The sequence below is a fragment of the Corvus cornix genome, chromosome 7 (assembly GCF_000738735.6).
Source record: "Corvus cornix cornix isolate S_Up_H32 chromosome 7, ASM73873v5, whole genome shotgun sequence".
Classification (NCBI taxonomy): domain Eukaryota; kingdom Metazoa; phylum Chordata; class Aves; order Passeriformes; family Corvidae; genus Corvus; species Corvus cornix.
In genome coordinates, this window is record NC_046337.1 from 983,043 (window position 1) to 1,124,949 (window position 141,907).

Below are 141,907 nucleotides of genomic sequence, written 5' to 3' on the forward strand. Positions count from 1 at the left end.
GTGCACGAAAAGCCCCATTGAAGTTGCCTTCAAACATGGCTGGCAGGTTGCCTTCCCTGCCCATGGAGGGGATGGAATGGGATTGGCTTTAAGGTCCCTTCCAACCCAATCCCGTCTGGGATACGATCACAAAAAGGGTCCTTAAACCCTGCAGCTGCATCCCGGGTGTGGAAGAGGTGGGAATGCAGCAGCAGGTCTGGCATGGGCTGGGATCCCCAGGGTTCTCCCTCACCTCCTGCCCACCCTGTGCCTCGGACGAGGGGTGTCCAGTGGGACCCTCAACGTCCCAGTCCCAGCAGCTCTGGGATCTCCACCCCAGGCAGGGCAGTTCCAGGGGGACTGCAGCTCCTGGAGAATCCACCCCGGGACCCAGCACCCCAAGCTGGGCTGGACCCCTGGATCCCAATCCCACAGGAGGCTCTGGATGCAGCAGCTCCCGCCCCAAACCCGCTGGGCTGTGGGGCTGAGCTCGGCAGCTCCAGAGGAACAGGGATACATTTTGAGTGGGAATAATCTGCATTATGAATGGAGGAACACGTCACGCCAGCCCTACACGGAAAGGCACTCACGGTGCTGCTCTCCAGAGGGTGTTGGAGGGAACAGGACTTCATTCCTCTCTCCATGATTCATCCATATGCAAAGCCCCTCTGTGGAGGTAAAAACCTTTTATGCTCATCCATAGATAACGAGGAAAGAGTTATAAATACTTAACGGTATTTAGATCTCTCACAAGTGCGTGCTTTAGCTCTTCTTAGGGCTGGAATTGTCTCCTGCCGGGCCTCTCCCAGCCTGTTTGCCCTGGAGAACGGGAACTGCACTTGGAGACATGGATGCATTTAATGAATAAGTTGTCAGCTCAAAAGGAGCGCTCAGAAGGTTGTTAAATCCGTGTATCCAGACCGAGGGGCGGGCAGGAGAGGGGTGGTGCTAGAACAGCTGAGTCACTCAGGAGCATTTTATGGGGTAGAGCGAAGCTACGGCCCAGCAGGGAAAGGATGCCAGCAGAACTGCAAACCCCTTCCCTGCCTGCATGCAAAGGTGGAGTTCAGAAATCAGCTCCCCACAACAGGAGAGGTGTTTCAGGGCCTCTCCTAGACAGAAGAGTAGGAATGGCATCTCTAAGGTCATTCCCAACCCAAAGCATTCCGGGATTCCCGGAGTCTGAGTGGCAGTGGTTGATTCCAACCGGGATGGTTCGTTCTAGAACACTCTGAGTGCCAATGTGTGCCCAGGCTGCTCGAGCAGACCTCGAAGCCAGGCTCTCCACGTCCCCAGGTGCCACGTCCCATGGCTCAGGAGCCCCTGCAGGGGTGGGGGACAGTCCCCTGTCACCAGGGAGGTCACTGCACCGGGCTCTGGCCCTGCCTGCAGCCAGCCTCAAACACTGGGACAGCTCTTTGCAGCTCGTGTCTGAGCCGGTCCCCATCTCTCTGGATGGGGTGTGGGGTGCCAGGCTCCTGGCACGATCTCCCTGAGGCCGGGATGGGCCATCTGACTGCTTTGGGGACAGAACAAAGGGAGAACAGGGCAAAGGAAAATGATTTAGGATCGTGCAAAGCCTGCCTGGGGAAGGGGCAGCAGAGCTGCAGTAAGAGCACAGCCCCAAGCTGCTCCTGGGAGGCCATAAAACGGTTACAGCTCATTAGTTAATTAGCTGAAGTGCTAATTAGGAGCACCCTGCCCTGCTCCAGGTCAGGCCCAGTAGGAGCTGCCCTGGAAGGAGCAGTCTGGGATGGTTGGGCTCCCTGCAGGAATTGTCCTTGCTGCTGGTATGGGGTGCCTGTGGGGTGCGGGGAAGTGGCAGTGGGATTTTGGGAAGGGCTTTGGGTGGCTGGGGTGAGGCTGGCTGTGCTCGGCGTGGTTTGGAGCTGGGCGGGGTGGCTCAGGGTGGTCCCTGTGCAGCCGGGCTGCTCCTGGGGGCTGCCCCTGCCTCGGGAGGGCTCCTGCCCTTCCCACAGCACCGGGAGGGCTGGACGGGAGTGCCTGGGAACAGTGAAGGAGCTGCAAACCCAGAAATCCAGAATCCACCTGAGGATGTGACTCCCGTGGTGGCAGGTGCTGTGCAAATGTGCTAAATCCCTCCTGGATCCCAGGATCTCCTTTCGTGGCTCTCCCAGCTCCTCACCAGTTGAGATCAAACCCTGTAAATGGCTTTCTGCTCCCAGAAATGGCCCTGGGGGCTCGCTGGGGCGTGGAAGTGCTCAGGAGACTGAATTTCATTGGGGAAGTGGTGTTGGGGCTGAGAACTTGCAGTGCAGCTTGTCTGGCACTTGGCTGAGTGCAGAGGGGCAGAGCCTGCTCACAACCCTGTTAAAGGGGGTTTGGGGTGATTCCTGGTGTGAACTGGAGCTCTAAAGGGAGCTGAAGGTGCTCTGACCCCGCAGCAGAGCCGGGAGGTTGTGTGGGAACGGGGCTGGGGTTGGATTAGTGGAATACCTGCAGTGCTGAGGAAAGGATGTGGATCAGCCTTGGAGGGTTTTCCAGCCTTAAAGATTCCATGAAATGGTTTTTCTTGATGTGTTCAGGTATCCCATGGTTTGGGTGGGAAGAGACCCTAAAATCATCCAGTGCCACCCTGCCATGGGCAGGGACACCTCCCACTGTCCCAGGCTGCTCCAAGCCCCAGTGTCCAGCCTGGCCTTGGACACTTCCAGGGATCCAGGGGCAGCCCCAGCTGCTCTGGGCACCCTGTGCCAGGGCCTGCCCACCCTCCCAGGGAAGGATTTCTCCCAGTTTTCCCAGTGCCCTTCTCACCCTGGGGACACCGTGGCTGCAGGATCTGGTTTAGTGTTGTCAGCTCCTGCCTGGAGTGAGACTGATGCATCCACAGAACCCCATGGAAGCTCGGCTGCATTTTCCCCTCTTGCCTGGCTCGGATTTGTGTATCCTGGGCGCAGCTCTGTCCATTTTCCATCTCTTTGGATGGAATGTGCCTGTGCCAGGCTCCTGGCGCAGCTACCCTGGGCTGGGATAGGACTTCCAGCTGTTCTGGATAGAGAGGGAGAACCAGGCAAAGGAGCCTGAAGGGCATAATTCCAAACCCTGGAGCGTTTCCAGCCTCTGGGACCAGATAAATGTGCCTGTCCCTACAACTTCCCCATCCTGTGCTGACAAATTGCTCTATCTTCACATGCACAGCTCCCGAAAAATGGCAAAATCTCATTATTTTGTAGCATATGGAACCATTCCAAGGCAAAACAGCTTCTCTGGAATATTTGCTGCGATTCCCAGGTATAAGTGGAAGCCATAATTAGCAGGCTGGTGTGAGAACCCAAACACTCCTCAGGCTGGAGGAGATGCAATCTGCTGAAGTAGATTCCGATCCCATGGGATGCTCAGAGCTCCTGCACTGCAGCTGGAGCTGGATTTGCATCCCGAGCCGTGTGCTGGCAGCTCTGGCTCTGTAACTGTTTGGATTTGGATCCCTCCGTCCATCCTGGCCTGCAGGAGCTCTCCAGAGCAGCATCCCAGAGCTCCTGAGGGCTCTGAAGGTTTCCCCCAGGTGTTCCCTGTTTGCTGAGCCCTGTCCTGCTCACCCTGGGTTCATCTGAGATCAATGCAGAGAGGGGAGCTGGGAGGGGGAGCAGGCGCTGATTGGAGGCTGCATTTCCATGGAGTGCCCTGGAGTGGGAATAAAAGTCCTTTGGACAGTGTGCAGGCTTGGAAAACAAAGAGCAGAGCCCTCCTCCTCCATCTCCATGGAAATGCAGAGCTTTCCACCCTGTGTGCTTCACCGTTTAGGATCTCTGAGAGTCCCCGATGTATTTGGGCTGTGGTTGATTTAACCCTGAAGGATTTAACCCTTTGGTGCTCCTGAGATACCAATATACACCGGGAATGATTTTCCTGCATATAAAATGGGAATTAGGGAGGGATTTTTCTGTTTCTGGAGCAGGATTTATTCCCTGGGTTTTAAGGTGCCCTTACAAGAACAGAGTCTTTGGGTTTGGATAAAGAAGAAACTGGGAAGGAATTGTTCCCTGGGAGGGTGGGCAGGCCCTGGCACGGGGTGCCCAGAGCAGCTGGGGCTGCCCCTGGATCCCTGGCAGTGCCCAAGGCCAGGCTGGACATTGGGGCTGGGAGCAGCCTGGGACAGTGGGAGGTGTCCCTGGAGTGGCAGGGGTGGATTGGGATGGGCTTTAAGGTCCCTTCTACCCCAAACCATTTTATATTTCTGTTCTCTTCACCTCCAACCCCGCTGTAAGCAGTGCCTGAAATGTGAGTTTCCCCCAGTGATTAACTCCGGACAGGGAATGTTGGCTACAAACACCTGGACCTCCAGGCTGGCTCCTGGACTTTCTCCTGAACCAGGCCAGGTCCCATCAGCACCCGCCTCGGGCCGGGCTTGCAGGGAGGGAGGAGCTCATTAGCAGCTGGGTAATTAAGAGGCTTTTGTGAGAGCAGCCCTTGGATCCCTCCTGGTGAGCGGCTCCTGCACAAGCGGGAGGAAATGGGATCACTCCAAAGGGGATCACTCAATCCGGAGGGGATTAGAGCGGGGTTAATGGCAGTTCTGGGGTTAATTGTGGATCCCTTTTGTAGTGAGCTCCACCACCACTGGGAGGATGTGGGGATTGAGGATCCCCAGGAGCTCCGGGAGTGATTTCCAGGAGCTGCCTCTGTGACCCAGAGCTGGAATTAGCCGTGCCCATAAATGTCCCCTCTCCGCACGAGCTGATCCATGGATTGGTGTCCAGCCACTGGAACCAGGATGAAATGCCTTTTCCACCGCCGCGTTTGCTGCTTTTTCACGCTTGCCTTCACGACAAGTGATGGTTTGGGATGGTTAACGTGGGTGAGCTTTAAGGTCCCTTCCTCCTCAAACCCTTCTGGGATTTCGGGAGCGCTCGGGGGCCGGAGCTGGGGCTGTAACAGCACCAGGGAATCTCGGAGCCCTAAACTGCACCGCTGTGCCAAACCCTGCTGCAAAAACCTCTCCCTAGCCTCTACCAAAGCCCTGCTTTCCATCCCCATCCCTCCTTCCTGCCCCTCCTCGCTCCCAGTTTCCCGAAGGCGGCACTGCCGGTGTTTGTAGGGAGCTGGGGATGAGCCCAGCGGGGGTGGGAGGCTCTCGACAGCCCGGAGGGGCTGCAGAGGGCTCGGCTCAAACCCTGAGCTGTTATTTACCCCAGGCAGAGCCACTTTGCCATGGAAAAATGCGGGTAATGGGTCCTGGAGAGGAAACTGGGGGTTTTTCTGGATGTTCAGGGCTATTATCCTTTAGATTAAGAGCAGCTAGTCCCAGCTAATGAGCTCCAGCCCACAGAGTGTGCGAGATGAACTCTCGCTACGTAGAGAGCTTTGGTTAATCTTGTAATTATCAAATGAATGAAATTACTCCTAACAGCCTGTAATTTCGTGGTCAAGCAGATAATTGCCATCCCTGCCTAAAGCAGGGAAAATCCGCCTTGGTGGGAATCAACTCTGGGCTCCAGGTGCAGGGGCAGCGGGTTCTGCTCATCCCTGGCTGCCCGGGGGGTTTGGAGTCCCCGTCCCTGGAGGGGTCCGAGGAAGGGCTGGAGGTGACAGTGCTGAGTTCTGCAGAGCCACGAGGTCCCCCCTGAGTTTCCTTTGCTCCAGGCTGAGCCCCTTTCCAGCTCCCTCAGCTGATCCAGGGATGTCTGTTTTGGGGGGGGAAAAAATCCTTGGATTTGGCAATTCCTAATAACACATGTCCCTGAAAGTTTTGACAGCTGGGAATAGAAAACCATCAAAAAACTCCCAGAGCTGAGTCACTCGGTGCTCTGGGCTGGGAATGGGGCACGGGCTGGGTTTGATGGTCCTGGAGGGCTTTTCCAGCCCCAGGGGTTCTGGGATTTTGTGGTGTCAGAGCTGCTGGGTCTGAGATCAGCAGTGGCCCCAGCCTGGCTCTCAGCAGATCCCAGCCCTTCCTGGGGTGGACATCCCACGCCTCTGAGCTCTGCAGCTTTGCCTCCTCCTCATTCCAAGCCACATTTGAAACCCCTGCTGTTCAGGAGCTGCTGGAGCTGGATTTTTCCTTCTCTCTGTGCTTTGACCCAGCTGCTTTGGATTTCACTAAGCAACCGCTGACTTTCCCCTTATTAACATTTGCTGCTGCTTATAAATAAGAAATGAGGTTCTAATAATAATCACTTTCTTTGCTTAATTAAGGCACTTCCATTTAACGACTGTTGAGTGTTTTTCTGCTTCCCGGTTTGTTTTTGAACGCCTTGCCTTAATGATGCCAGGGTTTGAGGGATGGCCCTCAGGAGGAGGAACTTTCCTGGACAAATTAGGGACTCTCTGGGGACTGAGCCACAAGTGGTGACAGTCAGGTGCAACCCAGGGCTCTGCCATTAATGACTTCCAGATGTTTCCAGTGAGGTTTTCAGGGAATGTGCTGGAAGAGGCAGGCAAGGAAATTAAGGCAGGTGATTACAGTAAATCCCAGTTCCAAGGGCAGCTCCTTTTTCCTCACCAACAGCTGGGAAAAGGGCAGAGCGGGAATAAATGGATACATCCAAGGGAGGGAGAACCAGCACCTCAAGCTGGGGGATGAGAGTAGCGAAATGCTGGAGCTGTGCCCGGTGTCTTTAGCAGCCCTTCCCACATTATTTAATGTCATTCCCTCGAAAACGTTCTTTTAAAAATACAACAGCTCCAGAAACAGCGAGAACTCCAAGGTGACATTTTGATGCATAAACACTTGGGAAACAATGGCAGGAGTTCATATCACACAAATGGGGATGTTTGTGGTAAAACCCGCAAGGGAACAACTCCGCGGCTGGGAGAGGAGCAGGTGCAGGGGGGTGATTCCTTTGGGGAATGTCAGCCCAAACTTCTGGGGTTTGGCCGTCTCCCTGCAGGAGCCAAGAGGTGCCTGGTGGGACAGGAAAAGGTGAAAGAAGCAGGGATTTAGACTGGATAAAGGAAAAGGTTTTTTACAGTGAGGGTGGGCAGGCCCTGGCACAGGGTGCCCAGAGCAGCTGGGGCTGCCCCTGGATCCCTGGCAGTGCCCAAGGCCAGGCTGGACATTGGGGCTGGAGCAGCCTGGGACAGTGGGAGGTGTTGGGGTTGGAATGGGACGGGATTTATGGTCCCTTCCAGCCCACACCAGGCTGGGATGTGCTGAGCTGCCCTTCACGAGAAGGGTTCAGGGAATCACAGAACGGCTCCGTCGTTTCCCTCGGGATGGGAAGAACCGATCCCATCTCCCAGTAATTGTCCTGATGCAAACCCTGACATTTTGCCTCACAAAGGCCGGTGATTGGGGACTCGTTTGGGATTGCTGGCCCCTTTTGGAGAGCTCTAATTGCACCATTGGAATGACCAAAATACCCCTCCCCAGCCCGGGGGTGCCGGGCACTCTCACTCCAAAGTGACTCAGCTCTGGAAAACAGGGTTTTGGTGGCTTTCTATTTTCAGTTGTCAAAACTTTCAGGGAAATGTGTTATTAGGAATTACCAAATTAAGGACTTTCCCCCCCAAATTAGAAATACCTGGATCAGCTGAGGGAGCTGGGAAGGGGCTGGAGAGTTCCTGAGGGAGCTGGGAAAGGGGCTCAGGCTGGAGCAAAGGAGGCTCAGGGGGGCCCTTGTGGCTCTGCACAAGTCCCTGACAGGAGGGGGCAGCCGGGGGGGTCGGGCTCTGCTGGCAGGGAACAGGGACAGGAGGAGAGGGAACGGCCTCAGGCTGGGCCAGGGGAGGGACAGGGTGGATATTGGGAACATTTCCTGTCCATCCTATTGCAGGGTGTGAAGCTCCAGCATTCCCTCTTTGCTCCTGGCAGGATTTAGGTGTGAAGCCCAAGGAGCCCGAGAATGCTGAGTGCAAACATTTCCTGCCCTTTTCCAGAAGGTGTCTACGGATTCCAGCTGATCCCGCAGGTGCCCATCCCTCCCCTGGCCTTCCCGTGCCCACCTGCTCCAAGGTGCGTGGTTCGGCTAAAAAAAGCTCGTTAATTAAACATTCCCGGCTGTGCCAGATGGAGCCGAGCTCCCAGGGCAGGGAGGGATTTGGGAACGCTGGCAAGGCACAAAAGGCGCTGCCAGCCCTGCCCTGGCTGGGCAGGGGGTGCCCGGGGATGGGGTGAGAGCAGAGCCACCTCCGTGCTGTAAAGGGACATTAAAGGGGAAGGAATGTGGGATGTTGAGCTCCCTGCTGGGCTGGGTGATGGAAGAACGGCTTTCCTCTCTGGAATTCCGCTCTGGAAAGTGGCACGGGAATCGCAGCCATGCAGGACCTGCCCTGTGGATGAGCTCCGTTCGCTCAGCGCTGCTCACACAGGAACGGTGGAGTGTCCTTTCCATCCAAGGTTGTTTCCATGGTAACGGGACGGGATCTCTGGGACCGGGAATGTCGCTGCTCCCTGCACCGGCGCTGGGAATTCTGCTCTGCTCCTTTCCCCACTGAAACAGGCAGAGGGGGCAAGGGATGGGAATAATCCTGGAGCTCCAGAACTTTCTTCTCTCATGCCCTGGCCGTTGGCTTGTGAGGGAATTGCAGGAATTTTGGATGGAAAAGCTGCAGCCCCGTCCTGAGCTGATGGGCAGTCAGGTGTTGGGTGCCCCTTGCAGGGCCTAAAGAGATTCCAGGAGAGCTGGAGAGGGACTGGGGCCAAGGCATGGAGGGACAGGACACAGGGAATGGCTTCCCAGTGCCAGAGAGCAGGGATGGATGGGAGATTGGGAAGGAATTCCTGGCTGGCTGGGAGGGGAGGCCCTGGCACAGGTTATTCCATGGCTGCCCCTGGATCCCTGGAAGTGTCCCAGGCCAGGCTGGAGCAGCCTGGGATAGTGGGAGGTGTGGGATGGGACTTAAGAGCCCTCCCAATCCAAACCATTCTTGGATTCATCCATTTTCCCAGTGCCAGAAATCCCTGGTCCCTCCAGCTGCAAACCTCGAACCCTGTGGCCGTGCCTGCCCATCCCAGCCTTCAAAACAGCCCGGGCTCATTTAACCAGAGCAGGACCCCAATTCTTGCAGTTCCCCTGGGCGTTCCCACCTCTTTGCCAGGTAGTTTTCCTTTTGTTTCCCAAACAGGTGGCAAAGCTCTGCGGGCTGCAGTTGCTGGGTGTGGAGTGGGGCCCTCATTCCAAAGGGAAAGGCACATCCTGCTGATTGGGCTGAGCTAATTAACGGCAGCTGTATCCCCATGGGAGCCCGCACACAGCTCTGGCGCTTGTTGTCCCCTCCAGAGAGGTTTTTAGCGAGGTCCTGGGGTGTGGCAGTGCCGCAGCGTCCCCAGCTCTGCCTCCTCGGTGCTATTTTTTAGCAACAATCCGAATTATGGCCACAACAACTCCTGGTTCCCAAAGCCCGGCCACGCAGAACCCCTTCCCTCCTGCCCACGGCTTCTGAAATACGCTTTAATCAGGATTGCTGAGGTGCTGCCTATAAAACACATCCCATCCCTGACAGGAATGACGGTCTGGAGCCATTCCCTGATGAACTCCCTGCTCTCCAAGGGAATGTGCCCGGGCTGTAGCTGGAGTTCCCCACGGGGGAGGCTCTGTGGCCGTGAAAAGGAGCGTGAACCACCTGCGAATTCCTAATCCCCGGGGTCTGACAGAAGCCCGGGAAGCCAATCTTTCCCAAAGAGCGGGATTTCGGTGTCTCCAGGAGTAGGGAGCTCTCGCAGTTCGAGGCTCCGTGTCCAAAGCCCAGTTCCGTGCCTGTTTGGGCTCAAGTCATTTGTGGGAATTGCAGGTGCCACCGGTGAGTTTCTCTTTGGGCGCTTTTTCTCTCCAATTCCAGATGTAACGGCCTTGAACTGCCAGGTAGGGATGGATGGGATATTGGGAAGGAATTCCTGGATGGGAGGGTGGGGAGGGGCTGGGATGGAATTCCCAGAGCAGCTGGGGCTGCCCCTGGATCCCTGGCAGTGTCCCAGGCCAGGCTGGACATTGGGGCTGGGAGCAGCCTGGGACAGTGGGAGGTGTCCCTGGGTTGGAATGGGATGAGTTTTAAGGCCCTTTCCAACCCAAACCAGTCTGGGATTCCCTGTGAAGGTTTTTTGGTGATATTTTATGATTTTTTGGGTAAATGCATTCCCACTGGTGGTCCCAGCCAGTGCCAAATGTCCCCGCTCCATCCCTGGGCTTTAATTCCAGTGGGTGCCAGGGGGGCCTTCTATTCCAGCTGGATCCCATATTCCCTTTCCTTAGGCTGTGCTGCTGAACCATCACCAGGAGTTCCTTTGTCCTGGTGTGTATACAAAACTATGGAGACCCCGATTTGGGATGCAGGGATCCAGCCTGGACTTGGGATCCTCCTGAGCCCGAAAACCAGCAATGCCTGTCCTGCGGGACAGAGGGGCAGCAGGAGGGAGAACCTGGGACACGGTGCCTCTCTCTGCTGGGAGCAGGGGCAGTCCAGCGGCAAATCCCCTTTCCAAACCTTTATTCCCTAATTAGAGCCATCTGGAAGCCCTGGATCTCAGTGGATTCCGATTATCCAGCGAATTTAATCATGGGATAATAGAAGCGTGGGCTGGAGCGGGCAGGAGGGCACCTGAAGGACCTTTCGGTGGCGCTGCCTTTGTCCTGCTGCCGGCTCCTTTCCCTGCTTCCCGAGGCTTGCAGGGCTGCAGGCAGCTCTGTCTCTATAGAAACGGGCCCTGGGCTCTGCTGCAGGCGCTTCTCCAGGGTTTCATTTCGGGAAATTAACGGCAGGAGGAGGAGAGAAGGAGGGATAAGGAAGGTCTCCAGTTTACACATTGAGGGGTTGTTTTGCCCTAATCGGGAGGGGAAAGGGGAAGGAATATTATGGGTTGTAGATATTTAATTAACATTTAATACACGTGGAAGAGTGGGGGCATTTCCATTTCTTTTGGCCCCCAAATGGCCACAATCAAACCACCGAAGCTGGATGGAAAATGGACACGAATTAATTAATTAATTAATTTATTTATTTAGGAGAACCAGTCCCAGATGGATTTTCCTCCCGGTGTTTTTCCCTCTCTGAAGACAAACCCAGAACGTTTCTTTGGTGAAAACCTCTCTTTCTGATGTATTTGTTATAATTTGATGTTTATTATCCCGTGGGTTGCTTGGAGAGCCATCAGTGACAGAATTCCTGCCCCATTCCCAGCAAGGGCTGCCATGATTCCATAAGGAATTGGGTCTCCTAGGGAAACACGTGACTGTTCCCTCATTTACTCCTCCTTTGGGAGCAGATTCCATATGAATTCACATGGCTTTGGCTGAAATTCCAAGGATATTATTCCCAAGGGTCACTTGCCTACACTTTGGGTTGGATTGATCTTTCTTTAGGGCGTGATTTAGCAAGTGCTGGAAATTCTCCTCAGTGCTCGTGCAGCCTCTACTTCCAAAATATCCTGGGAAAAGGCTGGAATGCAGCATTCCAGCTCTGCCAGGAGCAGGGCTGTGTGGGAAGTGCTGCACAGAAACAGAACCGCTCCTGAAGAGCAGCAGGAAAGGAGGAATAAAAACCAGGAGGTTTTTACTGCTGGAAATGACTAATTTAAAACAAAACCAAAGCCTTTCCAAAGCATTGTCTCCTGCTGGAAGCAGGATTTTCCATCAGATTTTCAGGATTTGGCGAGAATGCCTAAAAGAAAGCCGGATAAATATTTCAGATGCTCAGCCGAAGTTCACTCCGGGAAGGAATTGCACCTGGAAGTTGTTCCTTGGGGTTTGTTTTATTTGGAGTGATGCTCTGGGCTCTTCAGGGTGGGGCAGGTCCCATCCCAAATATCCCATGGGAATAGAAACACTTCAGCATTCCTGGGATAAAGCAGTTCGTCTTCAGCTTTGGCCCTCCCAGATCCCTGAGGATCCGGTGCTGCTGTTCTAGGACTCTCAAAAGCTGGGAGGAAGCCCTGGGCAGCCCCCGGGGTGAGATCCCCTTATCCCTCCCAATTCCCAGCCCCTGGAAGTGACTGATCCCAAAATCCCGGTGGGGAAAGAGCGATCCAAACAGCAATTTGGGATATTAAAGATTTAGAGAGGAGTGGTGAGACCCTGCCAGCTGGGATGTGAACCATGGCAGGATAAGAGGATGAGAATTTGGATTTTATTCCAGCAAAATTTGTATTCCAGGATTTTGGATGCCAGGAACAACTTCCAGGTGGAAGGGTTTGACAATATTCCCATTTTACCATCTCCTGACTCCAGAGCTCTCCTGGTGGGTGCAGAGCTCCCACTGGGCCCTCCCAGGGATGTGGGAGCCAAACTGGAACCCGAGATTCCGGATCTAAGGACAAAAGGGGAATATTTTGGAAATTATTCAATTCCCTCCCAGATAATATTCCAGCCTTGAAGTCTCCTGCCTCCCTGGCCTCCTTGACTGCCTGTGTAGGGCACCCCTGGATTTTCTAGCTCCCGGTTTGTCCGTGGCAATGGGATCATTTTGGCCCCGCTGGACAAGCATTGGAAAACAGCTTGGATTCCCTTTTTTCCCTTTTCCTCACAGGAATTCCTGCCACCAGGACTGGGGAATTCTTCCCTGTGCTGGCACAGCCCAGAACTTCCTCATGAGGTGCAGCCAGAGGGATTTTTCATGGGCACATCCCATGGATTCCTCCATAAATCTCCGCACATGATCCGCGGGGAATTGGAGGCCGGATTTTGAGCGTGGGTAAGGGAGACCTGTGGGAAAGCAGCCGCTGAAGGCACCAGGACCACAACAATTCCTGAGCTCCATCGCCATGGAAACAGCGAATCCACGCTTGGGCCATGGATGCGAACCAGATTCCAGCGGGAGCAGCGGTGGGATGGCTCTGGAACAGCTCTGTGTGCTCGGCATGGAGGGGGAAAGGTGGGAGAAGGGGTTTCCATCTCCAGCTCATCCCAGTATTTCTGGTGGGTGATGCAGGTGAGCCATGGGATGGAGTAGGAGGGGTTTATTATCCACTGGTGAGGGCAAGGATGAGAGAAATCCCTGAGATGATCCCACAGAGATAATCCCACAATGGCTTTGCTTGGAAAAGCCTTCCAAGGCCATGGAGTCCAACCATTCCCAGCCCTGCCCCTGTTCCCAGGTGCCACATCCACAGGGCTTGAAATCCCTTCAGGGATGGGCACTCCGAACCTCCCTGGGCAGCTCCTTCCAAGGCCTGAGCACCCTTTCCATGGGGAAATTCCTGCTGCTGTCCACCCTGAGCCTCCCCTGGCCCAGCCTGAGGCCGTTCCCTCTCCTCCTGTCCCTGTTCCCTGCGAGCAGAGCCCGACCCCCCCGGCTGCCCCCTCCTGTCAGGGAATTCCAGAGAGGAAAAAGATCCCTCTGGATCCTCCTTTTCTCCAGGCTGAGCCCCTTTCCCAGCTCCCTCAGGAATTCTCCAGCCCCTTCCCAGCTCAGTTCCCTTCCCTGGACTCCTCCAGCCCCCCAGGGCGTCCCAGAGCTGTCCCCAGCACTGGAGGTGCCCCAGCAGCGCCAGCACAGGGGGACAATCCCTGCCCTGGGGCTGTGTCACCCCAGGGGCTGGCACAAAATGAAATTCCATCTGGGAATTCCCAAAGGAGCGTGGCTGTTGAATCCAGGGCTCGGTAGATCCTGATCCAGGTGTGTCCTGCTCTTGTCCCCCAAGCTCGGGGCTGTCACTGGGAGCTTCACCCCCAATTTCCTCCGAGGCTGCAGAGCTGAGGAGCCCAAAGGCTCCTGCAGGAGGAAAATTCCTCGTGTGGGGATGAGGGATCCTTGGCTGCTTCCCGCTTTTCCAGCTGCACTAAAGCCACGGCAACCCTGTGGAAAGGAGCAAAAAAAAAAAAAAGGAAAAAGGCAAATGCAGAGCAGGAAAAGGGGCAGAAATGGGGTCACGGAGACTTTTCCTGTGCTTTCTTTTGCAGGGAATAAACAGGATAGAAGAAAGGAAGGTTTGGGCTCCAGTGGCTGCAGGGCCAGCCTTCACCGGGCTCTTGGATTTCAGAATGCTTGGAATGAGCTCATCCCACAAAAAGGAGCTGTGGACACGTCTTGGATCAAGCTGAGGGTGGGGAGGCCCTGGCATGGATTCCCAGAGAAGCTGTGGCTGCCCCTGGATCCCTGGAAGTGTCGAGGTTGGAATAACCTGGGATAGCGGGAGGTGTCCCTGCCCACGGCTGGGGGGTGGGATTGGGGTGGGATTTAAGGTCCCTCCATCCCAAACCATTCCAGAATTCCATGAATGGAAAGCTCCCATTCCTCAGGGAGTCCCACTGGAAGGGTGTCCGTGTGTCCCAAGGGGGATCCCAGCTGTCTCCCTCTCCAGCCTGAGGAACAGCCATTTTTCCAATCATTTTCCAGAGGCAAGCTCTGAAAAATTCAGGAAGGAAGTTCAGCCTCATTAAAACCCCTCTGTGTGTTCCCTGTCCCTCCTGCCCCTCTGTGCGCTCCAAACTGTGCCAAAGGCATGGAAACAGAGAGCTGGGAATGGGATTCATCCCAGAAATCCCTTCCATTTGCATCCAAAGGCGGGATATTTATGGAAGCAGCAGCATCCTGTCCCTCTGGATCTCGGCCTGACCCGGGGAACCTTTTATTACAGCAAGAATTAATTAATATTTGATTATTTCCTGGCTCCTTGCCCCATTCCCTCCCATGGATCCCATGGGAATATTTTATTTGTATTGTGAAAAAAGGAGATTTTAATGAAATTCTGCTACTTTTGTGCTCTGAGTTGCTCAAATGGGGCAGGAAATTGAGCCCCACCCTTCAGGCACATTAATTCCCACTGTCCAGGGAGGGAACAGGGAAAACAGAAAAAGATGGAATTTTTTTCACTTCTTAAGAAATGAGAGGATTGGGAATTCCTGGAGCAGGAAAACCCAACCAAATAAAAACCTCAAAAAATCCCAACCAACCAAAAACCTTCAAAACACCAAAACAAAGCCCCGAAAAACCAACAAAGAACCCCAGTAAAAAATAAAACCAAATTCCAAAGAATCCCAGGGGATATTTCAGAGACTTCCCCGCGTTTGAAGCAGCCGTTCCCCATCCAGAGGGGGATTTTTGGTCCAAGCTGGAGAAGGTTCTCCCAGTCCCATTCCGGCATCATCCGCTCCTTTCCCTGGACTTTCCAGTGCTCCAGGACGTCTCTTTTTCTTTCTCGAAGGAAAAATTCCAATTTATTTCACTCCACCTCATTTACAGACTCATTTCATTCCCTTTTTATCCCAAAATTCCTGAGCGCCGTGTCCATCCCCAGCTCCTCAGCTTCTTCCCTGCTCCTCCTCTTTGCGGGCAGGGATTTGATCCCAGGCCAGGATGCTGGGAAAAGCCTGCAGAGCATTCCCAGCTCCCTCCTGGCCCCAAAATCCCCATTTTTGGCCCATCCAGCTGTTTATAAACCAGGATTTTCCTGCCTGGGTTGGAGCAGCAGCTGAGCACTCCAGAAGGTCCCTCCAGGGTTGTCCTTCTGCTCCATCCCAGCTGGAATTGCGGGACTGGGAGCACTCGGAGCCTGTCCCTGAGCAGGGATTTCCTGAGGCTCAGCACAGCGGGAACGGAGCACACGGAAAAATATCCTGGAAAAGGCAGCAGGGATGTGGGGGAGGGAAGAACTGGGGGAGAACGGCTGGAATGAGAGCTTGGAAAATAGGCAAGAGAAAAGAGAGAAAAGAGTTAGGAAAGGAAAATAAAAATACATAAAATGTAAAAGAAAAAATGATATAACATGTAAAATATAAAATAAAAAATAATGTAAAATATAAAATGTAAAATATAAAATGTAAAATATAAAATGTAAAATATAAAATGTAAAATATAAATAATAAAATAATATAAAATGTAAAATGTAAAATGTAAAATATAAAATGTAAAATATAAAATGTAAAATATAAATAATAAAATAATATAAAATGTAAAATGTAAAATGTAAAATATAAAATGTAAAATATAAAATGTAAAATATAAAATGTAAAATAATATTAAATATAAAATGTAAAATAATATAAAATGTAAAATAAAATGTAAAATAATATAAAATGTAAAATAATGTAAAATGTAAAACATAAAATATAAAATAATATTAAATATAAAATATAAAATGTAAAATAATATAAAATGTAAGATATAAAATGTAAAATATAAAATAGAAAATAATAGAAAATGTAAAATGTAAAATAATATAAAATAATATAAAAAATAGAAAATAATAGAAAATGTAAAATGCAAAATATAAAATTTCAGCTATAAATAGCAAAATATAAAGTATAAAATATATATAAAATATGAAATATAAAGTATAATATACAAAGTATAAAATATCAAATAAAAATAAAGCATAAAATACAAAATATTAAATATAAAATATAAAGTGTAAAATACAAAATATCGAATATGAACTAAAAAGTATAGACTAAAGAAATAAAATTCAATACATAAAACATAAAGTGTCAAATATAAAATACAAAACATTAAGATACGAAATAAAAATACGAACTAAAAAGATAAAATATCGAACGTAAAAGCCAGAATACCAACTGTAACTATCGAACTACAGAATCTAAAATGCAAAAGAGGAAACACAAACTGTAAATGTAAATTAAAGCACATTTGGAAGGATCAAATACCCAGCACCTGCAGCAGAGCCGGCGCCTCGGACTCCTCCCGTTTATTCCAGTTTGGAATACGGGATCAAAGGTCAGGATTTGTTGTGGCAAAGCAAACGTTCCGTGCCTTTTCCCATCGAATTTTGAGTTTGGGATCAGAGGGATCCATGGAATTGTTGGGATGTTTCCCAGCAGCCTCTCCCAGGCGCCTTCCTTCCGCGGGGATTTGGGTTCCCTGGGATTTCCCTGCCTGTTTCAGGTGCCCACGGTTTGGGGTTGGATCATCTCGGGCCTGAGGAATTTGGGGGAAATCGGATGGAATTTTGTCCTCAGCTCCTCTCCTGGGATGCTCCTGGCACCTGGAGCTGCTGGGATTCCTCGTGTCCCGCTGCTCATGGAATGAGCTGGAACAAACCTTCCTGCCCTGCCTCCAGCCCAAGGATTTAAATCTTTTTATAACATTATTTATTTGAAATATCTTTAATATTTCTATTTTAAATGTTATTTTAAAATAAATGATATTTCAAAAATCATTATTTTCAATATCCCAACAATTAATGCTTTAATGGCGCAATCATTGCTGGTTTTTAGTAACAGCAATTTTTAATAGTTGTGATTAAATATCCTTTTTTAAAGGAACAACGCGCTGCCAAGAATATCTTGGAGAATATTTGTTGGCATTTTCCGCCCACGTGCTTTAAAAAAAAAATCCATTTGTGATGTCCTGATGGACAGAAAAACAAACCGCTTTGGTTTATTTAGTTAAAAAAGGAATTTAGTTTAAAAACTCAATTGATTACATAGTGTGGATTTATCATCAATCATGCCAGTGTAAATTATTTTATGGAGTTCCTCCCTGGAGCAGAGAGTAAGGCCACATCTCTAATACTTTCTATTATTTATTTGTTATATATAGTTATTCTATTTTTATAGGTTTATTATTTTATATATATTTACATTATATATTTATATGACATATGGTTAATTACATATTAATATGCTCTATTATATATTTACTTTTATATATGTATCATTATAAATTTATTATATATGCTATAATCTATGTTATTAATATTTTATTCCATATTTATTAATAGATTTCCTTCTATATTCCATTATACACTTATAAGAAAATTTTATTCTAGACTTATTAATATAGTCTATTATAGGTTTCTTTACATATATATTATTATAATACCTTTATTATCTCTTTTTATATTTAGTATTTCTATTTCTATTTATTATTTATATTTATATTTATATTTATGTTTATGTTTATATTTATATTCTTCATCCCGAGCCTCATCCTGACACCGGATTTTATCCCAGCATTGGGATAATTTGGGTTTTTCATCGTTCCTGCTCCTCCAAGGAAATGGAGCCTGGAGCATTCCCAGGAAGGTGCCAAGGGAAAAGTGTCCATGGATTGCTCCATGCCCATCCCTGCCTCACATTCCCATCTGTTCCCAGCTTTCCTTGGGGGTGGAACAGGGCCAAGGATCCAGATCCCAAAGCCCCAAAACCCGGGAGCTGGGAAGGAATGCAAGAGTTTGGGAATGAGGAGTAAACCTGGATCAGCGGGGCTTTAACCCACATTATTTATTATTATTATTATTATTATTATTCCATTGTATCATTATTTTATTGCATTATTATTACTAGTTCTATATTTACACTGTGATATTATTACATTCTATTAATTATACATTTTGTATCATTTTATTCATTATTATTGATATTATTATTGATATTATTATTGATATTATTGATATTATTATTGATATTATTATTATTATTATTATTATTATTATTATTATTATTATTATTATTATTATTATTATTATTTTGCTCCCCAAGTGCTGGTGCCCAGCACTAAAATTTACACTCAAACCCCAAATCTGACACTAAATTGACACTAAAACCCGAAGAGGAAGCTCTGGGGAGCTCTGACAATTCCTGGAGCTTTCATTCCTGATGACAACAGGAATTCCCACTTTTCCACGGACAGGGAAAAGGCTTCTCCTAAACGAGTACAAAGACCTTGAAACGCAGCTCAACCCACCCCAATTTTTACTTTTGCTGCTTTTCAGAGCAAAGAAACTGATTTTTACCCACCCCCCCAAAGGTGAGAGGAGGAAAAGTGAAGAGTTTATTATTGATCATTTTATTCAAGTGACAAGGGGGGGGACAAGTGACAAACACCTTAAAACCGCCCCAATCTGGGCCAGTTTAACAAAGCTGGAGCTAAAGCCGAGCTTTGCAGCCTCAGTCCACGACTTGGTTCTGCTGTAGAACCCAACCCACACGTGCCCATTGATCCAGGGAGACACTGCATGCCCAAAAATGCATTTATTTCTTTCATTTCTTTTATTTTGACTGAAATATTTACAATTTCCAGGAGAATCCAAGCGGGAATTCAGCAGGAGAGAACACAGACCGGCTGTGCAATCAATCAATCAATCAATCAATCCTTGTTAATTACAATTCTCTTTAAGGAGCAGAAGCAGCAGGGCTGGGTTCAGATGTTGGTTAATTCATGAAAATAAAGTGAGCACACCATAAAAATGGAATATTGACACGAGGAAGCCCCTAAAATAAAGAAATCAGTGCGGCCACGTGCCTGTGCTTGCGCCTCACCTTATCACGGACACCTCACTGTCACCCAACCCCGGCCACGAAGCGCGGGAATTCTGCATCCAGCAGGGATGGATGGACAGACACAGCCCTGCCGCCCCTCCAGCACCCAGCCTCAGCAGGCTGCCTTGTACCACAGCAAGAATGCCGGTCACATTTGCTTTTTTTGGCACCTTTTCATTTCAAAATGGCAATTTCGCAGTTAAGCCCAGCTACGTATTTTTATTAATTGGATCGAAGTGAGGCTCCTTCTCCAGCGTCTCCCCCACTTCCAGCGGGTTTTTGGAGGGTTTTTTCCAGCTCCAGCTCTTCTCCCTGGAACATTTTCCATTCGATTTGTGGAGATACCCATGGGGGACCCCAAATTGCACCCGGGCTGCTGTGCCAGAGTCAGGAAATACAATGGAATAAAATGGGATAGGATATGGAAAACAGAATAGAATATAGAAAATAGACTAGAATATCGAATATCGAATATTGAACAGAATAGAAAGGAGAGGAAAGGATAGAATTAAGAGTTAGAATTAAAATAGAGTTAAAATTAGAGTAAGTATAGACTAGAACAAGACTAGCTCAAGAGTAAGAATAGGAAATAGAATATATTAAGAAGAGAATAAGAATAAAAATAGATTGAGAATAGGAATAGGAAATAGAATAGAATAAGAGAAATAGAATAAAGTAGAGTAGAAAAGAGAATAAAATAGAACAGAATTAAAATGGAACAGGAATAAAAAAATAGACAAAAGAATAAAATAGTATCAGGTTAAGAATAAAAATAGAATACAGAAAAAGAATAGAATTAGAATAGAATAAGAGAATAAGAAGAATAAGAATTAGAATAGAGTAAGAGGAATAAGAATAAGGAAAAATAATCAAATTAGAACAGAATAAGAAAAGAATAAGAACTAGAATTAGAAGAACCTGCAGTGCCACCCAAAAACCAGGTTAAACCATGGAAAGGAACTCTGGGACTTGTACAAAGTCCTCGGGAGCACAGTGACAGTCACACACTGGAACTTCCAGGGAAACTGGTGGCTGAGGCGGCTCCAGCAGTGCTCGGCTTCCGAGGCCTTGTTCCGCACCAGCCTCTGGAACAAAATCCCAGTTTTTTTCCTCAAAGCCCATCAGCTCCGTTATTAATGGCCCAGCAGCGTGGGCATCGCTGCAGGGTGGCCCAGGAGCCAGAGGTGCCCATCCATGGGTGCTCCTCTGCCCACTCCCGGCCATGGCTGGGAGCACCCGGACGTGACCCCAGGGGTTTTACTCACAGCACGGCACTCGGAGCCCTGCTCCTGGCTGCTGCTGGGCTGACTCTCCTGCCCAGCCATGGTGCTGCCCATCGCCCCATCTATCCCAAACCTCCTCCAAGAAGGAGCCTCTGGGAAGGCCCCAAACGCAGCCCGGGGGCACCTCAACCCTTTGGATTCTGGGGAGGTGCTCCACCACCTCAAGGCCTCATCACAGAGCCCAGCCTGGCTTGGTCACAAACGAGGCGGGCAAAGGGAACCCAACCACAACCAGCGAGGAGTCAACCCCAACATTTCACCATTCCTACAACGTTTGACTTGTTCTGAAGCCCCCAGCGTGACCCTCAGCCCACAACAAGGTCAAATTGCATCTGCACATCGGCAACAGCAGCGAGGAGCAAGCCCCAGCGTGGGACCACCATCCCCTGCCTGGGGGGGAAACAAATCCAGGCCCAGAGGGATCGGGGGAGTTGGGGCTCGGCCTTTGGGGTGCAGCTCATCCAACAGAAGAGCCTGCTTGGCACCACGGGCACATTCAGCTGCTTTCACGGCTGGCTGTTTCAGCAACGGGAGAAATCCAGCACGTCCTGCTGATTTTCTTCCACACATATTGTACATTTTTAACAAGTTACTAATTGTACCTGAAGTGTGAACTCGGGTCATTTATTTATCGTTTTGCCCAGGCTTAGGAACAGAAGTTTCATTCTCTAAACAAAGCCTGATGAAATGCAGATTATTTTTTTTCCCAGTATTTTTTCCAGTGGCTTTGACACCCCAAAAAAACCTGAAAGCAAACTAGAAACCAGCAGTGGATTTAAGGCGAGCAGATTTGGTGTGAGGGGTGAACTAAAACACCTCCTTGGAGGAAAAAAACCACATGCAGCAACAACTTGGGTGAGCAAACCACGACCCACAGCGGGGAAAAAAACCCCAAACGCTTTCAACTCAAGTTAAACTTACCCTGAAAGTTCCCCACTCCGTGTTGTCCCTATTCCCTCAGGAATACGGGGGAAGGAAGGCCCCTCTGCGTGTTTTTCGGGATATAGAATATAAATATAGGAGGAGTCATGCCACGGACTAGATGCAGAGATTGCACACTATTATTGCATGCGCTGGGTAGTACATGCCAAGGACGCGGCCCTCGCTCGGAATCCCGCGGGACGCTCCCGCCTCCCGGAGCGCCGGCTTCCATCCCGGAGTCCGGCCCGGCCCTCGGCGGCCCCGCTGCCCTCGGCAGTCCCAGGCGCACGGGATGCCCGGCCCGGCGCGTTATGTGAAGCGGTCGGAATTCATTTTGCGCAGTTGGGCGGGAGGTTCCCCTCCATCCTCCCGCCGCCCCCCGAGAGCTTCTGCAGCTTGGGGGGCAGCTCAGCCACCGACTGGCTCATGGGATCCGACATCATCTTCGTGGTCTTAGAGCCCAGTTTCTCCTCGGAGTTGCCGGGCACCGAGCTGATGCGCTGGAGTTTCATGGGCAAATCGCCCATGCTGTAAGCCTTCTCCGAGGTGGTGGAGCTCATCCTGAGCAGTTTTTTCGGGAAGTCGTCCCTCCCGGTGATTTTCTGCAGTTTTGAGGGCAGCTTTGTGCCCACCTCGTCGAGCCCATCCAGGCACTCCACGGAGTTGTTCCTCTCCTTGCTGTTGCTGACGGCGGGCGGGATCAGGGGTGAGGACATGAGGAGCATCTCCTCCTGCTCCTTCACGCTGTAGGGCGGGGTGGGCACCTCGAACGTGGCGTGGAACTGGGAATAATCCACCTTGAAGAACCCTTCTTCCAAGGAGATCACCGGGAAGAAGCGATGGCCCCAGAGCACCTCGTCCTCCGTGTAGGATGTCCTGGCTTGGCATGTCATCCCTGCAAGGAGAAGGGAGGAAAAGCTTCCACCAGTTCCAGGAAATCGGGGATGCGCAGAAATCCTTGAGCAATTCCATGAACTGGATTTTATGGGTTTAAATGTATGAAAAAAAAGCACTGGCCTGCCTTTGTTTGGAGGAAATGATGCACCAGGGGAGGTTTAGGTGGATATTAGGGAAAATTCCTTCATGGAAAGGGCTGTCCAAGGCAGTGGTGGCGTCCCCAGCCCTGGAGGGATTTCAAAGCCCTGTGGATGTGGCACCTGGGGACGTGGGGCAGTGGTGCTGCTTGTTGGTTGGACTTGATGACCTTAAAGGTCTTTTCCAACCTTAAGGGTTCCGTGATTTTAGGATTCTACAGCTGTTAAAGCATCATTCCCAAGGGGAATGATACCAGCGGAAGGGGCGGAACTGAGGAATTCCCACCTACATTTACAGACTCTTTGTGGCAGTGCTGCTGCCCAAGGGACATCAGGGCTGCCTGAGAACCCTGGGACTGAACCAGCAGGAGCTGTAAGAGCAAATGGGACTTGTCAGATCCTAAAGTATTCCTAAGTTATTCCATATTTCCCTCATGTCCACGAACACACACAAAACCAGCCCCTCATAGGCACATTCCAACCCATCAGGGAGCAGCAAGTTCCACAAAATACATTTATTCCTCTTCAAAGGCCTCACCAGTAATCTGCTCCCAGATCCATTGCTGCCAGGCTGGGATCCAGCTCCAAAAAATTATCAGGGAATAAAACCATGACTAAGAGGCACAACACTGCCCTTCCTCTTCCTCCCACCGTGGAGAAAAGTCCCCTCAAGCACCAGACTTGGCCACCCTGGTGACCCTTGGCAATCAGAGGGAGATGACGCTCCTGGATTGCTGGAGGCTTCCTGCTTTTTAAAAATTTTTTTTATTATTATTTTTATTTTTAACCCCTCTCTGTAGCAATCTGTAAATTACGCTGCCATTTGCTCCTCACGCAGCCAAGTGGAACTGTGACATTTGGATTTCAGGAAGCTCCATCCACCTCTGCAAACACATCCCCTGCCTGGCTCACCAGGATGATGCCTGGGAGCCAGGAGAAAAGGAAAGGAGCTTGGGAAGGCACAGGAAAAACAACAGCGGGGCTGCAGCGAGGGGGAGTGGGATGGAATGTGATACACAGCCAGGAAAATTCCAGTTTATCCCACTCCATGCTACTGCTGACGGGATCAGTGTTGGTTTGGCTGCTGGTCACAAGACAAAACTCTGCTTCCCACTTTATCTCTTGGGAGAAAACCATGAATCCAGGATTTTAGCATTGGATGCTGCTCCCACTGCCGGGAAGGCCTCACACCTGCAGGAACACACCCAGAGCCGTCCCTCATCCAGGACATATTTTTTGTACTTCCCAGTGAATCTCACCCAGAGGCCAGGTGCTCCTGCTCATTAACTGGGGTGGAAGCAATCCCCTTCCTAAAGGGTTTAGGAAAAACCTGCAATTCTGAGAAAAACGGCAATTTGAGTGAGCTCTGCTTCCACCTGCGCCCTTCACTCTGCAGCTGCTCAGGAGCAGCTTCACCAGCACATCCCAGAGCTTCCCCTGCTGTCCCTCAGCCCTGACCCCCGCTGGGACCTCCTCAAGTACTGAACGTGGGATTCCACATCTGAATCTGTACCTGCATCTGTATCCCCATCCAAATCCATATCCACATCTGCATCTGTATCCCCATCTGAATCCATATCCACATCTGCATCTGTATTCACATTCCCATGCAAATCCATATCCACATCTGCACCTGTATTCACATCCGAATCCCTATCCACATCTGCATCTGTATCCACATCCCCATCCATATCCACATCTGCATCCACATCCCGATCCAAATTCCCATTCACACCTATATCCACACCCACATCTGCATTCCCATCCCTGTCAGCATCTGCCTCCCCATCCTCATCCTCATCCCCTTCTGCATCCACATCTCCAGACCCAGCTCCACCTGCATTCCCATTCCAATCTGCTTCCACACCCCTGTCAGCAGCTGCATTCCAAACCCCGTCCCCATTCCAGGCAATCCCATGGCAATGCCGGGGGCTGTTCCCAAGGGCTATTCCCACCTCCTGCTCCATGGTCCTGCCTCTCCCAGCAGGCTTTCCACGGAGGAATTTCATACCCACCATTACCATGGAAAAATGGATCAGCTGAATCTTGGGAAAATCAGCCACAGATTCTGTCTCGTTCCCACATCAGCTCACTGGAGGGATAAATATTTGCAGGAATATCGTTTGTCTTTCAAATCCATGGATCTCCTTCCCCAACAAACCCGAGGGCACAAATTATTTAAGAGCCTCTCAGGATGAACAGCAGCAGCCAATATTCCCAACATGTCAGCCAATATCAGCCCCAGCTCTGAGCTCACAGGGTTGTTCTGCCATTCCACACTTGTATTCCAGCAGTAACAGAACCCCAGGATGGTTTGGGTTGGGAGGGTCCTTAAAGCTCATCCCATCCCACCCCTGCCATGGGCAGGGACACCTCCCACTGTCCCAGGCTGCTCCCAGCCCCAATGTCCAGCCTGGCCTTGGGCACTGCCAGGGATCCAGGGGCAGCCCCAGCTGCTCTGGGCACCCTGTGCCAGGGCCTGCCCACCCTCCCAGGGAACAATTCCTTCCCCAATCTCCCATCCATCCCTGCCCTCTGGCACTGGGAAGCCATTCCCTGTGTCCTGTCCCTCCAGGCCTTGTCCCCAGTCCCTCTCCAGCTCTCCTGGAGCCCCTTCAGGCCCTGCAAGGGGCTCGGAGCTCTCCCTGTGTCCTTCCCTTCTCCAGGTGAACATTCCCACCTCTCCCAGCCTGGCTCCAGAGCTGAGGGGCTCCATCCTACACCAGGAACTTTGTCCCCAGCACACCTCCTAAAAAGCACCACGCCCCAAATCCATGAGTATTTCCACGTTTTCCCACAGAAAGGGCAGGATCAGTGGGTGCACGCCACCTCTGCCAGCCCTTCCGATAATTACCCCAGGATTATGTTCCATTAATTTTGCTCATGGATATCGCTCCTGGCTCCCAGTTTTCCATTCCTGCTGTTGGCATGGAAGGGTTTCCATTTCCTGAGCTCTTCTCCCCTCTTGAGTTCCCCCTCAGCAGGGCCCGCAGCCCACGCTGCCTCCGCCGCCTCCACCCCGACCACGGGCCTGCTCCCAGCTTCCCAAGTTCTCCACATGATTAATATTCATTTGCAGGATAAATTCCCAGCTCTGGCTTGGAAGCCAACAGGCTGCCTGCAGAGGAATTATTTATTATGGAATTAAGCAGCCGTTCGTCAAAGGAAAATGTTTGGAGTGTTTTGTTCCCTGCTCCCAGCTCAGCCTCCCTCAGGCTCTGCGAGCTGGGAACCAGCAAAGCTCTGCCTGCACACAAATCCCACCTGAACAGGTACAACAATCCCAGATTCCAGCAGAAATACCCCAAAATATCCAATAAAACCCCTCTCCATCGCCTCGAAAACATGGAATGCTTGTTTCGCATGCGGGGAATCCAGAGGAGCTGTGGCTGCCCCATCCCTGGCAGTGTCCAAGGCCACTTGGATGGGGCTTGGAGCAGCCTGGGACAGCGGAAGGTGTTCCAGCCATCCAGGTAAGGACGATCCTTAATTTCCTTCCAATCCAAGCCATTCCGTGTTTCCGTGATTCTCGCTGTCAGCCCAGCTCAGAGCTGCATCCCTGGATTAATGAGGGGGCAGATGGAGGCCAAAAAAAAAAAAACCCCGTAAATAAATGCTTTGACTAATTCCACCCCCTAATAATCCTCCAATTACTTCCAAATTTCCGAAGGACCCAGATGGAGCCGGCTGTTTTCTAGAGCCTTAACATAAATTGCCTTGAAAAGAATCCCAGCCCTGCCGTTACTTACCCCATCTGATTCCCGAGGCTGGTTGCTGCCTGGGAAATCACGGATCATTAACCAGCTTTTAACAGCCCCCCCTGCCCTGGAGAGGCCTCAGAAGCAATTCTGGCACCCAAAGGTTCTGTGGCTCTTTTCCCTCTCCAAAGTAATGCCAGAAATTCCACCTCCAGCTGCTGGAATGCAGCTTGCTGGCCAAGGGCTGGACACAGGGACATCAGGTGTCCTTCCCAACGTGGAAAAGTTCATCTGAATCAGTGGGGAAAGAGGGAATTAATGGGGAATTATGGACTCAGCAGCACATGGTCCCAACAGCCACAAAAAGGGCATCTCTGTGTCCTAGGATTGGGAGGAAGAGGAACCTCCAGCAGGAATTTCTGGCCAAAATGCACAAATCTCCTTCTTTTTGTCAGGTTTTTAACTCTTTTCTTAGGAAGAGCTCCTGCCCTGCAGGTTCAAACTCCTGGAGCTGAGCCAGGGGCTCCTCCCTGTGCATTTTGGGGGTTGATCTGCCTTAAACCTGCAATTTTCCTGGAAAACCTCCAAAATACCTGTTAAAGGTGAATCACACAGCAATGACTGATGAATTTCTAACAACTGAGCTAATTCAGAACTGCAATTTAAGGCCCCTGAAGGGAAGAGTAAAGCCTGATTAGGGCTTGATATAAAACATACAAAACTCACCCCCCCTGCTCTTGCAGGGCCAAGGGAGGATTTGCTGCAGCAGGGAAAAGGATTCCCACAGCAACCTCTCCTCTTCCAGGGCTGCAGAGGAGGTAATGGAATCCTGGAATGGTTTGGGTCAGAAGGGAAGTTAAGGATCATCCCATCCCACCCCTGCCATGGCAGGGACACCTTCCACCATCCCAGGGTGCTCCAAGCCCCATCCAACCTGGCCTGGGACACTGCCAGGGATCCAGGGACAGCCACAGCTTCACTCCAAACACAGGGATAGCAGCTGCTCTATCCAGGGAAGAGTGGGAGATCCTGATGTTCCCACCTGGAACGGTGACAGACGGATGGGATCTGCAATCAGCCCTGATAACAGGGACACCGAGCGGGGTCAGCCCCCAAACCAGGAGGGTTTCAGCTCTCAGGCTCTTCCTCTCCCCCTGCACTGCCACGCTGTTTTCCCATGGAAGTTCAGCCGCCAGACTGGGAAATGCACAGCCCGCCGGGAGCGCTCCTCCGCAGACAGAGCGTGGGGCTGAGGCTGCACCACCTCCATCTCCCGGCAAGAACAGCTATTTCTGGCGCTAACGTTTCCCAGCTCCGCTCCAAGGCTGCTCCTCCATTAAAGTGACGATGGCTTGAAGTGCTCCAGAACGTTCTGGCAATCCATGGCCAGGGAGCTGGGAATGTTCCCCTGGAGAAGGGAAGGACACAGGGAGAGCTCCAAGCCCCTTGCAGGGCCTGAAGGGGCTCCAGGAGAGCTGGAGAGGGACTGGGGACAAGGGCTGGAGGGACAGGACACAGGGAATGGCTTCCCAGTGCCAGAGGGCAGGGCTGGATGGGATATTGGGAAGGAATTCCTGGCTGGGAGGGTGGGGGAGCAATTTTTCCATAAAACCCTGTTTTGGCTAAAGAGAAATAAAATACAGCATTTCCTGAAATGTGAGACACAAAATGTGCCCTAAAGGTACCAACCATAAAACCCCTTTATGAACCCATGAACATACCACAGAACCCTAGAATTACCTGGGTTGGAAGGGACATTAAAGATCATCTCATTCCAGCCCACGGGCAGGGACACCTCCCACTATCCCAGGCTCCTCCAAGCCCTGTCCAGCCTGGCCTTGGACACTTCCAGGGATCCAGGGGCATTAATTTCCCATTAATTTCAATCCCTGGGAATTCCAACACACAGTGATTTACCACATCAACTCTGTGTGCAAAAAGGACTCAAAGATCCCTTCCAACCCAACCATTCCATGATCCCATGCTCCCGTGGCTCCAGGATCACTCCTGTCAGTCAGACATCAGTTTTATCCCAAATACTTTATTTCTCCTCACCCTCAGGAGCAATCCCAGGCTCCTGCTCCTCTCCTCAGTCCAGACCCTTTGTTTATCTCCACTCCATAAATACCTCCTGCTTTATTCCCACTGTTCTCCCGGAGCATTCCTGACATTTAAACACATCCACGACACCAAAGGTATTTCCCTTATCAGCCAGGCCTCTTCCCGGGGCGCTTTTCAATCCCTCACAGCCCCAGATTTCCCTGGCACCCTCAGCACCTCGGTCGGGTGTTTGCCAGGACCATGCTTAGTCCAAATCACGGCAGGTTTCCAAAATCCCATGGAAGCAGCACAGGAAAGCACATCCTGCTCCTGCTCCCACACCCAGGGACGCAACAGGCTGCTGGCAGGTGAGGAACATCCCTTTTTTGTATCAAAAAAAGAGGGGAAAATGAAAGTTTGGCAGCCTCCAGGGCTGCCCTGCCAGGCCTGGAGCAGGGTTTTCCATCCTTTTGGAAGAGCAGAGGAAGGAGCAGTTATCTGGATCAGACCACCCGGTGCACATTCCATGCAATAATTAATCCGGGGAATCTGCCCTGCTATTTTTATCCTCTCCTGATTTTTTTAATCCCAACCCCAGACTCCGCTCCATTCCTTTCCCTACGGCTGGAATGCATCAGGGCTGATCCCAGCCCCTCCAGCCCCTTCCTTGGAGCAGGTTCCTTTCCCAGAGCCATCTGCCACGTTCCCAGGTTTGCATCATTCCCCTCCCACCCGGCCAGGATTGACTCAGCAGCACCAGAAGGGAAGGATTTCATTCCCTGCTCGGATGCACCGGGAAGGGCAGGGAGAAAAGGATGGAGGGAGGAGGGATGGGAATGGGAGAGGCAATGCATCCCTCCCCATGGATGGGGATATTCCCAGGGAGCTGGGGACATGGATAAAATAGGGTTTGGACATAAACTGGAATTGCCCATCCATGCCCTGGAGAAAAGCAGTGGATGCTCTCCAGAGCTCCCATCAGCCTCAAGTATTCCCAGATTTTTCCTGACAGCACAGTCCTGTGAAAACATTCCTTATGCTAAACAGAGAATCCCAGACTGGTTTGAGTGGGATGAGGAATTAAGGATCATCCCAATCCAGCCCCTGCCATGGGCAGGGACACCTCCCACTGTCCCAGGCTGCTCCCAGCCCCAATGTCCAGCCTGGCCTTGGGCACTGCCAGGGATCCAGGGGCAGCCACAGCTGCTCTGGGCACTCTGTGCCAGGAAAAAAAACCCTTCATGGAAAAAACAATCCAGGCCTGGCAGTCCCCATCCCTGGAGGGATTCCAAAGCCCCGTGGATGCGGGGACATGGGCCAGTGGTGGCCTGGGCAGTGCTGGGAATGGTTGGACTCCATGGGCTCAGAGGGATTTTCCAGCCTAAAAAATGGAGCTGGTTCTGCTTTCCATGGAGCGTGGGCTCCAAAGTGCAGCTGGAAATGAGGGGATTCATCTGTGGCTCAGTGTTGGGAATGGCAGGGAAGAGCCCCAGGGCGAAAGGAATGCTCTGTGAAATCCCAGGAGATCAGAGGTGTCTCGGAGCAACACCTGAGGGAAGTCAGTAAAAAAGGGGAAAACAAAGATATGGACAGGAATTCCTGCTCTCCAAACGGGAACGCTTCCATTGTGAGGCTGAGCCCGGCCCTTCCCTCCCCTCTCACAGCCGCTCCTCCAGCAGCTCCCGCTCCTCCAAACTCCCACCCGGCCATATGGGCTCAGCACCGAAATAGAGCTCTCCTCTGCAGGGCTTGGCAGCCCTACCAACACCCCGAGGGAGCCAGAGACGCCTTCCTGGCACGGAAAATCCAGCTCTCTTCAGATGGAAAGGGACAATTCATTGGGGCGGACAGCGGGGCCACACAGGGAGAGCATTCCTGGGCTCCAGGGCCTGGGGACGTTCCCTCAGTGCTGCCAGAGGGACACCTGCTCCAACCCAGCATCCCTGCCCATCCACCCTATGGAAAAAGGCTCTCAGGATGCTTGGGAGACTGATTTAAATAGAACAGAAAGTCAGCAGGCGCTTTCTGAGCTGCAAGTAACCTGTATCAACGGCAGGGTGATCCAGAGGAGGACGATCCGCCTCTGATTGCCCAGAGAAGCTGTGGATGCCCCACCCCTGGAAGTGTCCAAGGCTGGATGGAGCTCGGAGCAGCCTGGGACAGTGGGAGGTGTCCCTGCCCATGGCAGGGGTGGGATAGGATGGGCTTTAAGGTCCCTTCCCACCCAGACCATCTGGGACTCCATGGTTTTACAGAAGGCAGCACGGAGCTGTTTGGGAATAACCTCTCGGGGCTTAGCGCCACTGGTCTGACACAGGGACTGACCTGTTGAGTATCTTTAAAATATTAAATATTCTGAGGCCATCAATTAATCCCCACAACTGCTTCCAACAAAGCTGCTCCGTGATTCCTGCTCCTCACCTGCAGTCCCGGCCTGGCCAGGGAATTCAAGGAGATCCCCCCCCCGAATTGATCAGGAGAGAAGGAAACAGCTGGAGCTGTGCCAGAGGGGGATGGGATGGAGCTCAGGGAAAGGTTCTGCCCCCAGAGGCTGCTGGGCACTGCCCAGGCTCCCCAGGGAATGGGCACGGCCCCGAGGCTGCCAGAGCTCCAGGAGCGTTTGGACAGCGCTGCCAGGGATGCCCAGGGTGGGGTTGTTGGGGGGTCTGTGCAGGGAAGGAGCTGGATCCACGATCCTGTACATCCTTCCAGCTCTGACATTCCCTGATTCTATGCAGACCTCGTTCACCATCCCCTCCTGGGATCCCAGTATTTAAAATTCCTGAGAACACAGACTGCACTCCCGTGTTCCCAGGGGTATCCCAGGGCTGGATCCAGGGGATGACCCCTCACAGAGGGGACATGGGGCCAGTGACCGCCTGCTGTGGGACAGGAGCACCTGGAAAAGGGGATCACCAACCCCAGGCAACCCCAAACCTCCTGCTCTGAGGGATTGTTCTGCTCCTCTGTGCCCCAGACAGCTGCTGAGGCTGGGTTGGAGCAGCTTTCCCAGCTCCTCACCTGCATCCATCTGTCTGGCACTGGGAACATCCCAGCTCCCATCCCCACCTCTCCCAGGCCGGAACAGCTCCTGTCATGTATTTCAGATCCATGCACAGCTCCAACACCACCTCCCTTGAACTAAACATAGCTCGTGGCACGCAGGCGGCGGGAGGAGCTGACAAACATTCCCTGCCTGACACCGGGAGCACAGCGCTCCCGGGAAAGAGAGGATCGGGGCTGTCAGCACTGCGGGAACGGCTGTCAGGCTGGATTTGGGGCTGGAAAAGGCTCTTCGGGAATCCACACACACCTTGCTGGGCCATGGATATATAAATATATACAAATTTATACAAATAGCATGGGATGACAGGCTCCCAGAGTGGTTTGGGTTGGGAAGGACATTAAATCCCACCCCATTCCACCCTCTGCCATGGGCAGGGACACCTGCCACTATCCCAGGTTGTTCCAGCCTGGCCTGGAACACTCCCAGGGATGGGGCAGTCTCCCCTTCCCATGCAGGGAGCAGAGAGTTCAGTGTGACCTCCCCAACTTGGAAGAGCTGAAAACCTTTTCCCCCTGCAAAACCTTCCCAGCCAGCATCTCCACACCCTCAGCAATTCCATGCTGGATTTTCCCCACTGGTGACCCGTTTTCCTGCTCCCCCCAGGTGCATCACCAGGTGCTCAACACCTTCAAGCTGCTCCCGCATCCGCAGCATCCTCAAACCTCTCCCGGGGCAAAACAAACACCCCAAAACACGTGGGATAAACACCCCCAAATCCCACAGGCCCGGCGTTTCCTGGAGCAGAGGCAGATAGGGCTCAGAGGTTTTGGATGCTGCTCCCTCCCTGTGGCTCCCACCGCGGTTCAGATCCGAGGGCGGCACAGAGGGAAATCATTTCCTGCAGCGTGGGCAGGAGGGAGGGAGGGAAGGAGTCGATCCCGAGGGCAGGGAAGGTTAATTAGGGCCCACATCCCTGGGGATGGGATGGCATCCAGCAGGCTCGTTGTTCCCAGGAGGATAGATCCGCCACGTCCCAGCCCGAGCCGCACAAATACCCACATGCCTGCGGGGGTTTCTAATTTTACATCCCAGCCTTGCTGCCATCCCGAGCGTGCTGATTGAGCTCTCCCCAGGCTGGCTTAAAAGCCTCCGAGTCTGGAGCATTTTTGTCGTTTTAGGGGAAATGATGCCTTTTTTTTTTCCTGAAGGTTTCAGGAGCGGCTTGGTATTTGTGACGTTGGGAATTCTGGCTGCTGCTCTTTGCCTTGGCCCATCCCAAATGTCAGGGCACTGCTTTGCTTCCAGGAAAAATCCTGGTGGGCTGCAGAGGTGCTTCCACACCTCCACAGGATCCCAGCCTGGTTCGGGTGGGAAGGGACCTTAAATCCCATCCTATTCCATCCCTGCCATGGGCAGGGACACCTCCCACTGTCCCAGGCTGCTCCAGCCTGGCCTTGGACACTGCCAGGGATCCAGGGGCAGCCACAGCTGCTCTGGGAATTTCATTCCAGGGCTTGCCCACCCTCCCAGGCAGGAATTCCTTCCCAATATCCCACCTAACCCTGCCCTCTGGCACTGGGAAGCCATTCCCTGTGTCCTGTCACTTCTTGTCCCAAGTCCCTCCACAGCTCTCCTGGAGCCCGTTCCCCTCCCTGGAAGTGTCCAAGGCCAGGCTGGACGGGGCTTGGAGCAGCTGGGATAGCGGGAGGTGCCAGGGATGGACTGGGATGGGCTCTAAGGTCCCTTCCCACCCAGCCCATCCTGAAATTCTGTGATTTACATTCTTAAAACTTCCTGGGTAGGAGCCACTGCTGCTCATTTTCCCTATCCCCATCTCATTCCCATGTGTCCAGTCTGGGATGAACAGGGACAAGGCTTCAAAGCAGGAAGCCACAGCCACCCCACACGGTCATCCCAGCCCTTCCACCCCCTAAGGGCATTCCAGAGGGAATTCCCTTTGCAGCAGCATCCCAGAGCCCCCCGAATCCAGCTGCTCCCGAGCGCACCCGGCCCAGACCCATCTCGGTGCTCCCGAGGACAGTAGCAGCCTCTGGAATAGCGGATCCCACTCCCTGAGAATCCTTAATTGCTTTGTTTGTGTTTACGGGGCTCTCAGGCTGATCTGCTCAGCGCTAATGAGCCATTAACTCCCAATTAGGAGCTCTCCGAGCACAGCTCTAATTCCAGGGAGCTCTGCTGATGAATTAATTACCAGGTGAGCTCGGCTGCTGCCTCGGAGCGAGGCCTCCCGAGCCCCAGCACCCCGGGAACAGCATTCCCTAAATAACTGCTCCTGGAGACACTGTGTTCCTGTGGGAACACAGACTCACCACCATGAAATCCCAGGATGGGTTGGGTGGGAAGGGACCTTAAATCCCATCCCAATCCACCCCTGCCATGGGCAGCGACACTTCTGCTATCCCAGGCTGCTCCAGCCTGGCCTGGGACACTTCCAGGGATCCAGGGGCAGCCGCAGCTGCTCTGGGATTCCATCCCAGGGCCTCCCCATCCTCCCAGCCAGGAATTCCTTCCCAATATCCCATCTACAGTGGAAATCTGGAATGCTTTCACAGGCATCATGGATCAAGCCACAACTCCAGGCATGTTTTCCATGCGGCTTTTAAATTCTTAACCTCTGCCAGGTATTAAAAAAAAAAGGAAAACCCCATTTTGTTCTGGCTGAGGTCCCTGGTACAAAGCACCCTGTGAATTTTTCCGAGCTTCCCAAGCCTGCCCAGGTCTGGCTGCCGAGCAGCACTGGGGGAAGCAGCCACGGGCAGGGAAATCGGAGGGAATATTAAATATAAATCCCAGCTCCTTCATCACGTGGAGCGCTGAACACGGAGTCAGCAATGTTCCACTGGGGGAAATTCCATCCCAGCTCCGTGCCCCGGGAATTTAAAGTGTCTGCAGCACAGAGAGGAGTGGGAAAGGCTCCAGAGGCGCATTGGGAATGTGCTCAGCACCTCGGGCTGTGTCCTGTTGGGTGAACACAGCTAAAAGATGGGAAGGGTCAAGCGATGAAACAGAAAGGCAAAAGGGATGAAGCGTTCATAGGGATCAGGGTTTGGGAGTTTGGAGAGCTCTGGGATGTGCTTTTAGCTGGGACTTGGAGTGGGGCCCCTCGGCTGCTGCTTGAACCAACCCCAGCACTCAGGAACCACCACCCCAGCCAGAATCCCAGGATCACTGAGGCTGGAAAAGCCCTCCAAGGGCCTGATCCCCACCTTGTCACACAGCCCAGGGGTAGATGGGATCCTGGGAAGGAATTCCTGGCTGGGAGGGTGGGCAGGCCCTGGCACAGGGTGCCCAGAGAAGCTGCAGCTGCCCCTGGGTCCCTGGCAGGGTCCCAGGCCAGGTAGGACGGGGCTTGGAGCAGCCTGGGATAGTGGAAAATGTCCCTGCTGGATGAGCTTTAAGGTCCCTTCCCACCCAACCCGTTCCATGATTCTGTGATTCCCTGATCTTTATCACCCTCGCACTGACAACGTAATTTTAAATTTAAACATGTTCCAGTTCTTGGTTACACCGATCCCAAAAATACTCCAGAAGCCACAACCAGCCCCACACCCACCTCCAGCCCACATTAAATCCCTGGAGGTTTCCTGGAGAAGCCAAAGCCGGGACACAGCCAGGAACACGGGGAGCAGGAAGATGGAGAGAGCCCTCCCTGTGGGACTCGCAGCCATCCCATGTCCTTAATCACAGTTAGTGCTGCCTGTCCCGGGTTATTCATCCCGGAGCTCCGAGCTGTGTCCTGACGGATCCGGTGCAGCCACGGATCGATATCTTAATGAGGAGAGAGGAAATCTCATCAGGAAAATTGCTGCTCCAGAGGCTGCCTTGCCTTGGCTCCATTTATCTCTGCACCTCTGAGTCATCTTTCCCTAGACCTGTCCCAATGGAACAGGAGGTGATTCCTGATGGGATTGGGGGGTGCCTGAATCACCCCAGAGCAGCTGTGGGACCTCACAGCATCCCAAAGTTATCACTGCCACGAATTCCAGAACATGGAATAGTTTGGATAGGAAGGACCTTAAATCCCACCCAGTGCCACCCCTGCCATGGCAGGGACACCTGCCACTGTCCCAGGCTGCTCCCAGCCCCAATGTCCAGCCTGGCCTTGGGCACTGCCAGGGATCCAGGGGCAGCCACAGCTGCTCTGGGAATTCCAGCCCAGCCCCTCCCCACCCTCATATCCAGGGATTCTTTCCCAATATCCCATCTAAATCAACCCAAATCCTTCAGCTGCAAGCCTTTCCCTCTTGTCCTTGTCACACAGGGGCTCCTTGAATCGTTATCATTTCTGACAAACCCCGAGCAGAAAGAATCCTTGGAGGCAATAAATGGAATAAATCCATAACAACAGCAGGAATTTCAGCACAAGGGGCGGGGCAGGGCAGAGGCACAGAGCAGATCCGGGAGCTGGATAAGCAGAGGGGGATTCCAGCCCAGGCTGCATCCTGCTGCCCACAGCCTCACGCAGATAAGGCTGACCCAGCTCTGCTCCACAAGCAATAGATCTCCGGATAAATCGACTCCATGGAGCATTTTCCTGTCTGGGGGCACAATTGTTTGTTTCTTTGTTGGATTTTTATTGTCCTGCCAGTGTTGAATTGCAGGGGCAGCCACAGCTGCTCTGGGAATTCCAGCCCAGACCCTCGCCACTCTCCCAGCCAGCAATTCCCAATTCCCAATCTCCCATCCATCCCTGCCCTCTGGCACTGGGAAGCCATTCCCTGTGTCCTGGCCCTCCATGCCTTGTCCCCAGTCCCTCTGCAGCTCTCCTGGAGCCCCTTCAGGCCCTGCAAGGGGCTCGGAGCTCTCCCTGTGTCCTTCCCTTCTCCAGGGGAACATTCCCAGCTCTCCCAGCCTGGCTCCAGAGGGGCTCCAGCCCTGGAGCAGCTCCGGGGACTCCTCTGGGCTCCCTCCAGCAGCTCCAGGTCCCTCCTGTGCTGGGGCAGCTCTGCAGGTGGGGTCTCAGCTGGCCGGGGCAGAGGGGCAGAATTCCGCCTTCCTGCAGGTCACAGATTCCAGAGGCACCTGGACACCCTGATCCAATGCCCTGCTCCTGGCAACCCCATCCTCCCCCTGTTCCCACCACTGCCCGGATTTGGTGTGGAATCCCAGGATTTAGGCCCCAGCACTCACAGCACAGGGGCTGAGTTTGCTCTGCTGGGAGCTTCAGGATTCGTTCATGTCCTGCACGACGTCCCCGGGAGCTCCAGGGAGTCACTAAGGCTGCAAACAAGGCTGAGGAGCCCGCAGTAAATGCTGCACTGAGGGCAGGGAGCTGTTCCCAGCAGCCTCTCCCAGCGCTGGGATGGCACACACGGCTCCAAACCCTTGGAACCCCGTCACGGTCACTAAAGGGCTTAGTCTGGACTCCCAGATGAATTCAGAGCAACAAGGCGGGATGAGGATCCTCCCTGGATGCTTCCAGGGGCAGCTCAGCGGTGAATAAACAATGGGCAGCCTTTGTCTCCATACCCCAGAAGGGCCCTGGGATCAGCCAGGAGTGGGCAGGGCTGCATCCCAGGAGCGGCATTCCCACAGGGATGCAGCCCCCTCACCCATTCCCTCTCCCCCTGCTCCCCAAATCCCACAGAACCAGCACAGACAGAAGGGAAGGGGCAGGAGGGGCCCCAGCCCTCCAGGCTCTTTCCAGCCCGAGCACAGCTTTCCCCTCGATAAATTCCCAATTCCTCCTGACACTTTGGATGACTCCCCTGGAATGTCCCGGCATTTTACCCACGACAGGCCTCTCCCCCTGCTCCTGCCAAGCACTTTTATCATCATTTCCTTCACAGTGGCATCGGTGCAGCTTGGATTGTGTAACACACGAGGAGCTACACCAGCACTTTTCTCTTACACCTCACCTTAAAATCATCCCAAGAACCAGCAACAGGCACAGAACCAGGCCTAAAATACAACTGGTTTATGTCATCCGTAAACTGGGAGTGCCCAGCTGGGACAAATCCGGCTGCTAAGTGTCAGACAGGCAAAACAACGAGGCCTGGCTCAGGTTCTTCCCTTGGGATGAACCCCCAGGATATGGAATTCAGCTCTCAACTGCTGGAACTGTGGATGTTTGGGAAGGGTTGGGGTGTTTGGGCTGGGATGGGATGGAAGAGAGGGGCTGGGGGTGTCCAGGGAAGGGAATGGGACTGGGAAGGGGCTGGAGAAATTCTGAGGGAGCTGGAAAGGGGCTCAGCCTGGAGCAAAGGAGGATGCAGAAGGAAAAGCTCTGCAGCAGAGCCCTCCCCAGACGTCCCTCACTTTCCTTTCCCCTCACGTTTTCTCCCACTTTTTGATTTTCCCCTCACAGCAAGGGGGACCCTGAGGGGCTGGAGGAGTCCAGGGAAGGGAATGGAGCTGGGAAGGGGCTGGAGAATTCCTGAGGGAGCTGGGAAAGGGGCTCAGCCTGGAGCAAAGGAGGCTCAGGGGGGACCTTGTGGCTCTGCACAAGTCCCTGACAGGAGGGGGCAGCCGGGGGGGTCGGGCTCTGCTGGCAGGGAACAGGGACAGGAGGAGAGGGAACGGCCTCAGGCTGGGCCAGGGGAGGGGCAGGTGGGAAAAATCCTTCATGGAAAGGGCTGTCCAGCCCTGGCACAGGCTGGAGGCTCCATCCCTGGAGGGATTTCAAAGCCATGCCCACAGACAGCCCGTCACCCCAAAGCACATCCTGCTCCCCACACGCTTCCCAGAGAATTCCAGGAGGTCAAAACCCTCCAAAAGGCAGAAGAAACCCAGAGTTAATCACGAGGAGAGCTCAGGGGTTTGGGCCTTTCCAAAAGGAGACATCGTGTGTGGCAGCTCAGGGACTGCAACAACTGCACTGGGAAGGCCAGTTCAGTTTGGATCACGGAATTCCAGAATGGTTTAGGCTGGAAAAGATGCACAAGATCGACTCCAACCATTCCCAGCAGTGCCCAGGCCACCACTGCCCCATGTCCCCAAGTGTCACATCCACAGAGCTTGGAAATCCCCCAGGGCTGGGGACTCTGTGCCAGGCCTGGACAGATGTATCCAGGAAGAAATTCTCCCAAATATCCAACCTAAACCTTCCCTTAAGGCCATTCCCAAGCCAGGATCCCTCAGGAGAGCACATCCGTGAGGAACCAGCCGGGAGGGAGCTGCAACATTTAACACCCCGTGCGTTGTGCAGAGCTGTAGATAAATAAAGAATAACGAGCATAAAGGGATCCAGGCCAAGGAGCAGGTATCCATGGAAAAGGCAGCCGGGCATTCCTGGCAGGTTTTGAGCAGCACATCTGCCTGAGGCAGGGCCCCTGCTGCAGGTTATTGAAGGGATGAATAAATAACACTGAACAGGGATCAGTCGGCTGCAATATTTCTGCCAGCCACATCCATAATGCACGGAGGGCAAAGATCCAGGGAAAGCTGCACTGCCAGCGGATGCAGGAGGGTGAATGAGGAGCGGGAAGAAGTTGCTACGGAGGAAAAATGGCTCCGATTTCAAAACAATAAAGGATTCAAGGAGCCACTGCGTGACAGGGACGGGAGGGAATGGCTTTACACTGAAGGATTTAGGTTGATTTAGGTGGGATGTTGGGAAGGAATTCCTGGCTGGGAGGGTGGGGAGGCCCTGGAATAGAATTCCCAGAGCAGCTGTGGCTGTCCCTGGATCCCTGGACAACCTGGGATAGTGGGAGGTGTCTCTGCCCATGGAATGGGATGGGCTTTAATGTCCTTCCATCCCAAACCATTCCAGGATTCCGTGAATCAGCACCACTGGAGCACTGCAGGGTTTGTTTGTCCGTGAATGTCTCCAGGAGGAGCACGCTGTGTCTATATTTAGCCAGCAGCAGCCCCACATCCCAGCACTCCATGAAAAATTCAAGCCCTTCGCCTTCCCCTTTCCCACCCCAGCATTCCCGACCCCCCCTCCAGCTGCAGCAGGACACAGCTCCCACAGGGAGCTGCATATTCCTCTTTTCCCTGCTCTGTCCCCCCCAGCTCCTGGCAGCAGGCGCAGATCCATAGCAGAGATCAGGGGTTGGTGCTCCCGAGCTCTCCGGCCGATTGCACACGGGCATGATCGCTCCTGCTCAGCCCTCCAACACTAATTCATGGGAAAAATGGAACTCCACATGGAGCCTGCTGATCCAGAGGCTGTGGAAGCGCCGGGTCAGCACAAGGAGGCTGCTCAAGCAGGAGGAGTTCTCTCTGATGAGGCGGGAGCAGGGAATTTTTGCAGAGCCACGACTTGCGCTGAATCACCGGGATTATCCGTGGGGAAAGGGAAGGTCCTGCCCGGCTCTGGGTCAAAATCACTCCCACTTTTCTCTCCCAGGTCTCCAAAGGGATCTCAGGGAGGAAAAGGAGGGAGCAGGGAAGGCCTGATGCAGGGAAATGGGGAATTGCTGCCTCTGGCAGGAGGAGGGAGCGTTATCCAAGATAAAAGTTATGTAAGGGATGGATCCCAGAATCCCAGGCTGCTGTGGGTTGGGAGAGACCTTAAATCCCATCCCACTGTCCCAGGGTGCTCCAAGCCCCATCCAGCCTGGCCTGGGACACTTCCAGGCATTTGTTGTTACCAAGATCTTGTCTCCCACCAGACACTTCCTTCCCTGCATTTCCCCAGCACATTCCACCTTCTCCTCAGCTTTAAAAATCCCTTTTTCCCCCTTTTCCAGCCCAGCAGCTCCAGGGGGACAGAGGGAAGCTGGAGCTGAAGGTCCCAGTCCCAGGAAATCCTGGCTCCGCCAGGGCCCAACGTGTTTTGTCCACATGACCAAGAAATATTGGATTTTCCACTGCTGGATTTTGTCTCACAGCAGCACTGGGAAAAGATCTGCCTGATGTTCAGCCCCGAGAGTTTTAAAGGAATGTTTTACAGGGATATTTTAAGGGACTATTTTATCATGCTCAGGTTATGCTTTGGAATATTTCAAATAAAATAAATGCAATTTCAAAGCCACTTCCAAGGTGTGAAATACTGAATCCTCTTTTCCTGTTGCCCTCCCATCCAACACACAAAAAAAAATCCCAAAATCCGAATGGAAAGATAAAAATAAATAAATAAATTGACCTTTAAAGGTCCCTCCCAAGCCAAACCATTCCAGAATTCCGGTATTTTGCTCTCCACCTTTAAAGTTCCTGAATTTGTATTGAGGTTTCTCACTGACCCTGAGAACAGACATCCAAAACAATCCCATTTTTAAAGGGAATTATCAGAATCCTGTAATTTCCAATTCGGTCCCAGCTCTTTATTCCCTCCAGTTGCTGCATTCTGAACTCACACTCCCTGGATCTGAGAGAACCCTTCCTGTGCTTCCATAATTCCAGTTTTTTCCTGTTTTAAAGCAAATCCAGAGGAGAAGGCCTTTGATGCCATCCCGATTTCTTTAATTAAAAAGCCTGGCAGGCTCTGGAGCTCTTTAATCAGCAAATCACGGGAAGAGGTCTCCAAAATAAATTTAATGAGTTTGGAAAATGGATGCACAAACCATTCCTGCAGAGTTTTGTCTGCTTCAGATTCCCATTAAGGGTTCATTTTCCAGGAATTTTAGCAGCTTATCAATAAATTGCAGGATAATACACACAATTATAAAAGGTTGCATAATCCCAAACACATCCAGAGGCAAATCCCAGCAGGAAAATCCAGGATGAAAGTCCAATTCTGCCCAGGAACAGCACCAGGAAGCTTTGCTGACAACAGAGCTTCCAATTCTCCAATTCTCCATCCCAACCATGGGAAACAAGGACAAAAACTGGGAAATAAACCCTTGGAATGTTCTCCCCAATTCCACATTATCCTAATAACAGAGGGGTGGAAGACAGATCCAGAATAACCCGGAATGATCAGCACTGACCCTCAGCAATCAGCAGCAGCTCCGGGTGCTGAAAAGCCCCTGGAGCATCCCCGCTGGGAAGGGCTCCAAAAAATGGGAACAATCCCAGCCCCAGAGTGGGGCATCCTCCAGCTCCTGGGTCTGGGATTGGGAGGAACTCAGAGCACTCCCCACGCAGGAATTTTAGGTCATGGAATCCTGGAATGGTTTGGGTTGAAGGGACCTTAAATCCCATCCCATTCCATCCCAGACACCTCCCACTATCCCAGGGTCCAGCCTGGCCTTGGACACTCCTGGGGATCCAGGGGCAGCCATGGAATAACCTGTGCCAGGCCCTCCCCACCCTCCCAGCCAGGAATCCCTTCCCAATATCCATCCAAATCTTCCCTCTTTTAGCTAAAAACCATCCCAAGGAATCACCTCCATCACCCTTGGCCGTGACCCCTGCTGTGACTCCTAAAAAATCCCTCAGAGGAGACATTTCCCTAAAGGAAAGGCCTGGCTGGAATCTGGGAAGGGAAGAACTCAGCTCAGCCCTGCTGCTCCCCCCAGGGAATTCCAGGAAGGATCAGAAGCTCCCAGCTTCCCTCCTCCCTCTGGGAATACGCTGGATCCACTTCCCACGTCTCTTCCTCCAACCAAACCCTGTCATTATGGAGGGGAAGGAGAGCAGGAAGGAATGTCGGTGTTTCCCAAAATTCAGAGGCAGCGCACGGACCCCATCCAGGTGGGAGGCATCCTGGACAAATCGTCTGGATCCGGCTTCATGAGGGAAGGCATCGGAAAGGGGGATTTTCATCAGCCAGGTGGGACTGATGAGCAGGAAGATCCCGCTTAACTCATCAGGCATCTCCCAAAAAATCTCCAGGGCCTCTGCAGCCAGCAAAAGCCAAATTTATTGGGAATATTTCCTCAATATTTCCTCAATTTTCCACACTCCAAACCCCTCGGTGCTGGAGCTGATCAGAGCCAAGGGATGAAAGCAGGGAAGGAAGCTCAAGGAAAAAAATTCCTCCCAAGCACCTGCTGGAGCCAACCTGGAGCTCCAAATCCAGGGAAAAGACAGAGGTGCCTCAAACCGTGGGTATTCGGAAAGCCCAACTTTGGCTGCCTCAGAACACCTCGCAGCGTGCCCGGAGGAGCAGGGAGCACTCCAAGGCCGGGAGGGAATTCCAGCCCCGCGGACCCGCGGTGTCCCCACTCACCCGTGGTCTCGACGATTCCCTCCAGGATGACGACGATCTCGAACTGCTCCGTGTGGATGCTCCGCTGGGAGAGGTCGTAGAAGGGGCTCTTGGAGTCGATGACGTGGCAGATGGTCAGGGGGGACACCAGGAACAGCTGGTCCGCCCCGGTGCTGAACCCCACGTCCAGCTCCAGCTGATCCAGGGGCAGGAATTCCCCCTCCGGAGTCTGCCGGGACTGCGAGCGACAAGGAGGGAAAGAGAGGTTGGAGCTCCTCATCCCTGGAAGTGTCCAAAGCCAGCTTGGACAAGGCTTGGAGCAACCTGGGATAGTGGAATGCCTGCCCATGGGATGGGATTTAAATCCCTTCCCACCCAAACATTCCCAGTTCTGGGATTTCACCGAGTGGAATCGGGAGTTAAGGACAATGTGGTGCTTGGGGACACGGCCAATCCAGGGAAAGTCCAGGATGGGCTCTGGGGGGGGAAGGAAATCATGGAATCCCAGAAAGTTTGGGTTGGAAAAGCCCTCCAAGGTGGAGTCCAAGCATTCCCAGCACTGCCCCAGGTCCCCAGGTGCCACATCCACGGCTTTGAAATCCCTCCAGGAATGTGACTCCAGCCCAGCCCCGGGCGGCCGTGCCAACGCCTGACCTCCCTTTCCCTTTCCATGGGGAAATCTTCCCTAATATCCAATCCAGCTCCAGGTTAAATTCCCACAGCCCATCAGTGCCCTCCCTCCCTCCCCTGCATCCGTGGGGTTCCAGGGAATCCAGCACATCCCTCGCAGCCCTGCCGTGGGACAGCTGCAGGAATCCAGGTGTTCCCGGATCCAGCTGGGATCCCACACGCTCCGAGCTGCTCCCAGGGAATTCAGAAGGAATTCCAGAGCTGAAATCCAGATAAACCAGATAGAAGCGAACACCTCCCCAGTCCCTGGAAGAACCCGACCCCAGGCAATTCCAGAGGGGATATTTTGCAAAGGAATGACCCTGAGTAACTCCCTTGCTCCAAGCGATGAGGGGGAGGGAAAGTCGGGAATTCTGAGGGCCATCAAAGCTCTTTCCACTCCCAAAAACCCATCCCAAAATTCCCACTGCAGCACAAGAGGCTTTGCACTCATTTCCCACAGCAGGGCTTTGGGGTTGGCTTTGCTCCTGGGCTGAGCTCAGCAGGACAAAGAAAGGAATATCCCCCCGTGGATTGGGAGTTCCAATTCCACGCAGTTCTGCAGGAAAAGAACCTTTTCCATACCAAAAGCCCTTCCCAAAGGAAATCCGGGCCCCCCGGGGCTGCACCTCAGCTGACACAGGTGACTCCCAGCCAGGGCAGGAGCTCCGAGGGAGGAGCTCCCCAATTCCCGCTCCGCGTCCCCGTGCCCCCGAAAGCTGGGAATATAAACCAGGCTCGGCAGTGCCCTGGGAAGAGGGATGGCTCTCCCTGCTGCAATCCTTGGTTTCCTCTTTTTCCCCTTAGTTTTCCCTTTTTTTCCCATTTATTGGCTTCCTTTTCCTCCCTTTTTTCCTTTTTTCCCTTTCCCTGCTTTTCTGTTTTCCCTTCCCCCCTTTTTTTCCTTTTGTTCCCTTCATCCTTTTTATTTCTTCCTTTTATTTTCCCTTTTTCCTATTTTCTTTCAGTTTTCCTTTTATTCCCCCCCTCTTCGGTCCCTTTTATTTTCCCTTCCTTGCTTTTATCCTCTTTCCTTCTCTCATTTTCCATTTCTTTTATTTTTCCCATTTTATTTTCCCTTTCCCCTCTTCTTCCCTTTTGCTTTTATTCCTTTTTTTATCTTTTTTTACCCTTTTCCCCCCCTTTAATTTTCCCTTTCCTTTTATTTCCCTTTTTTCTTTAATTTTCCTTTTATTTTCCTCTTTCCCCTTTTTTCATTTTATTTTTTCCTCTTACTTTCCCTTTCATTTCCCTTACCCCCTTTTTTATTTTACTTTTCCCTTTTATTTTGCCCTTCCTCCATTTTTCCTTTTTTCCCCTTTTTTCCTTCTAATTATCCTTTCTCCCCCTTTTTTTTTTCCTTCCCCTTTTTTTCCCAGGAGGCCTGGCCAGCCACTGCTTTTCTTCCAAGCACAAACCTTTCCTTCCCCACATTTCAAACCCAGGGAATTCTTTTGGAGCCACGCTAAGTTGGAAGCTCCAGCTTTTAAAATTCCCCCTGTGGCACTCCCAGAGCCAAAAAAAAAAAAGAGCCATTTTCAAATGCTGGCCTGGAAATGTCTCATTTTTGATCTTTTATAGCTTGAAATACAGGAAGTTATTAAATATATTTCTATTTCTATAGTATGTAGATATATATTTATACATTCATCGTTAAATGTTTCAAAAGGAATTTTATAAATAATATATTGTTTAATAGAAATACATTTATGATTGCATACGATTTAAATCCAGGATGTTATATTGTTATGCTATTTTTAGATATTTATCAATAGAATTAATATCTATAAACAATATTTCCAATATTTATAAACATACATTAGCACTTAGACTATTTATTAAGGATATTCCATCTTTTAAAGCTATCAAAGGGCTATTTGGGGAGTTTTTTAGGAATTCTTTCCCTCTTTTAGGCACAGACTCCCTCAGGGTTCAGGGGAACCCAGCACTGGGACAGCACTGATCCCAAAATCCCATGGGAAACAGGGATTTGGGGAGAACAGGACAACTTCAGGAGCCTCCCATGGGGATGAGCGTCCGTCCCTGGGGGTGGCTGGGGGAGCAGGGAGCAAAGGCGGCCACATTTCCAGGGGGGATTGTCCCGGGAATGGGGACCCTGCCTGGCCCTGCACAGCACCCTCATTCCCGGCAGGATACTCTTCCCATGGAAAGAGCACCCACATTCCCTGCACAGCACCCATCCTGAGGGAAGGACACCTCAATTCCCTGCACAGCACCCACATCCCAGCCAGGGCACCCACATTCCCCGCAGAACATTCCCATTCCTTGCACAGCACCCATCCCAAGGGAAGGGCATCCACATTCCCGGCACAACATCCACCCTGAGGGCAGAACATCCATGTTCCCTACGCGGCACCCACATCCCGAGGGCAGGGCACCCCCATTCCCTGCAGGACACCCAATCCCGAGGGCAGGGCACCCCCATTCCCTGCAGGACACCCCGTTCCAGCACCCACCTGCGGGCACCCCCGCTCCCGGGGGATCCATGCGGGATGCTCCGCACGCGGCAAACGCTCCCGAGCCGGCCCCTTGCTCCCACCGCTCCATCCCGATTCCCGACCCCTCTCCCCCTCTGGATCCGCGGCCCGCCGGGCGAGCCCCGCACCAACACGGGCTCTTCCCAGCTCTCCAGGGCAGGGATTTTCCAGGTCTAACCCTGGCACCCGGCTTTCCTTGGAGTTCACATCAATAAAGTTCTGCCTGGCTGGGCTCAGCATTATGCCCGGAGCTTTCTCCTCCCCGGCTCACGGAAGGCTTGGAGCTACAAAGGATTTACTTGTCAGGCAAATGGAGCATTTTATAGGAATCTATAAATATCCATCCCAATCCTGCGCCGAATGTAAGAATTATCCTCGAGGAGGGTGGAATGCGGTGCCTGATGGCTCCCGGAGATGCTCCCTGAGGCAGGAAAGCAGGACAGGGATGGACACTAGGACAGCAGCAGGACCCACAAAACAATCCGGGATCATCCAGTCCTAGCCCTGGCCGTGGGCAGGGCCACCTTCCATGGCCCAGGCTGCTCCAAGCCCCAGGGACACGGGGACAGGCACGGGCAGGAGCGAGGGGTGTCCAGGGGACACGGATGTCCCCGGGGGAGCGGCAGTGGGGCCCCGCTTCTGTCACAGAACCATGGAATTGTTTCGGTTGGAAAGCCCTCCAAGACCATGGAGTCCAACCATTCCAACCATTCCCAGCACTGCCAAGGCCCTCATGGAATTATTAAGATTGGAAAATCCCTCCAAGACCACGGAGTCCGAGCACTCCCAGCACTGCCAAGGCCCTCGCATCCCTAAGCGCCACATCCACGCAGGATGGGGCCTCCACTGCTGCCCAGGACAGCTTTCCAGGGAGGAGTTTCCCCACCACCCCACTGGGAGCACCCACCTTGAGCAGCTTGCAGCGGATCTGCGCCGAGACCATGTGGCTGTTGCGGAGGTTGCCCACGCGGAACATGAGCGTGAGCTTCCCGTCGCGCATGGAGATGGCGGCGTGCTCGCTGAACATCAGCGTCTCGGCCTCTTCTTGGCTGCGACATCTTGATGAACATGCAGCCGATCAGGAAGGCGTCCACGATGGAGCCCAGGATGGACTGGAAGAGGAAGAGGATGATGCCCTCGGGGCACTTGTCGGTGATGTAGCGGTAGCCGTAGCCGATGGTGGCCTCGGTCTCGATGAAGAAGAGGAAGGCGGACGGGAAGTTGTACACGTTGGCCACGCACGGGGTGTAGCTGTCGTCGTGCGCCTTGTTGAGGTCCCCGCGCATGTAGGCGATCACCCACCACATGGAGGCCATGAAGAGCCAGGCCACGGTGTAGGTGAGGATGAAGATGAACAGGTTCCAGCGCCACTTGAGGTCCACCAGGGTGGTGAAGAGGTCGGACAGGTAGCGGCTGGTCTCGCCGCCCAGGTTGCCGTGCTGGACGTTGCAGCGGCCGTTCTTGTCCACGAAGCGCTGGCGCTTCCCGCGCGGGGCGCTGCGCGGGGGCGGGAGGCCTCCGCCGCTGGCCGAGGTGCTCACCACCTGGTACTCATCGCCCAGCTTGCGCCGCAGCGCCGACATGCTCCGCGCACGCGCGCACACCGCGCACAGCCCCGCGCAGCCGCAGAGTCCCGCGCAGCGCGCACAGCCCCGCGCACAGCCGGCTCAGCCCCGCGCAGCGCGCACAGCCCCGCACAGCCCCGCGCAGCCCCGCGCACAGCCGGCTCAGCCCCGCGCAGCGCGCACAGCCCCGCGAACAGCCGGCTCAGCCCCGCGCAGCGCGCACAGCCCCGCACAGCCCCGCGCACAGCCGGCTCAGCCCCGCGCAGCGCGCACAGCCCCGCGAACAGCCGGCTCGACCCCGCGCAGCCCCGCGCAGCGCGCACAGCCCGCGCACAGCCGGCTCAACCCCGCGCACAGCCCGCGCAGCGCGCACAGCCCCGCGCACAGCCGGCTCAGCCCCGCGCAGCCCCGCGCAGCCCGCCCGGCCCGCCGCGCCGCGGCCGCGGAGCCTCCGCCCGGCGCCGCCGCCGCCACCCACGCGGAGCCGCCGGCAGCGGCCCCGGGCAGGGCGGCACCGCCCCGCGCAGCGACCCTCCCTCCGCACCGCCCCGCGCAGCGACCCTCCCTCCGCACCGCACCGCCCCGCGCAGCGACCCGCCCCCCCGCGCACCGCCCCTGGATCCGCCCCCCGCGCACCGCCCCGCGCACCGCACCTGGACCCGCCCCACCCTGAGGTCCGCCCCCTCTGACCCCGCGCAGCGTCTGCCGCGCACATCTCGCTCCTCACCCTCGCCATCCTCAGTGCGCTCCTCATCTTCCTCCCCCGAGCATCCTTCCCTCATCTTCCTCCTCCCCATCATTCTCTCTCCAGCATCCTCCCCCCAGCATCCTCACCCGGGGCTCCATCCCTCCTCCTCCTCCTCCACCCCCGGAGGGACTCCAGCTCCCACAGAACCAACCAGGAGGGGGCGAGGGGAGGCCGGGCACCCCCACTCCTTCCTATCCTATCCTGTCCTACCCTATCCCATCCTATCCCATCCCCTTTTATCCCATTGTTCCCTTCACTGCATTCTATTCTATTCTAAGCTGTTCGAGTGTTTCGATCCTCACAGCAGTGCCAGGACAGAGGGGACACAGCCCCTTCCACCTGGGAAGGAAATCCCTAAAAGTAGCAGAGCCACAAAGCTCAGCCCTGATGCAGACCTGGTGGGAAGTGGGAAATCAGCCCCAAAGTTTGGATGAATACACAGGGAATCATGGAACAGTTTGGGTGGGAAGGGAGCTGGGGTTGCTCCGAAGGGTCAGGCTGCATCCAAGGGTGCTCCTCACCCACTCCTTCTCCTGGTGCTCCAGAGAAAACTTGGATTGTCAGCTTTTAGCCATGTGCTAGAGCCCAGCCACACCTCATTGCCTCTTTATCCCTTCACCTTCCTCAGAAATAATTCCCAAGGATTTTTCCTGCCACTGCATTTCTGTTATTTTTTTCTGGTTATTTTTTTTGCCAGAAAATGAATTTAGTTTCTCACTTTTCTATTTTCTATTCCCATTCTCCTGTTCCCAACCTTTTCTCCCTGAAACACACGCTGTCCATTCCTTTCCCCACCCACTTAAAGGGAATCCTGGGTGGAATTCATCCCAAATTCTGGCTGAGCAGTGCCAGGCTGCCAGAACCCTCCTGGCTCAGAGATCCTCAGGCCTCGCCAGCTTTCCATCTCCCATTTCGGCTTCCTCCATCCCTCCTGCTTTCCCAGAGGCCTCTCCCACCTCTTTCCCATCCCTGGGCTGGAATTGGGCAGCTTCCATGTGATCCGTACAGTGACAATCCAAGGGGAGCCATTCCCTGTAATTACTGCAATTAAAATCCGCATCATCGCTGCTTTTTGGGGTGAGCGGATTCCCAGCATCCGTGTCCTGCCATCCGGGGGGAGACGAGGAAAGAGTGGGAAAGGAATGACGGCCATGGAGCAGCGCCACCCCAAGGGTCCTGGCGACGGGAAGCTGCTCCAGGGAGCCCTGGGAGAGCTCTTCCCCCCGGACTGACAGAACTCCCAGCTGATCCCGCCGTGCCGGAGCCACGGGGTTTTCCTGGGTTTTCCCAGCACAACCCAGGAAGCTTTGGTGCTGCCAAATCCCGCTGGGCACGAGAGAACACCCAAGGTCCTCCAGGATATTCTCCAGGATCTCCTCCAGATTTTCCAGGAGAGCCCAGCACATTCCACCCTGGAATTAGTGGTGCCTTCCCCTCGAATTCCCTCTGATGTCCCGAGGCTGCTCCTTCCCGCTGCTCCCAGCACGGACACGGAGGGAGGAGCGGCCCGGAACAGATGTGAGGCCGCACATCTGCCCCGTTCCTGAAAAAATGCGGGAAGCTGCATCTGCCTCACTCTGAGAGCCCCTGGCAGGGCCTGAAGGGGCTCCAGGAGAGCTGGAGAGGGACTGGGGACAAGGCATGGAGGGACAGGACACAGGGAATGGCTTCCCACTGCCAGAGGGCAGGGATGGGTGGGATATTGGGAAGGAATTGCTGGCTGGGAGGGTGGGGAGGGGCTTGGATGGAATTCCCAGAACAGCTGTGGCTGCCCCTGGATCCCTGGCAGTGCCCAAGGCCAGGCTGGGCATTGGGGCTTGGAGCAGCCTGGGACAGTGGGAGGTGTCCCTGCCCAGAGCCTGCTGCCATCCCAGCGGAACATTCCAGCTGAGCTTTCCCATCCCACGGTCCGAGGTTTGTGTTTGGGTCCATTTAAACTCACCTGCGCAGGAATTCCCTCCGGAGCTCCTTTTCCTGCAGTTCCATTTCTTACCTGCAATTCCCCGATTTCAGCACCTGGAAGCTTTTCCAGGCTTCAGCTGACATAGGGATGACGACAGATAAAATGCTTAAATTAATTATTGAATTAACAGAGACATTCCCAAACCTGGCTCATCCAATCCCACTGCCTGGAAGGTGCCTGGATATGGATTTGAGGGCTGATCCTGCTGTTTTCCCTTGGAAAAATCTTTTCCAGTTTGAAATGGGACTTGGAGCAGGCGGCCATGGCACCAATGCCAGGATTTTCCTGACCCCAGAAACATCCTGAAGGGTTTCATCCAGAGGGGAGAATCCCTAAATCCCTTAAATAAATCCCAAAGACAGGGATTAAGTCAGATTTCCAGGGAATGCGATGGAGGTTGCTTCCCTCTCTGTCATCTTCTGTCAATCTTAATAATTAACATTCCTGAGAAATTCCAAAAAAAAAGGGGAATACCTCCACACTGGCACTCATCCCTCCCAAAGGGATCACCAGGTGATTCACCGCCAGGCTCCGCAGCCCGTCATTAAGAGGAGCAGTTAATTATTAAGTTAATTGCCCCTCTGCAGAGTCCGTTAATTATCAGCCGGGAGGCTGGGCCTGGCCGGGGTTCGGTGTCACCTGCAGAGCCAGCCTGGAACACGGAATTACTGGGAAAGGGGATTTATTTGGGGTTATAGATAAGGAAGAGACTCTGGATGCGGGGAATCTCATTAAACGAGGTATTAATTAGTCCTTTGGTGATGTAATTGACTGAAGGGCGCTGCAGCAGTGTAGGAATTCTGAAATTATATATTCATGTATCAATTGTATTTCTAATTAGGATTCTATACATAGCTCCGACGTCGAGGAACCTTGGGATGGGGCACGGATGTGGAGCTGTCCCCCTCTGGAGCCGGGGGTGTTCCACAGGGAAGTGACACCGCCCTCCCCCGCAGTCCCCAGGACGTTCCCAACCTCCTCCTTCCCAAATTCCCGGCCACAGGACCCACCCAGGGCTGTGGTGAGGCCAAAACCCTCGGGAAGGAGATGAAATAAATAATTGATTCCTTTTTTCCTGCATGGAAATTCCTGTTTCAATTCGATCCTGATGTTTTCCTGCTCTTTTTACAAAGCAGAATAAAATCTCCCCTTTCTGGGGAGCTTTTAAGCCACATTCTGTATTTTGGGGGTGATTTGAGGATGAGGAGCGGGAATATTTGGGCAGCGAGGCTGGAGATGAGCCCCCACTCCAAATTAATCCAGGATATTCCAGCTCCATGCACGCCCAGCAATCCCTTTTCCCAGTTTAACTCCCTCCTGCTTCCCATTTCACGCTGTGTATCCAGCAGATTTCCTCTGCAGTTCTCACCATACCCAGATATCCCAGGATGAATCCATGACCACCAGAGCGGGATACAGAAAATACCGGCATTTTTAATGACCCAGTGCATTTACAGAGGTTTGTGGGAACTGTGAGGGAAATCCTGGGAAGTGTTTCCCCACTTACGCCTGCCGGGATCCCGCTGCCCTGGGATTTCAGTCTCCTGAAGCCCCTGGGCACTGAGAATTCCCAAAATCCCAGCCCAGAGAGGGACACAGCTGCACTGGGGTGGCCCCCAAAGGAATGTCCCCCACACATTTCGGGAATGTCCCCGCATGGACAGGCCCTGTCCCCACATCCCGGCTGGGAGCAGCTCCCGAGTGCCAGCGGCGCTTTGGGAACAGCCACGCCCACAGAAGGATCGAGCCCCAAAATTCCCAAAGGCAGAGAGGAGCCTCTGTGGTTCCTACGGGAGCGGGAACAGCTGGAGGCAGAGCTGGGAGGGGATGCAGGGACTGAGCTCTGCCTGCGGCCTGCGGGATGCAGGGATTCATGGATGAGTTGGGGATGGAGGGATGGAGGCTCTCCAGGCTCTGGGGCCTCAGAGGGGCACTCTGGGTCCTTCCAGCTGTTCCCTGAGCCCCAGCTCCGGCCCCAGTTCCATTCCCATGGAGAGGACAATTCCAGTCCCATGCAAGGAGGGGACAGTTCCCTCCGTGCCACTGCGAGGTCCCGTGTGTGCTGTTCCTTCCCCTCGGCATTCCCGTGTCTCCTGTTGGGATTCCTGGTGAAGTGCAGTCTTGGCCTGGTTTTCCCAGCACCAGATCCCATTTTTTCCCAGCACAACCCAGGAAGCTTTGGTGCTGCCAAATCCCGCTGGGCACGAGAGAACACCCAAGGTCCTCCAGGATATTCTCCAGGATCTCCTCCAGCTTTTCCAGGAGAGCCCAGCACATCCCACCAGCTCTAGCCACGCCTCCCAGCATGGCTCCCAGTGCCAAACTGGTGCCACAAAGCCTTTTATACTGGGCCACCTCTCCATGGTGACAGCCCCACCTCCATATCCCAACTTCTCCAGCGGATGGTGCCTGTGGAATCTCTGGAGCACGCTGGAGTCGCTACCAGCAGGCCTTGGATCACTCGGAGGCTCCGAGGGGTCCAGGGGCGCCTGTGGCACCGGGAAGCCCCCGTGACTCGGCTGGGGTCGGGATTGGGCTCTCTCCAGCACGGCGGGAGCGGCGGGCTCAGGCGGCCAGGGTCATGTTGCGCAGCAGCCACTGCTGGGCGGGCCGGGCCCGCACTCCCGCATGGTGGGCACCAGCCGGTCCTCCTCCGACGGCTCCGCCAGGCACTGGTTGCTGTTCAGGTGCCTCAGGGTGAGCTTCTGCAAGGGGCGACAGAGAATTCCCGTGAATCCCAACATCCCGTCGGGAAGATCCTTCAGGCCCGGCCCGGGCGCGGCATGGGAACCTCCTGGAGCACGCAGGGCCTGCCAGCCTCGTCCCACATGGAGCCACCCAGCTCTGCTGGACCAACACATCCCCCAGCAACGGGAAGGCAATTCCAAGGAACTCTCATTGCCAAGGCACAGCTGCTGGATGGAGGAGTTTGGCCTCCGTGGCCACATGGAATGTTTGTGAGCTGATGGAAATGTATCTGCTCACTATTCCATGGAAACGCTCCTGTTCCCAGGGCATTTTTCCTTCTTGGGACACCCCTTCTGTTGCCACCACATTTCTGAGGGATGGGGAAGGAATAAAACACCAACTGTTGCACTGGGAGAACAAATTCCCGGAGCAATCCTGGGAAGTTGAGCAGGAAATTCTGCACTTCAGTAACAGGGCAGGTACAGCCCAGCTGAGCCAGGGCTGCTCCCTCCCTCCCTGGGCACCCTGTGCCAGGGCCTGCCCACCCTCCAGCCAGCAATTCCCAATTCCCAATCTCCCATCCAGCCCTGCCCTCTGGCACTGGGAAGCCATTCCCTGTGTCCTGTCCCTCCAGGCCTTGTCCCCAGTCCCTCTCCAGCTCTCCTGGAGCCCCTTCAGGCCCTGCCAGGGGCTCGGAGCTCTCCCTGTGTCCTTCCCTTCTCCAGGGGAACATTCCCAGCTCTCCCAATACCCCTGGGAATGGGGAATTTCAGGATTGAACTCCTGCCTGCAGAGCATCCACTGGAGCAGAGCCCGATTTTATGGCAAGGGAACAAAGCGGGAAAACCAGGATGGGCAGGAAAATCCTGGAGGCTCCCAGACAGGGGAGAAAGGAGGGATTAATCCCAAAATTCATCCCAAACAGCCCGGGCTGAGGGCAAACTTGGGATTGCCTTAGGGATAGGGGGGCTGGGATGGTGGGAGCTGCTTGAGGGCTTGGGCTCACCCAGGAGGATAAATACTGATATAACAAAAAAAAATATAAAATGTGTAAAAAATAGAAAAGACTAAAAAATACGAGAAAATATAAAATAATAGAAAATAATAAAAAAGATTATATATAATATAAAAATATAAGATATAAATACTATAATATAGATTAATATAAAATATTAAGATTGATATATTGTATAAAATCACATGGATTAATATAAAATATAAGACAAAAAGATGTAAAATAATATAATCTAGATGAATATAAAAATATAACGAAGAATAATAGGTAAGAATAATATAAAATATAAATTAGTATAAAATAATATCATCTAGATGAATATCAAATATAACATAAAGAATAATATGTAAGAATAATATAAAATATAAATTAGTATAAAATAATATAATCTAGAATAATATCAAATATCAGATAATAGAAAAATAATGTAGCAGAAAATAATATAAAATATAAATTAATATAAAACAATATAAATTAGAATAATATGAAATATGAGATCATATAAAAATAACATTAAAATAATGTAGCAGGAAAAAATATAAATATAAATAGAATATAGAATAATATGAAATATGAGAGAATATAAAAAGAATATTAAAATATAAAATATAAATTAATATAAAATAATATAGAACAATACGAAACATGAGATCATATAAAAATAATATAAGAATAATATAAATAATATAAAATATAAATTAATACAAAATAATATCGAATATTATGAAATAGCAGCTAATATAAAAATAATATAAGAAGAATGTAAATAATATAAAATATAAATTAATATAAAATAATTTAAAATATTATGAAATATCAGCTAATATAAAAATCATGTAGCAGAAAATAATATAAAATATAAATGAGTATCAAATATTATCATATTATAACTGAAGGAGAATCAGGAATCATTTTAACAAGTGTCTGGTGCTCCCAGGGCTCACAAACACCATTTATGTTCATTATTTGTAACATTTCTGTATAATATCATATTTATGGACTAATGTGGCTTTATAGTCCTAGATGGCATAATAAACCTACACTGGTGTTCAGCAGTGCCAATTGATATCTATTAAAGTTCATGTATTTGTATCAGTTTTATTTTTATCTAGAAATAAAAATATGTAAAAAGAACACCTATAGAGATCAAATCTTAAAAATATATGAAAAAAGACTTTTTTCTGGCGTTCCAACTGAACTGCTGGGAAATTCCTGCAAGGAATTTGGTTTTTCTCCTTGGGCTCCTCCACTGAGTGTAATAAATTCTCTCTGAATTCCATGAAAAAGTCGATGAAAATTCTGGGAACAATTATATAAAAACTCTATGAAAACATGTACCAAATTCTACGAAAATCTCTGAAAAATCCCATGAAAATCCCATGAAAATCCCATGAAATTTCTATGAAAATCCCATGAAAATCCCATGAAAATCCCACGAAAATCCCACAAAAATCCCACAAAAATCCCACAAAAATCCCACAAAAATCTCACAAAAATCCCATGAAATGCCTATGAATATCCCACAAAAATCCCATGAAATTTCTACGAAAATCCCATGAAATTTCTACGAAAATCCAACAGAAGTCCCACGGAGAATTCCACAGAGAATTCCAGGAAAAGCCGAACCTTTTTGAGAAAATCTTTTGCAACTGGAATGATTTTTATGTGTCGGAATAAGAACCAAACCTTCACCTCCTGCAGGTTGGAACAATCCCGGTGACAGCAGGAGATCAAGGGAGCTTAATTCATCTAAAATGAATTAAAGCTAATAATAATTAACACTAATAATTGCTAGTAACTAATAATCACTAAGACAAACTAAGAACCAACACTAAACATCTGTTCTATCCTAAAGCTACAAAATCCCCTTCTGTCTTGTTTTATAGGAGAATTCAATATGAAAAAATTCTGTTAAATGATATGAAAAGGGTGTGGAAAAATTCCATCCAATTCTACGAAAATGGCATGGAAAGTTCTAAGGAAAGCCTGAGGAAATGATATTTTAAAATGATATTACACTACATGAAAATGATATGAAAAATTCTATCAAATTCTATGAAAACTCCATGAAAAAGTCTAGGAAGAACTACACAATTTGATGAAAATCCTATTAAAATTCGATGCAAAATTCCATTAAATTCTATGAAAATTCTATGAAAAAAAACTGTAAGAAAATTCTATGAAAAACTGTAAGAAAATTCTATGAAAGTTCTGGGGAAACTCTCCGAAAGAATTTAAGAAAATCCTATGAAAATTCCATCCAAAAAATCCATACAATTCGACGAGAAATCCAATGAAAAAAAATCCATGAAAATTCCATGAAAGAATTCCACGGAAATCTACCAATTACAGACAAATGAACATTTTTTAGACCCTCCAAAAGATACAAGAAGTTAAAAACCTCTGACGTTTCACCTCCAAATAAAACAAGCCAGAAATCCCGCCGAGCTCCTCCAGCAGAGACCAGCGCGGGAAGACTCCCTGGGAATTCCTTACCCCACTACATCCCAGATTTCCTTCCAATCCCAACGTCCCTAAAGGAAATAGTCAGTGGGGCTGTAGTAAATCTTCCTAAAGACTTCCAGGCGGGAATAATTCCTGAGGATCCAGGTCTGCAGGGGGCTGCCATCGCAGGCCTCCACCGTGGGGCCCTGGGAGCCGTCCTCGATCCTGCCCAGCGTCAGGCACGACTGCGTGATGATGTGCAGGAATGTGCGCCTCTGGAAAACCGGGAATGCTCAGCAGGAAGAGCAGGGAAAACACACAGGGATAGACTGGGAGTTACTAATGGACAACAGGCTGGGAATGCTCCAGGGCCAAAGTTACTGATGGAGAATGGGCTGGGAATGCTCCAGGGCCAAAGTTACTGATGGAGAATGGGCTGGGAATGCTCCAGGGCCAAAGTTACTGATGGGGAATGGGCTGGGAATGCTCCAGGGCCAAAGTTACTGATGGAGAATGGGCTGGGAATGCTCCAGGGCCAAAGTTACTGATGGAGAATGGGCTGGGAATGCTCCAGGGACAAAGTTACTGATGGAGAATGGGCTGGGAATGCTCCAGGGACAAAGTTACTGATGGAGAATGGACTGGGAATGCTCCAGGGACAAACATGAATATCCAGAGGGAAATTCATGGACTTAGCTCCACCCAAAATCTCCACCCGGCTCTTGAGACCATTCCCAGGATCCAGAGCAGGTTGTGGCTCCCAATCCCGCCTCTCCAGCCCCTTGGATTGCTGCAATTCCCCACTACAAAGATCCAGGCACAGATGGGGTTTTTCCTGCACAAGCCACCCTGAATCCCATTTGGGAATGACCCAATTAAAAATAGAATTAATTAAACATTTCTGACTTCTTTTCCCAACAATTCCAGCTTTTCCCTCCTGGTGCCAACTCCAGGTGGGGTGAGATGAAGGGAAGCTTCCCCTTCCCTAAACTCTTCCCACTGTCACCCCATCACTGTGGCACCAGGGCTGGAGCAGCTGGAATGCTCTTCCCACATCCCAGCCCTCACCCTCTCTTTTTCCATGTTTTTGGCTTGGGAATGGAAAAAGTGACGTGAGGATAAAGGAGCCACTAAAAATACCAAGGCCAAGTGTCCCTAAAATGTCACTTGGAGTCACTGCCAGGGACATCAGGGCTGGATCACTCGGGATCAGCGCTCCCTGTTCCCATCTGTCTGTGAATCTTTCCAGGGAAAGCAGAGGTCCTTGAATAAAGGACTCAGAATTCTCTCCCAGGTGTTTACAGGATATGAAATATCCAAAGGTAGCTGATTCCTCACATGAAGATAAACGTGATGGTGGGAATCCAAGCAGGCTTTTCCTGGTATGTGGATTCATGGAATGGTTTGGGATGGAAGGACATTAAATCCCATCCCAATCCATGGGCAGGGACACCTCCCACTGTCCCAGGCTGCTCCAAGCCCCAATGTCCAACCTGGCCTTGGGCACTGCCAGGGATCCAGGGGCAGCCATGGAATAACCTGTGCCAGGGCCTCCCCACCCTCCCAGCCAGGAATTCCTTCCCAGTATCCCATCCATCCCTGCCCTCTGGCACTGGGAAGCCATTCCCTGGGTCCTGTCCCTCCATGCCTTGTCCCCAGTCCCTCTCCAGCTCTCCTGGGGCCCGTGCAAGGGGCTCGGAGCTCTCCCTGGATCCCTCCCTTCTCCAGGTGATCATTCCCAGCTCTCCCAGCCTGGCTCAGGGAGCAGGAAGCTCTGGAATGCTGGAGCAGCAGCTGTGGAGAAGCACGGAGTGAGGGCACTGCTACAGGCGCTGCTGGAGGAGCTGCTCCAGGGGTTGGGATGCGGCACAGGGATGGCACCAGACTTACCTCGAAGCTATATTCCCATTTCCCAAAATACTGAGGGAAGGGAAGACAAAAGGAAAGTGGAGTCAGAGACCCAAGATCCATCTTTTGTGCAGCCCCTCAGCTCTCCCCGGATGGAAATTCCACAGCTTTGCAAGGACACTGCGATTAGGGGCAAACAGTGGCAATTATACAGGAAAAACCCATGGAATTCTGAGTGGGAAGGGATCCATAGGGATCACTGATCCAACCCCCAACCCTGCCAGGATATCCCAACAATCCCATCCTGTCCCTGAGAGCGTTGTCCAAACATTCCTGGAGCTCTGGCAGCCTTGGAATAAACCCTGAGGGATTCGTCAGAAATAAACCTGGAGGGATCCATCAGGAGTAAACCCTGAGGGATCTGCCAGGAGTAAACCCTGAGGGATTTGTCGGGGACAAACCCTGACATCATCACCATCCATCCACAAGGAATTCAACTCCTTCCTATCACCTGTGACACATTTCCAGCCTTATTTTTTCCCTGGATTCCTTCCTGCGTGTCACGTGCCAAGATTTCATCCCTCTCCACATCCAGAGGTTTCCCTGGATGCCACAACGGGAATCACCCTGGCTGTGGGAGCCTGGAATTTTATGCAATATTGAAATAACACAAATTAAACTCAATTATGAGATTATAAAAAATTAATAATGGCAGGAAATCATAGAAAATTCCCTGAAAGTCCCTTTGGGAAATCCCTTTTTAGGATTATTCCATGTCCAGCTTTTGTTGTCCAGTGCCAAGTCAGAATTCCTAAAAACCACCCCAAATCCCTCTGTGCAATTCCTGAATAAGCAAGGAAAGGAACAATCAGTGTAATCCCACTGGAAAACCAAATTAATCCAAACAAGGGATCCAGGCAATATCCCAGAACTGTTTCTCTGGGAAAAAAAAAAATTGGAATATCACAACTGTTTGTGTCCTTGGGAAATCAATCCTGGGTATTAGGAATGTTTGGAGGTTAATAATACACCAATAAATATATAATTAATGGAAATAAAGCAATACAAGGGAAAATGGGCAATATCTGAATATTCCAAGGAAAATTGATAATAAAAGGATTTGGTCAAGAAATCCAGGGATAGGGAATGCAATGGGATGTTTTCCAGGAGAACAAGTGGCCAACCCTTGGAGATGCCATGAAAACCCAGAGTATTCCTGTTCTAGGAGCTCCATCTCATGGCCGAGCCGGGATTTACACAATTCCTGGGAAATCCTGCTCACTTTAAGGGAAAACCCGGCCCATTCCCTGTGTGTGTGTTATTGGAAGAATTCCAGCTTTCCAGGCAGGAAGGTGACACCAATTCCTGTGAAATGTTGGAAATACCTTTAAAAATCCAACGGCTAATCCATCAGTGTTTTCCCACCTTTGCAGCCATGGAAAAATCCAACAGAATTCATTTTTCACATGGATATTTTTCCATTTATCCCTTGAGGAATTGCTGAGCCCAATGTGGAATATCCCAGTTCTAGGGTGGGAAGATCTGGTGTTTTCAGGTGCTGCACCTTGAGCCAGTGGCAGAGGGCAGATCCCACCATCCTGCTGCATCAGGAATGTTGGATCCAGCGGGATCCCCCAGGAATTCTCCAAACAAAACCAGCCTGGATCCCTGGAGCCCTGCCTGCATCTTCTGGGACAACTGGGAGCAAGGGAATGTTGGGTTTGGAGATGGATCAGGAACCTGGGACACCAAATCCATGTCCTGGACCTCTGGATGTTCCTTAATATCCATCAAAACCAATAAAACACGGATTAAAAATCAATTTTCATCCTCATTTCCTCAGGAATGAAGAGAAGGAAGGTGCAAGACCTGAAATTCCAGGGATTTCCTGCTGGAATGAACATTCCCAAAACCACCCAAACTTTGCAAAGTGTGCAGGGAGAAAAAGAATCTCCTTGTTAAAGAGAAAAGGGGTTCAAATGAAAATGATGGAACTGTTTCTGTTGGAAAAGCCCTCCAAGATCCCAAAGTCCAACCATTCCCAGCACTGCCATTATCCCGTGTCCACATGGCTCCTAAATCCCTCTGGGAATGAGGAGCTGCCAGGGCTGGACAAGTCTTTCCATGAATTTTTAATTTTCATCTCCTGTCTCCCTTAAAAAGAAGGATTTTTGGCCATAAAATCCTGAGATTCCACACTTCTTTTATATTAATTTGGGAATTTCATCCCATTTCTTCAACATGAACTCCCTTTAAATCCTGGGAAAAGGCACTTCCCGCCTCATGGAGGTGCCAAACTGAGGAGGAGACTGGGATCCAGAAAGGGATCAACCACCTTTTAATACAACTGGAATAAATAAACTGGGAAAACGTCACTGAACTTGAAAGGAATTTGGGGTTTTCCTTCATTTCTGTAAAAACTGCCCACAATTCTTCCATTCCCAAACAAGGCCCAGCGGCAGCTCCTGGGAACGAGGCTTTTTAAACCAGAACAGACTTTTTCATCCCACTAAAATGAGAATGTATGGAGTTGTTACATGGAAAATAAAGCCCCAGCCTGGAAGCTGGCGTTCAGTGGAGTCATTTTCCCTCAGGAACACCCCGCTCCACAGGGACATCCCCATCACTCCAGGAAAAACCAGGAACGGCCTCAGGCTGTGCCAGGGAGGCTCAGGTGGGACATCCCACAGGACAAAGGGGAACACCCCGGAATTAGCGGGGCTTTCCCCTCAAATTCCCTTGGATGTTCCCAAGGCTGCTCCTTCCCGCTGCTCCCAGCACGGACACGGAGGGAGGAGGGGCCTAGAACAGTTCTCCATGAGCTGATGGATTTTTTCCTTGGGAATCAGCAGTGCCGTGGATTCCCAGAGTCCTCCCACCAGGATGCGAGGAGGGGGCGGTGCCCCACAGCAAGGAAAGGCTGACTGGATGCAAAGCCCCTCGGGAAATCCAGGTGGGAATTTCCAGTTCAGAATCACATGGAGATGCTGAATGTTCCTGGGATGCAGAACAGAAAATTCCACAGGGAATCATCAAATCAGCTCAGGAGCAAATCCACACTGAAGGTAGATGTGGACGAGAGGGAACGGCCTCAGGCAGGGCCAGGGGAGGGGCAGGGTGGACAGCAGCAGGAATTTCCTCATGGAAAGGGTGGTCAGCGATTGGAACTGCCCAGGGAATGGTGGAGTCCCCGCCCCTGGAGTGTCCCAGGAATTCCTGCACGTGGCTGGTTTGGGCCAAGGTGGGGATGGGGCACAGCTTGGACTTGATGACCTTGGAGGCCTTTTCCACGCTCAAGCTGCACATGAGGAGGAATTTCCCCACGGAAAGAGTTCTTAAACATTGGAATGGCTGCCCAGGGAATGGTGCAGTGCCCATCCCTGGAGGTGGCACTCAGTGCTCTGGGCTGGGGACAAGGTGGGCATCGGGCACAGCTGGGACTCCATGGGCTGGGAGGGCTTTTCCAGCCTCAGGGATCCTGGGATTGTCCCAAAACCACGGCCAGCCCCGGGATACCTCGGCATCGTACTCCCAGAGCTGGTTGCCCCTCAGGTGGTGGCACTTGAGCATGAGCACGGGGCCGTTGAGCCGCGACACGTCCAGGCACAGGTCGTCCGTGCGGATCTCCTTGTCCGCCGTGTAGGAGAACACCTGGAACACAAAGCGGGGCTGGGAAAGGGCTGCAGGCTCCAAAGCCAGCCCTGGAAGCGACCCCGGGGTGTCTCAGGAGCTGAAGGAGCCTTTCTTTGGAGAAATCCATTGGAATTCAGGAGAAGGGGAAGGTTTTCCAACGCAAAAGCAGCAAAATGAGGCCAAGTGAGGATGGAGGAAGGGACAGGAGGAATGGCAGGAGTTGGGATGAACCTCCAGGATAAATCAGGGATGGGAACATGGAGCATCCCAGCCTTTCCCCAGGAGCAGGTGGCTGGAATCCCAGAGCCACCAGGGAATGGTGGCCATGCCAGACTGGCACTGCCCCCCGGAAAATGATATACATAATTAATTGAAACTTCTAATGAATTAAAATATAATTCATTTCATTAATTTAAAAGCCCCTTAATTATAATTTACACCCCAAACCCCACGTGAAGCAGCCCTGCTAATTTGAATACCCACTGGGATATGCAAATTTTATTCTAATTAACCCAGAGTCATTGGGCACAAGACCAAAGAATTCCATCCACTTTCCCACTCCCACAATTGGAATTCCACTAAAGAACTGAACTTCCATGAATATTCTGGATATTTCTCTTCCCTACACACACTCGGAACAGATGGATCCAGCCACATTCATGGAGATTCCTGCCCCTTTCATTTGCATGAAAATAAATTCAAATTCATGATCAAATTCCCTAATGCTCGTGTCTGGAATGTTGAATTGATTATTAAATGACAGCAGGATTATATTCAATATATTCCCTGGGATACTTCCTATGGATATGCACCAACATTCCCAAAACATTTGGAGCTGAAATGGAACAAAATGGCTGAGTACTCTTAAAATCCTGAATATTCGGAACTCTCATTGATTATTTTTCCATTATTTTCACACAAAACCAGAATTGAGATGGATATTTTAAATATTCTGAAGGAATTCTTGGCCAAACAAGCCACTTTTCCCTGGTTTTGTTTACCTGGTTCCCTCCCATGCCGTGGCAGTTGAAAAATCCCACTTTTTCGTTCTCCTTGCGGCCCATGTTGTCCAAGCACTGGTTGGTTTCAACGTTCCTGATCTGGAGAAGGAAAAGAGGTGAAATGTTCCCTGAAAAACTTCCTGGAGCTGTCCCATTTGTGCAGCAAATTGCACTTTGTAAACAGATCACGTTCCCAAAGAGCCATGGAATGGTTTGGGTTGGAAGTGGCCTCAAAGCTCATCCGTGGCCAGGGACACCTCACACTGTCCCAGCTCCATTCCATGTCAAGCCACGAGGGAATTCAGGATGATTATCTCAAATCTCCACTCTTTTTCTCCCTGTTTATCCTTGAAAAGAACAAAATCCTCACTTGGGAAATGCACTTTGAGGCCTGGTGCTGATCCCGTTTGATTTACATCATTTTCCCTTGGATTTGGGCCAAGGAGGAGCCTGGCCAAGCCCATCCAGGGCAGGACACGGATCATTTGTGACCTAATGCTGCTGCTCCAGCTTGGATGGACCAAATCCTGCCCAAATCTCTGCTGAAAGGCAGGAAAATGTCCAAAAAATGCTCTTCCAATGCCTTAAAACTCCCCCATTTCTCTGCTCTAAGGCTAAAATTCCCTCTTTCTGCTCCACTGGAACAGCCAAGCAGGGGTTGCATTCCCAGCTCCTGCCTGAGCTGCTGTTTCCATGGAAACGGAGGCCCCACTGCACAAATCAGGTGTTTTAATCACTATTTTCTGCCTTTCTCTTCCCATTTTCCAGCCTGCCAACGTGGCACAATCCCACTTTATTTGACATTCCTTAGACAAGTCCTTTCCTCGCTGGAAAGCCACACTTCCCTTTGTTTTGGCAGGATTAAACCGGGAATCCTCCAGTGCCTTTTATCCCTGCCTACAATGGCAAATTTCAATGGGAAATTGCTTCCCTGGCTGTCAAAAAAAGCCATTTGTTCCTTGGAGTGTTATTCCATCATCCAATCCTTTGATTGTTATCCCATCACATTTAAATCAACCCATTCCAGAGCTTTTAAAAGGCAGAGTAGGAACAACCCAATGGAATATTTTTAACTGTGAATTTGTTGGATTTGAAAGAAATTCCAGCTCCTGGTGGTCCCAGAACCTTGGGATTAGCAGGAATGTCCATGATCCTCAGCTCCAGGCTGGAAAACACTCGGTGAACAAACATTTCTTTACCAAAACAATCCCAAAAAAGCCGTTTTCAGTCTCTTTCTAAGCAATAAATGATGATGGAAGGTTCCCCTCAACAGCTGCATATTCCTCGTGTCAAAATATTAATGCCAAACTTCACTCTTCCAGTCTCCTGCTCCATTGGGAGATCAGTGTGGCTGGTGAGCATTTGGAACAGACACTCCATTCAAAGGGAGATTTTTAAGGAGAGGGAACACGTTTGGAAGAGCAACTTCCCCTCGAAAAGGACGTAAAGCAACACAGAAATCAAGAGAAATAAGAACTAAAGAGAACAAAGAGACAAGGAGGGAACTCCAGCACCTGAGTCCTGGCTCCAAAGCCACCTCATGCCCTTGGGAATGGCCCCATTGGCTCTGGACACCTCCTGCTTTCCTGCACTTACTGGTTTCCAGTTCCTACTGGTTTCCTATACTACTCATTTTTCCTTTACTCACTGGTTTCCTGCATTACTGATTTCCTTTACTTACTGGTTTTCCAGTACTACTGGTTTATTCTATTTATTGGTTTCCAGTACTACTGGTTTTTCCTTTACTCACTGTTTTCCTCTACTACTGGTTTCCTTTGTTTACTGGTTTGCTGCACTTACTGGTTTGTTGTTACTGGTTTCCTCTCTCACTGGTTTTCTTTCCTCGCAGGTTTCCAGTTCTTACTGGTTTCTTGTACTACTGGCTTCCTTTACTTACCAGTTTTATGTATTTACTGGTTTTCTGCACTATTGGTTTCCTTTATTTACTGGTTTTCTTTACTTATGGGCTTCCAGTTCTTACTGGTTTCTTGTGCTTGTCAGTTTGTTGTAGTTACTGGTTTCTTGTAGTTACTGGTTTCTTGTAGTTACTGGTTTTCCTGGTTTCCTGGACTTACTGGTTTGCTGCACTTACTGGTTTCCTGTAATTTCTGGTGTTCTTTACTTACTGGTTTCCTGTACTACTGGTTTGTTGTAGTTACTGGCTGCCTGCACTACTGGTTTCCAGTTCTTACTGGTTTTCTTTACTTGCTGGTTTGCTGTAGTTACTGGTTATGTGTAAGATCGATTTCCTTTGCTTACTGGTTTCCAGTTCTTACTGGTTTCCAGTTCTTACTGGTTTCCAGTTCTTACTGGTTTCCTTTATTTATTGCTTTTCCTGGTTTCCTAGACTTCACTGGTTTGCTGGAGTAACTGGTTTCCTGGACTTACTGGTGTTCTTTACTTACTGATTTCCAGTTTGTTCTTTACTTACTAGTTTGTGGTACTACTGGTTTCCTGCACAGGCTCATTTCCTTCACTTCCTGGTTTCCTCTTCTCCTGCTTTCCTTCACTTCCTTGTCTCCTTTCTTTACTGGTTTCCTTTCTTTACTGGTTTCCTTTCTTTACTGGATTGCTGCCCTTCCCAGTTTATTCCACCCCAGGGCAGGGCCGTACCTCTCCCAGGGAGTAGTAGCGCCGCGGGATCTGCGAGTCGGGGTAGACGTTCTCCAGGTACCAGGAGAAGGGTTTGCAGTGGAGGCTCTCCCGGAGGGCCTTCCTGGCAGAAACATCTCCATAATCCACCTTCACCACCCCTGGAACGGGACACAAGAGCCCATCAGACATCAGCAGCCAGGGAAAATCCCAGAGCCACCTCCAGCTCTCCTGAAGGGCTTTCCTGGCAGAAACATCTCCATAATCCACCTTCACCACCCCTGGAACGGGACACAAGAGCCCATCAGACATCAGCAGCCAGGGAAAATCCCAGAGCCACCTCCAGCTCCCCTTGATCCAGATCCGCGTGCTGGGATTGGGAGCACAGGATGTGAGGGATGAGCAGCTGCCTCTCTGTGGAGCTGTGCACGGGATAATTCATTAATTAGTTAATTAATGGAGCCAAGTGAAATGCTTGGCAAATGAGCTTTTTCCTTTCCAGGCCGTTTATCGATCCGGAAAGGCAGGACCATGGAATTCCTTGATTTCTTCATATTCCAAACTAGTAAAGGAAAACTCCAATTCCTTGGTAATGCAGAGCTACACTAATCCCAAAAGGGGAGTTTTCCTCGCTGCTTTGGGATCTTTTCCCTGGTTTTTTAAATCCAGGTTGGGTTTATTACAAACTCTGGCTCCTGACTCATCTCAGCCCAAATAAAGGTGTTCTTGTTATCCACACAAAACCACAAGAAGGCACCCTTTAAAAATATGCTCAAGATCCCAAAAAATAGAGCTGGGCTCTCTTCCAGCAGAATTTTACTTTCACAGGGATCGGGATTGCTCCTGACTTTTAATTTGGGATACAATCATGAGGTGTGCCCCCAATTATGCTGAGAGTTCTGTCTCACACTGGGAGCTCCTCTCTCTCCTGGGATCCTGGCTCAGGAATGGGATGAATCGGCTCCCAGAGGAGCTGGGGGATGAGGCTGTGCCCATGGATAGCAGAGCCCTCATCACCAACAGGCAAATTCCTTTGTTCTCCTGAAGAATTAGCCAGAGATCTCCATTTTCCTCATTAATAGGAAGGGAAAAGGATCAAAAAGCAAATTAAAAATACTTAGGAGTATTTCTGATATTTAAGAATGCCCTACTAAAAAAAAAAATCAATTATTTCCTACTTTTTTTTATGGAGAATTTCCATTAAAATGTTCCTTTTATCTCCCTTCCCCCCTCTCCCTTCCCCCCCCATTTGCTTCTTAATGCTGGGGAACAACCTCATTATAATTTATCAATTAATTACTACAGATATTAATGAATAACTTGGGGACAGATCAGGGAATACAGAGAGCACCTATTCCCAAATTCTTCCACATGACTGAAATTTGGGATTACACAAACCTTGTCACTGGCAGTGACCTAATTCCACCCTTTCCCTGCAATCCCATTTTCTCCAAGGGTTCTCTGTTGGAATTTTGTATCAAATCCTGGGAATGAGTAACTGGGAAGAAGAGAGCGAACACTTAGGAGCACTAAATTCCAGCTGGATTTGGGCTCATTCCAGAAGGGAAAGGCAGTTTTTCCTCATGGAAAAACAAGGAATAACCTCACAATAAATATAAAAGGCCGTTTGGCATTTCATCCTAATTTTTCTGTTTAAAAGGAATAGTTTCCTTAGAAATTGTTGGGACAAAATCCATGAGGGAGAGATCCATAAATATCTTTTTTTTTCACCATTACCAGGCATTTAAAATGAGCATAGACTTTTTAAAATTTAAATTTCCTGTCTCATTAAGGGATTTCCAGGACTGGGAATATTCTACGAGCACATCCTATGCAGCCACAGAAGAAGTGGGATACCATGAGCAGAATCCCAGAGCTCCAACTTTCCAGCTGGGATTAAATGCTGGTTCCTGATGTCCTGAACCTCTGGAAAAACCAAAGTCCTGGAGCAGCTTGTGGAAAACAGCAGCTGGAACAGGCTGAGGGATAACACCAGCAAATTGAGCAGGAGTTGAAGCACAAAGCTCACACGGATCTTATTGACTTTCCAGGGAAAATTGAAGCTGACTCTGCTGCCACGGAATTCCAATGGGAAGGAAGTTTGAAGATGGCAAAATGGGAAAGTTATCTCACAATGATCAGTTCCAAAGGCCATGGCCTCTCTCTACCCCATGCAGGGAAGGTAATTCCCGGTGGTGTGCTCCAAAGGGTTCCTGCTCTCCAGACCATGACCCAGAACACCTCTGCTGTCCCTCCCACTGATGTCTTCTCTGGGAAACCCTGGAGATTTTAGGGATAACCTGGGCCCCTCAGCACAAGGAGGACATTGAGGGGCTGGGGGTGTCCAGGGAAGGGAATGGAGCTGGGAACAGGCTGGAGAATTCCTGAGGGAGCTGGAAAGGGGCTCAGCCTGGAGCAAAGGAGGATCCAGAAGGGAAAAGCTCTGCAGCAGAGCCCTTCCCAAACTTCCCTCACTTTCCTTTCCCCTCACATTTTCTCCCACTTTTTGATTTTCCCCTTATGGCAAAGGAGACCCTGAGGGGCTGGAGGAGTCCAGGGAAGGGAACGGAGCTGGGAAGGGGCTGGAGAATTCCTGAGGGAGCTGGAAAGGGGCTCAGGCTGGAGCAAAGGAGCTCAGGGGGGACCTTGTGGCTCTGCACAAGTCCCTGACAGGAGGCGGCAGCCGGGGGGGTCGGGCTCTGCTGGCAGGGAACAGGGACAGGAGGAGAGGGAACGGCCTCAGGCTGGATATTGGGGAAAATTCCTTCATGGAAAGGGTGCTCAGGTGGAGTCCCCATCCCTGGAGGGATTTAAAACCCTGTGGATGTGGCACTTGGGGACATGGGGCAGTGCTGCCCTTGGCACTGCTGGGAATGGTTGGACTCGATGATCCTGGGGAACTTTTCCAACCTAAACAACTCCATGACGCCTCACATTTCCAGCTCCCTTTCTCCAGGAAGCTTTCCAGACCACGAGACAATCCCAAATCCAGCCTTACCTGGGGAGATGATGTAGAAGAAATCCTTGAACTCGTCCATCCAGACCTCGGCCAGCCTCCGGTTGTTCTTGTTGATGACGTGGCCGGTGCCTCCCGGGAACGTGTAGGGAGTGGCCTTCCGGAAAACGTGGCCAACGTGGGAGCAGGTGACGATCTCCAGGGAGCCCCCACACTGCCAGATCTGCAATGGGAACACGGCAAGGGTGGAGAGAACAGCCCCAGACGCTGCAGGGGCTGGCGGCGTGGGAGCCGCGTCCCCGTTCGTCTGCCCACGCCATTTATCTGGGAGTTCAAGGGAATGCGAAGGGAAAACTCAGGGATACAGCTCTGCGTGGCAACAAACGTGCCCAGAGTGGAAGTGCTGGGAAAGGGTCACTTGGATTTGTGTCCTTGGAGCACAAACAAGGCCCCATCCCACCCATCTTTTAATGGATTCATGGAGGCCATGGGTTTTCCAGGATTCCATCATATATCAAGGAACAGAGCAGAACTTCTACCTGCACACTCATACAGATATCAAATGTTCATCGATTTCTATATACAATTATCTGTATTTATATATTTATCTTTATTTACATTTGATAGATGTATTTGAATGTAAGTTTTTCCAAGAAGAATGCTGCCCATGGCCACCCTGAGGAAAGCCCCAGCATTCCCGGGATATTGTCACACACAGGGACACAAAGCAGCACATCCCAGCCCCTCAGAGGTGCAGAATACCAGGTGTGTTCTCTGCCTCACGTGCAGGTGAGATCCCAAAAATCCCATAATAAATAACGAAGACAACGTGGGGAACTCTTCCCAGATGGAAATTTTCCCTTCCAGTGCTGGAGCCCAAATCCATGCTCGGGACAAGCTCCGTGCCCTTGGTGTGATGCCCAAATACAAAATGTGATGGAATCCTGGGATTCAGAACTTTGGTTTAAATAAAATAACAAATCTTGCTGCTGGATCACTATGGAGTGAGACAGGCAGGGAACCCTGGAATTATTTTGGTTGGAAAAGACCTCCAAGATCACGGAGTCCAGCATCAACCACATCCACCACTGATCCATGTCCTCAATCCATGGCTTTTAAATCCTCTGGGATGGGGACTCCACCAGTGCCCCGGGCTTTAGTCCTCTCCTAAGCAGCCAGAAGGATCCAAATGATTTATTTCAATGGTTTATTTCAATGATTTCAATTCTTTTATTTCAATTCTTTTATTTCAATTCTTTTATTTCAATTCTTTTATTTCAATTCTTTTATTTCAATTCTTTTATTTCTTATTTCAATTCTTTATTTTGATTATTTATTTCAATTATTTTATTTCAATTCCTTAAATTATTTATTGCAGTTATTTCATTTTAAAATTTTAATTCTTTTACTGCAATTATTTACTTCATTTTTTAATTTCAATTATTTACTGCAATTATTTTATTTCAATTCTTTTATTTCCAGGCCACTCCTGGCATTAAATCCCTGAGTTTTTGGGGAGTTTTAAACAGAAGCTCTGGTGGAATCTTGGAATTAGAGCTCCTTGACAGGGACCTGAGTTACCATGGCAACCACGGCAGATTTAGTTAATTAGGGCTCCCTCCTTTTCCAGAATTCCATGAGAATGAGGAGGGATGGGTTCTGTGGGATCAGCAGCAAAATATCCCAGAGTTTAATTGCTCAGTGACTCTGGGGGAACTTTGGGATGAGGGATGAAGGGAATACCAGAGGGAGCATGGAATAAATTCCAGAATATTTACCAGGGATGTGTCCATGGAGCAAACTGGGAGCATGGAATTACCCCAAATATACCTCAGGGAATCAATCCCAAATATTCACCAAGGATGTGCTCATGGAGCAACCTGGGAGCATGCAATAAATCCCAAATATACCCCAGGGACATGTCCATGGAATAAATCCCAAATATACCCCAGGGATGTGTCCATGGAATAAATCCCAAATACACCCCAGGGATGTGTCCATGGAATAAATCCCAAATATAGCCCAGGGATGTACTCCTAGAGTGACCTGGGAGCATGGAATAAATCCTGAAATATTCACCATGGATGTGTCCATGGAGCAATCTGGGAGCATGGAACAACCCCAAATAATTCCATGGAATAACCACAAATATACATCACAGATGTGTTCATGGAGAAATCCGGGAATAACCCCAAATATACCCCAGGGATGTGTCCATGGAATAACTCCAAATACACCCCAGGGATGTGTCCATGGAATAAATCCCAAATACACCCCAGGGATGTGTCCATGGAATAAATCCCAAATATAGCCCAGGGATGTATTCCCAGAGTGACCTGGGAGCATGGAATAAATCCCGAAATATTCCCCATGGATGTGCTCATGGAGCAATCTGGGAATAGCTGGACACGCCAGGAAGGAGGACAGCCAGTTTTAGGTGCCCTCCATCCCAACTCCCAGCATTCCCTTGCTGTTTTCCCCTTCCAGCTGGCAGGAAATTCCTCCCATGCCACTGTTTTAAAATATCCCTTCCTGGACACTTTTCCAGCCCATTTTTGGCTCTCCTTGGAGCAATCCCTGTGCCAGCTGGGATTGGGTGTGGGGGAACCTGCACCCTCCTCTTAGGAAAAGGGATTTTTCAATATTATTTAAAAATCCCAAACAAATCAAACTTCTGGGATACTCCCTGGGAATGTGACTGCTTTCCAAAAGTTCCCATCCTGCCTAAGGATTACGGGATTTCAGGGATTCCCTACCCAGGGACTGTGTTCCCTACACGGACTATGGAATGCATTCATCCCTCGCTGGTTTGACTCCAGGGAGTCAGGGAATGGTTTGGAATGTGAAGGGGAACTAAATCCCATCCCAATCCATCCCATTCCAGGGCAGGGACACCTCCCACCATCCCAGACTGCTCCAAGCCCCATCTAACCTGGCCTTGGACACTTCCAGGGATCCAGGGGCAGCCACAGCTGCTCTGGCAATTCCAGCCCAGCCAGGAATTCCCAATTCCCAATATCCCATCCATCCCTGCCCTCTGGCACTGGGAAGCCATTCCCTGTGTCCTGTCCCTCCAGGCCTTGTCCCCAGTCCCTCTCCAGCTCTCCTGGAGCCCCTTCAGGCCCTGCAAGGGGCTCGGAGCTCTCCCTGTGTCCTTCCCTTCTCCAGGGGAACATTCCCAGCTCTCCCAGCCCGGCTCCAGAGCCAGGATTCTGACTGGATTCTAAAGGAATTAACCCTTCCTGCTCCATATCCATTTCCTGTCACAATTCCCACAACAGCCAAAGCAGGTATTCCAGAGATCAGAACAACTCGGCACTGTCACATCCCTTGGGAAATCCCCTTTTCCCTGTCCCTGCTGCACTTCCAGCAGTGCCAGAAATCCCAAATAAACCCCATCCTACCCCCCTCAGAGCTCACATTCCCTTTCCCAGCCCTGCCTGGATTATCCTAAGGAATAATCTTTTTTTTTTCTGACAGATGGATTATTTTAAATTCCATTTCCAAAGCCATAGTTATTCCTTTTGGAGCATCCAGTTTCCAGGGCATTTTCCAAGTGGGGAAAAAAACACTTGGAGAATTTAACAGGAAACTAAAAATTGCAGTAATTCCATAAATAAAAATAAGGTTTAGGAATAAATCAGGTTTTCCTTGACTAAAGCAAACCCTTGGAGCTGTAAGAGATTCCCGCCAGGAATTATTATTATTTTTCCCTAATTAAAAGACACTCCTAAAAGGAGTCATTAAAGACCCATCAGCAACAAGAAGCAGCCAGAAGAAAAAACCATGGATTTTCCCCAAATAATCCAATTATACCCCATGGATGCTCCTCCTGGAAATGCCTCTGAGAGCAAAAACGCTGGAAATCCTTTCCATTATTCTTTGGGATAGTGCTGGAGCTGGATGCAGGTGAGACAGTCAGACACGATCCAGGAAGAGCAAAGGCACTGGGTAACGTTTTTGAGGATTTGGGAATTATGGGGGCTTGGGGTTATTTTTTGGGATTTATTTTTTGGAGGTTATTTTCATTATTCTGGACCAATCCCACACCTCCTCCCTCCCACTTGGTGATAAAATCCTGGATGCAAGAACAGCTCCAGGAACATCCCCGTGCCTCACTCCAACCCCAGTCATCTCCCACGCCATGACCTGCTCCCGGTGCTTTCCTGACTGGAGATATTCCCGAATCCCGCTGGATAACGGCAGCTTTGGAGCTGCAGGAACCTCCCCCATCCCTTGGCTCTCTCAGCTCCCAACTTCCCACAGATTTGTTCCCTCAGCCGGGATTTGAACCCCTTTGCTGTCCCTGATAAAGTGACACAAAATATCCCTGGATTTTCGGCTGGATTTCCTTCCAGAGGCTCTAAATCCCAGCAGACAGCAGCAGGTGATTCCCTGGCCTTCCCATGGCAATATCCCGATTTATTTCCGTTCCTGACCCCATTAATTCACTGGTTTAGGGTGGGAAAGGCACATTTTTCATGCTTTAACAGTGCCTGCCACTCTGCTCCAGGGATCTCCTCTGAAACATAGAAAACCAGGGAAAAGAATTCCCGCACAGGGGCCTAGGCACATCCAAGGAGGAATTTTAGGGGTTAAAGCACCAAAAAATATGGGAATCTCCTCATTTGAAGCATCCAGGCTCAGGAAGGGAACAGAACCTCTGATTTTCCTGCAAAGGGAACAATTGAAGTCCAGAGGAATGGCCTGGAAAAGCTTTCAAATTCCCTGGAAGAATCTGCTTCCTAATAACCTTCAGAGGGGTTCCTGGCATGGCAAATGGTCCTGGTTGAATGGAAAAGAGAGGAAAAGGGGGGAAGGGGCATTCCCAGGATGTGCTGTGGGGACCAGGCAGGGATCCCGGGGGTTATTCCCAGAATTCAATCCATAAATTTGGACACATCAGAGGAGTTCAAACATTCCCATTCCCAACATCCTTTCCAGCCATTCCTTAGCAAAGCCTCAATTTCCCACTTTTCCTTTCTATCCCAAGGGCAGTGACTGAATGGATTTCCCTCCGAGGTGGGGCACACACCTATCCCAGCAGGAGTATCAGCATTTTCCGCAGGATATGGAATTCCCCTGGCACAGACCCAGAATTCCAGCCAGAACTTGCAAGTCCATGATGTCACCATTCCCAAAACGTCTTTAAAACGTATTTTTAATGTCATTTTTAAACATAAATTTACATCAAATTCCCACTGGGCACCTCGTTTCTTCCATGAAGGAACGACTAAAATATCTGGAATTTTGCAGGGATAAAAACCCCCCAAAATTAAAACATTTCATGCAGCAAAAAAGCCCCACAACACCCCGACGAGGCTTCCCCAGATTTTAAGAATTCCATTTAACCCATGACTTGCAGGCCAGCTAAAGCAGGAGCTCCCTGAAGGAATGACAGCACAAACAGGGGGGAATTTTTTTTTTTGGGGGAAGAGAAAAGGAAGGAAAACAGGAATTACCCTAAAGGACATTTCAAGATTCTCGCCACCCCAGATATCCATTCCTGCATCGTAAGTTCCTATCTCTTCAAAGTAGCTCCTGTCAATAGAAAACAGGCCACCAGCCATAGTTGGGGTCCTGGGTGGGAAACAAACAGGAAAAAAACAAAGGAAAACAGGGGGGAAAAACAGGGAGAAAGGAAAGAAAAAAGAAAAAAGACCTTTTAAAGGAAACTCTGGAATTTACAGCACATTTCACTGCCTCACACATTGCAATTCTAGGGAAAACAAGGGGAAAATGAGAATTTTAACTGGATTTTTCCTGCTCTTCCCCAAAATCTACGGAATTTGGGCCCAGCCACGCTCCAGGGCTGCCCCCATTTCCATGGATTATTTCAGGAGAACTGTGAGGGTAAAGTGGGTGGAATTTGGGCCTCCTCAGTGAACAGCTCTCCAATTCCAGTTGGGAATGATTGGGAGGAGTTGGATGGAAAGAAGAAAAGACCTTTTAAAGGAAACTCTGGAATTAGCAGCAGATTTCAGTGCCTCACACATTGCACCACACAGCAATTCTAGGGAAAATAATGAGAAAATGAGAATTTAAATGGATTTTTCCTGCTCTTCCCCAAAATCTACAGAACCTGGGCCCAGCCACACTCCAAGGAGCAATAAAGACAATTTTAACTGGGTTTTTCTTGCTCTTCCCCAAAACTCACAGAGCTCAGGCCCAGCCACACTCCAGGGCTGCCCCCATTTCCATGGATTATTTCAGAACTGTGAGGGTAAAGTGGGTGGAATTTTGGGCCTCCTGAGTGAGCAGCACTTCAAATCCAATCGGGAATGCTTGGGAGGAGTTTAATGGCTTGGCTTTGCCTCAGAGGGAGCCCAAAACAGCAGCAAATTCCCAGGAAAATCTCTCCTAACAGGATTAGAAATCCTTACAACAGGCAAATCCCCAGTGCTTTGTGTGGGGATGGCCTATTTCCCTGGAAATGTCTGCTCCCTGTTTTCCAGCACCCAAAGCCTACACGACACAGGAATGCCCAGCCCAGCTGGTGGGAGCACAGGGATTTGGGAGGGAACAACTCAATCCCAAATCCCAGCTTTCCTCTGAGTTGTCCCAGCACAGCCAAAGGGGTTGGGGGCTCGGCTCATCCCAGCACCATCTCCTGAGGTCCCAGCATCCCTAAACCTGTGGGATTTGGTGGTGAGGACCTCTGGGAACACTGAGGTGTCACAGAATCCTGGAATGGGTTGGGTTGGAAGGGATCTTAAAGCCTATCCCATTCCATCTCTGCCATGAGCACGGACACATTCCACTATCCCAGGTGATTCCAACGTGGCCTGGAACACTTCCAGGGATCCAGGGGCAGCCACAGCTTCTCTGGGAATCTGTGCCAGGGCCTCCCCACCCTCACAGAGATGGATCAGGGATCAGCCACATTCCCATGCTCAGCTTCCAAACCGAGGCCAAGCAGGTGACCCTGGATTGGGAGCGTGACTCCAGCCCAGCCCATCCCAGTGCCACCACAGCAGGACCAGTAAGGGCAGCTGGCAGGCCAAGGATGAGCTCCTCCCTCCAGGAATTCAGCAGCCTGCTTGGGAAGGCAGTGGGAATGTCAGAAACCCAGGTGCAGCATTCCCATCAGCAATCCTGCCCACATTTCCTCAGCTTCCTGGGGAGCTCCTCTGGATCCTGCCCTGAGCAAACACTGACACACAACAAACTCCCAGCAGCAAACGCTTCCTGAAAAATGCAGGAAAGAGCTGCCAGAGGGACTCCATGGGAGGTGCCATCCATGGAATTGCCTGGCATGGATCAGATCTCCCTTCAGAAGCTTCCGTGTGTCCCCCAGGGAACGTGGACTGGCTGCAGAATTCCCTGCGCACAGAGCCCAGCGGTGCTCCGGACACAGCCCTGCCACCGAGGGGTCCTTATTTCTTCTCCAACTCCACAAATCCAGGGATTTTTGCCTGCTGTGTATTTCCTCTTCCACAACAGCTGCCCATCATTCCCCCTAAGAATTCCCACCGTTTTTCAAGGAAAACCCACCGTCCCCAGCGCTCACCTTCCTCCCCTGCCCTCAGCACCAAAGCTCAGTGAATTCACCCGGACAGGGATATCCCACTGTGACAAGGCCTAAGGATTGGTAACATCTCCAGAGCCGGAGTTATCCCAGTGACAACGGAATTTGCAGCATTCACATGGAATCAGATAAAATCCTGAGGTGCAGCCAAAAGCAGGGAATAGTCTTTGTTATCCAGAAAAAATTCCCTAAAAAGCCACTGCAACAAATCCCTGGGGGCTGCTGGACCTTTGGAGCACGACACCAACCCCTGGAATTCTGCATGCTCCAAGGCTCAGGGAATACCTGCACTCCAACCACAGCTCCTCCTGAATTTCTGGAGAAGACACATTCCAAGCGATCCCAGTGGAAGTCAGAGAATGGAATATCTGCCTGGAGCAGCTCTGACTCCAGAAGAATCTTTAATTCCAGGGTTTCTCCTGGATGGCCCCTCAGTTTGGAATTTCAGCAAAGACTCTTCAGGAGCTGCAAGGTTCCGATGCTCCTTCTGCTCCTGATCATTGTACGGAATTATGGAATCATGGAATGCTTTGGGATCAAAGGGACCTTAAAGCTCCTCTATCCATGGGAAGGGACACTTCCACTATCCCAGGTTGCTCCAACCTGGCCTTGGCCATTCCAGTGATGACATTCCAGCCTGCTGTAGGTGGTAAAAAAAACTGGAAATACATCCGAAATCCTCCAAGGAATTCCAGGATCTGACCAGCACCAACTTCCATGGCCTCATCCCCATGGATGCCCTGACCTGAATCCAGTGCCTGGGCCAGTCCCCATCCCAAAAACTTCCCACCTCCATCCAGCTCCTCTGAGCGTTGGGAAAGGCTCCAGCTGCCTCACAGATCCTGGGATTCCTTGGGATAGAATCCCATTTTAGATTATTTTGGGGAAAGGCCATTCCCACCTGGTGTTCATGGTGGGCAAGGGAGAAGAAAGTGAGGAGCAAAGGGATCTGAGGTTGGGATTAAAACCCAGGAGAAGGAATAGGGGCAGAGTGGTAGAAATGGGGAGTGTGAAAAGCAGGAGCAGCATTCCAGGATGGAATCTGGCTCAGCACGGAGCTGTTCAAGGTGTCCCTGCTCAGCACAGCCATTCCCTTTGCCAAAAGCACGGCAAACAATCCATCTTTTCCAAGGGATGCTGCAGCTCCTTCCCGGCCGTGCCGCAGCACAACGAGCCCTGGGATGTGCACAGCAGAGCCATGGAATTCATTACCCTTTCCCACTAACCCTGGAGATTCCAGGGAAAGCAGATCCATGACTCAGGATGGATCAGCTCCTGAAATTCCCCTGGCAAACCTTCCGGCACTACCCAAATCCATGGACCAAAAAGAGTCAGGGACCCTTTCCCAGGAGTTCAGCACTTCCTGCCTTTAATTCCATCAGGGTTAACGGGATAATTCAGGGAATGGGATGGCTCAGCTCTGTCCAGCCCCACCACCAGCTCTTTTTCGGAATCCATCCTCATTTTTTCCATAAAAACCCTTCTCCGATAACAAATCCCACATAAATAAGAAATCCCATCTAAAATATTCCATGGTTGGATAATTTAAGAGCTACAATCTGAAATTTAGGGAGCAAAGGTCAGGATTTATCCCTGTTCTTACAGAAGAAAAATTCTTTGGAGTGGAATTTGTGTGGATTACATGGATTTGAGATGGTCCAGAAGCAGAGTTTGGGTGCAGCAATTCCAGAACAGACACGGACAAAGCGGAATCCAGGGATATTCCTATTTCCTCCCGGTTCCACTGATTACAAAGCAACAGGATGGATAAAAACGAGGCTGGAATGACATTACAGGACAGGGAAAGCAACATGGAATAAAAACTGAACTCGGAATTTGCTTCTAAGTTGTGGGGTTAGGCTGGGCTTTATTCCATCCCTCTTTTTCCTGGAATATTCAGTGGCAGCTGCCAAAACTCTTTGTGACAGGGGTGAAATACTATTTTTGTCATGGAATTGTTGAGGTTGGAAAAGGCTTCCAAGGTCATCGAGTCCAACCTATTCCTGATCCCCACCTCCAGGGATGGGGACTCCAAACCTCCCTGGGCAGTTCCAGTGCCTGAGCACCTTTTCCATGGGGAAATTCCTCCTGATATCCAACCTGGCACAGCCTGAGGGTGGAATGCAGCTCTTTGGATGTGGAATTTGGGGTTGTTCCCCACACCTCAGGGCCGATGAACACAGTGGAGCTGTTGGGTTGGACTCGATGGCTTTTCCACCCTGATAATTCCATGATTCCGGCATTCTCTGACACCAAAGACTGAAATGCCTGGACTAAAGCCCAAGACTTTGGATTTAATCCAGCCTAAAGCACCAACCCTTCACTCTCAGCTCTTTGTGGCAACTGTGGCACAGGTGACATTCGTCCCTCTGCCCCCTTTGCTTCCCAACACCCATTTTATCCAGAGAATCCCCCAAAATTCCAGGCAAAAACTGATGGGGGGAAAAAAAGGAATTTTAAAAAAAACCTTTTTTTTTTTTGGTTGATTTATTGATTTTAAAAGTCAATTCTGTGTCTGAGCCAGGACTACTTTTGAGCCCTGCTCCATTTCAAGGTAAGGAAATAAAAACTGGGATTGCATTCCTTTGAAAATTCCCTGTGCCCAGGAATGGGTTCCGGAGAGCCAGGATGGATGGAGCTCAGCACGGCTCTGCAGCTCGTTAGGATAATTAACTTTCCCAATTTCCATGCACACCTGAGCTGTAATCAAGAGCTGCTGGCCTGATCCACAGCCCAGCGGGGAGATTTTGGATCAGGAGGAAAACAATTCCTGGGACTCCAAAACAGCCTCTGATGGCCAGGGCCTGCCTGCTTTTCCTGGGAATAAACCCCAAATCAGCCTTTCCCTGATTCCAGGCTTTCCAGGACAATCAGGGACAAAAATTTCAATTTGGAAAGGTTTTTCCTGCCCTTCCATCCCTTCCTTGCCTGGACACACTGACCCTTGAGCTGCCCCTCCCTCCACCTGCCCGCTCCAGGCATCTGCAGGACAGGAATTCCACCCACTTCCCAGATTTAAAACCATTCCATGCACTCGGGAAACCTTTCTTCATCCTTTCTGGAACTTTGCAGGAAGCCCCAGCAGCCACTGGAGCTGAGCAAACATCCCATGGCCAGGAATTTATTCCATTTTTTCCCTTTCAGCTCCATTTCCAATCCTGGGAGAGGTTTTGTTCCACTCTATGATTCCAGCAATTAAATGGAAGAGGTCAGGACATGCTCTTGGATCATTTTTCCCTCAGGGTGCTCTGTTATCAATCCTATTTTCCAAGCAATAAACCAGGAATTTAAGTGCAAATCACTGGGGTTCTACACTCAAAAAAGCTCTGAAAACCTTTGGAATATCTGCCTTAAATTCCCAAAAACCAGGAACAAAAATCCACTCACAGCAAATTCACAGAGGGAGCTGCGCAAGCAGGAACATTTGCAATTCCTGAACGTTGGGAAAAGATGGAATGGGGTTTGCCAGCTCCGAGCCCCACGCTGCAGCAGCAAGGACACATCAGGATGGGGCCTTCCCTGCGGTTCTGACTGCGATCCTGCAGCGGGATTTTGGGAATCAGGGGGGATTTTGTGGGAACAGAGGGGCACTGACCTGACAGGCAAGGTCCTGTCCCCTTTCCTGCGCTCCATCTCCCTCTGGGGCACGGGATACCAGCGGAAGTTCAGCTTCCAGTTGAAGCCTCCGTAGGTCATGTCCGAGCCCGCCATGTACTCGAAGGTGTCGTCGCTGATCACGTCGATGATGGGACACACCACGGTTTTCCTGGGAAAAGAAACCGGGAATCTGGGGGTTATGGTGGTGTTTGGTCACGGTGGGAGGTGGGAGGGGTTGGGGGGTTGGCTGGGGGGGAAAGAAAGGGAAGGGAAAGAAAGGGAAGGGAAAGAAAGGGAAGGGAAAGAAAGGGAAGGGAAAGAAAGGGAAGGGAAAGAAAGGGAAGGAAAGAAAGGGAAGGGAAAGAAAGGGAAGGGAAAGAAAGGGAAGGGAAAGAAAGGGAAGGGAAAGAAAGGGAAGGGAAAGAAAGGGAAGGGAAAGAAAGGGAAGGGAAAGAAAGGGAAGGGAAAGAAAGGGAAAATAGGAGGGGAAAAAGAGAAGGAAAAAGAGGGGAAAAGGGGGAATAAAATGAGGGAAAGGGGGGAAAGAAAGGGGAAAACAGGAGGGGGAAAAAAGAGAAGGAAAAAGGGGGAGACATGGGGAAGAGAGGGGGAAGAGGAGCAGGAAAGGGGGGGAGAAAAGGGGAAGGAGGGAAAGGGGAAAAGGGGTAAAGGAGGAGGAAAAAGGGAGGGGAAGAGGGGGAGAAAAAGGGGGGAATAAAAGGAGGGAGAAGGGGAAAAGAGGGAAGGAAGGGGGAAATAAAGGGGGAAAATAGGAGGGGGAAAAAAGATGGGAAAAGGGGAAAAAGGGGGTAAGTGAGGAAAGCAGAAAGGGGAAAAAGGTGAAAGGAGGGTGAAGAGGAAGAGGAGAAGGGGGAAATGGAGGAAAAGAAGGAAAGGAAAAAAGGGAGGAAAAGCAGGGGAAGAAGGGAAGAAGCAGGGGAAAAGGGACAAAAAAAGAGGGGAAAGGGGTGGAAAAGGATGGTTAAAAGGGTGAAAAAAGGGAAACCAAAAAAAGAGAAGGAAAAAAAAGGGTGCAAATTTCCATGAGTTCAGGAGATCAGAGCGAAGTTGTTCCTGGTAAAAAAGAGGGAGGAAGCTTCCTTTGGAGTGGGAGAGATCCATCCCTTGGGAAAGCTGCTCCACTCCCACATTTATTTAGGAATGAGATTTTCATACAAACAGCAGCGAATTAAAACAAAATAATTTTAAAAAATCTTCATTCCAGCTCAGTGAATCCTTTTCATTCCTATTTCCCAGCAGCCAGGGAAGGGCCTGGAGCAGCTCCCTGCCTCGGGAGCTGGGAATTCCTTACCTGTCCTCCTTGATGCGGGCCAGGAGCGGCTCCAGCCAGCCCAGGGTGCACTCGCAGTGGGCATCCAGGAATGTGATCACCTGGCCCTTGGAAGCTGCTGCCCCTCGGAGCCGTGCCCGGATCAGCCCCGACCTCTGCTCCATCCGCAGGATTTTTACGGACACTTCCAGCTTTTTCACGTAATTCTCCAAGGAGGCCTTCAAAAACTCTGCCAAATTTGAGGGGAAAACAGAGGGAAAACGGGATTTTTAGGGAGGTTTTATTCCAAGGTAGTGACAGAAGCTCCCTGCTTGGAGCATCTCATGGGGGTTGGAATGAGAGGAGCTTTAAGGTCCCTTCCAACCCAAACCTGTCCCTGATTCCAGGATAATATCCCAGGAATTTTAAATAAAGCACAACCAGTTCCTTGCAATAACCAGCAACCACAGAATGAAGACACTTTGGGGCAATTTGCTGCTGGTTCAATCCAAAAAATGCCTTTGTTGGATGGATTTCCCCATTGGAGCTCTTTGAATGCTTTTAGGAAAAATGGGAATTACTTGGCTCAAGTCCTCCTCCACCTTCTGGCACAGGGAATCGTGAAGCCACTTAACGAGCAGGGAAATGCAGGAGTAATTAGGGTTCAATTAACGCTCCGTGGGGCAGAACCGAAGGATGGAGCGGGTGCAGCCTCTGTCCCTGGAGCAGCTCTGGGGTGAATTTGCCATCAGTGCCCATTTGGCTGCTGCAGGATCCTTTATCATCCTATGGATTCCATTTAAGGAATCTGATGGGATTCCTTTTCCAAGGAGTCCCAGTTCCACAGGCCGAGTTTGCTTTTTAAAGGCTAGGGTTAAAACAGAAATGAAAAGGCAAAAAAAAAAGTGAGGAGAGAAGGGAATGAAGCCCAAAGAGGAGCTGGAATGAGATGGTCCCTTCCAACCCAAACTGTTCTGGGATTTCATGGAATTGGCTTAGTGGGGATATTCAGGAAAATCTGAAACATGGAATGAGGAGGGTTGAGAGTCAGGAAGGAAAGGATTGACCTTTCCAGGAATACCAAATTAACTGAGCAGGATATGACCCAGAACCTGAAGGGGCTCCAGGAGAGCTGGAGAGGGACTGGGGACAAGGCATGGAGGGACAGGACACAGGGAATGGCTTCCCCGTGCCAGAGGGCAGGGATGGGTGGGAGATTGGGAAGGAATTCCTGGCTGGGAGGGTGGGGAGGGACTGGGCTGGAATTCCCAGAGCAGCTGTGGCTGCCCTGGCAGTGTCCAAGGCCTCGTTGGACAATTGGGATAGTGGGAGGTGTCCCTGCCCATGCTGAGGGGTTGGATTAGGAGCCCTTTAAAGGTCTCTTCCAAGCCAAACTATCCGGGGATTCCATGAATTTTTTCCACACCCTGAGAGGCAGAAGGAGCAGATAACCCAGGAGGCTCAAAGGCCCAGCAAGGGTCATCTCCTGGCACCAAAGCCGCTCTTCTGACTGCCTGGGTTTCGTTTGGTGCTGCTGGTGCTGCTTTCCCTGCCGTGCCTCAGCCGCCCCTTGGAAGCAGAGTGAATCTTGCCAGCGAATCCACTGTGCTTTGTAGTTTAACTTAAGCCTGGCTTGTGCTCACAGCCTCACTGGTGATTGTCTGAGCCATCTCAAGCTCAAGGTTCAGGACACCACAAGACCTTGCGCAGCAGACGGGGTTTTGGGGCGCTCAGTAAACCCCTTGTCAGAGACGGAAAAGAGCTCATGCCTCAAACATCGATACAAAGCTCTGCTCGTTATAAAGAAGCTACAACCCAAGAAGTCTCCCTGAAGAGTGGGACTTTGGACTGAAAGTCAAACTGCTGGTTAGATAAAGGGGAGCACACTGTTCAATCATCCCCGGCTGAGTTTGGGCTGGGGGCAGAGCACAGCTCACAGAAGCCAGGCTTACACAGACTCCCCCCAGCCGAGGGGGGAGAAGGAGGTTTTGGGTGCGTGGTGCAACCTCTGCTCAGAGGCACTGAACACCCATCCTCAGTTACACAAACGGGCCCAGCTGTGGAACCCCCAACCCCACAGGGCACATCCACGGGACTTCCGCGTGAGAGGCAGCCCAGGGGGAGTCACAATCCATCAGAGACCCCCCAAAGGGCTCCCCAGAGGCTTGGCCCCACAGGGCTGCACGTGATGGAACAGACCCAGAGCCCGCGCTGAGGGACTGGCCCCCACCCCACGGGGACATGCCTGGCCATTGCCACCTGGCTCAAGGGTGTACCAAACCCTGGGATCCTACACTGCACCACCAAGAAGACCCACTGGAGAGCACCAACAGGACATTGCTGGGATCCACAGAGTGTTGATATTTTCCTTATTCCGTCCCTGTCACTCTCTTTCTGTCCCCCCACCTATTTTCTACTTCTCTCTCTCTCATATTGACCATCAAATAAAACCCTTACTATTGTCCCTGGCATACGATCTCGCTCGCACCTTAATTCGGGCAGAGGCATTCCTAAGAACCTTAAAACAGGATCACAACACCCCTGTCTAGTGCCAGAGGCCTGGGCAGAGGCAGGAACTCGTTCCCAACCCCCGTGTCCATGGGGAAGCCCCAGGCCCACCTCTCTCGCTGGCGTCATCCACCAGGACGATCTCGGCCAGCAGGCGCGGCGGGGAGCGCTCGATGACGCTGTGCACGGTGCGCAGCAGCGTGCTCCACGCCTCGTTGTGGAACACGATCACCACGCTGGTGTTGGGCAGCTCCTCCGGGTACACCTTGGTCTTGCACCTGCCCGAAAACAGCAGGGAAAAAAAACAGGGGAAGGGGGTTAAGCTGGAGGAATAGACCCAAGGAGATGTGCGGCTTTCCAGGATGGAAAAGGGGCCTGGAAGCAGCCACGGCGCTGCTGCCACATCCAGGGAGTTCAGGGTGATGGGATGAGTTCAGGGGACAAAGTGGAGATAGACTGGAGCTCCAACTGCTCTGCCTCTTTCCAGGCTGGAAAAGGGGCCTGGAAGCAGCCATGGCACCGCTCCAAAGGGGTGGTTCCACATCCAGGGAGTTCAGGGTGATGGGGATGAATCAAGGAGCACACTGGAGATCCAGAGACCGGAATTCCAACTGCTCTGAGCATGAGGCAGGCTGGAAAAGGGGCCTGGAAGCAGCCATGGCACTGCTCCAAGGGGAACCTGCTACATTTCAAAATGCTGGGGATGAATTAAGGAACAAACTGGAGATCCAGACACTGGAATTCCAACTGCTCTGAGGCTGGGGCAGCTTGGGAGGGAAGATTTTCCTTTCCCAAGAGGTGTTTGCTGGATGGAGGAAGGGACACGTGGAGCTGTTGTCACTAAAGCACCTCAGAGCCACTTCCAGGAGTCTCTGAGTCACTTAAACAACCAGGATCAGGAAGGACAGAGACAGCGGGTGTGCCATCACCATTCCTGCTCCCAGAGCCATTCCCATGGATATTTCTGGGAGGTGCAATGGAATATCATCAAAATCCAAGAAAACTTGACTAATCTGGACCCTGAATTCCTTGGCATTCTTGGCTGGGCATGGCCATGCTCCAAGCCTGATGCTCATCACAGCTCCAAGGGCTGGACAGCCCTTTCCAGGAGGGAATTTTCCCCAATATCCACCCTGCCCCTCTCCTGGCCCAGCCTGAGGCCGTTCCCTCTCCTCCTGTCCCTGTTCCCTGGCAGCAGAGCCCGACCCCCCCGGCTGCCCCCTCCTGTCAGGGAATTCTAGAGAGGAAAAAGATCCCTCTGGATCCTCCTTTGCTCCAGCCTGAGCCCCTTTCCCAGCTCCCTCAGGAATTCTCCAGCCCCTTCCCAGCTCCGTTCCCTTCCCTGGACTCCTCCAGCCCCTCAGGGTCTCCTTTGCCATGAGGGGAAAATCAAAAAGTGGGAGAAAATGTGAGGGGAAAGGAAAGTGATGGAAGTTTGGGGAGGGCTCTGCTGCAGAGCTTTTCCTTCTGGATCCTCCTTTTCTCCAGGCTGAGCCCCTTTCCCAGCTCCCTCAGGAATTCTCCAGCCCCTTCCCAGCTCCGTGACAGAGCTTCCCAGTGCCAGCCAGCCCCTGCATTCCCGCTGTGTCCAGGAGCACCTGCCAGGAGCTGGGAGCACATGGATAAAACCTTTCCTGCCCTTCCCCATGATGGTGACTCACACTGGGATTTTCCTAATCCCGAAATCCAGCTGGTGCTGGAGAATGAGGAATCATCACCTGCTCCTCACACGCTCCCTCCCCATCCCCCCACACTCCCTACACTGCTCCCTGATTTTCCCACTCCCACGACGCTGGAACTGCTGTCCCAAAAATCCTGGTTTTATTCCTGTAGAAAATAATTTCTCAGGAATGAATACACATGGAGGAAATTCAGCTGCGGGAATGAGAGCAAAACACCTTTCCCACCATCAAAACCACGGAAATGAGAGTGAAAACCCACCTATTCCCCCTCCTTCCCGCTGGTTGTGGGCAGATCCTGGGATCATTACGGGTTATTCTGGGATTTTCAGAGAATCATGGAATGTTTTGGGTTCAAAAAGGGACTTCAATCCCATCCAGTGCCACCCTGCCATGGCAGGGACACCTCCCACTATCCCAGCTTGCTCCAATCCCTGTCCAACCTGGTCTGGGACACTTCCAGGGATGGAGCAGCCGCAGCTTTCCTGGGAAACCTTTGCCAGGGAACCTCTGAGCTCATCTCACTCTCCCATTCCTGACATTCCAGGCAAGGACCCCACGGATCCATTTCAGCCCTGCACTGTTTCATCACATTCCAGGCACAGCCATTCCCAGGTGGATTCGGCTCCAGGGAAGCTCTGGAGCACACAGGAAATGGCCTGGGATGAGCTGCCAAGGAAAAGCTGAGCTGATTCAGGACGGATCTACCTGGAACGTTTAAACCCTGCCTGTTTTCCCAAAGTTCCCATTCCAGGGCTGAATCCAGTTTAACCCAGCAGCATTCCATTATTTAGGGTATTTACAGGAAAACCAGGAATGTGGGGCACCTCCACATCCTTGAGAAATGGGAAACAGCCACGGATTTTTCAAAGCTCATCCATGCAGACCGAACCCTTCTAATCCCCCTCCCAACCCCCATTTCCAGAGGTCTGTGGGAAAAGCGGGATCCTGGCTGTCCTGCAGATTTTCTGGGAGAAGGTATCCTGGGAAGGAGGTGAGGGCCCTTCCAAGGCAGCCTGAAAAGTCATCCTTGGAAAAAGAATTCCTGCAAAACAGCCCTGAGTTAATCTGGGCTCTTATCCAAACTGTTCCAGCCTTTACTGCAATTCCAAGCCCCTTGAAACCAGGAATAAAGGAAATAAAAATATCCCCTCTGGAATAATTTTCCTATAAGTAAAATCCTTTTTCTCCTCCATCCAGGGATGTCTTGGGGGCCCCTCTGAGGCTGCCAGGGAGGAAAATCTGTTTTCCATGATTTTAACACTAATTAAGGAGCTGACAGCTCCCATTTTCCAATTTTATCTCCCGATCCAAACGGCTGCTCCAAAGGCAGCTGCAGCCCACGTGGGAAACACGGAGGGGAGAACAAGGATTGTGCTTCTGGAAGAGAAATTTTTGATGTTCTCTGAATAAAGGAGAACTTCAACAATCCAAGTGTGTCCATGCCCATGGAAAAAATTCCAGTACTTACGGATATTTCCTGGAGTGACAGGAGTTCTGTCACTGCCACCCCTTATCCATGGAATCAGAGAATCCCAGGATGGTTTGGGGTGGAAGGGACCTTAAATCCCATCCCACCCCTGCCATGGGCAGGGACACCTTCCACTATCCCAGGTTATTCCAGCCTGGCCTTGGGCACTTCCAGGGACCCAGGGGCAGCCTCAGCTTTCCTGGGAAACCTGTGCCAGGATCTCCCCACCCTCTGAGGAAGGAATTTTTTATCCACCACTACTTAGAGCTGGAAAAACCCCAAATCCAACAGGTCCCAGTGCAGGACCAATGGATCAGGTGTGAACATCCCAAAACAAACCAAATTTCCCTCCCCTGAGGGCTGAATTTCAGGAATAACAAATGTTGGTGTCACCTGAAAAATCCAGTCAAGGCTCCCTGCCCTGGAACACGGATCTGAGGGAAGGATTTTCCCAATTAAAGGAAGTTTTCCCAGACATCCATCGCCACCCCTGCCCTGCTCCTTCCCAAGCCTTTTCCCCACCCAGGATCATATCCCAATGTTTCTTCCTTTGGAGAATCCCCACAAAACTCCAGCCCCGTGTTTAACCCTGGCTGCTATTCCCAAAATTCCAATGTTTCTGCTCAGCCCTGGATGTTCCCAAGCACTGGAACACACCCAGGAGACAATTCCAGCTGAAATCTCCAGGAGAAAATCCAATTAGGATGCTCCAGCAATCTGTGGAATGGCACTTGCAGCCTCACTCATCCGGAAAAGATTGAGGATGGATTTCTTCCCTCGCCGGAGAAAATCCTTAGGAATGAAATGAGGCATTTCTCTGGTGAGTTAAGCCGGGTTTAAGGTTTAATCAACAGCTCCTAATTAGAGCTGGCTCTGATTACAATCTCCAGCCTGGCCATTTCCAACAGGACCCCAGCAACCCAGGGACATTCCCTGACAGAAAACTCGGGATGGAATGGGAAGCAAATGAAACCCTTTGTGTGAGATCCCGTTGATCCCATTGATCAGCTGGAATTAAATCAGCCATCCCAGGGCAGGGATACAATGGGAGTCGGTCCTGCTTGGATACAGCAACAGGATGGGGATTTTGTGGGATCCTGATGAGGCAAATCATTCCCACAGAACTTGGAGCAAATTCCATTTGACTCTGGAGCCAGGCTGGGAGAGCTGGGAATGTTCCCCTGGAGAAGGGAAGGACACAGGGAGAGCTCCGAGCCCCTTGCAGGGCCTGAAGGGGCTCCAGGAGAGCTGCAGAGGGACTGGGGACAAGGCCTGGAGGGACAGGACACAGGGAATGGCTTCCCACTGCCAGAGGGCAGGGATGGATGGGAGATTGGGAAGGAATTGTTCCCTGGCAGGGTGGGGAGGGGCTGGGATGAATTCCCAGAGCAGCTGTGGCTGCCCCTGGATCCCTGGAAGTGTCCCAGGCCAGGCTGGAGCAGCCTGGGATAGCAGGAGGTGTCCCTGCCCATGGTCTGGATGAGGTCTGAGGTCTTTTCCAACCCAAACCATTCCAGGACTCCATGTGCTGGTTTAGATGGGATATTAGGAAGAAATCCTTCCCTCTCTGCCCCTGGAAGCATCCAAGGCCAGGCTGGACATTGGGGCTTGGAGCAGGTGGGACAGTGGGAGGTGTCCCTGCCGTGGCAGGGCTGGGATGGAGGGGACTGGAGCTCCCAGCCCATTCCATGGCGCAGCATTCCCGGGATTGCCGGGCTGGCCTCACCCGTCCAGCCGCACGTCGGGCAGGCTGCGGTTCAGGGCGATGCGGTCGCTGGCCATCAGGTTGAACTGGTTGATCTTGAACAGCTCCTTCATCTTCTCCTGCTCCTCCTTGGGAATGAGCACGGCCCTGCCCATCTCCCCAGGGCCTTCCTGGTTCCGGGAAATAACGGCTGGAAAACACAACAGCAACAGGCACCTCGAGCACGTGGGAATTGCATTTATCCTCCAGGCCTTGGGAGCTTTTGGTGTTCCACAAGAAATGCTGGAAATCCAATAACAACCCCCATTTTCCCTGCTCCACTGGGAGCTTTATCCCTCTCTGGATCCAAGAACATCCAGTTCTATTCTAAGATGATTAAAACCCTGGATTTGTTCCCTTCCACCGTCCCCAATGTCCACCCTGGCCTTGGACACTGCCAGGGATCCAGGGGCAGCCCCAGCTGCTCTGGGCACCCTCACAGCCAGGAATTTGTCCCTCATGCTGTTTCCATAAAATCCACAGAGAATCCCATAAGATAAAGGATCAATTTGGCATTCCCATGATGAATCCCACAAAATAAGGGATCAATTTGCCATTCCCATGATGAATCTCTGCTGCTCTGAACTCCACACTGGATTAGCTCAATCCAGAACACGAAGAATTCCAGATTTAATTATCCAGCAGCAATAAATGCTGTCGAGTTGCCAAAAGCATCATTAAAGAGATCATTTCCCTCACAGTATTCCTCAAGATTGGAGTGCCAGCATTCCAAAAAAAAAAAAACCCCAAAAGTTGCTTTTCAAGACTAAAAGCATCCAAATTCCTGGGAAGTTCTGCCAGGAATAGACTTTTGTGTTGTGTGGAGAGCCCAGCCCACACTCAGAGAGCCTCGAGGCAGAACAGCTCAGGAGGAGCGGGGAGGGCTGGAGTGAGAATAAAATCAGCAGCAGAGATCCAAAAAATTCCATTTCTGAGGAATGGGAAATCCTCTTACGGATCCTGGCCGGGGTTTCCAAGAGAAGAGCTGGAAGGGGACAGCAGCTCGGAGATTTCTGTGGCCAAAGCAGGGTGGGAAGAGCCCAGGGCACTGCTGGGATTCTCCTGCAGCAGGGACCCCGAGGGGCTGGAGCGTGGCCAGGGATGGGAATGGAGCTGGGAAGGGGCTGGAGCACCGGGAAAAAAGGGAGGAAGGGGAAAAGGAGAAGGGGAAAAGGGGGAGAGAGGGGAGGAGGGGAGAAAAGGGGGGAGGGAGAAGAGGAAGGGGGAGAAGGGGAATAAGGAGCAGGGGGGGAAAGGGAAGAAAGGAGAAAAAGGGAAGAAAGGGGAACAAAAAGGAAGAGGGGGAGAAAAGGGGGGGAAAAGGAAAAAAGGGGAAAAAACAAAGGGGGGGGAAAAACCAAAGGGGGGGAAAAAACCAAAGGGGAATAAAAAAAATCTGCACGAGGGTGGGACATTCCTTGTGCTCCACCAGGTCCCACGGATGAGAAAATCGGGAATTTGGGAAGGCAGGAGCTGAAGTCAGGGATGGGGGAGGTGGACTCGTATCCAAACAGCAAGAAAAGGAAAACGCAGAGGTTGAAAACGGAATTAAAATCCATTTTCCTGCGGTTTGTTGGATCAGGAGGGAGAGTCGCTCTCCCAGGAGCCGAAATTTCCAAGGATTAAGAACTCGGCTCCTAAATTTAGCAAATGCACCCAAAATCTCAGGACTCCTCCTGCAGCAAATATTTTGGTGCAATAAACAAGAAATCAGTGAAATCTCCCCCTGATTCCACAAAGGAAGCAAAATTCCAACAGAATCCACTGGAGATTAGGGATCCAATTTTTTGTGTTTTCCAAGAGGGAAAACCACCCCAAAATCCCCCTTCACAACACACAGGTATTCCCTAAATCCAAAATATCCTGTTAAGCTCCAAACCCTGGAGCAGCAAATCCTTGGGAAGAGTCTTGAGAGACTCAGCCCAGTTTTATTCACATTCTGGGGAAAAAATTCCAGCTTTTTTTAAAAACTGAGGGCCCAAAGATGAATCCAGGCCCAAACCTGTCCCACCAAACATTGGGAATCCACAACTTTTAATTAGCTAGGAAGAAAAAAAAGGGAATTTGACCGATTTTCAGCCATTTAATCCCTAAAATTCAGGTTGGATTGAAGGGAACATAAAATAAACCCATAATTTAATGACGAAGTGGGATTTCATATTAAAAATATTCAATTTTTAACGACAACAAGTGAATTCCTCCAGCTCAGGATATCAAAACACGGTGCTGACTCCAGAGTTTTCCCAAAATAATTTGCCAAGCTGCTGAATTGGATCTAAAATAATAATTTCTCTGTTTTCTGGTGTGTCACAAGGTGCTCCCAAGGGAATTCTGCTCCTAAAAATCCCCTCCAGCTGATGAAATCTCCAATTATCCCCATTAAGAGCAAGCACAGGGAAGGAAATGAGTGGAAAGCCGAGCCAGGCTTTTTCAGGAATATTTCAGCAGCACATGGGCAGCTTTCCATAAATTCCTGCTGCACGTGGAGAGCTCTGCAGCACCTCAGAGGGGGTGGGAGAGCTGATTCCATGGACACAGGGCTGGATCCATGGGGAAAAACATGGAAAACACCCGCAGGAATTGAAAAATCCTGAGTGAAAATAGGGGAAATCTGGATTTTGTGCTTATTCCTGCAAGTCTGTGAGGGAAAGTTAATTTATAATTTAATTGTATTTAATAGGTATGGATTTAAAATGAAACAGGGGTTTTTATGGGATATTGGGAAGGAATTCCTGGATGGAAGGGTGGTTTCCCCGAGAAGCTGTGGCTGCCTCTGGATTCCTGGGAAGTGTCCAAGGCCAGCCTTGGAGCACCCTGGGACAGTGGGAGGTGTCCCTGCCCATGGAACTGGATGGGATTTAAGGTCCTTTCCAACCCAAACCAGTCTGGAATTCCATCATTTCTCCATTTGCACCAGATTTTCCCACCAAATTCCTAATGGAATTCCTTAAAAAAATTTATTTGGGTCATTTTTTATATATATTTAAAGCAGACCCCACCCTGTGTTGATGGGAGTTTGGAAATCCCTTTGGAATTTCACTTCCATGGGGGTCCAGGGCTTACATTCCATTTTCCCTGAGCCAAAAATGGGAAGAGATGGGGAAGGGGAAGGGGAAAGGACACAGGGAGAGCTCCGAGCCCCTGGCAGGGCCTAAAGGGGCTCCAGGAGAGCTGGAGAGGGACTGGGGACAAGGCCTGGAGGGACAGGACACAGGGAATGGCTTCCCACTGGGAAAGGGGAGATTGGGGTGGGAGATTGGGAATTGGGAATTCCTGGATATGAGGGTGGGGGGGAGCTGGGCTGGAATTCCCAGAGCAGCTGGGGCTGCCCCTGGATCCCTGGCAGTGCCCAAGGCCAGGCTGGACATTGGGGCTGGAGCAGCCTGGGACAGTGGGAGGTGTCCCTGCCCATGGACAGGATTTAAGCTCCCTCCCAACCCCAAGCACTCCATGGAACACAAACTCAGACAAGCCTAAAGCAGCGCTAAGTGCTGCCCATCCCGGGATTTTCCCTGCTGGGAGAAGGCACTGAGGGGCACCAGGGGAGGTGCTGGAAGGGGCGGGAGCGGCACTCACCCCGCAGCGCCGGCAGCAGCGAGCGCTCCTTGCTGTCGTCGCACTTGTTGCACTCGCTGAAGTAGAGCAGCAGGAACACGTCCAGCAGCACCCAGAGCAGCGACGTGGCCAGGACCACCCTGCAGTAGCCAAACCTCCTCATGGCTCCTTGCTGGGAGCTGCTGCGGAGCCCCGGGAGCGGCGCGAGCGGAGCGGGATCACGGCGCCACGGCACAGACCCAGCAGGGAGGCGGAGAGCGGCATCCCACTGCGGGCACAGGGAAAGCAGCGCCCGCTTTGCGGGGATTCCTGGATTTCACGGGTCTGCAGCCACTTACTGGACATTACTGGGCACTGAAAGTTTCGTTTTCCTCAAAGAATGGTTTTTGTCTTTCCTCAGTATTGGGTTTTTATCTTGCCATCTCGTGGCCACCAAAGATTCCTGGGGAAAGGGCAGTGCGGTCACACATCCATGGATTTGGGCTCCTGCCTGGATTAGGGAGTTTGGAAAACAAAGCTAAAGGTGAGGCCTCCATGTCCAGTTCTCCAAGGGCTGGAGCCGGGCTGGGAGAGCTGGGAATGTTCCCCCGGAGAGGAGAAGGATCCGGGGAGAGCTCCGAGCCCCTTGCAGGGCCTGAAGGGGCTCCAGGAGAGCTGCAGAGGGACTGGGGACAAGGCATGGAGGGACAGGACACAGGGAATGGCTTCCCAGTGCCAGAGGGCAGGGATAGATGGGAGACTGGGAATTGGGAATTCCTGGCTGGGAGGATGGGGAGGGGCTGGGCTGGAATTCCCAGAGCAGCTGTGGCTGTCCCTGGATCCCTGGCAGTGTCCCAGGCCAGGCTGGAGCAGCCTGGGATAGCGGGAGGTGTCCCTGCCCATGGAATGGGATTTAAGGTCTTTTCCCACCCAAACCATCCCAGGATCCCATGATCTCCCCGTGGCTGGGATTTGCAATTAGAGGTCTGTAATTACCGACTCCCACTCACCATCACCTGCATTCCGTGCCCAGACTCCGTGTCCTGCTCCAGCCATGCTCCCAAAGCATTCCCTCAGCACTGAACCTCTGGATGATTTTCCAAGTGCCTGGAAAACAAAAAGAGAAGAAAACCCCAATGACTTTTCCGTATTTCCTGAATTATAACAAAATTTTTTATAATTAAAAATCTCTCCTCAGTTTTGTCCTCATTTTAACTTCCTTATCTTAACCCCTCCAGTCTTCATTCCAGGAGTATCCCAAGTGGGATCTTTCCATTTTCCATCCCATTTTAATTCAAGTTCATCAGGGACGGAAGAGCAGGAATGATTTAAATAAATTAAATGAATGATTTATTTCATCATTCCTGCAGCATTTCTGTACCGACTCCTCATTAACAACAATTCCCATCTGTCCTAAATATCAGCCAATGGCTCTTCCTGCTCAGGGATTCCCAGGCAGCGGATTTAAAATTCCAGGAATTGCTGTTCCAGGATAACACAATCCATTTCCACACCAGTCACAGGGAACAGCTCTATTACAGGAAGAAAATCAGGAAGAAAAACCAAATTTCCCAGCAAATCTGTGGATGCTCCATCCCTGGAAGTGTCCAAGGTTGGACGGGGCTTGGAGCAACCTGGGATAGGGGGAGGACTCCCTGCCCATGGAATGGGATGAGCTTTAAGGTCCCTTCCAACCCAAAGCATGCCAGGATTCCATGATTCCATAAAATCCCCTCCTCCAAACCCCCAAAAGGAAGCAGCTGCCCAAAAAATAGGATTTATTTGAACTAAACAGAGCCTGACAGGGTTTGCAGGAAGAGGAGGAAGGGACAAATCCTGAGCTTCTGAGCTCCCACTTCTGGAATAAACCCAATTTAACCCATTATCCTGCAGCAAAGCACAGGGGAACTCCTGCCCCAAACCCTGCAGCTGGGCAGGGCTGGAAGCAGGAAAAGCAGGATTTGGGGATAGGAAATGGGGCAAAATGAGGAATCTGCCAGCCTTTCCTAGAACTGACCCCACAGGATGCTGTGCTGGGGCGTTACGGAGGCTGCAAATCCCAGTGAATGGGAATTCAAGGTTCCAAACCTTGACTGACCTTTGCCATGGATTAAAGATCCCAAGTTTCTGCAGATATAAAACAACTGTCCAGGATTCTTTCTTGTGACCCCACAGAGCCCCTGGTTATCCCCACAGCCACACCTGACCACTGTTTCATTTTCCCCGGGGCTCAAAGCCACAGAATCCATCAGTTCATTCCCTTTCCCAGCTTCCCTGCAAGGTAAAATAAACATGGATACAGCAGAACCCCCCCTCTTGAGCTGCATTTTCCCACCACTGCTGGCAATTTCATTTTTTAGTGGAACTTGGGGTCATTTCTGACTCTTCTGGGGGCTGGAGAGGTGGAAATTGCAGCAGCACATGGAGGGGGTAGGAAATGAAAAGGGGTTCAGAAAAAAACTCAGCATTTTAGGGAATCACAGAATCCCAGACTGGTTTGGGTTGGAAGGGACATTCAGGATTATCCAGTTCCACCCCCAGGGACACCTTCCACTATCCCAGGGTGCTTCAGCCTGGCCTGGGACACTGCCAGGGATCCAGGGGCAGCCACAGCTGCTCTGGCAATTCCAGCCAGCAATTCCCAATTCCCAATCTCCCATCCAGCCCTGCCCTCTGGCACTGGGAAGCCATTCCCTGTGTCCTGTCCCTCCATGCCTTGTCCCCAGTCCCTCTGCAGCTCTCCTGGAGCCCCTTCAGGCCCTGCAAGGGGCTCGGAGCTCTCCCTGTGTCCTTCCCTTCTCCAGGTGAACATTCCCAGCTCTCCCAGCCTTTCTGGCCTCATTCCAAGAGGTCAAAGCCCTTCCATTCCCAAACGGGCACTTCCTGTAAATCCGGATCAGCAGAGCCCTGAGCAGCTCCTTAATCCTCTGTCACTCCTCAGGCTCATCACAAATGAAGTGTCCCAATCCTCAGCAGGACAGGAATAACCTGTGATGGAAATTCCCAAAGAAAATCCCAGAGAAAATCGGAGGAATTGTCCAGTTTACCGCCCGGCTCTTCGACTGACTCAGCAAAGGAGCACAGCTGGAATTCCAGATCCAGCTGCATCCTGGGAATGTGATGAAATCTTCCTAATTAATACCAGAACCACTCTGACCTCAGTGTGGCCCCACAAACCTGTGGAACTCCAGCCTTTCTTGGCCACCTGCATTCCCAGGAATACCAAACCGAGTGCCCACACCCAGGTGCTTGGGTAAGGAAGGGCACAAAACCCAAATCATTGCCAGCATTGCTCCCAAGCCAAATAATCCCGTTTTTATGGGGTGAAACCTAAACCGGGGCTGAACAACATTTCACGAGTCAAAACTGCTTTTAGTGCCACCCTAAACCCACCCTACGACCCTACCGAGGGTTTCCATGAGCTGGGCCTGGCAAAGCTCAGCTTAACCCGAGCTGTGTGACAGGAACAGGCACAGGCTGGGGCAGGGGTGTTCCCCTCCTCCCCTGCCAGATGTGGCCACAGCTGCAGCAGCCCCAGGCAGCTGCAGCAGCACCAGCGGTTGCCTGGCAACAGAGGGATGCTCCTCTGGGTACCCAGACCTGCCCAGTGCCCCCAGTTTGGCCATCACGTCCAGTACTGGGCTGCAGCAGCTTTGGGATTGCTCTCAGGGATTTGTTTTCCCTGCTCCAAGGGGTTCCCAGCCCTTCCCGAAGCCTCCCAGGCTGCCCAGTGCAGCCCCAGTTTGTCCATCAGATCCAGTATGGGGAACCGGGGAGCCCAGCCCGGCTTTCCAGCTTTGGGATTGCTCTCAGGGATTTGTTTTCCATGCTCCAAGGGGTTCCCAGCTCCTCCAGGGAGTGCCACGGGATCATCCAGGAATCCATCCAACCCCAGGGGCCTTCCCACAGGAGAAGGACAAGGAACCCTCCTCCTGTCCCCTGGTCACACCACAAGGACTGAGGAAGAGAAATGAAAACATCCCAGAATCCACGCTGGCTCTCCTGCAGGATGAGAGCTCTCACCAGAGCTCAGCCATGGAAATGGGATCAGAAATATTCCCGGGAATCTGTTATCCTTTGTGCTGCTGGTTTGGTTAAACAGGGAATTAAACCTCACCCACAGCCAGGAGGGGTCGGGAAGTTCTCTGGGAAAAACTCCCAAGCTGGAATAAAATCATTCCCAAATATATTTTTCCACTGAAGGAAGGCAGAATCCTCACGCAGAATTCCCAGCTTTCCCCTCTAATAAATCCAAGGATTGTTCCTCACAGCTGTCCTGGGATTCACCACACAAAAATATTTAAGTGGCACAACAAAACATGGCAAGGAAGGTTTGGAACTCCCCCTTTCCAAGGCACAGCTGGATTTTTAAAGAATCAATTTTTTTAAAATGATAATATAAAATACTATATTAAAATAATCAAATTAAATTGAAATTATTCAATTAAAATCTAATTTTAAATTCTATTTGATCTAAGCCACCCCAAATATAAAATCCACCTTCCAAACCCCACAAATCAGCATTTAATTCCACGAGCAGCTCATTAATTCATGGATAAGGAAGAACTTTTAATGCCAGAACTGTCGAACTCCAATCGGGGAAAGCTCTTTCAAATTTAGTAAGGAATAAAAATGGGGGGGGGGGAAGGGGGAAAAAAGGAACCAGGTACCTTTAGTCAGAGCCACGCAGTGTTTTGCGGTTTCAGAATTAAATTTTCTCTGCCTCTCTCGTCTCCTGAAATTCAATAATAGCCCCATTCTTCCCTCGGGAATGCATTCCCATGACTCAGGAATCCGGGTGGAAAAGCCTCATTAATTCCTCTCATCCCAGAACTCGGGAGGAAAACCTGCCCTGGGTTGGGGGGGCTTTGTTCAGGCCACAGCCACACAATTCCGGGATTCTCCCCAATTCCATCCTCCCAGCACCACATTCCCAACAGCTCCGTGTGTCCAGAGCCACTCAGCTGGAAACGATGGGAAATTTGGGAATTTACCTGGATTTCCCTCTCCTTTAAAGGCCTGGTGCTGTGCTGGCACAGAGCATCAAAAACCTGAAGTCAATTAAAATAGAGATAAACAAAAATCCCTGAATCTTAATGGAATATCACAGAATCCTGGAACGGTTCGGCTGGGACATCAATCCATGGGCAGGGACACCTCCCACCATCCCAGGCTGCTCCGAGCCCCACCCAGCCCGGCCTTGGACACTTCCAGGGATCCAGGGGCAGCCTGGGAACAACCCGATGTTGGGAATCAGCACCCAAGCATGAGAGGACAGCCCCGTTTCAAAACCTCCCTCCTGTTCCTGTTCCCTTCTCCAGGTTTTTCCCTCAAACACAGCCCACCTACAAAAGCAAATTGAAGGATTTTGCTCACCGACCTCCCAAATTCCTCCTTCCCAGGCAGCCCTGGCATCTCCCATTCCCACATCTCCTCCTCTCCCAGGTGAGGCAGGGATTTCCCCCCTCGGCAGCTGCAGAGCCTCATCAAGGCCGATCAGCAGCCACAGCTGCCTCTGGATATTCCCATTCCAGAGCTGGGAGCTCTCCCACGTTCCCGGGGAATTAAAAGCACTTGAGCAGCACTGACAGCTTGGCAGATCCCACCCAGGAGGAGTTTTCCAGCTCCTCCAACACAAGGAAATGTTGGAGAAAGCCAGAGTGACCCAAGGAGCAGGGAAATCAGGGAATAGTCACATTCCCAAGGCTGTCGGAGCGCCAGGAACGTCAGAGCCAGGGTGGGAGCGTTGGGGTGTCTGAGCAGGGTCAGGGGTTGGGTCAGTGATGCTGGGGGTCCCTTCCAGCTCTGGTATTCCAGGATTCTGGGATCTGGGGAATTCATGGAGCAGAGGATGTGCCGAGGGAGCAGGGATGTCCCCATGGAGCAGAGGGTGTCCCCCACGGAGCAGAGGGTGTCCCCATGGAGCTGTGCCCAAGGGGGTTGGACACCTCCCACCCCACAGAGGTGTGGGGCCATTATCAACAGGACACCAACACTGCACAAATCACTGAACATCCCCATTGCACCAGGCATAGAAACATGGAATTCTGAAGTTGGAAAAGACCTTTAAGGGCAACTCCAGCTCTCAACCAGCACCATCCCTGTGTTAGCACTGAACCCTGACCCCGAGTGCCACATCCACAGCTTCGGGAACACTCCCAGGGATGGGCACTCCACACTGCCCTGGGCAGGACAATCTTTCCATGAAGGAATTTCCCCAATATCCACCCTGAGCCTCCCCTGGCCCAGCCTGAGGCCGTTCCCTCTCCTCCTGTCCCTGTTCCCTGCCAGCAGAGCCCGACCCCCCCCGGCTGCCCCCTCCTGTCAGGGACTTGTGCAGAGCCACAAGGTCCCCCCTGAGCCTCCTTTGCTCCAGCCTGAGCCGCATTCCAGCTCCCTCAGGAATTCTCCAGCCCCTTCCCAGCTCCCTCAGTTTCTCCTCATCCCACCCGTGCTCCATGGACAAGCAGAATTCCCTCACTTCTTCGGGAAAGAAACCGAATTTCTGAGCACCAAAAGCCGCTGGGACAACCAATAATTGTCACGTCCCACTCGCCCCAGCTCCAGACCCATCCTCACAAAAGGACTGGAATCTCCTCTGCCCATTCCTGCTTTATTCTTCCCCCATGCCCAAGCTTTTGAGGGGAGCAGATTTGCTGGAATTGTTTGGCTCTCCCTATGTGGGATTTAAAAATAAGACAAAAAACCCCCAAACCTCTTCTCCCGTGTCCATAAAAGTGCAGCCACGTGGAGCTCAATGCTCCCACATTTCCAGGCAACGTTTTCCTTGGGTTCAAAAAAACCCTCGGGAATTTTCTTACCTAAAACAATAAAGGAGAGATTCCCAATTCCCTATTTCCAGGCAATTCCTGGAAAATCCCTCACGAGCCACAGTTTCCCTGCCCTCCATCGGCGGGGTTTGCTTCCCACATTCCCGTACTTTGCAAACCCCAAATTCCATTAAATATTAGGAGAAAGTAACTCCATCCCGTTCCCCACATTCCCACATTTCAACCAGCCCCAGTTTTCCTACGGAACGGCCTTTTGGGGCTGCAGATGGTGGGAGCAGCTCTGGCACCTCTCATTCCCAAGGAAATGGAGCTGTTTCTGGAGCAGGTGGGAAGAAGGTGGGAACAGGCAGAAAAACCCCAGAACCGTGTGGGATCACGTCCCCCCCTCCCCTCGGAGGGGAGAAAAAAAGCAGCCGATTTTTCCCTTAAAAAAAAGCAGCTTTCTCACAAGAAAAGCAGATTTTCAGACAAGAAATTCACTTTTTCGAACAAGAAAAGTAGATTTTTACACCAAAAGAGAGGTTTTTTCCTCAAAAAAAGGAGGTTTTTACACCAGAAAAGGAGATTTTTAGGCAAGAAAATCACTTTTTTTTGCATAAGAAAAGCAGCTTTTTACACAAAAAAGGTGGGTTTTACTCAAAAAAATGAGGGGTTTACTCAAAAAAATGAGGTTTTTACTCAAAAAAATCACTTTTTTGAAAAGCAGCTTTTTACACAAAGGCGGGCTTTATTCAAAAAATTGAGGTTTTTACTCAAAAAAATCACTTTTTGAACCAGCAGCTTTTTACACAAAAAAAAGGCGGGCTTTACTCAAAAAATTGAGGTTTTTAACTCAAAAAAATTACTTTTTTGAACAAGAAAAGCAGCTTTTTACACAAAAAAGGCAGGTTTTACTCAAAAAATGAGGTTTTTACTCAAAAAAATGAGGTTTTTAGACAAGAAAATCCCTTTTTGGAACAAGAAAAGCAGTTTTTTACACAAATAGAGGGACTTTTGCTCAAAAAGGTGTGTTTTATGCAAAAAAGGTGGGGTTTTACTCAAAGAATAAGGTTTTTAGATAAGAAAATCACTTTTTTGCACAATAAAAGCAGCTTTTAACACAAAAAGGGAGGGTTTTGCTCAAAAAAGGAGGTTTTTACACCAGGAAAGCCGATTTTTAGACACAAAAATCACTTTTTTGAATAAGAAAAGCAGCTTTTTACACAAAAAGAGAGGTTTTTTACTCAAAAAAGATGGGGCTTTACTCAAAAAAGGTGGGTTTTTAGACAAGAACACTTTTTTTGCAGAAGAGAAGTAGATTTTTACACAAAAAAAGGAGGTTTTTACTCAAAAAAAGTGGGGTTTTAGACAAGATATTCACTTTTTTGCACAAGAAAAGCAGATTTTTACTCAAAAAAATGAGGCTTTTCACAAGAAAGGGAGATTTTTACCCAAGAAAATTCGGGGTTTTTACACAAGAGAAGCAGATTTTCCCCCTGGTGTTTTCCCGAAGCTCATGCCCAGCCCGCCGGAGATGGGAAGTCCGGAATTCCAGCCCTTTTCCCGACGCTGGGACCCTGTGGACACCGGTGGGATCACACAGGTGGCACACACAGCACGATTTGCCTCTTCCAACACAACTTCTGGGAAGAAACCCCTTCTAAAACCAGGCTTCATCCCCTCCAAAATCCACTTTTTACATCCCCAAAGAAATACAACCCAAAAGGTTTGAGAGTCCCAGGCCTGGCTGAAAAGCCACGGAAAGATAAAGCGGCGCTTTCTGATGGATGCGGAATTCCAGCTCTCCTCGTTATCACTTTCGAGTGGCTTTGCTGATAACACAAAGCACCAAGTGTGCAGCACAGCAGGAAACTTTAAAAACACCCAAAAAAATACCCTAAAATACCTGAAAAATACCCTTAAAAATACCCTAAAATACCCTTTAAAAACACCCAAAAAATATCCTAAAATACCTGAAAAATACCCTTAAAAATACCCTAAAATACCTAAAAAGTACTCTTTTAAAATACCCTTAAAAATACCCTAAAATACCTAAAAAATACCCTTTAAAAACATCCCAAAAATACCCTAAAATACCTTAAAATTACCCTTAAGAATACCCTGAAGTACCTAAAAAGTACTCTTTAAAAATACCCTTTAAAATACCCTAAACTACCAAAAAAATACCCTTTAAAAATACCCTAAAAACCTACAAGATACCCTAAAAAATACCCTAAAAAACACCCTAAAAATACAATAAAAAATACCTGAAGAATACCTAAAAAATACCTTCAAAACACCCTAAAAGTACCTAAAAATACCAAAAAAATACCTAAAAAAAGCCCCTAAAAAACACCCTAAACCCCTCAAGTTTTAAGGCCTCATCTCCCCTTCAAAGCCCAGCAGCCACCAAGAGTTAAAATAATCTTTGCCTCCATCATTCCCAGCGTGCCTTAATCTCCCATTAATCTTTCCTCCCGCTATTCCCAGCGTCCAAATAAATTCCTGCCCGTTATTTTCCGCCAAAGAGCAGCTTTCAGCAGTTACTGTCTCTTTATCCATTCAGATCAATCCAATTTCTAATCAAAAAATGGAAATTAAAGTTTCTTTTCCACCAGCTTGGGAGCGGCTTTTAGCCGATTCCTTGGAAAGCGGCTGGCATCCCAACTTTGGGATTTTCCGAGGGAAAATCCCAGCTTTTAAGAGCCGTGCCAAATCCCATTTCCAGCAGTCCGGGTTGTTTCTCGCCTTACTTCCATGCGGGAGGAATTTAAGTGGAATTTAAGTGGAATTATCCCGGCGCATCCTGCTCGGTGCGAGCGCTGCGAAAAACCACCGGGAAAAACGGGAAGCAGCCAGGCTGAGGCGCTTCCAGGGAAACCTGCGGCTGGGACTGCCAGCCCCGAGCATTATTCCAGGGAAACCTGCGGCTGGAGTAGCCCCAAACGCAATTCCAGGGAATCCTGACAACCCCAAACGCAATTCCAGGGAATCCTCACAGCCCAAAGCTGTATTCCAGGGAAACCTACGGCTGAAATCCACAGCCCTAAGCGCTATTCCAGGAAAACCTGCGGACGAAATGGATAAAACGTCGCTCCATCCTACCATAAGCAGCCTCCGTGTGCCGTTTTCCAGGGATATTCGGATCCTTCCTCGCAGCCCAGCGGAGCCGGTGTCGCTTCCTTGGGGAGCTCCCGAGCAAATCCCGGGGCCGGGCTTCAGTCAGGGCTTGTCACACATCGCTGGCCCCCAGCCCGGCTGAATCCCGGATTAAATAAAGCTCCCTGGAAGCGGCTGGAAAGGCGGCGGTAGCGGGATCGGGGAGAGCGGGGGGAGCGGCAGGGCAAGCGCAGCCGGGAGCGAGGGGATCCCTCTGGAAAACCGAGCCGGGAGCGAGGGGATCCCTCGGGAGGGGAGAACGGAGCCGGGGCTGGAGGAGCGGGGGGAGCCCGGCAGGAGCCCCGAGCTCGGAACTGACCCGGGGGGGGCTCAGCCCCGCCAGTCCGGGGGGCTCAGCAGCGGCCAGGGGGGCTCAGCAGCGGCCAGGGGGGCTCAGCAGCTCCATTCCGGGGGCTCAGCAGCGGCCAGGGGGGCTCAGCACCCTCCTCCTAAGGGGTTCTCAGCGTCCGGGGGTCTCAGCACCGCCAGTCCTGGGGGGGCTCAGCAGCATCCAGGGGGGCTCTCAGCCTCCACCGGGGGCTCAGCACCGTCAGTCCGGGGCTCCAGCAAGGTGCCGGGGGACTCTCAGCCTCCACCGGGGGCTCGGCACGGAGCCGCCGGCCGCCTCCTCCTCCTCATGGCCGGGGCCGAGCGGGGAGAGCGCCGGGAGCGGCCCCGGGAGCGGCCCGGGAGCGGCCCCGCCTCGGCCGCAATGGCCGCGGCTCCCGCGATGCTGCGGGCTCGGCCCGGGGGCAGCGGGGAGGGCTGGGAGACGGGAAATGATGGAGGGAGGGATGAGGGAGGGATGAGGGATGAGGGAGGAAGGGCCGGGCAGGTGCCGGGGGCGGCTCCGGCCTCGCGAACCGTGCGGGGAGGGAAGGGGCGGAGGCGGGGGAGAGGGGGCGGGGATGGGGATGGGGATGGGGAGGGATGGGGCGGGGATGGAGAGGGGTCGGGGGGTGAGGAGGGGAGCCGGGAATGCGGGAAGAGGGGATGAGGAGAGCTGGGGTAAGGTGCTGAGCGGAGCAGGGATAGGCAGGGACGCTGGGGGGATCGGGGTTTGGGATGGGGTGATGAGGGGAGCAGGGGAAGGGCAGGGACACTGAGGGGATGGGGGAATGTGGGGGATGTGGGAAGGGGTGATGAGGAGGGCAGGGGATCAGGGATGTGGGATGTGGATCTGAAAGGAGCAGGGGAGGCTGGGGGGGCCAGGGAAGCACAGGGAATGCCGAGGGAAGCACAGGGAAGGCAGGCACGGGCACTGGAGCAGAGCTATTTCCCATATTCCAGGTCCCCAGTCCCAAGGGCCGTTCCCATCCCAGCTGGATTCACGCCCGTCAGTCCCGGGGGCTGCACCTCTCCTGCCGGCCTTTGGCTGGAATTTCCTGACTTTTGGGAGGGAAATTCGCTCTTTGGGAAAGGAAACCAAAAGGTAGAAGCTGCTCATCCTCTGTGCAGGAGGAGCCGGGAACAGACTGCCCAGGTTCATGGGGAAATCCCAGAATCCTGGAATGGTTTGGGTGGGAAGGGACCTTAAATCCCAATCCATCCCATCCACTGTCCCAGGCTGCTCCAGCCCCAATGCCCAGCCTGGCCTTGGGCACTGCCAGGGATCCAGGGGCAGCCCCAGCTGCTCTGGCAATTCCAGCCCAGCCTCTCCCCACCCTCCCAGCCAGCAATTCCCAATTCCCAATCTCCCATCCAGCCCTGCCCTCTGGCACTGGGAAGCCATTCCCTGTGTCCTGTCCCTCCAGGCCTTGTCCCCAGTCCCTCTGCAGCTCTCCTGGAGCCCCTTCAGGCCCTGCAAGGGGCTCGGAGCTCTCCCTGGATCCTTCTCCTCTCCAGGTGAACATTCCCAGCTCTCCCAGCCTGGCTCCAGGGAGGTTTTCTTGGATCCAGGGATCCCTGCGCTCCTTTCCCTCTCCTGTCTGTCCGGCAGTGCCAGGAACTCCAGACTCACAACATTTGATTGTCGGTTTAACAATAAATGGATTTGTTGTTCCTGAACACCAGAGGCACAGACAGACACAGGAAACCTCCGGGTACCTTGGATTTTGTTCCTCATCCAAGAAATAATGAAAACATTTTTCCCCTAAAAACATAATTAATGAAAATTAATTTTCATTCGTTCATGGAGCAGGGAGGTTCCGGGATCAGACCATTGAAATCTCATTTTCTGGAGCTTCCAGGCTCAAAATTTGGGAAAAACCTCGGGAAATTCCACGTTTGAAAGGAGCTGATCCAGCCAAAATGTAAAATTCCCTGGAAATATTTTCCTCATTTAAATATTCTAGGAATACTTTGACTCTGTGTGCTCTGCAGCAAGTTCTCCCTATTTTCCCCCCTAAAAGCAATAAAAACCTTTATTTTTCCTTTAAAAAACAAGCCAAAAAAGCTTTTTTCCCCCTTTATAAAACAAGTCGCAAAAGGATTTTTTTCCTTTAAAAAAATAAGTTAAAAAAGCATTTTTTCTTTATAAAATAAATAAATAAAGCCCTTTTTCCTTTATAAAAGAAGCCATAAAAGGAACTTTTTCCTTATAAAGTAAGGAATAAAAGCGCTTTTCATTAATTAAAATATTTAATCAACGATTCAGGGGCCTCTTTCTCTTCCCAATCCCCCCTCCCCCCCCGAAAAATTCCTTGGGGATTTTCCCCCTCCCTTTGGGGTGCTCAGGGAAGGGTTAAAGGATTCCTGAGGAAAGCTGGGAGTGAGGAAAGGCGGGAATCCAGCATTCCCTGCATCCCTGAGGATGAGCCAGGGATTCCTCTGCATTGCAGCGCTCTCCTCTCCAGCCCTGCCCAGGGCCGGGCGCGTTCATCCCTTCCCGGGAATGCAGGGATGGAGAATTCCCGGGAAATCGCGGAGCATCCCTTCCCTCCTCGGGGCAATACTCGCGGGAAGGGCTTTGCTCCAACCGCAATCCAAGGAACTCCTGATCCATGGAGTCTGGCACCGTTCAAACCATCCTCAAAAATAGGGAAGAAACTGCAAAATTCCACGGTTGAATTGTGAATTTGATCCCAATCCCACCCCTGTGGAAGAGCAGCAGGAAAACCCTTCTGTTTTACTCACGGAAGAATCCTGGAGCGGGCTGAGCTTTGAGGTCCCTTCCAACCCAAAGCATTCCGGGATTTTGGGATGCAAGGACCACGACGCCGCTTCTGTGTCTGGGAGCGAAGGGAACTTTAAATTCCTGGGACAAAGAAAAGTTTTAGTTGGAAAAGAAATTCCCACCCAGAAAAAAGCCTTGGATGAGTGGAGATGGGGAATGGATGCTGTACAGAACCCAAAAATCCAAGTTTCGCTGGAATTAAAAAATTCCAGGAAACAGCAAAACAAATTTTAAACGTTCCCAAAAAATTCCCTTTGAATTGTGTGCAAGAAAATTCCATGGAACCTTTGGAAACAGCAAGGAGAGAACAATAAACTCCGAAATTAGCTGGAAAACGCTCATTAAAAATGATAATTAAGACACAGGAATACAGTATGGAATTTCCATATGGAAAAAACAGCTGGAGCTGCTGCAGTTTTCCCTTTCTTTTTTTTTTTTTTTTTTTTTTTTTTTTTTTAGAAAAATTCCAGCAAAAAAATGCTGAATCTCTTTAAAGTCAACCTTGAAACAATAAAAATCCATTTCAATGCTGATGAGGAGCTGCTAGGACTGGGAATGTTCATCCCTGGCTCCAAGTGCGAGTCCAGAGGATCCCAATCCCCACAGAATTCCATGGATGGAATGGTTTTCATTTCAAACCCAGCCCCATTTGTTGGCCGAGTGTCCGTATCCAAAGAGAATTCCAGAATTTGGGGGGAGAGAAACTCAGCTCATTCCATGCCCAGCCATGGGAAGAGACATCGGGAATAAATCCTTCCTCCCTCCTTTATTTTCATGGAAATGGGATGAATTATGGAATGGGGGGGGATTGGGACCAAAAAAAAGAGGGATAAAGCAACGAGCGCCATCCAGGGGAAAATTCCAGAGGGTTTTTGGGCTATCCCGATCCCACAGCAGCCAATCCACGCCCTCGGTGTTGGGCTCCCGCCTCCTTTTAAAGGGGTCCTATCCAAGGATTTATCCATGCCTGGAACATTTCCGTTCCTTTTCCAGAGCTGTTTCACTTGTGAGCACCAGGGCTGGGATTTTTCCCTGTTTTCCCGTATTCCTGGTGCGTTATCCCACAGAGCAGGGGGATGTTGGGGCTTAAGGAACAGCAGGTTCTGGGATTGGGCCATTGAAATCTCATTTTCTGGAGCTTCCAGGCTCAAAATTTGGGGGAAACCTCAGGAAATTCCACGTTTGACAGGACCTGATCCAACCAAAATGTAAAATGCCCTGGAAAGATTTTCCTCATTTAAATATTCCAGGAATACTTCAGCTCAGTGTTCTCTGCAGCAAGTTTCCCCTAAAAAAAGGGGATCAGAATCTTCCCTGACTCCCATCCTGCCTCTGGAGCACGGATATTCCCATGGCAAACAGGGCTGGAAGCATCCAGAGGCTGCAATCCTTGGGGAACCAGGAATGGGAGGAAGGTGGGGAAAGTCGGGAATCTGCTGTGATCCACAGGGAAAGCTTTTCTGCGGGAATTTCTTAGCCTTGGAACAGGATCCAACTGCAGCTGTGCAGAGGGAGCATAAATTCCATCTGGGAAGTTTTATCCCTCCCTCTGGAATGGCGGCTGAGCTTTATTAGCATCTGCTTTTCCCAAGCTCTGGGTTTTATTCCCGGGTTTCTTTGGCATTTCCAGGTTTCTGCTCTCATTCCAGAGCCCTGATTTATTTGAGGAAGAGGGGATTTAAGTTGGGTTTTGGGAAGGAATTCCTGGCTGGGAGAGCGGGGAGGTCCTGGCACAGGTTATTCCATGGGTGCTCCATCCCTGGAAGCATCCAAGGCCAGGCTGGATGGGTTTGGATCAGCCCGGGATAGTGGGAGGTGATATGGGAAAGGAATCATGGAATGGGGTGGGATTTAAGGTCCTTTCCCACTCCAGCCACTCTGGAATTAAAGGATTTCCCCCTCTCCCTCCCCCCTATTTCTTTGGAATGCTTTCCACGAGGTGTGGGAAGTGTCTTGATTTTGCCGTATTTGAAGGAGCAGGATGGAAAATCAGATGGGATTTTGGGGGAGAGCCTCCCACGGTGTTCCAATCCCTCTTGGAATGTCCGTCCCAATTTGCCAGACCAGTGCATTTTTATCCACTGTGCTTTTAAGGTTTCCAGCACACAGATCCCATACCCGGGAAGATTCCCTGATTTTAAGTGTTCCTAAAATCCATCTCCGGGAGTTCTCACATCCCAGGGCACAGATCCTGCATTCCCGAGGGAATTCCCTGATTTTAATGCTCCTAAAATCCCTCTGTCCCAGGGCACAGATCCCGCATTCCCGGGCAGATTCCCTGATTTTAATACTCCTAAAATCCCTCTGTGGGAGTCTATTCCCATCCCAGGTCACAGATCCCACATTCCCGAGGGAATTCCCTGATTTCAAGTGTTCCTAAAATCCATCTCTGGGAGTTCTCACATCCCAGGTCACAGATCCCGCATTCCCAGGCAGATTCCCTGATTTCAAGCACTCCTAAAATCCCTTAAGTCTGGGATCCTTCCCCACCCAGAACGCTCTTCCCAACCCAGAACACCTGGATCTGATATGCAGGGGGTGGGAAGGGCTGATCCCTGCACCTGGATCTGGGATTTCATTCCCAAATCCCAAGGAAAGAGACCCCTGCTCCTTTTAAAACATTCTAATAAGGCCACTCCCTCATTCCTTATCCACTGACACAGTGGATGAGCACCATTCCCTGGGAAAACTCTTCCATCCCCTAGGAGAACTCTTGGATGGCACTGGCAGATTGATTTTAATTGGAATTTAATTGGAATTTAATTGGAATTTAACTGGAGTTTTAATTGCCCTTTATATGAAACTCTGTCACTGCTGCTCTGGGAATGTGACCAGAGTTTCCTCCATTATCCCATGATCCCAAACATTTGGGAAGCTGAAGAAATCCGTATTGATTGGATGGCTGGTGATAAACGGGAATGTGTTGGGATCAAACCGACACCGGTGGCTGTAAACCCGCTCTGCATTCCTAAGGATCTTTCCTGCTATTCCCAGCTGCTCTGGGAATTCCAGCCCAGCCTCTCCCCACCCTCCCAGCCAGCAATTCCCAATTCCCAATCTCCCACCCATCCCTGCCCTCTGGCACTGGGAAGCCATTCCCTGTGTCCTGTCCCTCCAGGCCTTGTCCCCAGTCCCTCTCCAGCTCTCCTGGAGCCCCTTCAGGCCCTGCAAGGGGCTCGGAGCTCTCCCTGTGTCCTTCCCTTCTCCAGGGGAACATTCCCAGCTCTCCCAGCCTGGCTCCAGCCCTTGGAACCTCTCCATGGCCTCTGGAGTCGCTCACCAGCTCCACATCCCACCAATCCATGGGATTGTTTCCCACCCTTTCATTCCTGCTTATCCCACTTTGATAACGAACTGGAGCAGAACCAAGCTGGGAATTCTTCTATCCCAAAAAGGAGGATCCTGGTGTGGGATATTGGGATATCGGCCCTGCTGGCAGTGTGGATTCCCAGCTGGATCCTGGGATGAGAGGGATCCTGGCACAATCCTTTCCCAAATTAAAATTTCCCAAATTTTGTGTGCACAGCCCTGCTTGGAACAGAACAAATCCCGACCACAACCAAAGTGGAAATGTAGGGGAAAAAACAGGGAAAAATTAAAACTGCTGGGGCTCTAAAATTCCCCTGGGGAGAATCCCAGGTTTTTATCCAGCCCTGGGATTCCCGGGATTATTCCCACAGTGAGGTGTGGTGGCTGCAGGAGGTCCCTGCCAGCCTGGGATAGTGGGACGTGTCCTCACCTGTGGAAAGGGGGGAATGGGATGGGATTTAAGGTCCTTTCCAACCCCAAACCATCCCATGGTCCGTGATTCCAGCCATGGAATTCCCGGGAATTTGAAGTACTCTGCAGTACCAGCCAGTCAGGCAGGCCCTCCTGGGATTTCAGGAATGGGATTCCTGTCCTTGGAAAATGGAAGCGGTGGGGAAACGGCTGCCCGGAGCCCGTGGCCGCGCCCGTCCCAGTTCCCGGGCTCATTCCCGTGTCCCTGTATCCCTGTATCCCTGTATCCCTGCATCCCTGTGTCCCGGTATCCCGGTATCCCGGAGCCCCTGTATCCCTGAGTCCCGGTATCTCGGAGTCCCGAGGTGTCACTAGGTGTCACTGCTCTCCCGGCAATCCCGGCCCCGCTCCGCATCCCGGGATACGGGGCCGAGTCAGGAAACGGGACCGGGATGTGTGGGATAGGGAGGGATGAACGGGACAGGGATGTGTGGGATAGGGAGGAGGGAACAGGACCGGGATGTGTGGGATAGGGAGGGATGAAGGGGACAGGGATGTGTGGGATAGGGAGGGATGAACGGGACAGGGATGTGTGGGATAGGGAGGAGGGAACAGGAGCCTTTCCACCTCCGATGATCCACAAATCCAGCGGGAAGAGGAGCGATCCCTTCCCTGAGCCCTGATGGGCTCTGCACCCACCTGGCACTGCCCTGCCCCAAATCCCTGTTCCCAAGGCTTCTAGGGACTTCTTTCCCTGGAAAGATGAAATGCAGACTCCTTCCCAGCGCTAATCCCATTCCAGCTGGCAAATCCCAAGGATAAAAGGGACATCCAGGGGTCCAGTCCTGCCTTCATCCTGCCCTGACATTCCACTGGGGTGGTAGAACCCCCCAGGGGTGCCTGCTCTGACCAAGGCTACTCCTGGTATTGTTCCCTTATCCCAGAAAACCAAAAAAGATGGGATCTCCATGGGAAAGGGACCGTGTTTTCCATGATTTCTGAGGTTTTCGTGCATTTTGACACAGCCACCACGAGGCTGCCATGTCCCTCTGCTAAGTCAGGCCTAACTCTGCTCAGGGCATCACTTCCCAGAAAACATTCCCAAAGCACTTCACATTTAGGATTTGCAAAGGATAAATCCATGGAAAACCTGCATTCCCAGAGCAGGAGTGGCTCCAACTCTCCTTGCTCTCAGCCTCACTCCTCAGAGCTGAAAGCACACGCGGGATTTCTCCCACAGAATTTAGGGATGGGATCATTCCTGTCCTAATTCAGGGACGGGATTGTTCCTGTCCTAATTCAGGGATGGGATTGGTCCTGTCCCAACTCAGGGACGGGATTGTTCCTGTCCTAATTCAGGGATTGGAATCATTTTCCCATGGAGCTGCCAGGAGCTGGGATTTGGAGCAGGGCCCAAGGACGGACCCTGCCCTACATGCCCAATGAGAAGGGAGGACACCACGCTCCAAACGGGAATCGTGTGGAGTTCCGAGAGCTCTTCCAGCTTTTCCTCTGGCTGCAGTAACTGCCAGCACTGCCTTGGCTCATTAGGATGGATCCCATCTTTTTCTTCCAACTGGAAAACAAAAAGGTCCCATCCGCTGGGGGAGCGAGGCAGGGCCAGCACGGCCCCACTGCTGGGGGGCTCTCGGCAGGGAGGGACCCCACAGGGCACCGTCACCCCTACAGGGGACCCTAAAGGTGGCCCAGGGGTGCAGGGGACAGGGCGTGGGGACAGGTGACACCCATGATCCAGTGCAACATGGAATCGTGGAATGGTTTCATTGGAAAAGCCCTCCAAGGTCATCGAGTCCAGAATTCCCCTGGCACTAAGCCCTCAAGTGCCACCCCAGTGTCACCCCCAGTGCTACCCCAGTGCTACCCCAGTGCCACCCCAGTGCCACCCCAGTGTCACCCCAGTGTCACCCCAGTGCCACCCCAGTGTCACCCCCAGTGTCACCCCAGTGTCACCCCAGTGTCACCCCAGTGTCACCCCCAATGCCATCCCCAGTGCCACCCCAAGCCACCACACCAGGACAATTCAGCTGGAAGGGCTTTGGAAAACATCCTTCCTCCAGGCCTGGGCCTCTCTGCTGGTTCATTCCCAAGAGGAGAATCCCAGGAAATCCCCAGGAGCCCCAAGGCCACTGCAACCCCCGGGCAGGGATTGTCCCAGCCCCTGATCCCACACGGATCCCTCAGGATGTTTGGGATAACCACACAGGGATCCCTCAGGATGTTTGGGATGATCCCAACCGCACTCGGGCAAGGACAGCGCAGGGTTAAGCTGGGCCGCAGCTCCCAGCTCTGCATCCAGAGCCTCCTCCAGGAAATCTCCCAAGTCATGGCTCGGCCGGAGCTCGGGATCGTGCTGCCCATCCCTGGGAACGCCAGGAGCTGGAATGTCGGGATGTGCAGCCAACCCACGGCTCTGGCTGTCGGGAGCTGCTCCAGTTATCCCCAAAACCTCCCAGATCATCCGTGGGAAGCTGGTCCCAGGAGCAGCCCCGGGCTGGGCACTCCCCTGAGCTGAGGGGGACAAGAATTCCCCCAAATCCCCAGGCCCCTGGGAAAGAGTTTGGATGCCTGGGGTGCTCGGGGGCTCCCCAGGGAGGGGCAGTGGGGTTCAGGGGTGCGCGGCGCCCAGGAGCACCCCAGGGTCACACCCGGCTGTCCCCGCTCCTCTGCCGCCTCCCCCGGGCACGCGGGAAGGCTCCGAAACGCTTGGAGCTGGATCTTCCATGAAAACAGAGCTGGGGGAACTTTGGGAATGGGGGGTTCGACCACCTGAGCCCACAGGGCCCCAAAGGGCGGCTCTGGCTCTTCCCGCAGTTCCCAGGAGCGGCTCTGCATCCCCTCACCACAGGAACCTCTTCCCGGACGCGTTTTCCCAAAAAACCACTTCCCAACCCTACTCCCTGGGATAGCACAGCCCAGAACTCGCTGCCACAAGAAAAACCCACGTGGGAAATCCCGCTCCCACAAAATCTGATCCCTGTGAGTTCCCCTAAAAGCACTCCCAAACCCCATTCCCAAAGCTCCCTCCCTTGGGAGAGTCCAGCCCTGAAATCCGTTCGCCAAAACCCAGCACAAATCCCACGGGCAAAAATCCTGCTGCCCCAATGCCCCCAAACCCCCAATTCCCCCAAATCCCCCTCCTCATCCCCCTCCAAACTTCTCCCATCCAAACCCGCTCCCTGAAGGCCCCTCACATCCCCCCCTTGCCCCATCCAGCTCTCCAAGCCCCCAATCCCATTCTCCTGCTCCCCAAATCCTCCCCACTCTCCCTGGCCCCCCTCGCAGCCCCCTCGCAGCCCTTTGTGCTCCCGACCCCTTCCCGCACCCCCCTCCCGCCTCCCCAAACGCGCTCCCCTTCCCGACCCTTTTCCAAGCCGAATGCACTTCCCTCTTCCCAAAGCCACCCCCAAAACGCCGCCCTCCCCCTTTCCTGATCCCCCATCCCGATTCCCAAGGAGCCGCTCCCCTTCGCGAGCCCTCCCCACGCCGACCCCTCCTCTGTGCCCCCAAAACCCCTCCCTGATCCTTTCCCATTCCAGCCCAACTTCCCACCCTCCAACCCTCCCCACTCCCTCCTCCCTCTCCCACCCCAAACCCTCTCCCCTCCCTCTCCATCTCAACCCTCCCTCCTCATCCCACCCTCCTTCCCATTCCCAAACGCTCTTCCTCCCTGCCCATCCCAACCCTCCCTTCTCTCCCTCCCATCCCCACTCCAACCCTCCCACTCCAAGCCCTCTCCCCTCCCTCGCGTCCCCTCCCTCCCCATCCCCATTCCCATCCCCACCCTCCATCCCTCCCTCCATCCCCAACCCTCTCTCTCCCCTCCCTCCCCATCCCCACCCACCCTCCCTCCGACCCCTCTCCCCTCCCTCTCTCCATCCCATCCCATCCCATCCCGGTCCCCTCCCCGGCTGTCCCCGCGGGGCGGAGCGGAGCGGGCGGTGCCGGGCGGGCAGCGCGGAGCGGCCAGGCTGGGCTCGCCTGGGCTCGGCACGGCTCCGCCCGGCCCGCCTGGGCTCGCCTGGGCTCGGCGCGGCTCCGCCCGGCCCGGCTCGGGCCGCCTGCATGCGGCGGCGGCGGCCGCGGGGCTGCCGGGCGGGACGAGCGGCGCCTCGGCGGGGCTCCCGGCGGGGATGAACGGCTCGCTGGGATTCCAGGAGGGATGAACGGCTCGCTGGGGATTCCAGGAGGGATGAACGGCTCGCTGGCGATCCCGGCGGGGCTGAACGGCTCCTCGGCGGCGGCGGCGGGGCTGCTGGCGCTGGAGCTGGAGCGGGCGCTGCGCTGCTGCACCGCCGCCTCCGTGGTGACCGACGGCAGCGGCGCGGCGGCGGACGAGCGCAGCCTGTACATCATGCGCGTGGTGCAGATCGCCGTCATGTGCGTGCTGGCCCTCACCGTGGTGTTCGGCATCTTCTTCCTCGGCTGCAACCTCCTCATCAAGTCCGAGGGCATGATCAACTTTCTGGTCAAGGACCGCCGCCCGTCCAAGGAGGTGGAGGCGGTGGTGGTGGGGCCGTACTGACCGCAGCGCTGGCCACCGGACTGACCGCAGCGCTGGCCGCCGGACTGACCGCAGCGCTGGCCGCCGGACTGACCGCCCGCAGCCCTCCCGCGGACACGCGGGCTCGGCTTGGAGCCTCCTGAAAAGCAGCAGGCGAACGGATCCCGGGATGCCGGAGGCCAGGAGATGCTCGGGGTGGCCGGAGCCGCCCATCCCGGCCCATCCCGGCGCATCCCGGCCCGTCCCGGTCCGCCCCCGGTCCCGTCCCGCCGCCCGCGGCTGCCGAAGTAAAGCGTGCTCTGATGGCAACAGGTCTGGGCTGCTTATTCCGTCCGCCTCCATCCCATCCCTTCCCATCCCATCCCATCCCATCCCATCCCATCCCATCCCATCCCATCCCATCCCATCCCATCCCATCCCTCCCGCCCGCGAGTCCCGGGATGCCGCGGAGGGGAGCGGGGAGCGGCCAGGATGGAGCTTTCCCTGTCCCCCCGCGGCCCGTCCGGGCGGGATTTCCCGTCCAGCCGCGTTAAAACTTCCCTTTTCCAGCGCTTTTCCGGCGCTTTTCCAGCCCCCGCGTCTGGCTGAACGCGGGACCCGCATCCCTGCGCGCGGGGAGATGCGGGAATTACGTTCCTGCCCCTGGATCGCGGCTGTGCCCAGGGAATCCACGCAGCCCACCCCGGCTGTATCCCGCTGGCCGGGAACACAGCGGGAATTTTGACTGTGGAAAACCCCCAAATCCGGGTTTTATTATCCCAGCTAAAATCCTGCCCAACAGGTGACTTCGCACGGGCACATTCCAGGGAGGGAGAAGCCGCTGCTCCCACGGGATTTGGATTCCTCCGTCCATTCCCTCCCTAGGGATCTTTCCGTGCGAGCTTTCCCGGGTGTTTCTCCCATTCCCGGCGGGATCCTCCTGGAGATAAATCCATGCATCCACATCGGCTGGGGGAGGGGTGGCCACTTCCCGGGAATCCCGGCAGCGGCATGGGGACGAAGAGGCTCCAACAACCTGAGAGAAAATCGTTCTCCCGACACCCAAATTCCTGCTGGGAGATGTTCATTGTCCAGGTTTTTAGGGCTGGAAGTTTTTTGGAGCTTCCTGGTTTTTCCCGGGGCTGGAAATGGCCGAGCTCCCGAAATTTTATGGACACCCCTAGGAGAGGTAATGAGGAGTTTAAATTGGAGTGGAAAAGGTGAAATCCATTTACACCTGGGCTGGAAGGGGGCGGGAAAAGCTGGAGCTGCCAGAGGCACTCCTGGGAGAAGCTGAGACAAAGCAGAGCATCCCCATGGAATCAATTCCCTGAGGCCGGCAGGAATCTCGGCAGCGATCCCTCATTTCCAGCCACGTTTAAGGGAAAGACAAAGAACAGATCTGCCTGTTCTCCCGGGAACAAACACACCCTGGATCGGGCACCACGGAACAGAAACGCTCCCGAGGCATCCCGGCTGAACCAGCTGGAGAAATCTGTCCAAAATTCCCCTTTTTTACCCTTTAGTGCCAGAGGAACGTTAGGAAAAGCGGGATTTTAGGATAACGCAATAAGAGGGAGAAATAATAGAGAGGTTCCAGTCATTCCAAAGCACTTCCAGCTGTTCAACTGGAATCACTTCATGGTGGAGCGGAGAACACGAGCATTCCCATACCCTGGAATATCCAGGAGTGCACTGAACGCTCGGGCACTTTTTGGGAGTTAATCCATCAGGAATCCTTTATTAATTACAGGGAATGCTTGGAGTAGAAGGCATTTGGATTAAGCTTTGCCGGGAGCCACGGCTTTTCCCAACACCACAATTCCAAGCTGAGGCAAACTCCTGGTTCTGACCTAAAACTGTGGAATTTTCAGCCTCAATCCAAGACCCCTCCTTGCCTGGTGCCCCCACCCTAACCCAGTGTTGGTGGCTCTAATCCCTAAAAATATCCCTCATTTTAGGCAGGGAACAGTTGGGAAAAGGGTTTTTCCTGCTGGGTGCTATGGAGGTGTTGGGACACATCCAGGGCATCTGTGGGATTTGGGCCTCTCTCCCTCTGTCCCGTGGGGATTTGGGAATTGGCACGGAGAACAGATGGGATATTTATACCCTGTCCACGGGCAGGAAGAGGGAAGGGCTGGAAGAACCTCTCAGACTCTGGGATCACCTCAATCCCGCATTTTTGGGGTGATAGAGGAGCAGGAACCTCAGGGGGAATGGAGATTTTCCAGCTGCTCCCGTCATTTTTTGGAAAACACCTGGAAAGCTGCAAGGGAAGCCTGTGGGATCAACAAGCCCAGCTCTGTCAGCTCCTGGAAAAACAAATCCAGCTTGTGGTGCTGAGGGGTGAGGAAAGGGGGGTATTTGGGATGAAGCCAGCGCGGGTCCCCACAGGAGGCTCCACAATCCTGGAGCTGGTGTAAGGAGAGCCCGAGGAATGGCTTCCCTGGGCCTGGATGGTTCCTCCAAAATGGTGGTGTTTTTCCCATCTCACCACCAAATTCCAGGCCCTTTCCTCACTGTGCGTTCCCACTTCTCCACAATGTTTCCATCCATGGAATTCCCAGAGGAGCAGAAGACTGAGTGACCTGGGAGACGTGAGCAGCTCTCAGGAATTGCTGTGGGATCCCAGAAGGGTGGGATCCTGGAATGGTTTGGGATGGGAGGGAACTTAAATCCCATCCCAATCCACCCCTGCCATGGCAGGGACACCTCCCACTGTCCCAGGCTGCTCCAGCCCCAGTGTCCAGCCTGGCCTTGGGCACTGCCAGGGATCCAGGGGCAGCCCCAGCTGCTCTGGGCACCCTGTGCCAGGGCCTGCCCACCCAGGGAACAATTCCTTCCCAAGATCCCATCCAGCCCTGCCCTCTGGCACTGGGAAGCCATTCCCTGGGTCCTGTCCCTCCATGCCTTGTCCCAGGGTGAGGTGTTATTGGGAATATTTCCAGTTTTTGAGAAAATCTTATGATTCCTGGCAGGGAAGGACTCTGCAGCAGGGCCTTGTCCCTGCAGAATTCCCACTGGGATGGCAGGGATTGGAATGAGGTGATCCCTTCCAATCCAAACCATTCTGGGATCCCATGACCCAGTTTGGAAATTTTTATGGCTGTTTCGGAGTGAACGACACCCAAGAATTCCCTGCAGCCCCAGGGAGAGCAGGTCCCTCATGGAATATTTGGAATTCTCCTGGAGTACGGCAACAGAACAGCTCCAATGTGACTTTCCTGGAGCCAGGGTTGGAGTGGCCTCACCTCAGGCTTCCTGAATTCCTAATCCCTGTCTCCACAGCCATGACATCACCACTTTCATGGATTAAATCCCAGTGCCAGGAGCTCCAGGGCAGAGCTCAGGGCCACACACCCCTCAGTGCTCAGCTCCCAGCTGGAAAAACCCCGGGAAAAACCCTTTCCTGGGCATCAAACCCACCCAACTGCCCCCTGGATCCGAGGGGCACCTGCTGCCTGCGCTTCCTTCCAGGAATGCAGGCTGGGAAGAGCAGTGATGGATTTCACGCTTCCAGCCCCGAGGTGCCGCGGATCCTTCCGGAGACAAACCCGGAGGCGCCTCGGCCGCTCCCTGGCGCGGCTGGGTCGATACCTCAGCCCGGAGCCGCTCATTAAAAACACTCCGGGAGCTGCCGGAGCCTCCGGATAGCCCCGGGAATGCACTCCCGGTAATGGCTCCGTGCTTTGCAGTGTCTGCTCTCCACCTCGTCTCGGGAATCAGCGTCCAGCCCCGGCGAGGGATGAGGGAAGGAGCACTTTGGCAGCTCAGCCGCACCAGGGGCGGGGGGGTAATTCCAGTTCCATATTCAGGCCAAATTCCCATCGATTTTTAAAGCAGCTCAGCTCGAATGAGGAAAATCTGCTCCCGAAGTTCATTTGGAGCTAAGAAAATGAAACCTTTTAGGGCCAGAGCTGTTCCAGCTCCCTGGTTCGCCTTAATATTTGTCATTCCAAGTGGAATCCGTTCCTGGATCCCACAGCGCTGGGGCTGGCAGCTCTTAGTGAAAGGATGGTCCCTAAAAATCCCAGTATTCTGCTGGGATCCCCTGTAAAATTCCTGATATTCAGCTGGGATCCCTTTCTAAAAATCCCAATATTCAGCTGGGCCCCCTCATTAACAGGATCCCATTAATGATCATTAGCGAGCGGCTCGTTAGCGGGGCTGCTCCTCCTCCCAGCCCTGTGTGTGTGTCCATGAATGGATCGTATCCATTGATTCCAGCCAGGAATAACTGGCCCAGCCCACGGAGCCCCAGGGGACAGCGACTCTTCCGATTCCTTTGGAAGAGAATCCAGCACTGGCAGCTCCAGAATGAAACTTGGGAGTTGCTGCCCCAAAATTGGATTTTCGGAGCTGTTGCTGGCAGCCAAATTTCTCCAGCCAGCTCCCAGCCCCTGAGCCTGGAATTGTAATTCCCCAACTCTGGACTCAAAGGGTTGTTGTGGGAATTGTTTTGAAGTGTTCGGGGACCTGTTGGAATTCAGGGCTGGTTTTTCTCATCCCAAGATTCCATGAGGCCTCCAAGGTGAAATTTTAGCAGCAGCATCTTCTCCCTTCACTGGACTGAATTTCAGACCAAGGAATATTGGTGGATATACAGTTTATTCCCTCTGGAATATGGAGCCAGGCTGGGAGAGCTGGGAATGTTCCCCTGGAGAAGGGAAGGACACAGGGAGAGCTCCGAGCCCCTTGCAGGGCCTAAAGGGGCTCCAGGAGAGCTGGAGAGGGACTGGGGACAAGGCCTGGAGGGACAGGACACAGGGAATGGCATGGGTGGGAGATTGGGAATTGGGAATTGCTGGCTGGGAGGGTGGGGAGGGCAGGCTGGAATTGCCAGAGCAGCTGGGGCTGCCCCTGGATCCCTGGCAGTGCCCAAGGCCAGGCTGGACATTGGGGCTGGGAGCAGCCTGGGACAGTGGGAGGTGTCCCTGCCCATGAAACACGTGGATTGGGATGGTTTTAAAGTCCCTTCCATCCCAAACCATCCCATAATTCCATGACTCATTCAATGATCGCTGATGAGTTTACAGGGATCTGCCTTTTTTATGGGACACCTTTATTATTTCATGCCCAAAATCCGATATTTTTTATCGCCGGGGCCCAGACTCTTCCTCTGAAGAGGGAAACCGAAGGAAGTGGGAGCTTTCCAGGGCTGAGCAGATCCATCAATTTGGCCACGGGCAGCTTGGGACCTATTCCGCAGTTATGGGATGTATTTTTAGCCCATGGAAAAACAGTGTCAGGAGCACCTGATATGACAAACACACAGAGCAATCCATCACTGCCCGGCCGTCATTCCACCGCAGCCAGGAGGGTTTCATTTCCCCACCACTCGCTGCTATTTTGGAAGTGTCTCCAGGGAGCCTGACTGGAGGAACCAGGGAGGGAGATGGAGCTGGGATGGAGGAGATGGAGAGGGGATGGAGGAGATGGAGAGGGGATGGAGGAGATGGAGATGGAGCTGGGATGGAGGAGATGGAGCTGGGATGGAGGAGATGGAGCAGAGATGGAGGAGATGGATTGGGGTGCCAGGGGTAGTCAGCTCAGGGTGGAGGTGCCAAATTCCAGCCAGGACCACGTTCCTTCATTTATTCTGGAAGTTTTCCTGTCAAAATGCCAAATCCTGGCAATCCACACATGGCGGGAATGTGCAGCTCCTGGAAGAGTCCAAGCCTGGCTTTGCTTCCGAGCCAGAGCTCCCTCATCCTCATCAGCGATGCTTGGAGCATTCCAGGGAGCTGGTAGTGGATCATGGAATTCCAGGCTGGTTTGGGATGGAAAGGACCTTAAATCCCATCTCATTCCATCCCTGCCATGGGCACCTCCTGCTCTTGCATCCCCAAACCGGGGCTGACCAAACTCCTTCCAAAAACTCTTCCTTCCAAAACCTCTTCCTTCCTTGTTCCTCCCAAATCCAAAAGGAAAACCCAAATTACGGAGAGCACAAACATCCCATGGTGGTTGTGAAAAATCCTAAAAAGCCCCACAAAAACTGGGCCAGGACTCAGGAGTTGGGTGGTACCTCCCTTCCCATCCGTGTTTTGTTTTGTTTCGATTTTTAGGGAATTGTTTGGCAGGACAGGGATTGAATCCAGACTGGGAATGACTTAATGAGGCCAGAAAGGAAATGTATTGCTCTGCTCCAGCCCTGGATGGGGAGAGCTCAGAGATCCTTTAAAAATGAGCTGGAAGCAGAATTAATTTGGGAATCATCCCTCCCTCAGCCATCGGAGCACAGCTGAGCATTCCCAGGTGAAATCCCAGCTGCTTCTCTTGGGAATAAAAATCCAAACTGGGATTGGACAGGCAGGAATAAACAATAAATAAGAAATGATGAATAAATAATAAATAATAAGGAATCAAGAAGGAACAGAAACATGTAAATCCCAAAAAAATTGCAGGAAAGCTCTGGATCCTCCAGCCCCGGCACAGCTGCCCAGGGCAGGGCTGGAATTCCTGCTCCTGGAGGGATTTCAAGCCCTGTGCATGTGGCACTTGGGGACAAGGCTTAGAGGGCTTTTCCAGCCTTAGCAATTCCATGATTTCTGATTATCCCGAGCAGGAAGTCCCCTGAGGACCAGGGAGGGTCATTTTGGGTGATGCGGGACCATTTTCCTTCAGGATGAAGGGAAATAGTGGGATACAACCTGGGAATGGGGGTGAGGGAGAAGAAAACAGGGAAATATCCTTCAATTTCTCCATTCTGGGTGACTCCAAAGATTCACCAGGAAGTGGGGAACAGCCTCGGCTCCTGCTGGAGCTCCGTGAGATTGAGGATTTATGGAAGGAAGAAACTGAGGAATTCTCTCCCTCCATCAATCTCCAAAGGCCCTTTCCCTGGGGATGGATCCCTGGGAAGAGCAGCCCTTCCAGCTGCTGCTGCTGGTGCCAGATGGGATGGGGGGGATTCCAGCATGGCCAGGCTGGGATAAATCCCAGTTGAAAGATGGAGATCGGGCTACAGGAATGGTTCCACACTGGAGTTCCCAAGGGGAGTTTTGCCATTCTCCCTCCACATCCCAAGGCGGATTCATTGGGATAGTTCATTTTCTTCGGGTCTTTGGGACAAAGCTTCTGCCTTTCTTTTCCATCCAATGTTTCCTCCTAATTCAGGATTCCACAAGAGGTGGGGAGAGAGCCAGGAGGGAATGAAGCTCCCGCTTGGAGCCGGGATGGGAGAACAAGGCTGAACTCCCCAAATTCAAAGCGTAATTAAAGGAAATTGAGTTTTGTGAGGGAAAAAATTCCCAATCCCACATTGATTTCGAGAGCAGGAGTTGGTTGAAATAGCCAGAAAAAGGAAAAAATCAGTGCAGGCACCATTTTCCCAGGAAAAGCTGCTGCAGCCGCTTCCCAACGTTATGGATGAAGCTGTCACGGAGCTGCCGGTGGAAAGGAAATCCTGGATTCCCTCTGCTGCCATCCCGGCGTCAGGAATGATCTGCTTGGAAAAGAGGCATGGAGGGCTGGGAGAAAGGGCTCAGGGTGGTGGGAAGAGCTTTCTATGGATAAATCCTGCCCTGGGATCCGTGTCCATCATGGCCAACCCACATTTTCTCGGCCAGTTCCGGGGATTTGCCTCCACACCATGTGTGGGGTTTTCCTGGAATGGTTTGGGGTAGGAAGGACCTTAAACCTCATCTCATTCCATCATGGAAAGTTCCATCAAATCCTGTCCCCAGCTTGGTGTTGAGCTTTTCCAGGGATGTGGCAGGAGCAGGACATGGCTGGCCAAGGATCCTCCCACACCTCCAGCTTTTTATGGATAGCGTGGAATTAAATCATAAATCAATAAAATCCTACCAAATGTCCAAACGTTGGCACTAAATTCCCGAATTTCCCAAAGGGGGAAGGCATTCCGGAAGAAAATGTATTTGGGAAGGGGATTATGGTAAAAAAGTTGGGATTTTTTCCCCTCTAATGTTGTTCTCTACCTGCAGAACTTGTGGGGCTACGAGGACAGTGGGTGGGAATCTTTTATTGGGAATGGATCATGGAATCCTGGAATTCCAGACTGGTTTGGGTTGGAAAAGACCTTAAAGCTCATCCCATAAAAGGAAACCAGGAGGTTTGCACTGGAAATAAAGGAAAATAAAGGAAAATAAAGGAAAAGCAGGAGGTTTGCACTGGAAATAAAGGGAAACAAATGGAAATAAAGGAAAAGCAGGAGGTTTGCACGGGATATAAAAGGAAAATAAAGCATGGAAGATTTTATGACAGGAGAAAAATGAACAATGGCTCAAATCCATCTCCGAGGGGGAGAGGGGGCTGATCCATGCTTTTTGCTGGATGTAATGTAATTTCTCCGGCGTTTTCTGTCTGATAAGCAGGGATGAAGCGTTTGTGTCGGAAAAATTCCGTGTGCTCGGGAAAGGCTCATTTAAAGGGATGGGAAGGAGGATGGAGATGAGATGGTGGCCTCCAGCACTGAAAACTTCCCCGGGAGAATTATCCGGAATTCTCCTCTCCCATACAAAACCCACTGAAAGCCCATTAAAAATCCCGGATCCGGATGCACGGCTCATTAGCGCATGGACAGACATGGGAATGGCAAAGGAGTTGTTTGGAAAAGCCACCAAATCCAAGTTCCTGCTGTCCCCCAGCTCCCCCAGCTCTGGCTTGGCCTCCTCTGGGGAGGGATTGCTTCCCAAAAGAAACAGGGATGCAGCTGCCTCTTGGATCAGGGCTTCCCTTTGGAATCTCTGAAGGGAAACACACCTGAAAGTCCCAGGAAATCCATCCCAAATCCAGATTTTCGGGACACAGAGGGACACCTGCAGCCAGGGTTAACTCTAAACTCAGGTTTAGCTTTAGGCGACTCCTCACCAGTTCTGAATTCCCATCAAAGCTGGAATTCCCTGTTTCTCCTGAAGCCCCATATCCAGCTGGAATTCAGCTTCCAGGGATTCCCTGACTCCTTTTTCTAACGCCTTCTTGCTTTCCTGCCTTGCAGCAGGCAGGAATGCCAAAGGAGTGAATCTTCTCCCGATCCAATCCCGTGTGATTCCCTGTCCCTGTCCCCCCGTCCGGAGGACACGGATCTCCACTCCAGTGCAATCCCACCTCTGGAATGTTTGCCAAAGCAGGGACATGGACCAAAGAACCAGGAAAAACATTCCCTGAGGCTCCATTCCCTGGATGCAACTGCCCCAATCCCTCCCATTCCTGGAGGGATTTCAAATCCGTGTGGATGTGGCACTTGGGGACATGGATCGGGGTGGCCTTGCTTGGATTCCATGACCTCCAAGGGTTTTCCCAATCCAAACAATTCCATGACTCTTCTCCTCATTTCCTGGCTTTAAAAAGAGCTTGTAGCAGTATTCCGTCACTTTTCCTAAGATTTGAAGTCTGAAAGATCTCCTTAAGAAATGTATTTGGGAAAATTACGGATGGCCACAAGTAACAGAGATCCAGTAAGAGTCAGGCATCCCAAAGTTTACTGGGACACCTGGAAAGCTGCTGTTTGGAGTTTTGCACCACATTCCAATGTTTTCCCCATCTCAGAAAGCTGCTTTTCCACAAAACCCACTGATTTTTCCGTAGGTTCCAATTATTTTCCACAATTTTGCTTGATTTGGGAAAATCTTCCAAAGCTCTGGAAATTCTTTGGGGCGGCCAACTTTGAAATAAAGATTCCAAGGAAACGTTTAAATAATGGATTTTTTTAGGAAAGATCTGAGCTGGCTGGGAAACATTCGGAATACTGAGAATTCCTTAAATCCTGGCTTTCCATCGTGTCCATCCATATTTTAAAATTTGGTTGCTTTTTGAGGAAGGAAAAGCAGCAGCTCCAAGGAGCTCCAGAGGGATGGGAGAAACTCTGGGATAAAGGGATATAAAAGGATGAGGAGTTGGAGCGATCCATGAATACTGGAGGAGTTTTCCTTCTCGAATCAGTTCTCCAGGAGCCACCCAAAGGGAAAGCTGAAATTCCAGCCCTGGATACCAGCAGAGTGGTTTCCTTGGCGATTGTAACCATGGGAAGGACTCAGATTCCCTTCCCTCTGCCTGATATCAGGGAATATTGAAGCCTCTCCACTGATCCATAAGGATTAGTTCTGAAATCCATCGGATTAACGGAAACCACCGGGTCAGATCCAGAGAAACGATGGAAAAACACATGGAGATGGGAATGTGTCGGCAATGCCACAGCCTGGAGGAATTATTCCCTTCCCTGCTCTGCCTGGATTGTCAGAGAAAAACCTTCTTCCTCTGCAATTCCCAGGTGGAGCCAGGTGGGGATTGGGGTCTGATCCCAGGGAACAGCAACAGGATGAGAGGAAACGGCCTCAGGCTGGGCCAGGAAAGATTTAGGTTGGATACTGGGAAAATTCCTCATGGAAAGGCTTGTCCAGTCCAGGGCAGGGCTGGAATTCCCACCCTGGAGGGATTTGGGTGTGGATGTGGCACTTGAGGCCATGGATTGGGGTGGCCTGGGAATGGTTGAACTCCGTGAGCTCAGAGGGATTTTCCAAGCCAAACCATTCCACGATATTCCTGAATCCCAGAGGCTCCCTGGAAGCTCCTCGGGATCCCCAAACACCAAGAAATGGAATATTTTCTGTCAATTAACACAGATCCAGAATTTCTATTTTTAACTCCTCCCATCCCACAGTTTGCATTTCCAAAGGCTCCTCATCCCTAAATCCCTTGGATCAGCTCTCCCAAGGCTCCTGGAGCCACCTCTGGTGCCAGCCCCAGCCCCTTCCAAACGCTGCTCCTTCTCCTCCTCGGGAGCTGCTGCCAGGTGGATGCAGCTGCCCCGGGGCTCTTCCCTCATTCCCCCCCGGGAATTCCACCTAATGGAAGTCTGGGATGCGGCCAAGCTCTGCTTTTCCTGCAAAAAAGCGGGAATGCAAAGAGATGGAAGCAGGGCAGCCACGGATGGAGCAGCAGGAGCGGCTCCGCCCCGCTTCCCACCAAACCTTCCCCTCTCGTGCAGGGAACATTCCATGGATTACCCATCCCAAACCCGCTATTCCAGTGAAAGTGAGGTCCCAAATGTGCTGGGAGCTGGGCCTTCGGACAGAAACCGCTCACAAAAAAACATTCCATGGTGTGGGATAAACACAGGGATCCCAGTCCTGCTGACTCGGGGTGTGGTGAATGTCCAGGGGGCCTTGGATGCCAAAAAATGGGAGGGAAACTCCAAAAGGGGGAGGAAAACTCTAAGAAAGGGAAGGAAAACTCCAAAAAGGGGAGGAAAACTCTAAGAAAGGGAAGGGAAACTCCAAAAAGGGAAGAAAAACTCAAAAAAAGGGAGGAAAACTCCAAAAAGGGGAGGAAAACTCCAAACAGGGGAGGAAAACTCCCAAAAAAGGGAAGGAAAACTCCAAAAACCTAACCCTGGATCCCAAATCCTCGAGTAAAACAAGATTTTATCCCAAAAGCACATCCCGCTGAAAAGGGGGAGGTTGACTTCAACCACGGAGCTCCTCTTTCCGTGAAAATAAACCAGCAAAAATTCCCTGCAAATTAAACATTCCGAAGGGATGGGTTAGTGAAAAATAGGGATTTCTCTTGGACACAAAGATTTCTCTCCCAAAGTTTCTCTTCCCATCTGGGGGAGGTTGGGCTCTGCCGAAAGTTCCTGGAAGAAAACAGGGATTTGGGGAACCCCGGAATCTTTGGGTGTCGATTCCCAGCTCTACACTCCTATAAATCCCTTTTTTTTTTCCCAACTGGAATAATTTTGCCAAATTAGGAAAGCTCAGATAGGAAAGGGATGTTCATTTTGCACAGAGTTGTAAATATTCCATGGAAACATCCCAGCTACTCTTGGATTTAATGTTTGCTGTCAAAATGGGACAAATTCCCCTTCCAATGACAAATTTTCCAGCTGGGATCTCATCTGAGCAGCTCCACTCCAGATTTTTATGGAGCCATCCCTTTGTATCCCAATGGAAATAAACGGGAGAGAGGCAAAAATGGTGTTTAAAAGCATTTATCTCCAAGTGCTTCCAGCTGCTCTCTCCAAAAGCACTTCCAGGGAATTCCAGCCCCGCTGGGAGCTCAGGGATTTCATCCCTTCAAACACAGCTCCCCTCAACAAGGATTTTTTGTTGTTTCATGGAATCGTGGAATGGTTTAGGCTGGAAAAGTCCTCCAGGATAATGGACAGGACACAGGGAATGGCTTCCCAGTGCCAGAGGGCAGCGATGGATGGGAGATTGGGAATTGCTGGCTGGGAGGGTGGGGAGGGCAGGGCTGGAATTCCCAGAGCAGCTGTGGCTGCCCCTGGATCCCTGGCAGTGTCCCAGGCCAGGCTGGAGCACCCTGGGATAGTGGGAGGTGTCGCTGCCCATGGAATGGGTGAAATAAATGGGATTTAAGGTCCCTTCCACCCCAAACCATCCCATGATTCCATGGAACCCGAGTGTGTGCTGCCCAGCCTGGCTGAGGAAGGTTAAACCCCTGCAGCAGAACAGATCCCGGGATTCAATCCAACTTCTGGGATCACATTTCTCCCCCTGGGACGCTCCGTTAAAACCAAACCCCCTGGATGGACACCCTGAACACAAACCCAGCAAAATCCAAAATATTCCAATGTTGGCTCCATTTCCCAAAAGAGCCGATCCTGTCGTTCATTTTTAAACCATCCAACCATTTCCCTGGGAAGAAATGCCTCAGGAATGAGCTTCTCCTGGAGTGATATCCATGGAAAACATGGAGAGCTATGGAAGGAAGTAACAGATGTCACTCAGGCTCCCCTGCTCCCATCCCTAATTAAGGTAGGAACCAATCAGCTCTCATTAACATATGGAGCTCTTCTCAGCCATATTTCCTTTGGTTTAAAAATATCCCATTCCTGCCATGCAGGGAATAACGGCTCAGGGAATATTGACCTTTCAGCGATTCAGTTGCATATTTAAATGTAATTTTTAATGGATTTGGTACAATTTGGATGCAAAAGGAAACGTGACCCTCCAGGAAGAGGGAGCAGGAAGTGGCTGTGCAGCATTCCCAGCGAGGGGAAGACTCTGGGAGCTGTTCCCAGGGTGGGAATGGCTCCAATAACCCATTTTTTGGGAAATTTTCCTGTATATCCTTGGATCAGTCATGACAAAACAGGGGCTTTGCCTGGCTGTTTGTATCCTAGGAAAATGGGGGAAAAACCTCACAGCCAGGAAAATTCCAGGGCCATTCCCAGTGTGGCTGCAGGCTGGGAAAGTGATGGGAACTGGGATGTCTTGGCACTGGTGGCCCTGGGTTTTGCTCATGGATCAAACCAAGGCGGGATGGAATCATGGAATCCCAGAGTGGTTTGGGATGGAAGGGACCTTAAATCCCATCCCATTCCATGGGCAGGGACACCTCCCACTGTCCCAGGCTGCTCCAGCCCCAATGTCCACCTGGCCTTGGGCACTGCCAGGGATCCAGGGGCAGCCACAGCTGCTCTGGGAATTCCAGCCCAGACCCTCCCCACCCTCCCAGCCAGCAATTCCTTCCCAATCTCCCATCCATCCCTGCCCTCTGGCACTGGGAAGCCATTCCCTGTGTCCTGTCCCTCCAGGCCTTGTCCCCAGTCCCTCTGCAGCTCTCCTGGAGCCCCTTCAGGCCCTGCAAGGGGCTCGGAGCTCTCCCTGTGTCCTTCCCTTCTCCAGGTGAGCACCCCCAGCTCTCCCAGCCTGGCTCCAAAGCAAGGACAGAACACTTTCCAACAACATTCCCATTTCCCATTAAATATTTTAATTCCTCTTTAAAGCCTCCTCCATTTGGAAAAGCTCAGGAAAACCTTCCCATGCCTTTTGTGCATTGCAGCAGCTGCTCCGGGCGGGGGGAGCCTCTGCCCATCCCGAGCGGCCCGGGAGGGGACGGATCGGAGGGGATGGATCGGAGGGGATGGATCAGAGGGGATGGATCCCGGGAATTCAGCGAGGCGTGGCCTGATGCCTTGTGACAAAGTGCTGCCCTGTGTCCCCATGGAACGGCGCTTCCCAGGACAATTGATTTTGGAGCGGCCGAGAACCTGGGGTTATGTAACAGCAGCATCCGACGGTACACTGCAAACATCCCACATGTTCACTTTCCCCGCTCTCACATCCTGACTTTGGCATAAAATAAACTAGAAATGCGCCTTCTCATGGAATATTCTGTAGAATTCTGGAGTCTCCCAGCAGATCCCCACGGGAGCAGTGGGACACGGCTCCTCCCAGCTGATTTTCCTGCCCTGCTGCCTTGGAGTTACACACAGAAAATCCATCCGCTTCCAATATCGCTCCAGGGCAGCTCTTTTTTCCAGGCCACTCTCCCGTCACATCCCTGCTTCCCTTGCTCAGCGGCTGATTTTATTTTAAAAAACCAAATTACCCAGCACTGACCCCCCCCAGCCACCCCAGTTTGTCCCAAAAAACCCCCATGGAAACTGCAGGAAAATTCTGCTCCTGAGCTCCATCAGGGCTGGCATTTTTGCCCTTTCCTCAGCTGCCTCCAGAATTTGGGGTTGGGAAGGAAATTCCTCTTGGAATTATTGACAATCCCTTGAATGTATTTTCTTTTTTATGGAGTCAGGTGATTTTAAATTGCCTTTATCCTTCTCCTGGGAAGTCTCATCTCACCCAACACCTCCTGTCCGCTGTTCCTGCACCACATTCCCGTCCCATTCCCGTTTCATGCCAGAGGCAGGAATTAGCATGAGGAAAACACAATTCCTCACCTTAGATCGCAAACCCAGCTGGAATCTGGGAGCCCACCACCACCCTGCTTTTCTCACATCCCGCTCTCCACCTCTTCCTCCTTCCTTAAGGAAAAATGCTGGAGCTCATTTAGGATTTCAGAGCCACTCCAGCACCCGATGGGAAAACCCAAAGGTCACCAAATTCCACGAAAATCACCCTGGTTTGGGTGGGAAATGCTCCTTTTGATCCAGGTCTTGGCCATTTTCACCTTCCAGTGGATTTGGGAGCTCCTTGGACTCCCAAACTGGGCATTTGTGGGAAAACAAAGCATTCCTGGCCTGAGATCCAACAAATTTAAAGGCATTTAAAGGATCAGGGAGCACCTCTGGCTCTGTTACTCCTGAGTTACTCCTTCTAGTAGCGTTTGAGTTGTGGAGATTCAGGAAGAGAGCCTGGCAGGGAAAAGCAGGACAGGCTCATCCACAGCCTGGCTTGGGCTTTTTTCCATCTTCTCAATCACTCCCCCCTTTTTTGCCCAGTGGGAGTCATCTCTCCACTGCTCCCAGGCTGCTTTTTCCAGGATGGATTCGTACCTGGACAGGTTTTGAATTTAAAAGTCCAACTCTACAACAAAAAGCTGCAAATAAAATCAGTAACAAGCACAGCTGGCTGAAAAAAACAGAAAAGATCATTTTAAAAAGAGACTCCACATCCAGGAATGTGCATGTGTTCACGTTGCAGGGAAACCAATCCATGCCCAAGAAAGGGTTTGTTGGCACTGCTGGAGTTTTGTTTTAAAAGGAATAAAAATGCCACCAAGGTGAGCCAAGGTCTTTGCTCACTCCTGATCTGAGGGAAAAATGAGGGAAAAAACCCCATTTAACCGTAGTAGATGTAAAATTTGCACTCCTCCCATTAAAACCTGGGAATTGCAGCTGCCTTTGGCACCCCTCTGGTTCCAGTGAAATGTCAGGGCCTCGTGCTGTGCAAAACCAGCAAAACCCAGCGACAGGAATCCTGGAATGAGCTAAATTCCCATTGATTTATTTCCACACAAACCCCAGCATTGCAGCAGGACAAAAAACAGTGACCAAAATTTCGGGAAAAGTTAAATTTATCTGGATTTCTTTTCACTCCTCCCACAGACAGAGCAGGCCAAGGGTTCCAGGCCCACCCCACCCTGACAGGGAACAACTCCTTCCCAATATCCCATGAAACCTTCCCTCCTCCAGCTCCTTCCCACCTTTGGAATAAATTCGATTTTTACAAAGTCTTTGCATTTACATGGAACAACAACGAAGTCCTTGCTGAAGGAGCTCCAGGAGTGGCTGCTCCCAGCTCCAACATTCCCATAAATAAACCAGGATTTCACCTTGGCTCCGCTTGTTGCTATTTGGAATTTGGGAGAGGTTTATCCACGCACCCCCAGGAAGTTTCCCAGCTGTTGGATATGGGGGAAATGAATTATTCTCACTCTTAACATTCCCTCTGGTCCCTGATTTTTCACTCCCCATCGCTTCCCACATATTCCCCTTTCTTTCCATCAGTATTTTCTCCTTTTGCTGGAATTTCTCCTCAAGGAAAACTCCTATTTAAAGCAGACACAGTTCTGTGAATACTGCTTTAATGGCACTAATCAGGGTCTAAGCAGCAGTTTAGCAGCTGGAGAAAACAAATGGGCTTATTTTAAGCTTAGCTTTTGTGCTGCAGTTCAAACCTAATTTCATTTTCTAATAAAGCCAAACTCTTCTCATACTTGGAGAAATATTTGGATGACTTTCCCAATTTTTAGGCTAATTCCTGCCAATTTATTTTGAAAGCTTAATTGCAATTGTCATAACAAGCAGCAATATCCAACCTGGAATTGCACATCCAAACTGCAGGAGGACCCCACAGCAAAAGCTGCTGGAAACATCCAGAAATCTCTGATTCTATCACAGTGCCGCAGCTTCCATTTGTCCAACAGCACAAAAACTAACAGCAACCACCTCTATAAAACTTAAATAATAAAAACAACGAGATGTTAAAGGGATAATTAATATTTAAATTAAGCAGGAATAAAAGAGTGCATGGAAGTGCTGGATTTAAATGCAAATTACTCACTCAGTTTAGGAGCAAGAGAGCCCAGCAAAAAATCCCTGCACAGATGAATTCTGGGATCTTTTTTATTTGGTCTGGATGCATTTTGTTGGAAAAATAAACGTGGGAGTTCAGACTTAAACTGTTGGGACTCGGTGTCCTCATTAAGCTCTAATTGCTCCTGTTTATCTGGCCAACATTTTTCTGTAGGAGAAGCCTTCCAAAATCCTCCTTTTCTCCTTTAAATCATCCCAGGATTTGTTGGAATAAAGGGAAGGGCCTCAATTCTATTTTGGATTTATTTCGATTTTATCCCATGACTGAACCAAAATCCTCTGGGCAATGGAAGCCAAAATTCCAGGAGGAAATGGGATGTGTTTCTCCAGGAGGAGGCGGCTGTTTCCCTGAAAACAATCCCACTTGTCAAAGCTCTTCATCAAAGCACCTGATTTGGGACAAAATGTTTTTGGGAAAAGAGGATTCTGGCACAAAGGCTGACCTTCAGATTTTTTGGGAACAGCTGCCAGTGGGTTTGAACAGGGCAGGGTTCTAAAAACCAGGAAAATGGGACTCAGCAGACTTGGGAATTGCAGCCAGACCTGTATCCATATCCCACCAGGAGACCTTCCCACCTGTGGGATGGACCTTGTTTGGAAAACCCCTCCCACAGCCCTTAAACTCCAAGGGCTGGAGCCAGGCTGGGAGAGCTGGGAATGTTCCCCTGGAGAAGGGAAGGACACAGGGAGAGCTCAGAGCCCCTTGCAGGGCCTGAAGGGGCTCCAGGAGAGCTGGAGAGGGACTGGGGACAAGGCCTGGAGGGACAGGACCCAGGGAATGGCTTCCCAGTGCCCAGAGGGCAGGGCTGGATGGGATATTGGGAATTGGGAATTGCTGGCTGGGAGGGGTGGGGAGGGGCTGGGCTGGAATTGCCAGAGCAGCTGTGGCTGCCCCTGGATCCCTGGCAGTGCCCAAGGCCAGGCTGGACATTGGGGCTGGGAGCAGCCTGGGACAGTGGGAGGTGTCCCTGCCCATAGCAGGGGTGGATTGGGATCATCCTTAACATCTCTTCCAACCCCAGCTATCCTGGTATTCCATGAGGTCCAAACCCACATTTTTCTCTCTTCCTGTGGGATTGTGGCCCAGGCAAATCCAGGCCCCAGGGCAGGAAGAGCCTCTCTCCATTCCCTGCACACAAACACTGCTCGCATTCCCAACTTTCATTTCCTTAGGGGTGGGAAATTTGCCAAAATCCCAACATCCTGCTCCACCTGCAGCTCCTGGCAGCCCTCAGGCTTTTTTGGGATGAGCCTTTAATCCCATTTCCCTGCTCAGTGCCAAGCTGGAATGGGGTAATAGGACCTAAAAGCCCCAAATTACACTGAATGTGGGGGGCCTGGAGCTGTGGAGCCCCAAAGGTGTTGGAATGGGATTCAATGCCACATTTCCCCCCGTTCCTGCCTCATTGTACCCCAGTTCTGGGGCTTCCTATGGAACAGGGATTTGTGTCCATCTCTCATCCACAGCCTTATTGCACAGAGGGTTACACAGCTCCACAGCCTCATAAAACACAATAAACCCTGGAAAATGCTTCTCCTGCCTTCCGGCCCATGGCACAAATCAGATTTCAGGGATAAGATCCAGCCTGGCTTTATGAGGAGATAGGGCATTAAACCAGGACTAAAATAGGAATCACACCACCCTGTGTTAGTCCAGGTTGATGTGGAGAAAGGATTGGGATGTGCTTTAAAAAATGCTTCAGCTATCTTCCCTCCCACTCAAATCCTACAATCCAGGGAAAATCTGGGATCAGCAGCAGGAGGTTCCCAAACACACAGACAGGTGAAGCATCTGCCCACAAAAACCTGCTCAGACCTGGCAGCATTCCCAGAGGTTGGAATAACTCCTTTAAAAATCATCAGTCGAGGCACAAAGGGCAGCCAGAGGAAGGAAGAGGAGATGATAACAAGAAAAATTGGCTTTATTGAAGCTGCCTCTGCTAAAGAGGAAATGACACCTCGAGGGCAGCAGGCCTCCCAAACACAAACTCGTCCTTGAACAGACTGTCCATGTTTCCCAGCCAGAGCAGCAGGAAAAGCCAGGCCAGTGGAATTGTTAAGGCTTCAATATTCAGGGAAGGGCACAAATGTTGTCCCAGAGCAGCTGTGGCTGCCCCTGGATCCCTGGCAGGGTCCCGGGCCAGGTTGGAGCAGCCTGGGACAGTGGGAGGTGTCCCTGCCCATGGCAGGGATGGAATGGGATCATCCCTAATGTCTCTTCTAACCCCAGCTATCCTGGCATTCCATAAAGTCCAAGCCCACATTTTTCCTCTCCTCCTGTGGGATTGTGGCCCAGGCAAATCCAGGCCCAGGGGCAGGAAGAGCCTCTCTCCCTTCCCTGCACACAAACACTGCTCACATTCCCAACTTTCACCTCAGGGCAGGGGTGGCACTGGATGGGATTTAAGTCCCCAGAGATTCTGGGATTTACAAAAGCTCCATGTCCAGACCAGACCCCACCAGTCTGACCAGTCCAACTCATGTCCTGAACTGGCCTTTTACCCAAACCAGCCCAACCTTGAATAATTTCTGGGTGTTGCTGGGAGGCCAGAGGCTCCCCATCCCTCCTCATTTCCCACCTGAGAGCTGAATTCCTGCCCCAAATTCCCATTTCCAGCAAAACCAAACCCACAGTCAAGCCAGAGGCATTTTCCAAGAGATCTTCAGAGCTGAAGAGAGAGATTTATTTCGGACAAATCCACTTTTCCTTCCCAGCTCTCTACCATGAGGCTGAGGCAGAGCTTGGATTTGAGATGAATTTTTCTCCACATGCTCTGGAATCAAAGCCTGGGAATAAAAGCAGCAGCAGGACAGGCAGCACTCACTGCACTCCCAGGATTTGATTTATTGTGCAGCTTTAGCACTTCCATTGCTGAGAAAGCACAGAAAAATGGGTAAATACAACTTCATATTGCACCGAGCAGCACCAGCCCCGAGCATGCTGTGAGAGCTGCAGTTCCTTTGGAATTGCACCTCTGGGAGAGGCCTGGAGATGGAGATTTATTCCTGTCACTCCACAATTTACATCCTGGGAGCAGACAAGGCAGGACTGGAGATGCTGTAATAAAGCAGCTTTTTGTCCTGACTGCTTTATTGCCTTGAGGAGGGAATAAAGGCACAGAACAGGGTTTGTTTGCAGGATTATAATTTGACTTTTTCTTGCTAAAAAATGGATTTCAAATCAGTCCATGCACCTAAGAACCTTTCCCTTCCTGGAGTGGTTTTCCTTTTAACGGCATTCCCAAACATTCCCCTCATGGAATGTTCCCACCCTCCTGTTTGAGTGGTGAGGTGATCCTTGAGCTCTTCAAATCCAACAAATCACCAAGGAACGGCAGAGCCAGCAGTGAAATGTTGCTCAAACTCCTCCTGGTGCTTCTGCTGAACATTAATTTCCCAGATTTTCAGCAATTATGGGCAGCCAACCCCCAATTTAAACCCAAACTCAAGCCTGGTTTGACTCCTCTGAGCACCTTCAAAGCCAGAAATCTCCAGCCCACACCCTTCAGGGTTTTTTCCTCCCTGTCCAAACTTCCCCAGCCCTTCCAAATCCCTCGGCATCACCTCAGGGAACACTGAACAGGAATTATTGGACATTCAGAACTCAGGGAAGTGATTTTGCCTCAGGGGTGTTCCAGGCTCTGCAGGCAGCCAGGAGAAACCTGGGCCAGGAGAAACCTCAACCGTGGTGGAAAAAGCAGGAAAAAACCAGGGAAAGGGGAGGTAAAAGCATCCAGGGACAAGGAATAAAACTCCACAGCATGCCTGCAACCAGGACAAGGAATAAAACTCCATGGCATCCATGGAATCAAGTGTAAAATCATCAAGGTTGGAAAAGCCCTTCAAGATCGAGCCCAGCCATTCCCAGCACTGCCCCATGTCCCCCATGCTTGGAAATCCCTCCAGGGCTGGCGATCCCACCCTGTGCCAGGACTGGCCAGCCCTTTCTGGGAATAAAGCATTCCCAGACGGGGATGGAAGGGATGGAAGGGATGGAAGGGATGGATCAGTCTCCAGCCCAGAGCTGGGACAGCTTCACAGGCCCCGCACCCAGAGCCGGTGAATTCACGTGCAGCCTCTCATCCAGGTGCTCAGACATTGCCACAAAAACCAGCAGCTCAGGAGGCAGCTTTATTCCAGGATAATAATTCCAGGAGGGAGCAGAGCTGCCTTTTGGACACAAATTTGAGCTGGCAAATCACGATTTGAAAGCCTGGCTGGCTGCTGGCAGCTCGGGGCCTGTGAGGCCTTCAGCTGTTCCCTGCTCTCCTTTCATTCCCAAGCTTTCAGACGTCTCCCTGGCACTGTTCCCTTCATCTTTATCCTCTGGGAGACACTCCCTGTGTTTCCTGGCAGAGCTGCTGACAGCCAGGACAGGTTTAAACCTTCAGGGAAAGGCAGAAATGTTCCCCCAGAGCAGCTGGGGCTGCCCCACATGTGGGACAGGGGTGAGATGATCCAAAATCCCCATCTGCAGCCATCACCGGCAGCCCAGCACTCCCTGCCTCATCCAAGCCCAAATATTTCGTTTTCCCAGGGGATTCAGGAGGACCAGATCCAGCAGGATCCTCAGGGAGGGAAGAGGTGGCTGAGTTTTTCAGGATGAACAGCCCCAGAGCTCAGGAGCAGCTGGCACAGCTTATCCAGGGAAGCTGCCCCATCCCTCATTCCCTTCATGTCCTCAGGCACCTGGGAATAAAACCCAAGATTAGAAGCAGAAAAATGGGAGAGAAATGATTCTGATCATTAATTCCACCTGCTCCATGGGCAGGGACACCTTCACTATCCCAGTGCTCCAGCCTGGCCTGGGACACTGCCAGCGATCCAGGGGCAGCCACAGCTGCTCTGGGAATCTGTGCCGGGGCCTCCCCACCCTCGGTGGAAAAACCTTTCCTTACATTTCAATTTTCTTATCTCTAAAATGATTCTATTCCAGAATAGTAATTGGATTAATTATCCTTATCTCAGCCAAACAGACATTTAATTACAGAACTAAGGATCCCATAACCTACCAGCATTCCCAGTGTTTTGTTTAGAACCCCTTTTAATTAGAGAGAGGGATGGGGGAGTTATTGATCACAGAATCATGGAATGGCTGGGACCTTAAAGCTCAAAATTCCCCAGCTCCTGCCATGGGACACCTCCCCCTATCCCAGGCTGCTCCAAGCCCCATCCAACCTGGCCTGGGACACTTCCAGGGATGCCACAGCTGCTCTGGGAATTCCAGCCCAGACCCTCCCCACCCTCCCAGCCAGCAATTCCCTGTTCCCAATCTCCCATCCAGCCCTGCCCTCTGGCACTGGGAAGCCATTCCCTGTGTCCTGTCCCTCCAGGCCTTGTCCCCAGTCCCTCTCCAGCTCTCCTGGAGCCCCTTCAGGCCCTGCAAGGGGCTCGGAGTTCTCCCTGTGTCCTTCCCTTCTCCCACCCCATCCCAGCTGGATCCTGGATCACCCAGCCCATCCCTGCCCTGTTGGGATCCATCCCTGCAGGACCCTCTGGCTCCCAGCTCTCCAGGAGAGCGGCACCAATCCCTGTGGGATCAGGAATGTTTCAGCCCTCACACCCCCACGCTGAGCTGCTCCAGGTGCCAGGGGATTATCCAGAATATTCCACTGCTCTCCCACTCCCAAGGAAAAATTCATGGCTCATTCCCGGTACTTGTTTTTCATCTCCTGTTTTGTCATAAAATAAATTCCACCTCAGCTCCATCTCAAAGCTTTGCATCTTCAGGGCAATGGGGGAGATCAATTTGCTTTTTTTCCCTGGGAAAAATACCCCAAAAACTGCTGAAGAATCCAATTAACTTGGGAAACTTCCCGTCACTGGAGATGATGGAAGTGAAAAGATGGGAATAAATGCAGCTGGAGTGGTAAAGGCTTCTCTGAGTGCATGGAGCACACAATCCATCACCCTTAATGCAAGCCTCATTCCTAGAATTTTCCAGAGTGCTTTCACTGCTCCATGCACCCCCAATCCCATAAAAAGCTCCCTGGCCAGACCCACATCCAGGTGGGATTTTCCAGCAGGGATTTCCCAGCAGGGACACTCCTGCCTCATGTTTTTATATCAAATAGAATTCCCAATAAAACCCCATCCCAGCCAGAATTCCTACAGCAGCTCTGCTCCCACATCCCAACACACCATTCCTCTCCCTGCTCACTTGTTCCCCGGATTCAAATCCTGTTGTACCGCTCCCAAAAAGTGCCAAATGGATTCCTGGGAAGCTGCAGGAGCAGCTTGGAGCAGGCCCGGGCAGAGGGAATTGCACAATTCCCATTTCCTCCAGGTTTTTCGCAGGGGAAGCTGCACTCAGGAAACCTGGGAACAATCCTTTGTTTCCATGGTCCATTTATCCCTGGGAATTTCCAGGTGTCAGAATTCCAGAAGACACCAAGAATGGCTTAATTAAGACCAATGAATTCCCAATTTCTGTAATAATCCAGGTTTTGTGCAATGCTAGGAAGGTAAAACAACAATTTCTCACCAGTAACAATTCCTTACAGACTTTAATTCCAGGATTCCAGGGAAATCCTAAAAGAAATCACCCCAAATTACTCAAATTTGAAAATCATGGAATATCCCGAGCTGGAAGGATCCCACAGGATCATTTTTCCAGCTGCTGGCTGTGCACAGGCATCCCAACAATCCCACCCTGTGCCTGCGAGAATCCAGCAGGATTTTGTTGGTCCACAAAATTCAGTCTCAAATCCAAAAGACACCAGGCAGAGCCTGAATTTTGGGATTAATTTATGCAGGGATCAACTCAATTCCCAAGATTTTTACTCCATCCTGGGAGTTTTTGCTGGGAGAGGAGGAACTTCATTCCCTCACCTGCATCCAGGGGCTCATTGGGTGCTTCCCAGGGCTCCTCAAAGAGAGGGAAAAACACATCCAGGAGGGAAACAGACAGCAGGAATATCGGGAAAAGGACACTGACCACCAAGAATTCCAAGACTGATTTAATGATCAATATCCAAGAGCTCCCACTGCTTCTTTCCCCCCCAGTTCCCAAGTTCTGAGCACTAATTCCCTGCACTGACACCTCCACCCGCATTTTTCCAGCTTCTGAGCTGGGTTTAGAGGGAAAATCTTCTGGGAATATCCTGATTTCAGCTTGTCTGGGAGCCTGGGCTGACTTCCGTGTGCTCATTAAAATAAAAAAATCTCCAAATAAGAGCTGCTGGCTCCCCACTGAGGGGGTGGATTCAGATCCACATCCCTCAGCCCTGGAAAATTGACACCCCTGAGGCTCTGAGCATCCATCCCAAATTATTCTGTGAATCATTTTCCCCTCCTGGGAAAGAAAAAATTGGGGGGAAAAAAAAGGAAAACAAGCAGCAGCTCAGCAGTTATTCCGTGGTTTTGCTCGTTTCACCATTGCCACCTGCTGTGGGATATTTGATGCTCCATTTCTTCCACTCCGACTTTTTCCAGGTGGGAAAACAATGCCATTTGTTTCCTTCAGGAGCAGGAGGTGTTCGGGCTTTGTGAGGAGGGAGGGGCACCTCTGGAATGGGAAGAATGGGAGCGGGAATGGGGCACAAGGAGCTGTAAAATCCCTCCCTTCATTTCGCCCTAGAGCAGGGATCAGCTGCTCCAGGATTTCAGGAACACAGCGTGGGAGAAGAACGAGGATCGCTGGAACCGGCTTCGATGGGAACGCAACATTCCGAAGCAGGGACTGTAAAGGGTGGGACCGGCCCAGGATCCCCCTGCACCCCTGGATTTGTTCCCCATCTTTGTGGGAGCAAGGATTTCTCCTGCTGTTCCATGGAGCGCAGCTCCGGAGCTGCCCTGACTTCCCTTCATTCCCAGTGATGGATTTGATGCCTGAAGCCCAATTTTGTCCTTTTTTTTGGCCTCCTCCCAAGCCAAACCCCAGCCCTGCTGTCACTTCCCTCATCACCTCCCAGGAATTATTGCAGCCGCTGCAAATATCCCGGGATGCAGCCCCAGCTCCTTAAAACCTCCCATCCATCTTTCCAAGAGGAAAACTAATGGCTTCCCCCCCCTCCAGCCAATCCTGACTCCAGTACTCCGGAGCATCTTTTATTTAACAGCAGCAGCCAAGCCGCCCCTGCTGAGAACAGAGGCTGGGGGTGATCCGTGGGATAGCAAAGCCATTCCTGCTCTTCCCATTAAAGCTGTTCCCTCCAGGATATCCCAGAGCACAGCGGAGGAGGCTCGGGATGTTCTGGCAGAGCAGAGGAGCTGGTGCTGCTCAGCCACTCAGGCAAATCCCAAAGGGATTTGATCCCAGCCAGGACAATTTTGTCTCTCTCCCCGTTCCCGCTGTAGGAAACATTTGGATATCTCCCTCTGGAGATGAATTTTGAGGAAGAAAAGAGAGTTTTCCTGCCCAAATCCCTCCAGTTTTTCCAGCTCCTGGCTCCTGCAGGAAGCCGCAGAGGAGGTGAACAAGTCCTTTTAATGTCTTTTAATTGACCTGAGGCTCAAAGTCACCACATTCCTTCTGCTTGCACCTGGATCCTGGAATCTTGTGGCTATTCCTGCCTAAACAACCCCATTCCCAGAGGGCAGGGTTAAGGATTTGGCTGGGTTTTTCTGGGATAACCCCAGAGCCTCATTTGACCTCTCTGGGCTCCTGGAATCCCAGTTTTCCTGGCTAAACAGAAGGAAGTGTCCACTCCAACTCTGGCACTCCAAGCAAAGCCCACTGCTAAAAATGAATCCCAAACCCTTCATTTTCATAGGATCAAGATTAGAAAACAGCCCCAAGATCCCCAAAACCAACCCTGAACCAAACCCCACCTCTCACCTGAACCATTTAGGCTCAGAATCAGCCCAGGAAAAGGCGCCGGGCCCCCAAAACTCAGAGTGATTTTAATTAGGAGCTAATTAAGGGTGCGAGTGACAGCACAGACGGGATGCAGCGGAGCTGAACCTTTGGAATTCAAACCTCCCAACAATTCAGCTCCCAGCAGGTGGGAGATAAGGCTGGGAATCAGAGCAGGTGAAGGCAGAGGCACCGGAGAGAGAAGTGACACCTTGGGACAGCTCAGGGAGCCTGGAACTTTGAGGGATTTGACACAGCCAGGTTTTATGGAAGAGGACGCACCCTCAGGAATGGAGATGTTTTAACTCTGATTTTGCACCATTCCATCATTTTTGCCAGGTTTTGTGGCTGAACAAAACCTCCCACAGCTCCCTCCTGCTTCCCTTGGGACTGCCAGGGACATTTGGAGCAGAGATTCAGGAATAACCCCATTCCCAGCTCTCCTCCCGTTGTCCTGGGCCTGGCATTCCCCACGTGGATTTTGCCTTTTGTGCCCTCTCTCCCCCTTTGCTGAGGGAACCTCAGTGCTCAGCCAAATCCAGGGATTCTGGACTCTCAGGGAACAGCTTTGGGAGGGTCTAAGTGTCCATTTTGCTGAGCCACCAACAGCAAATCATCCCTGAATTTTATCACCTCGATTCATTTCCATTCCCACGTGGAAAAAAAGGCTTTAAAATCCAGGAAATGACTGGAATCTCCTCCCTGACCTTCAGCCAAATCCACATTTTACCTTTCCCTGCAAGCACAAACCATCCAGAGATCCTTTCCCACCCCCTCCTGCTCACATTCCCTCTCCTCCATCCCTGGTTTTTGAAGTGGGGTTGCTTTGTGTTCCAGGCACAGGAAGGATAAATGTCAGGGATTCATTGTTGTGGGAGATAATGGGAAAAATAACACCAGGAAGCAGGCTGGGATATTTTCAGGAATACAAGAAAACATTTAGAGAAGGATCCAGGGAGAGCTCCGAGCCCCTTGCAGGGCCTGAAGGGGCTCCAGGAGAGCTGCAGAGGGACTGGGGACAAGGCCTGGAGGGACAGGACACAGGGAATGGCTTCCCAGTGCCAGAGGGCAGGGCTGGATGGGATATTGGGAATCGGGAATTGTTCCCTGGGAGGGTGGGGAGGGTCTGGGCTGGAATTGCCAGAGCAGCTGTGGCTGCCCCTGGATCCCTGGCAGTGCCCAAGGCCAGGCTGGGCATTGGGGCTTGGAGCAACCTGGGACGGTGGGAGGTGTCCCTGGGGGTGGAACAGGATGGGATTTAAGATCCCTTCCCACCTAAGCCAGTCTGGAATTGTACCAAATCGTGGATTGATCCAACAGAGTAAATCCAGGGAATTCACAGCATCAGGATTAGTTCAGTTAGCACCTAATAAAACCTGGAAAATCCTGGTGATTTTAAACAACATCCCTGTGCCTTGGCAGCACGCTCAGACATAAATCCCCCATTCCCCATGACAGCTTTATGGTTTTCCCAAGAAGAACTGTATGGTTCCCAGTGAACCCTTCCGTGAGGACACCCCCGTCTGGAGCAGGGAGGAATTCACTCCCGGGTTTATCTTTTGGAACATCCAACGTTGTTTTCCACCTCTGCAAGGGAGGAACAGTTTGTGAGGGAAGACAAAAAGGGAAATTTCGTCATCTGATAAGAGCAAAGGGACTCTGCATGGAGAGAGGCATCCCTTATGGGTTTCACCTGCTTTCCCAATTAATCCTGCCTCCTTATCAGCCACTTAATTACCAGGCATCAATCTTTAAATTACTGCGAGGAGTGGAAAAATTCCTACGTGGAGGAAATGCCATAGGGGCGTTTAATGTAAAACCATTCAAATTCACATGGGACCTCTAAAGACAGCCCAAATCTTCGTGCTCAAACTCCATTATTTCCTAAATAATATCCCAATATTGTGGGAATAAATGGAATCATCTGGGCATATCCCAAAGATTTGGGTACTAACACACATTTCCCTCACAAAAACCCTCTTGGTGGCTTCTTCCCATCCTGCTTTCCTCACAGCTCCCTTCCGACCCAGTGCATGCTCCAAGCTGATAATTTCCCAATAATTCTCCAATAAATGTCCATAAATATCAAGGAAATGCCACCACTTCCAAGCCTCTCGAAGGCAGAGCAAGTCACCAAATTCTGACTGAATTGGTCAAAAGGGCAACAACAGCCTCAAATTATAATTCCCACCCTCAGCAGGGAATTTAAAACTGCTCCCAGAGCTTGCTGGACAGAGGTAAACCCAGAAATAAAGACAGGGAGAGCCAGGATAGAATTATTTGGGAAAAGAGGGGCTAATAATGGAATAAAGTGAGCATATCCCAAAGATTTGGGTACTAACACACATTTCCCTCACAAAAACCCCAAAAAAACCCTCTTGGTGGCTTTTTCCCATCCTGCTTTCCTCACAGCTCCCTTCTGATCCAGTGCATGTTCCCAGGCGATAACTTTCCCATTAATGTCCATAAATATCCAACAAATGTCCTCAAATACCCAGTAAATGTCCAATAAGCATCACCACATCCAAACCCCTCCAAAGGGGGAGCCAAACCTTTGCCAGTCTTGGATGCCAAACCCAGCAGGACCATCCCAACTCATCCTTTCCACTTCCCACTGCCCCAAATCCCCTCCAAGCCCATTTATACCCAGGCAGGTACTACCAGGTGTAGCTGCTCATCCCCCAACCTTTTCCCTAAGAAGCTGCACCCGGGAGGAGGATTTTGGGAAGGGATTGGTCCCTGTGAGGGTTTGGCACAGAATTCCCAGAGAAGCTGTGGCTGCCCCATCCCTGAAAATGTCCAAGGCCAGGCTGGGATAGGGGGAGGTGTCCCTGTGGAATGGGATGGGATTTAAAGTTCAGTCCCCAAAAAGTTTTGGGATTCTGTGGAAACAGTGCCTGTATTCCCTCACCGAAGTGTGACCCTAAAAATTCCTGTCCCCACTTCCCTCCGGGGTCAGCACCTGCCTCCTTCAGCCATGGAAAACCTGCTCCTGCTGCTCTCCCTTCCCAAAGGATCACCCCCATTCCATCCACTTTTCATCCCGGAGTGCAAAATCCCAGCCCCAAATCCCGGTGAATCCCAAGATGCCGAGCGCAGTCCCCGTGCTGTTGGAGCAGGGATTGCTCGTTAGCGAGCGCTGTTCATTAAGGGCTGATTAAAGACCAACCCATCGAAGGTGCGGCTGCTTTGGGATCGATCCGGGAGAAGTGTCAATGTTTGCTCTGCGGGCGGGCGAGCAGAAGGTTTCCTCTCATTCCAGAGCCACGGGAATTCCCGGGAGAGCAGCTCTGGGATGAGCCACGGCTGCCAAAGAGGCTCCAGTCCGTGCAAAATTGAAAGATGGGGCTTCGTTAAAGCACAGGAAATTATTATTATTATTATTATTATTATTATTATTATTAATTTATTTATTTATTGTAATGATTTTGTTATGTTTTTATTATATTTATCTTATTATTATTTTAATATTTTTGTTATTATTTTATTATTTCGTCATTTCATTATTATTTTGTTTTATTATTTTATAATCATTTTATTTGATGATATTTATTTTAATATTTTATTATTTTATGATTTTATTATATTTCTTTTAATATTTTTGTTATTTTAATGAGATTTCTTTTTATTATTATATTTCTTTTTAATGTTTTATGGTATCTATTTTTGTTATTTTTAGGCTATTTATTTTTATATTGATTTTAAATTTTTGGTATACTTATTTTTATTCTGCTTATGATATTTTTATATTGGATTTTTATTATATTGATTTTGATTTTTATTATATTTATTTTTATTCTGCTTTTGATTTTTATTATATTGATTTTGATTTTTATTATATTGACTTTGATTTTTATTATATTTTTTTATTCTGTTTATGATATTTTTATATTGATTTTGATTTTTATCATATTGATTTTTATTCTGTTTATGATGTTTATTTTTAGATTGATTTTGATTATTATCTTTATTTATATTCTGTTTATGATATTTATTTTTATTTCTATTATTATTTCTCTATTTTTAATTTTTAAAAAAAATTTTATTATTATTTTTTTTAT

The 141,907-nt window shown here is 51.2% G+C and overlaps 3 protein-coding genes and 1 long non-coding RNA gene across 7 annotated transcripts; 1 reads left to right on the plus strand and 3 right to left on the minus strand.

Annotated features, from left to right (window-relative positions):
• Positions 1–20,974: 20,974 nt before the first annotated feature.
• On the minus strand, positions 20,975–46,896 carry KCNJ3 (potassium inwardly rectifying channel subfamily J member 3). Its single transcript, XM_039555438.1, is given in 5 exon segments — positions 20,975–21,636; positions 21,639–22,187; positions 42,095–42,311; positions 46,148–46,280; positions 46,282–46,896. Coding segments are annotated over 5 exon segments (1,476 nt in total). The 5' UTR covers positions 46,824–46,896; the 3' UTR covers positions 20,975–21,601.
• Positions 46,897–50,930: 4,034 nt separating this feature from the next.
• GALNT13 (polypeptide N-acetylgalactosaminyltransferase 13) lies at positions 50,931–101,770 on the minus strand. 4 transcript variants are annotated; one of them, XM_039555149.1, is made up of 15 exons: positions 100,901–101,770; positions 92,036–92,132; positions 91,068–91,314; positions 87,474–87,642; positions 82,709–82,875; positions 80,132–80,339; positions 78,818–78,988; positions 73,157–73,274; positions 67,737–67,917; positions 64,760–64,899; positions 62,147–62,245; positions 61,029–61,163; positions 57,555–57,584; positions 55,716–55,939; positions 52,134–52,221 (listed from the first exon to the last, which is right to left on the minus strand). In XM_039555149.1, exons 2-14 carry the CDS (start codon positions 92,045–92,047, stop codon positions 55,754–55,756), a joined length of 1,863 nt encoding a protein of 620 aa, XP_039411083.1. In that variant the 5' UTR covers positions 92,048–92,132; positions 100,901–101,770; the 3' UTR covers positions 52,134–52,221; positions 55,716–55,753. The 4 variants fall into 4 exon arrangements, with proteins under 4 accessions (XP_039411085.1, XP_039411083.1, XP_039411084.1 ...); XM_039555150.1 differs by lacking the exon at positions 52,134–52,221 and adding an exon at positions 97,741–97,846 and having other exon boundaries at positions 54,650–55,939; XM_039555151.1 differs by lacking the exon at positions 55,716–55,939 and having other exon boundaries at positions 50,931–52,221; positions 100,901–101,769.
• Positions 101,771–103,593: 1,823 nt separating this feature from the next.
• LOC109145638 lies at positions 103,594–109,623 on the minus strand. The gene is made up of 3 exons (XR_002047168.3): positions 107,809–109,623; positions 104,030–104,150; positions 103,594–103,942 (listed from the first exon to the last, which is right to left on the minus strand). It is a non-coding gene; the product is annotated as an uncharacterized LOC109145638 (long non-coding RNA).
• A 2,251-nt stretch (positions 109,624–111,874) lies between these two features.
• Positions 111,875–112,620, plus strand: RPRM (reprimo, TP53 dependent G2 arrest mediator homolog). Its single transcript, XM_039555115.1, has one exon. It carries the CDS (start codon positions 111,970–111,972, stop codon positions 112,330–112,332), a length of 363 nt encoding a protein of 120 aa, XP_039411049.1. The 5' UTR covers positions 111,875–111,969; the 3' UTR covers positions 112,333–112,620.
• Positions 112,621–141,907: the final 29,287 nt, after the last annotated feature.

What these genes read in the sequence shown, in the direction of transcription:
- GALNT13 (XM_039555149.1), bottom strand. An exon ending in GCTGCTGCCGGCGCTGCGGG is followed by an intron (nt 87,643 to 91,067) that starts GTGAGTGCCGCT and finishes TGTGTTTTCCAG; the next exon opens with CCGTTATTTCCCGGAACCAG. An exon ending in CTTCTACATCATCTCCCCAG is followed by an intron (nt 64,900 to 67,736) that starts GTAAGGCTGGAT and finishes GTCCCGTTCCAG; the next exon opens with GGGTGGTGAAGGTGGATTAT.
- RPRM (XM_039555115.1), top strand. Translation starts at nt 111,970, where the DNA reads ATGAACGGCTCGCTGGGGATTCCAGGAGGGATGAACGGCTCGCTGGCG.